Raw genomic sequence first — 143,414 nt, 5'->3', positions numbered from 1 at the left:
TAACAGTTGGATTAGCACTTGTTGGGTATCACAATACAAAGGGCAGTATAGAAGAACATGCCCAATGGATTCGGGCTCATCAGAGTTGCATGGGCATAATCTCTGTTCAACCGGGATATCATGATATCTGCCATCTAATAGTGCTGGAGGGAGAACATAAAAAAACAGGCTCTGGAAAATGGCCAACGATGCTTAAGGTTGCCCAAAAAGCAGAGACATCACCTTGCCAACATAGGTCCATATAGTTAAAGCTATGGTTTTCCCACCGGTGATGTATGGAAGTGAGAGCTGGACCATCAAGAAGGTTGATCCCCGAAGAATTGATGCTTTTGAATTATGGTGCTGGAGGAGACTCTTGAGAGTCCCATGGACTGCAAGATGATCAGACCTCTCCATTCTGAAGGAAATTAGCCCTGAGTGCTCACTGGAAGGACAGATCCTGAAGCTGAGGCTCCAATACTTTGGCCACCTCGTGAGAAGAGAAGACTCCCTGGAAAAGACCCTGATGTTAGGAAAGATGGAGGGCACAAGGAGAAGGGGACGACAGAGGACGAGATGGTTGGACAGTGTTCTTGAAGCTACTAACATGAGTTTGCGGGAGGCAGTGGAAGACAGAAGTGCCTGGTGTGCTCTGGTCCATGGGGTCACGAAGAATCAGACACAACTAAATGACTGAACAACAACAACAGTGCACTTCAGTAATTAGTTGGGTGTGACCTTTGAAGTATGTGTAAGATTTTATAAATTCTAGAGGATCAATTAAAATCATTTTGGTATTCTATAGCCCAGATTTATTCTTTAATTGTACTTCTAGCCCTTTCCATTTCTAGACTTAAAAAGATATTCAGGAGAAAGGCCGAATAAAATCAGTTTTCTTGTAATGCCCTTCCACCATTTTGTTTGATAATAACCAACCAGTGCATCTTTCCCATCGCTTTCCTTATTGCAGAATGTCAGCTCTTTATTGAATTGATTTTAGAATGAATTGATTTTAGAATATATTTCAATTAATTGACTGTGATTTTATGTAAATCGTGTTACTTTTATTGTTGTTAGCCGCTCTGAGCCTGGCTTCGGCTGGGGAGGGCAGGATATAAAGAAAATATTATTATTATTATTATTATTATTATTATTATTATTATTATTATTATCAGCTAGAACTTATTTTCCAGGAACCAGTACTCAGAAGTACTGCTGCCTCCAACCTGCAGGGGGGTTGGACTAGATGACCCTCGGGGTCCCTTCCAACTCTACAATTCTATGCTTCTATGAAAACATCTGGAGGGCAGGAAGAGAAGGATAGATGGATTGGGGCCTGTGGTTCTGAGTGGATTCTCCTACACCTATGTATCTGAGTCCAAAAAGTCATAAATTCCCCACCCCCCAAAAAATCAGAAGATGGATATTTTTCCATTGCAGAAAGCCCCTCCATTCTTTTTAATACATTGGGGGCACATACTCCCTGGCACGAGAGAGATGTAAATTCATCAAGGGAGGGAGGAGACCGCCAGCTATGTGTTGCCTGACAAGATTCCAGATCTGCTTCGAGATTGCCCGAGTGACTGGGCAAACATCTGGCTCCCATAGAGAGATTTATTTGACTGTGGGTAACGTTGAGCACCTACTCCATCATCACCCCCTTGCCCTCTTTGGGGAGAGGGCTTTTCGCTGCTGTGCATCGGAGCGAGGTGTGTCGTGCTCTTGAGCATGCTTCTCTAGTGAGAGGTCCCTAATACTCATCAATCGAAGCTACTTAACCTCTCTTGCACACCCAGCGTTGCGATATCTAAGTGAAGACAGGCGATGAAACCCCATTCCTCACATAATCCAAGCCAGCTGTGCATCTGAGGAAAACTTCAGACTGAAGAACAGCAGTCCTCAAGATTGAGTCAGTTATTTCCAAGCTGGTTATTTCATGCTTTTATAGAATGGGCGGGGGGGGGGGGACTGGAACCTAAACCCTAGAAATCAATATATCGTAGGGTTTCGATTATTTGGAATAATCAAGGGAAGATTGGAAGCCGGTGGAAAAATACAGGCTAAGCTTCCTTTCCAAGCCAGGGCCACACCTGGGACAAAGGCATTAGCATGACAAAAGGGGTTGAAGGCCCATCTAAGAGGAATCTTGGGCCTGGGCAGACAGAGCTTGCCATGGCAATGGGATATGTGTTTGAAGTGTCAGGAAAAGAGAGTTTCTAGACAAGGTGTGCTGGGAAGAAGAAGGAGAGAGAGAGAGAGAGAGAGAGAGAGAGAGAGAGAGAGAGAGAGAGAGTGCGAAGACTGGGATCCATCTTGGGCAGGTTGGCTGAAGGAGATGGCTTGGACTCTAGGGCTGCACTGCTGTGAGGGACAAGCCCTGCTTGAGATGACTGTGCTGTAGGATCTGGAGTCCCTCCATGAGGACTGACGGTGTAAATAGATGAATAAATCATATTTCTTAAAAGCTATGACAATCTCCGCCACGTCTTCAAATCTGCAAAGGAGCACAGACCTGGGTGAGTACATGGGACTGCCTGGAATTTTGCTACTGCTCAGCAAAAACGGTGCCCACCTTTTGTCATAATATCAACAGAGGGAAGTCAGCTCTCTCCCCAACTCACATCTCAGCCTCTAGGCCAGGGAAATCTGCCATGGCTCTGCCTCTCTGCTGCCCAGCCTGCAGCCTGCTTTCTACCGTAATTCACACACACCTCAGCTCAGGCTTTTGTCCTTCTAACTGCCAGCAGATGGGGGGGAGTCACTCATTTGTCCTCTGGCACAGAGCCACTTCCTTTGTTCCCTTAACAACCCATACTTAGGCCATTACTTCACCAGGAAGCTGACCTGGTTATTCCAGCAATTGTTTCCTTGTTGGGTCCAGGAATTGGAAGGGACTAGGGCATACAAGCTTAACCTCCCCGTGCCCTGCCCCAACTCACAGCAGCAGGTGACAAACCTGGCCTGCTTTGCAAGGTTGTTGTAAGGAGATAATGCAATCAACGGCTAAGAATGCAAATGCACCACAGCTATCCTTTAAAACTTATCACAAAAAGATGTGGGCTTCGTGGTTTGCACTCCCCCCCCCCAATCCAACAGTAACTAGATTCTTTCAACAGCTGACAACCTAGCTGTATTCCACTGTTGGCTGTATTTTGGGTTTCCATTTCTGCTCCTCTAGTCTCCTAGCAACTATGAAAAGCCTACCAAGCCAATGCTCTCCCCTCCCCTCATTCAAACTGGGAAGCGAGAAAGGAGAGCAAAGGATTTATTTATTCCTTGTGAACCATCTGCAACAAGCTGACAATAACTGCACTTGGTAGATCTACCTTGAAAGATGTTGATGCGCCAGGCAAGTGGTGATGTCGTTCTCACCCACGTTGACGGGCGTGCATCCTCATGCACAACAACACACAAGACCTAAAACCAAACCCTGTTCCTATATGTACTCAGGCACTCTATAAAGTGGGGAGGGGGTGCATAAGCATTTGGAGACCCCTGAGACTAACCTAGTCAGCATCTTAAAAAGCAGAGACATCACCTTGCTGACAAAGGTCTGTATAGTTCAAGCTATGGTTTTCCCAGTAGTGATGTATGGAAGTGAGAGCTGGACCATAAAGAAGGCTGATCGCCAAAGAATTGATGCTTTTGAATTATGGTGCTGGAGGAGACTCTTGAGAGTCCCATGGACTGCAAGAAGAGCAAACCAATCCATTCTGAAGGAAATCAGCCCTGAGTGCTCACTGGAAGGACAGATCCTGAAGCTGAGGCTCCAAGACTTTGGCCACCTCATGAGAAGGGAAGACTCCCTAGAAAAGACCCTGATGCTGGGAAAGATGGAGGGCACAGGGAGAAGGGGATGACAGAGGACGAGATGGTTGGACAGTGTTCTCGAAGCTACCAGCATGAGTTTGACCAAACTGCGGGAGGCAGTGGAAGACAGGAGTGCCTGACGTGCTCTGGTCCATGGGGTCACAAAGAGTCGGACCCGACTAAACAACTAAACAACAACAAAGACTAAGCATGGAGCTAAACCCCTGGAAGATCAAGCCAAAAAAAAAAGGGGGGGCAGCTGTTGCAATCAAGGCTGCCTGAGAAAAGAGGAGGGAAAATTGCAACCTGCTGCAATTGCACTGTCTTGCTTGCAGCTGAGTTCAGCTGAAGGGTGAGAATGTCTGGAGAGGATGAAAATTGACCAGTTCTCATTGGATATCATGGGGTCAGGCCACCTTTATGACCTGTTTGCATTGGCTGCACAGACTGCTTGCTGCTATCTCACGGTTGCTCCCACACTCCCATCCCAGCAACACCTGCAGTTCGGTAATGAATGAAGTCGGAGTCACGCCATGTATTTAAAACACTATGATGCCACGTTAAGGTGTCCAGGCTTCCCCCACAAGAAATCTGGGAACTGTCGTTTGATAAAAGTGCCGAGAGTTGTTAGCCCCCATTCCCCCTTCCCAGTGCTACAATTCCCAGCAGCCCCTGTGAAGAGAGATTAGTTGCTGAACCACAGCGGGATCTGCAACTCTGGGGAGGGACTAGGGGTCTTCTAACTGTTCACAGCACCCTTAACAAACTCCCATAATTATTTGGGGAAAGCCATAGCTGTTTGAAGTGTCATCGTAGCAGCTGTTGTGAGAGTCTCCTGCAATCTTCCATGAAGTGGTTAGCATTCTGCAGGATTTGATTGCAGGGTTTTTCTGTTGTTGTTTCACTCTGCTTACGGTCCTGATAGCAAGCCTTCTATACTGCTGCAATCTGCTCCTTTCCTCCTAGTTACGTTATCAGTCACATGGACTTGTGTTATGGCTACTTTCTTCCCCAGACCTACGTGGGTGGGAATCCTGCTTTCGCTCTGGATCGGCCCACCCAGATTTTATTCCCGCGTCAGAAACTTTGCCTTATGAATAAATACCTTCAGCTGTCAGGTTTGCCAGCAAAGCACCCTCTCTGATGCTGAAGATTTCACGAGTCCTACTAATTGTCACATAGATTATGCCTTTTCAAATAGCACTCTTAATTGTCGCACGCCTTGATGCGGCTTGCATGTTTATAAGCACAGTTTACCAGTTCCTTTTGTCCTCTTATCTCCCAAAATGCAGCCTCCCAGTGATAAGATCAATGAACCATGTTGCTAAGTCCATGAACAGCCCTGCTCCCTTGATGAGATTTACCATTATTAATTGCCCTGCTTTTCCATGAGTAATTTGGACACAAAAAACAGTCGGCCAAGTGGGGAGGGGGGGTGGTAAGTGTCAGAATGCCCAATGCAATGGAGCTGGTCTCTTTAAATACATCTACTGTTAGTTCCAATCTGATAAAGGAAGCTCACTTGGTCTGAATTCAAATGGAAGACTTGCTTCATTTGCATATTCTTCTTTGGCGATCACTCGTAGCCAAGTAAGATTGTCTTCCATAAACACGGTTTTAACAATGAGTCTGTAAGTGACTGTGGAGGCCAATTCTGGGTCCACACGTACTTCCACAGTCGGGACATTAGTTTCCAGGCGGGAGTTGATCACGGTGTGGATTTGCCAAGCGTGCCTTCCTCTTAGCATGTTTCTCCCTTGTGTCCTGAGTTCGAGTATCTTCAAAGCCCATGACACCTTTGGTAAAGGCTGTTCTCCAACTGGAACACTCGCAGGCCAGTGTTTCCCAGTTGTCAGTGTTTATACTACATTTTTTAGATTTACCTTGAGACAGTCTTTAAACCTCTTTTGTTGACCAGCAGCATTATGCTTTCCATTCTTAAGTTCGGAATAGAGTAGTTGCTTTGGAAGACGATACTCAGGCATCCGCACAACATGACCAGTCCAACGAAGTTGATATTGAAGAATCACTGCTTCCACACTGGTGATCTTTGCTTCTTCCAGTACACTGATATTAGTTCACCTGCTTCATTTGCATACTTGACTATCCAACAGTAAGAATACATTCAGGCTCCAAGATACACACCTATGAGACCCACTCAGAGATGCAGCAGGTGAGAAATGTCTCTACGACCGGCTAGTTTGAGCTGCATCTCAGGATCAATCATTCACAGCCCAGGACAGAGAGATGCTTGCCGACGCAGAATCTTACATGAGTTATTGTGGCGATTAAACAAATAAATCCACCCTGCTAACAAATAAATACACAGAAAAGAAGCTTTTCTACTAGTATTTATTTACTAACAATTAAATACACAATAAAGAATAGGTGTTGACATATTGAAACAAAAGCCTAAGCTCAGTTGGTACAGTAGGAGACTCCTAATCTCAGGGGTGTGGTTTCAAGCCCCATACAATCATAGAACTTTAGAGTGGGAAAGGACCCCGAGGGTCATCTAGTCCAACCCCCTGCAATGCAGGAATCTCAACTAAAGCATCCATGACAGGTGGCCACACAACCTCTGCTTAAAAACCTCCAAGGAAGGAGAGTCCACAACCTGCCCTTGTTGGGCGGAAGGGTCCTGCATTGCAGGGGGAGCAGGACAAGGAGTCCCTTCAAACTCTACAAATCTTTGATTCTATGACCCTCTCAAAAATAAAACTATTTTATGGCTGGCTACTGTGAGAACAAGATGCTGGGCTAGATACTAGATAGGCCATTGGCTTGATCCAGAAGGACTCGTCTCATGTTCTATTGTCCAACTCCAGAGACGGTGGTGGTGCTGGTGGTGATTTTAACCATAACAGTTCCACCATTCCCCTTACAATGCAGCGGTGGCATCTTGACACATCATTCCTAAGGCAAAAGATGCCGAGCGCTTCTTTAATTATCATTTTCCCGCTCCCCACCCCTGCCTGCAAATCTTTATCCAATGTGTATTTTTTCAGCACAATAAAAAAAACACCCACCCAAAATGTTGCACCGGTAAGGAGCACAACTGCTCCAGAAACAACCTGTCCTCACCCTCTTTCCTCATCTCCCCCCCCCCCTAAAATCTTCCTCTTTTCCTTCTCTCGGTACCTCATTTCCCAAGCTTGCAGCGTTCGGGATGGCCGTCCTCCTTTGCCATTTGCATCTCAAACGCTTGCAGTTTATGAGAGTTGCCATAAAGCGGAAAATGCCGGGTGACAGCTCCCAGATTGGAGACTCGGCCGCCCTCCGTGGGCCTGTGTGTGTGTGTGTGTGTGTATGGGGGGGGGGCGCAGGGAGGGAGGAACCATGAAGCCATAATAGACATAAAACTCTAAAGTGCCTCCAAAATTACCTCATCTTTTATTTAGAGGTTATTCCGCCCTTGCCTTTCTTTACAGCTCTTTATACGACTGAAACGGGGAGGCTGGACGAAATGAGGCAATTTCGGTTACCGAGTGGAACTGGGGTTTAACCGTCAAAAGTTAGGCCGAAAAAAAGAAAAGGGGGGGAAAAGGATTTCTCACCATCAGTCAGCTTCGCTGGGTTTATTTCCTCTCTGCTTAGTAGCAATGATCCTTTTGGGTTTTAAATGTTTTTTTAATAGGAAGGTAGGGAAGGAGCAAAAGGTCGTAACTGGAAGAGCAGGGGAGGCCCCCGCTGCTAGACAGAATGAGACTACGTCCGCACCATTAATCTGAAGCGCCATTAGGCCGCTTTAAGCAGTTATGGCTTCCCCCAGAGAATTCTGGGAACTGTAGCATGTCCATGGTGCTGAGAATTATGAGTAGACCCCCTGTCATCCTCACAGAGCCACAGAGTTCCCTAGGAAGCAGGGCTGGTGGTTCAACGGCTTTGGGAGTTGTAGCTCTGTGAGGGAAACAGGGGTCTCTTAACAACCTTCCGCAACCTTCATAAAAGGGAGGGGTGGGAAATAACATGTTATCTGCAATGCATGACGCATTGCGGCCATGGCTGCTGCCATCACAGTGCTGTCTTTCGTTCTACATAAATGAGTAAAAATGGCTTTCCTGGATATGCTTCATCTACTAAATTCCGGGGGACTCAGCTACCTTAGTAAAGAAAAAGCGCTTTATATGCGTTATAACTCTGTGACACCAGAGGCGCTGTGGAGCCCCATCTTTGGCCAACGTGATTTCCCATTACTGTGGTACCTCTGGTTAAGAACTTAATTCATTCCAGAGGTCCGTTCTTAACCTGAAACTGTTCTTAACCTGAGGCACTAATGGGGCCTCGTGCCACCAGCACACGATTTCTGTTCTCATCCTGGGGAAAGTTCTTAACCCGAGGTACTACCTCCAAGTTAGCGGAGTCTGTAACCCAAAGTGTTTGTAACCTGAGGTGTTTGTAACCCGAGGTACCACTGTATGAAGCTTGCAATGTGTTTTCCTGCAAACACTTTTTTAATGTGTCTAGATTCATCCAGGGACTCTGCAGTCTGAGAAACAGGAAAAAGATGAAGAGTTTGGATTTGATATCCCGCTTTATCACTACCCGAAGGCGTCTCAAAGCGGCCAACAATCTCCTTTCCCTTCCTCCCCCACAACAAACACTCTGTGAGGTGAGTGGGGCTGAGAGACTTCAAAGAAGCGTGACTAGCCCAAGGTCACCCAGCAGCTGCATGTGGAGGAGCGGGGAAGCGAACCCGGTTCACCAGATTACGAGTCTACCGCTCTTAACCACTACACCACGCTGGAAGGAGAGCGTTCAGCTAATCTTAGTCTTAGAACATTAATGGCCTTCTTGCCACCAGTTTAGATGGAAATATGTGTGACTTCCCTTACTGCAAGACTTAGCAAGCCAGCCCAGCTGCAGTGCAGGCTGGTCTGTTACTTGGTCTGAATTATAATGGAAGACCCTCTTCACTTGCATACTTGACTCTCAAAGAGTAAGAATGCATTCAGCCTCCAAGATACCACCCAAGACCCACTCAGAGAGGCAGCAAGTGAGCAGCGCCTCTAAGGCTGGCTAGTTTCGGCGGCATCCCAGACGCAATCAGTCACAACCCAGTACAGTACAGAGAGATGCTTGCCAACAGAGAGTTTTATGAGAGTTATTGTAGTGGATAAATAAATGAACCCGCCTTACTAATCATCAGCGCAGGCTGGTCTGTTAGGGACAAGGGAACACTGCCCCACAAACTTCAGCCTGCCCTCAGGAAGGGCCCACCTGCCTGTCTACTGCCCTACCAGTGCCAATGGGCACCAGGCAAGGCGCCACCAAGTCCCTTCGGCTCATTCGCCTGAGCAGGGCTTGGACATCTGTCCCAAATTTCTACACCGGACACAGGAGCCCTGCCAGAAAGCAGTGGCCAGCCCGACCTAAAATGCTCTTTACCAGTCATATCAGAAAGTGATTTTTTTTTTCCTTCCCCCTCCCCAATAATCTTTATTAGTTTTTCGGTTACATATACATAATGTGTTGCATTTTACATTTATACTTGCTCCTAAGCGCTGACTTCCCTCCTTCCATCTTCTGGTTTTTTATATCACATATAATTTTATCACATTATTTTCATTCATTTTGTATATTCTTATTCATTTTCCATATTTGTCCATTGTATATCCATAAATCCAGAAATTGATCTTTTAATGTGGTGGCACCCACACTTTGGAACTCATCTTTTGATATCAGGGCAGGCACTTTCGCTGTGCTCTTTTCGGCACCTAAAAAAAAAAAAAATTGTTTCCGACAATTGTAGAGTTGGAAGGGACCCCAAGGGTCATCTAGTCCAACCCCCTGAGATGCAGGAATCTCAGCTAAAGCATCCATGACAGGTGGCCACCCAACCTCTGCTGAAAAACCTCCAAGGAAGGAGAGTCCAGAACCTCCTGAGGGAAACCATTCTGCCGTCATACAGCCCTTGCCATCAGAATCTTCTCCCTGATGTTTAGTCAGAATCTCCTTACTTGTAACTTGAAGCCATTGGTTCGAGTCCTGCCCTTCAGAGCAGGAGATAATAATAATAATAATAATAATAATAATAATAATAATAATTTATTATTTGTTCCCCGCCCATCTGACTGGGTTTCCCCAGCCACTCTGGGCGGCTTCCACAAAGACCAAAAATACACTAATATGTTATATATTAAAAACTTCCCTGAACAGGGCTGCCTTAAGATGTCTTCTGAATGTCAGGTAGTTGTTTATCTCTTTGACATCTGGTGGGAGGGCGTTCCACAGGGCAGGCGCCACTACCGAGAAGGCCCTCTGCCTGGTTCCCTGTAACCTCACTTCTCGCAATGAGGGAACTGCCAGAAAGCCCTCGGTGCTGGACTTCAGCGTCCAGGCAGAACAATGGGGGTGGAGACGCTCCTTCAGGTATTCTGGACCAAAGCTTTCTCCCTCCTTCATGTGTCAGCTCTTGAGATATTTGAAGATTGCTATCCTATCTCCTCTAGAACATCTAGAGTGTTTCTAGTTTATTTCTGGTTTAGTCTTTTCTTTGAATGTTCTGCTTGTTTCTACTATCACTTTCATTGCTTTATTCTTTTTCGTAAATTGCTGTGCTGTTGTTGTTTCACAATCAAGCTGTACATACTTTTTTATGAAATAAATAAATACTTTCTAAGCTCTGAGCCAATAGGATTCCCTTGCATTTTCTCTTGGAGGGAGCGGGGCAACAATGCAACTGATTGTAGATATCCTTCTCCAAATGCGGAATTTCCATGCAGGACCTTATCGCGAGGCCTGAAATGCAAGCAGGGAAGATAAGAGTGCTGTGGAAAAAATGAAGGGATCACTGGACAGGGGATGAGGAAATGATAAAACAGGCAGAATGGTTGGGGAACCTTATCTACAAAGTTCCAAACATTTACAAAAGTGCGTCAGGGACTGTTGTACTGATTGGAGAAGCTAGCAAAAGACCTCGACATGGAGACTTGACCAAAAAGAACAAGGACTTTTTTTCATTTGGAAAATATATAGAAGAGACGGCAAAATTCAGCTATGCGCATGCAGAATTGTGTTATAGAATGACACTGATGATAATAATAATTTTATTATTTATAACCCACTCATCTGGCTGGGTTGCCCCCCAACCACTCTGGGTGGCACACAACAAAAATTAGTAAAAACACAAACCTACATCAAATGTTAAAAACTTCCCTGATGTCTTTTAAAAATCACATAGCTGTTTATGTCCTTGACATCTGATGGGAGGGCGTTCCACAGGGAGCGTGCCACTACCGAGAAGGCCCTGTGCCTGGTTCCCTATAACCTCACTTCTCGCAGAGAGGGAACCGCCAGAACGCCTTTGGAGCTAGACCCAAGTGTCTGGGATGAACGATGGGGGTGGAGACGCTCCTTCAGATATACAAGACCAAGGCTTTAAAGGTCAACACCAACACTTTGAATTGTGCTCGGAAACATACTGGGAGCTAATGTAGATCCACTCCCAGTCGCATTCTGGATTGGTTGCAGTTTAAGCTGCAACAACTTTTGTGTCCGGATTTTTATTTCTTGAAATATTGCAACCCTATCTGTACTTTCTGAGTAACCTTAAAAGTTAGCCCCATTTGGAGAATGAGTTATGTGTCTGTGTGTGTGTGTGTGTGTGTGTGTGTGTGTGTACACACACACACACACACACATGTATTTCCGCCCCCCTTCAAGTATTATTCTCCACTTGATCAATTTTGCAAACTGAAAGGCTTTAGCCAAAGCATTCTTCAGAATGGAAACCAGTAGGATCCAAAGCCAATTAAAGGCCTCTCACCTCTGACCTCCAGCGTAACGAAGGGGTGGTGTTTTGATCAGAGACCAGCTGAGGCATGCGAGTCCAGGGTCCAGGAGAGCCACAGGACTGCCTCAATGAATGTGCTCCCAATGAGATTCTACCATCTCCCTCTGAATGTGGGCAGCGCAGAACGGAATGATTCCATTCTCACTGCCAAGAAAACAGATGCTGGAACAGAACCAAGGAATTTCCTTCCATGGAGATGAAGTAGCTTTGGTCCACCAGTGCTGCCCATACATCAGGTGAGAGCAGAATTAAAGTTTGCAGGATCTGGAAGCCAAGTGGAAAATGGAGGTTGCAAAATGGCACAGAACCAATTTTGCAACCCCAACAAGCCATACAATGAAACGATCTCTGTAAATAAGGGCAAATCTACAGCTTAGGACCATTTCAGACCGAGGGGGATTTGGCAGGTGTATTTTTCGCAACATTGACACAATATTAATTTCAATTGCTTTCAACTCATACTAATAATCTTGCTGTTTTGTTTTTATTTTTGTAAACAGCTTTGCATTTTTCTACAACCGTGCGGCATGTAAATTTTATGAAATAAATGAGTAAACAATGGTGCGTTATTGGTGAATCGACACACCGTTCTGCTTTATTGGTTGTTCTGCAACATTACCGCATTATCGCCATGGGGAATAAGCAAGAAAAAGAAAAATAAGAATAAAAGAGGCTCAATAAAAGGGCTGAGGAAACAGACCACCTATAGGCAGCAAAATCATCACGGGCCCATCAAACGCCTAGGAAAAGTTAACACAAGGCACCAAAAAGATGTTAATGATGGTGCCAGGTGGGTGTCACTGCAGAGAGTGTTCCACAAGCAATTTTGGTTACAAATAGGAGACTGAGAGGAGATACAATAGCCATCTTCAAATATCTCAAGGGCAGATGTTAAATTATTTTTGTATGCCACAACTGCTGCTCGTATTTTGTTAGCTAAAAAGTGGAAAACCCAAGAATTACCAATGATAGAAGAATGGCAGATGAAGATGATGGATTTTTCAGAGCTAACCAACCTAACCGGAAGAGTCCACGACCAGAAGGAGGAGGAGTATCAGGAAGAGTGGATTAAATTTAATGATTATTTAATTAAATATGTTAAGTTAAATTAACTGAAAACAGCCTGCAGATACTTAATTGTTGCTAGTGAATATTTATTTAGAGAGCCAGTGTGGTGTAGTGGTTAAGAGTGGTAGACTCGTAATCTGGTGAACCGGGTTCGCGTCTCCGCTCCTCCACATGCAGCTGCTGGGTGACCTTGGGCCAGTCACACTTCTCTGAAGTCTCTCAGCCCCACTCACCTCACAGAGTGTTTGTTGTGGGGGAGGAAGGGAAAGGAGAATGTTAGCCGCTTTGAGACTCCTTCAGGTAATGATAAAGCGGGATATCAAATCCAAACTCTTCTTCTTCTTCATGATATATTGGTATATTGCAATGTTTGGCTGGTGATATATCACGATGTTGAAAACCAGACATCACCCAGCTGTGTGACGAAAGAGAGATCACACAGGTTGCCTTGTGGTTAATCTGTGGGTGTTGAGTGGTGTCCAAAGTGCTTTTGGACTGTTAGGGCAGAAGGCAGGGAGACTAACCTTGGGAGGATACAGAGGATACAACCCCTTGATTGGTTGTAAGTAACCGTGTAGCAGGTGGAGATGGGCTGAGCTTGATAGTCCCATCTGCCCAGGCTGCTGGAGCTTGCAAACTTTAGAGTTCCTCAGAGCTTTTCTTAAAAGATGGGTGATGTGCATTCCGAGATTTTCCATTTCATATGAGGGCTTCTCCAGCCCAGCGCTCAGAAGATACTGTATTGGTACTCAATATCTGCCCGATGAACACACCTCTGCTCTGATGAGAGGCAACCAAGCTCAACCAAGAACAAATTGAATTATCAGGGTGACAGCGTCATTTCATTGTAGCTCCTCACAGCTGCCTTTTGTGCTCAAATCCAACATGGCAGGAAATGCCCACCAATCAATTATGCCTGTTTTTCAGTACACAGCAGGCCTAGCCAAGAGGCGACAATGGACTTTGAAGAAGTCCCATTGAAAGGCCGCTAAATGGTTCTGAACGTGTTCCAATTGCTCGCAGATTAAATTACGTTGAAAGTCACACACACACACAAAAATGCAAGGGAAATGGATGTATAAAGAGCTGCTAGGAATATAAAGCTTTTTTATCGCAGAAAACTGATAAATTACTTTTGACATCCCAGGGGCGGGGCGAGGTCTGTTTTCACAGTGGCACTGTGTTTGTCTTTGTCGCAGAGATTCAAGTCTCGGAGTTCATTCCCAGGGCAGAAAGTTAGATCTCAAGGACATCAGCTAGCCGACCACACCTGTGGTCTAATGTGCAGGTATGCTAGACTGGCAAATGGGCCTGGGGCAGCTACTGCACATACAAACCCAATACATCTGAAGAAGTGCGCATGCACACGAAAGCTCATACCAATAACTAACTTAGTTGGTCTCTAAGGTGCTACTCTAAGGGACGCGGGTGGCGCTGTGGGTTAAACCACAGAGTCTAGGACTTGCCGATCAGAAGGTCGGCGGTTCGAATCCCCGCGATGGGGTGAGCTCCCGTTGCTCGGTCCCTGCTCCTGCCAACCTAGCAGTTCGAAAGCACGTCAAAGTGCAAGTAGATTAATAGGTACTGCTCCAGCGGGAAGGTAAACGGCGTTTCCGTGCACTGCTCTGGTTCGCCAGAAGCGGCTTAGTCATGTTGGCCACATGACCCAAAAGCTGTACGCTGGCTCCCTCAGCCAGTAAAGCGAGATGAGCGCCGCAACCCCAGAGTCGGTCACGACTGGACCTAATGGTCAGGGGTCCCCTTTACCTTTACCTTTAAGGTGCTACTGGAAGGAATTTTTTTTTTTTTTTATCTTGTTTAAACCCAATACAGTGGTACCTCAGGATGCAAACGGGATCCATTCCGGAGCTCCGTTCACATCCAGAAGCAAACGTAATTAGCGACGGCACGTCTGTGCACGCACGCATCGCTTTTTGCCGCTTCTGCGCATGACGTCAAGACGTTTGAGCATCTGCGCATGCACGAGCAGCGAAACCCGGAAGTAACACCATCTGTTACTTCCGGGTTGCCGCGGAGTGCAACTCTAACGCGCTCAACATGAAGGGATGGGGACTTAGCATCTGCTGAGCAGCAGACATGCTGCATCCTAAACTGTCCATCCCTGCACCTGTTGCCATAAGATCCCACCCCACCCTGGAAGCAAAAGCCATCTCTTGTGCTTCGTTATGAAGCAAGTCATATTCAGGGGCAGGGCTGGACTTAGGTTTGATGAGGCCCTAAGCTACGGAAGGTAATGGGGCCCTTTATGTGTCCAACAGTCCTTTGTCAACAAGTTATGCTCTAGTTATCTCCCGCTTGGACTACTGCAATGCACTCTACGTGGGGCTACCTTTGAAGGTGACTCAGAAACTGCAATTAATCCAGAATGCGGCAGCTAGACTGGTGACTGGGACTGGATGCTGAGACCATATAACACCGGTCCTGAAATATCTTCATTGGCTCCCAGTACGTTTCCGAGAACAATTCAAAGTGTCGGTGCTGACCTTTGAAGCCCTAAACTGCCTTGGACCAGTATACCCGAAGGAGCGTATACCTCCACTCCCATCATCCAGCCCAGACACTGAGGTCCAGCTCCAAGGGCCTTCTGGCGGTTCCCTCCCTGCGAGAAGTCAGGTTACAGGGAACCAGGCAGAGGGCCTTCTCAGTAGTGGCGCCTGCCCTGTGGAACGCCCTCCCAGCAGATGTCAAGGCAATAAACAACTATTTTACTTTTAAAAGACAACTGAAGGCGGCCCTGTTTAGGGAAGTTTTTAATGTCTGACGCTGTATGGTTTTTAATGCAGTGGTACCTCGGGTTAAGTACTCAATTTGTTCCGGAAGTCTGTTCTTAACCTGAAGCACCACTTTAGCTAATGGGGCCTCCTGCTGCCGCTGCACCGCCGCTGCACAATTTCTGTTCTCATCCTGAAGCCAAGTTCTTAACCTGAGGTAATATTTCTGGGTTAGCGGAGTCTGTAACCTGAAGCATATGTAACCTGAAGCGTATGTAACCCGAGGTACCACTGTATACTGCTTTGGAACATGTGGGGTCCATTGAAACGTACATTTATCTGTACTAATCCCTGCCTTAATTCTGCCTAATCCCTGAAAAAGCCACATAATTTTGTGCTAGTGAAATTAAGGCCAGGAAGCAGTACGCACACACGAAAGTAGCGCGATAAACCATTTTTTTTGCACATCAAGATGTAATTAGCAGCACAGGAGCAAAACCACTAAGAAAAAACTGTTTGGGGAAGCTCCTGTGGCTTTAACAGAAAGGCTGATCACCTGTGAGAAATGTCCCTAGTCATCTGCTGGAAAATGATTGTCAGCTGTTGATCCCTCAAGATCGACAGCTGCTGTTAAGGCACAAGAGCAAGACAGCCCTCTTTTATACGTGGTCAGTTGGCAACTCTCTTCAGGGACAGCGACGCAGGCAAAAGAAACTCAAAAAATGCAGGGAAACTCCTCTCTTAAAGCGACTCAAGACAAACCTTTATTCTGGGGGCAGAGGCTCCTGTGCGGTTGCAAGTAGTAAAAGAGAGAGTGAGAGTAGTCATAAGGAACCTGCTATTTATTACTTAACTAATAATATTAATAACAGTAATCTGAGTCACGAACTTCCCCAGGCGCCCCGCCCCTCCCTTCAGCCTTTGACTTCTTCGCCACTAGAGGGCGGGATTACTTTACTTTAGCCGGCGGGCTGGCACGGTTTCTAGCCGGCTGTGCAGAGAGAGCCAAGTTTGACAATACTTGTGCAAACACGTTTGAGCGTGCAATGTAACAAGTGCTCCTTCCTGCCTCCTTTTAAGGATGTGCATTTCTTCCCAGCCAGCCAGCCAGCCTGCAAAGCCTCTGGGCTGAATGTCCTATGCTTTGCAAAGGAACGGAGGATGCAAATCATTATTAGGGCTGATCCTTTTAATGGTGCTTCTGAAAGTTTCTTGCAAGATTCTGGAACAGGGCGGGCCTTTATATCTGGATTATCGCTGCTTCTGCAGCCCCGCTTGCCCTATGCCCGTTTACTCGGAAGGAAGCCGCGCCAGTTTCAAAGGGGCTTGTTTCCAGTTAAACGCCGCATGCTTAAAACCCTGCTGTCAGCTTCTCAAAAGCCCACCCTTTTGCTAATCTGAATTTTCTCCCGCAGAAAGGGCTTGGCCAGGGGTTGTGGTCCGGCTTCCTTTAACAGCCCTATTCAGCTGAAAGGGTTGAGGAGATAACAGAATTAGAATGGCAAGTCTTTTTTAATGGAGCATTTGATGCAGTCAGTCATTTAACAATGGCGTGTTTACACTTGAAACCCGATTTAATCTAACCCGAGTCGTCGCTTGGGGGCTCTCTCCGGAAAACTAATCTGATCAGGGCCTCGCCTTCATTAGCATGAGAAATCTTCCAAACCGGATTATTTGCACTTAAATCGGTTACTGGGCCTTAAGCAAATTTAATCACGCCAATGAAGGGACTCGATTGAGTTTAATACACAGTCCTCCACTAAAATGACACTGGACTCCTGGGTATGTTTACTCGGAAGTAAACCCCACAATGCCCAGTTTTTGGAGGGGAGGTGTTACTGCTAGGTTAGTGCGCAGTTTAAACCGATTTAAAATGTATGTTTAACAAAAGAATGGTTGCAGCCTGGGCTGTTGGGTTATCTGAAAGCGTTCTTGAGTGAACGGAGATTTAAAAGAATGTTGTGAACCTGCAACCTGCGCCCCCATCCGCCAAAACGCATGTGGATCTTTTTTTGGAGCGAGCTGCGAGGTGTGCTGCTTATTTCCCCTGATGAAATTGTGGAGCAATAATCCCCCGAGCTAATTTTTAATCCGAATTCTTTGGGCATCCGAACAACTTTTGAGAGTCTAGATACAAACGGGCCGTGCTCCCCTCCTTCTTCTACCAACTCTTACATACACAGGTAACCGTTGCTGAACTCAGTAACCTTCACCTCCCTCTCCTCGCATCGCCCCAAGTCAGCGCCCGGGAGCGACGCCAGATTCCCGAGTCTCGTGACATCTTCTGTCTTCACTGCCTCCCGGCCCTGCAAACTCTCGTGCTTTTTAAATACACGCTGAGATCCTCAGTCCTCCTTAAACTAGCGGGCTGCGGTTGTGCGCTGCAAATCCGGCGTTTTTACTCGGGAGTAAAAAAAAAACCCCACCGCACTTGCTTCGCAAACATGCAAAGGAGGTTTAGGATCCTTTCCAAATCTCTCCAGGGAACCCAACCGATTTAAGCGCAAAACGGCTTGCAGGAAAGCGTTCTTCCAAGCACACGCCCCGCCAGAATTTGCAGCAAATTGGGGCGAGGGGCGGCGTTTGCACTGCGAAGGCGTCGCTTCCGAAACGGATCTGCGAAGTCTTTTGGCTTGCACTCCCTAGTCGGAAGTGAGCCCCATTAAAACTCGACGGGGCTTTACTCCCAGGTAAAGAAGTGTGCAATGGAAAGCATTGCATGTTCGTCAAATTATCCACACAAGTGGCAAACCGCCAGCAGTGAGCTCTCCAGACGGATTATATCCCCCAAATAGCTTTTCTTTTTTTTTTTTTTGCAGTGCGGAAGAAACCGGGGCGGATCCTGAACAAAACGCTCCCACACACCCCAAGAAGACAGAGAGAGAGAGAGAGAGAGAGAGAGAGAGAGAGAGAGAGAGTGTGTGTGTGTGTGTGTGTGTGTGTGTGTGTGTGTGTGTGTAAACATCAGCCAACGGCCGCCGACTAGACGGCACCGCGAGGCCCCGATCCCTTGCACGCCTTACTCGCAAGTAAGCCCCACTGATTCCAAAGGGGTAGCAAGCTTGCGCACCGGCCTTGCAGACGCCGGCTAAGGCGCACGGAAAAGCAAGCCAGCGCTTCTTCTCCGGGGAAGTGCAGGGGTGCGCGCGCGCGCACAATATACACATATACACAACCCAGCAGCTCTGCAGGGCGCGCGGCTCGCTCGCCACTACACCTCCCGACTTTTACTATGTTTACTTCCGCCGGCCCCGTGCGGCGGGCGCGCGTAACGTAAAGAAAGAGGCGGCCGGGCTGAATTAAACCGGCCCAGCGTCAGCTGCTGCCGTTACCGCCCCTCCTCCCCGCGCCTTTAACGCAGTGCAGAGCGCGAGCGAGCGAGCTCTCTAAGCGCTGGCCGCGGGCGCGCCTCTTGCAAAAGAAACCCCCCTTCCTTCTCTCCCCATTGCTTTTTGCCAGCCCGAGACCCCTTCCCCAGTCGACCCCCCGCTTCTGGCCGCCGGCTTCCGAGCCTTTCCCCGCCGCCACCCCCGGGTGGAGCGAGGGAGCGAGCGGGGAAGGCGGTACCCCCTCCCCTCTCCAAGACGCGCGTTTCCTCCTCCTCCTCGTCTCCTCCCAGCTCCTTGTTGCAGCCCGTATATGCAAAGCTCGGCTCCACAGTTGGCGGGAAAAAGGAGGCGGAGCGCTTAGCCCGGCAAACCTATAAAAGGCCTGGCGCGCGGGAGTCATCACTACTTTGCTTTCGCAGAGCCGAGGGGAGGGTCCGGCTCGGCTTGGGAAAGGTGCCGCCGCCGCCGCCGCCGCCGCCGCTGCTGCCGCTACTACTACAATCTTACTACTGTTGCCGCCGCTGCCGCCGCCTTTGCGGGGAAGAAATAAATAAATAAATACCCCACCGAGGGCGCGCGCCTGTCCGCCGTCACCCCGCTGCGCGCGCCTCGGCGCGCCCCCCTTACCTATTCCTTCTCTTACATCCCAAGGCGCTGCTCCTTTTTTATATATAATTAAAGGCTTATTTTTTGGACTCTTGAAATCCGACGCGCACTACCAAGAACTCTTCGAACCCGGCTTGCTGCATCGCTCCCTGGGATTTACAACCGAGATCTTTGGACGGACTGCTTTTGCTTTTTTTTTTTTTTTTTTGCTTTTTGAGGGATTTACAAGGAAAGGGGGGGCTGAGCAGATTGCCGTCCCCCACTTGGTGGCTTTTTTCTTTTTAAACCTGCGTTCGTTGGCTCCCCTTTTCTCATAGATATATCCGCAACGTCCCAAATAATCGACCCGCTGTCTTTTTTAGCCGGGACCTGGGAGGAACCGGTAAGTCCGGCCTTTTATTATTATTATTATTATTATTATTCTGCCAGGATCTCTCTGGCTTGCTCTTTCTTGGTGCGTGTGGGTTTTTTTTTGAGAGGCGGGATATCTGAATTTCGCTTAGGCGAAAGTGATCGGTTGTCTCCAGCGTGTCCGAGAGTAGCAGCCCGGCTCGCATTTTATTTATTCCTCTTTCAAAGGAGGCGGGCTCCCAGCGAGCTTTGAGAAGGGGGATTTTGATGAAGAGCTAATTTTGCATTGTTAGGACTGTAGTGGACCTAGATTTCTTGGGGGAAGCGTCTAGATATACCGCTTCCTCTCCTGTTGAAGCTTTGCATTGAAATTGCATTTGCAAGCTGCAAGTAATTTGTTCTTGCGCTTCGCGCGTGGAGAGGTTGGGGTGGGGACCCAGTTTCAGGAAAATTGGGGGGTCTCTCTTAATCCCCCGCCCTCCTGCCCCGGGGTGGAGAAGAGGGGAGGTTCATGTGTTGCGCGGTCCTAAGAGGACTCTTGCAGAAAGGTTGCTTCGAACCCGTTTTGGGAGGAAGGAAAAGGGAGACCTTAAGAGGAAACATTCCTCTTGGCGGACGCAGGATCCTTCGCCAGGGCGCCGCCTGGGTTAATACCCCCGGATATACTCCAGTGGGGCAGACGGGGGGAGGTACGACGGTACCTCGGGGCGCTTGTACTCCGAAGGGGCGGGGAGCCGGAGCGCCGCAGGCTCGTGGGGGCGGCAGGAGATGGGAGTGAATCCCAAGTGGATTTTTTTTTTTAAGGTGGCGCCGGTTCGAAAACCGGGGACTCTCGAATTGAGCCGGAGTACTCATTCACAGAGCAAATTTATGCGTGTCTCGTGGGGGGTGGGTGCCTGACGGGGCCTCGCTTGGCGTGGGTGACACTAGATACCGGATCCTTTCCCCCCCTCCTCTGTGTCCGAGGTATAGGCTCGCAATGCATTGTGCGTTCCGGACGGCTGTCTCCGCGCATTGCGATTTTCGGTGCGCGCCGACGGTGGGGGCTGCCTGGCGGCCGCGGGTGGGCGTTTTGCTTCGGAAAGGAGGCGGGAGCCGGGCTCTGGCAAGCCCGTTCCTCCTCCTCACGTCGAAGGCGCTTTAGCCGACTGGTAGCAGGGAACTCAACGAAGCCGCCTTATCAGCGTCGGAAGCGGAGGACGCGTTGCATTGAACTGAGCGGGGAAACCTGGCGAGGGTGTCGCCGTGCGCCCCGACTCTACCAGCCGGGATGACCCTCGTTAACTTTGGGGGGCGCTGCCTTCCTGACTTGTCTCTTAGGTAACTCGTACTCCCCGCCCCCCATTTCCAGGCGTTCTCATGCGCCTCGACGGTTGTGCATGCAGACGCGGGGTAGTTAGTCCGGGTTACTTTACCCCGCTATTTTGTGTGCGTGTGTAGTAGGGTTTTGCGGAGTCATTCGGAGAGGGGCATGCATGGGATCGGGGCCCCCGCAGCAGCCCACCGTCTAACCGGTTCCCCGTCTTCTCCCCGCCCCTTTTAGGCACTGTCCCCAGCCACCATGCCTCTGACGGTGCCCAGCTTCAGCCGGGCATACGATTACGACTATGACTCGGTGCAGCCGTACTTCTACTTCGAAGACGAGGAGGAGAACTTCTACCTGACGGGGCACCACCGCGGCTGCGAGTTGCAGCCGCCCGCGCCGTCGGAGGACATCTGGAAGAAGTTCGAGCTGCTTCCCACGCCGCCTCTGTCGCCCAGCCGTCGCTCGAGCTGCTTCCCGTCCAGCGCCGACCAGCTGGAGATGGTGACGGAGCTGCTGGGCAGCGACGTGGTCAACCAGAGCTTCATCTGCGACCCGGGCGACGACGCCTTCGTCAAGTCCATCATCATCCAGGACTGCATGTGGAGCGGGGGCTCCACCGCCGCCAAGCTCCAGCAGGTCGTCTCCGAGAAGCTCGCCTCCTACCAGGCCGCCCGGAGGGACGGCGCGGCCGCGGCGCGTAGCGGCAGCCTCCCGCAGCCTTCCCCGACGGCGCCCGCCGCCGCTTCCTCCTCCTCGGCTTCCTCGTCCGCTGCCTCTTCCGCCGCCGCGTCTCCCAGCAGCGCCTACCTGCAAGACCTGGGCGCCACGGCTGCCGAGTGCATCGACCCGTCCGTCGTCTTTCCGTACCCGCTGAGCGAGAAGTCCCCCAAAGTCGAGGCCGCCTCCCCGGAGCCTAGCCCGGCTCCCTTGCTGGTTCAGGACACGCCGCCCACCACAAGCAGCAGCAGCGACTCTGGTGAGTAGCAGCGATACTGCCCCCTCTGGACATCCTTTCTTTTTTTTCGGGGGGGGGGGGAAAGGTTAGTGCATTGACTGCAGTGACCCTAAATATGCAGGTGGGGGGGTCCAGAGTTGGAGAGGAGGGCTAAGCAATTTGGGGGTGTGGGGTGGGCGTGGAGAGCATGGCTAGACACTTGGTTAGGATTAGAAAGGCATGAAATATTGGGTGTTTGCCAGTTTCCAAGCGGATAGGGAAATTGGAAAGGGGGGGGGTGAAGCCACTTTCCTTTCGTACAGACTGAAGGTTGCAGCCGGTGCTGGCCCTCCTCAGAGTAGACCCATTGAGATGAATGGAGGTGGCTGACTTGGTTCCATTGATTTCATGGGGTCTGCTTTGAGGAGGGACCTAGCTGCATTCCACCCTCAGGCTGTTCCCACCCCCACACTGATCAAAGGTGTGCACTGCAAATCTCCCTGCAAAAGCATCTGCAGGCCCAAAGTTATCTGTTACCTCCTCCTGGCCCTCCTACAATCCCGTCTCCAGCCAACTTCACCCAGGGCATATGAAGTGGTCAGCTGCCTTTTAGCAGGGAAAAAAGGTGCAATGAAGTCCTCATTCTAGCCATTCGCCATCCCTGGCCCCTCCTATTGGAGGGTTGCGTGTTTGTGAATGAATGTTCCCATTGTGCAGATGGGAACACTGATCCTGAGCGGGGGAATTTATGCTTAAGCCCTAAGACTTGGAAGGATTTGAAACCTAGAGATACGACTGTTAAGTCATAACTGCATCCTATCCGGGCTTAATAAACTGTGGAGGAGAGAGGAACAAACTCTTGCTCTGTGAAGTTAGGTTTGGCTGTGATATTCAGCAGTGACATACATTTTAAAAGGAAAACTCTGTTCAGAGAATAAAAGGCCTTGACTCTCTCCTTTACCTGCTTTGCAAATGTTTTGGTATCAGGGACTTTCCCTGGAGGGGTGGCTGGCTGGGGAGAACAGCTAACACATTATTTTTTTCTGGGTTTGTTCACACTGGAACTTCTGTTAAACCTTTGAGATAGCTAAATCCTAATGGAATGCGTTGTATTTCTTTTACGCCATGCACTGGCTGATAGGAATATCTTCGTCTTTCCTTCTCCCCCCCCCTCCCTTCCAATTTAAAAAAATAATAATTTCAAGTTCCTCCCCCTTCTAGCATATGTGTGTGTTCTCATCTCTTTTTCTCCTTCCATTTTAAAAAAATGCCACGTTAGCAACACACATGGCTGGGCTTCCCAGGAATTGAATTTCCTGGAGAAAGTCGACCAGGGAGGAATGGGGGGAAGGAGGCAGCCCCTGCTGCTTAGATTTCATAATGGGGTCAGGGCAGGTCGTTGGAGCGGGAATTTTAAACCCACGGGCTACCCTGCAATCAAATATATCTCCTACTTGTATTTCCCATGTGGTGGTGGAGAGTAAACTGAGAGAGAGTTAGGGAGCGCGGTTCAACAGGTGCAGAGACATTTCTGGGGTGGAGTAGGAGAAAGTTTTCAAGGTGCTCCGAAGAATCCCAGCCTGCGTGTTGTGTAAGCTTTTAAGGGCGCGGCTGCATCACCTTCAATGCTGTCACTCTCCTGCCTTGAGCGCTTGCATCAACCTGTCCCAATTCTCACAGTGCATCTTTTCCCAACGCAAGCAGTCCTGACCTCCTGTAGGTACCAGGCTTGACACGTCATGTGTGAACAGGGCCGTTGGGGGCATGGCCAGCAGCAGTTGTTTTGGGGTGCTTTGCCAGGAATTCCTGCCTTCCCTAATGGGGATCCTCCTGTTCTTAAGATCTGTTAGTGGAGGCAAGCTAAGGGGGTTTCCTTCCGTGGGCAAAATGCTGAACCAAACGCTTGCCTTCTGTCTTTGGTGAACTGCTGTTCCAGAGTTGTGCAATCCTGCAATTTCAACATAGGGAGATCTGAAAGCCAGGAGACAGTTAACAGTCCTCTGAGGAGTGCAATGCCATCTAAACAACCATCTTTCTTTTGTTGCATAACAAAATTACAGTTCCCAGCAAGAAGGGGAGAATGCAGACTTGCTCCTGAAAGCAGAGCAATATCCCCCCCCCCCCCGGCTTGGTTTAAAGCAGGGTTTTCCCAGCTGGTTTTGGACTACAACTCCCATCATCCCTAGCTAGCAGGACCAGTGGTCATGGATGATGGGAATTGTAGTCCAAAAACAGCTGGAAACACTGATTTAACTTGTATAACTGTAAATAGGCTGTTGTTGTTTTAAAAAAACTTACCTTGTTTTTTCTTGTGTTTCTCTTTTCCCCCAGAAGAGGAAGAGGAGCAAGAAGAGGAAGAGGAGGAAGAAATTGATGTGGTTACAGTAGAGAAAAGGCAGCCCGCGTCGAGGAAATCGGAGTCCGGTACGCACAGGAAGCCCCACCACAGTCCCCTGGTCCTCAAGCGGTGTCACGTCCCCATCCACCAGCACAACTATGCTGCCCCTCCGTCCACCCGCGTCGAATACCCGTCCGCCAAGCGGCTAAAGTTGGACAGTGGCCGAGTCCTCAAACAGATCAGCAACAACCGCAAATGCTCAAGTCCGCGCACCTCGGACTCCGAAGAGAACGACAAGAGGAGGACGCACAACGTCTTGGAGCGCCAGCGGCGGAATGAGCTCAAGCTGAGCTTCTTCGCCTTGCGAGACCAGATCCCTGAAGTAGCCAACAACGAAAAGGCCCCGAAAGTCGTCATCCTCAAGAAGGCCACGGAGTACGTCTTGTCCATCCAGTCGGACGAGCACAGACTGTTAGCCGAAAAGGAACAACTGCGGAGGAGGCAGGAGCAGTTGAAAAGCAAACTCCAGCAGCTCAGGAACTCTTGTGTTTGAAAACAAAAACGGAAAAAAGGGGAGACATCGTGTAGATTGGGATGGACATTGATCGGGGGGGGGAAGTATAAGAACTTTTGTGCTTTTTTAAAAAACAAAAACTATGTACTGATGGACTCAACAATGTGTGAAAAGCGGAATTGTTGCAATTGCATGCTCGACAACTACACAACCTTGGTCTGCCCTTGGTGTGGGGCTGGCCGGAACCTCAAAACTGCCTCTGAACTGATAAAACTTTGGGCAGGAATCTTCTTCATTCTTCTGGGGGATGAACATTTCCTCTTAACCTTTTTCTTTTTGTATTTAAAACGTCCCATCCCCCTCCTTCCTTTCTTAAGGTGATTTACAGGTGACGCAGAGTTCGTCACCGCATCTGTAAATATATTTACGCAGCCTAATGACCTGTACATATCTTTATTAAAAAAAAATCTTTATAGAAAAATTTAAAAGAAAAACCTGCAATGCTTAGTCGGTTGTGGCAACTGAATTTATAATTGTCTTGAACCTTTTCGTGCCATAACATTTCACAGAAACTTTTGGTCGTTTTTATTTAAGTATCTTTTTGTCATTTTTTTTAAAAAAAGAAAGAAAATGATTTTATTTTGTGTTTCTAGATAAATAAAATATTTGCCCTAAATTGTAAGCATCTGTGGCTTGCACGTTTTCCTTGGCCGTTGGATTTCTAAAGGTATAATTCCCAGGAAGTGCCGCAACAAGCGGCTTTTTAAAACTTGGGACTCCAGCTGTTTTTGGACTACAGTTCCCAACATCCCTGGCCGGCTAAGGATGATGGGAGTTGTAGTCCAAAAACAGCTGGGGATCCAGGTTTGAGAAACTCTGGTTTAAGCAATGGAAGTATCCGCTTAATTTAACCCTGGATAGCTCAGTTGGTTACAGTGTGGACCTGAATAATGCTAAGGTTGCGGGTTCGATTCCTGCATTGCAGGGGCTGAACTAGGTGATTCTCAGGGTCCTTTTCAACTCTACATTTCTATGATTCCATGTGGCTGAAAGCAGTGCCCTAATACTGCATGGCTGAACACTGGAACAGTGGTAATAGCTTCCTTAAAACATGGCTCCAACCAACTCACTATTCTCAGCTCACAAGTTGGAGAGCCTTGTGGGCCCCCTTCTCCAGATCTGTCTGAACTACAACTCCCATCATCCCAGACCAACAGCCATATTGGCTTGGGCTGGTGGGAGTTTGGATCCTCTGCCTAGATTTCCCATCCCTCGGTTCCACTGCCTGTGTGTCTTTGCAGCATCAGAAAATAAGCCCTTCCCAGTTTTACGTAAACCAGGCATGGCCAAAGTCCTTTTGGGCAGCCTAATCTGGCCCTCTGGTCGGTAAAAGCCTGGAAAAAAGGTCAACAACTTTGGTCGGCCCTCACAGCCCTTCACTTCATCAAATGTGGCCCTCTTTGAAAAACGTCTGGGCACCACTGATGTAAACAATGGTTTCTGCAAGACCAGGCAGTGTGCGTTCCTGTATTTACACATCATTTGCATGCCGTTTCCAGCACGCTTCCAATTAAAAAAGATATATAGCAGGAAGTTATTATCCTGTCTGCTGTTATGCAAACCAGAACCTCACATACAATGTGTGTTCTTTATCCCTAGTGGACTGGTGTATTTTGGGGGGGAGGGCACCAACTGCCAAATGTTCACAGAGAAGAGGGGTTGGCTGCTAAACCACACCGTGACACAGACACACCCACCTTAGAAAAATGGCACCTGTAGAGGGGAACTTGCAATACATGATTTTTACCTGACTTGAGATTATGAAAGTGCTACATGACCGCTGCATCTCTGGCTGAGCCGAGGATGCTGGGAGTTTTAAGCTGGCGCAGGAAATTCCTCACTCGATCCTAATCATCCCGATGCATCTTGTTATATGGTGATCCCCATAAAAAGGTATAATATACTCTCTTAATAATAATAAACGGACTTTAAAACAAAGGAGGAGGGTTCAGGGCTTGGGGTTACCATCCACCCAAAGCGACTGCCAGTTCCTGCTGTGTGTTCTTTTGATTCCAGGAAGAATAATATTTATATGCCACCCCTCTGACTGGGTTACCCCCCCAGCCACCCTGGGTGGCTTCCAACAAGTTAAAAGGGGACAGGAGAAACCATTAAACTCTGGCAGTACACTGCATGATGAAGCCCGGAACCCGGGTTCAAACTGTGCACATGGATGTAGAATGTGTCTCTCTCCAGCTCTTGCTGAACTCCCAGCCCATGTTGCCAATAGTCAGGGATGATGGGAGTTGTAGTCTAGCAACTTCTTTAGGAGTAAGCAGTTAGCACGAGGCATGTGCATACTCAGAAGGGAGTCCCACGGAATGCAGTAGATGTTACAGCAAGCGTGCTTAGGATGGGGCCGAAGCTCTCCCAGTAAGTTTCCCTTCTTCATTTCACCCTTTTTGATCTGCAGAGAGGGATCTCTCTTCGTATAATAGCGTTTCTACCCGGCTGAAGGAAGGGACACTAGGAATCCCAAATAAATGAACAGTTTGGGAGGACTAACCTGTTCAACTGGTTCAGGTGGCCTGAGTCACCCCAGTAAATCAATTTAATTCTCATGTACTTCAAATGAGAGAATGCTGCTGCTGCTTTTTAGGTGATTGAACTGCATCTGTGTGTGCTGTGGGGTAAAAAATATACGAACTGTTTCCATGGCAGTCATTCTACAGAGCTTTGCACGCTTGTTTATTTCTTCAGATGTCTAAACTGCTTAGTCACAAAGCTCTCCCTAAGTGTAAATAAAATGGTAGATAAGACAGCTAAAAGTCTTATCTAAATGAGTTTTATTATTAAACTATATTCGCTGTTAAAAGTGAATATGGGTTGATAATATGTCTAGGCTCACTGAAATTTTTAAAATAAATAAATCACCATACATCTAAAGCAATATAGATAAAAGGGGGGCTGCCTGTTGTCAAGTGGCAGGGAGTTCCAAAGCACAACTGCTGCCACATTAAGAGATCGGCACCTTGCAAATATTTGGACATTCCTCACAACAGCCCTGTGAGGTAGGTTAAGCTAAGAGATGGTGGCTGACTCCAGGGTTGACTGAGCTTCATGGCTGAGTGGGGATTCGAACCCTAGGCTCCCAGGTCACAGTCCAGCACTCTAAGCCAGGCTTCCTCAACCTCGGCCCTCCAGATGTTTTGAGACTACAATTCCCAGCATCCCTGACCACTGATCCTGCTAGCTAGGGAACATGGGAGTTGTAGGCCAAAAACATCTGGAGGTCCGAGGTTGAGGAAGCCTGCTCTAACCATTACGCCACACTGCCTCTCATATAGAGGGGGCTCCTGCCTGCAGCAATGGAAGCAGAATGTATTCATCTGGTTAATAGCCATCATTTGCTGCTTTATTCTAATCTCCCACCTGAATCAGATCCCCAGCTTTGCTAATATAAAGAGAGGCACCTTTTTTTCCTTTCCATTTGTTCTCTGCTTCAAGGGGGAACTGTGTGTTCTGATGAACAGAAAAGGTGGGAAGAACCTTAGAGGTGCAGAGATCGTTTATTTATAAATACTGCTTTTCAGTCCAAAGGCCTTCAAAGCAGTGAGGAGCGTATTAAAACATAAACAGGCCAGGGGAAGTTGGATAAAATGTCGTGAAACCAATTGAATCAATTGAATGGACAGAAGAATGCTGTTGCCAATTTGGAAATGTCTAAAAACTTGGAGAGCAGCTGCCAGTAATATTGAGCTGGATGGAGCAAAGATCTGGCTGCTGTCCCAAGAACCCAGAAAAAACCCCAGAAACCAGAACCAACAATGCAAAAAGAAAGTGCCCATCTGCACTATACATTTAAAGCAGTATCATACCGCTTCAAACAGTCAGGGCTTCCCCCAAATAATCCTGGGAACTACAGATTTTTAAGGGTGGCGCTGTGGGTTAAACCACAGAGCCTAGGGCTTGCTGATCAGAAGGTTGGTGGTTCAAATCCCCGCGATGGGGTGAGCTCCCGTTGCTCGGTCCCTACTCCTGCCAACCTAGCAGTTCGAAAGCACGTCAAAGTGCAAGTAGATAAATAGGTACCACTCCGGCGGGAAGGTAAACGGTGTTTCCATGTGCTGCTCTGGTTCGCCAGAAGCGGCTTAGGCATGCTGGCCACATGATCCGGAAGCTGTACGCCGGCTCCCTCGGCCAATAAAGCGAGATGAGCGTCGCAACCCCAGTTGGTCACAACTGGATCTAATGGTCAGGGGTCCCTTTACCTTAAGAATGGTTAGCAGACATCCCCCCCCCCACACACACACTAGTTACAATTCTCAAAGGGGTTTAAGTGTCAATTCCTGTCCCTGGGGAACTCTGGGAAATAGGGGTCCCCTAACAACTCCCAGCACCCTTAAGAAACTACCCAGGATTGTTTTGGGGATGCCATAACTGTTTAAAGTGGCATGGCGCTGCTTTAAATGTTTAGCACAGATGGGATTCAATCTGTTTCATGCGTTAAGATCAGGGGTCAGCAAACCTTTTCAGCAGGGGGCCGGTCCTCTGTTCCTCAGACCTTGTGAGGGGCCAGACTATTTTTTGAAGGAAAAAAATATGAACAAATTCCTATGCCCCACAAATAACCCAGAGATGCATTTTAAATAAAAGGACACATTCTACTCATGTAAAAACACGCTGATTGCCGGACCGTCCGCGGGCCAGATTTAGAAGGCAATTGGGTCGGATCCGGCCCCCGGGCCTTAGTTTGCCTACCCATGCCCTAACCTGCCTTGGTCCAGTATACCTGAAGGAGCATCTCCACCCCCATCGTTCTGCCTGGACACTGAGGTGCAGCTCCGAGGGCCTTCTGGAGGTTCCCTCCCTGCGAAAAGTGAGGTTACAGGGAACCAGGCAGAGGGCCTTCTCGGTAGTGGCACCCACCCTGTGGAACGCCCTCTCATCAGATGTCAAGCAAATAAGCTATCTGACTTTTAGAAGACATCTGAAGGCAGCCCTGTTTAGGGAAGTTTTTAATGTTTGATGTTTTGTTGTGTTTTTAATTCTGTTGGGAGCCGTCCAGAGCGGCTGGGGAAACCCAGCCAGATGTGTGGGGTATAAGTAATAAATTATCATTATTATTATTATTATTAGTGTGAGAAACACTTACGGTACTTTAAGCTGTAAGATCTCACCGGACATTGGATGAGGACAGTGGGAGATCTCATTTCAAATCTACAACCAGCCAGCCATAAATCTTGGCAGGTAACCCTGGGCCTGTTACAATCTCTCGGTCTCGCCTACCTCTCAGGGTTGTTGTAAGGATTAAATGGAAGCTGAGTAGGGCTGTGGCAAAGGATGGACAGAAGGGAAGAGGGTTAGGCAGAGCTGCTATGCTAGCTTCCCAGAAGGTGGGCTGCTGTTGCTCATTGCAGTGAGGAGAGGGGAGCTTGTGGGATGGTCAGCACAGTGCAAATGCACTGGCAGAGATAATCCTATGTTCCTGCTGGTGCAATCACACTGCGCCAACCGTCCCGTTGCCCCTTCACAGTTAGCAACTGCTAGCTACCTCCCAAACACTGATCATATGTGCACCCTTGGGGCAGTCCTGGCCAAGAGACATCCAACCCCAGGAACTGAATCACCAGGAAGATTATTGTGCAGAGATTTGCAATTCTTGCAACTGAATGCTAGAAGGGCAGGCTTCAACTGCTGCAGTTAACCACTGCATTGGCCAGGAAAGAAAGACAAATCATGCGCACAAAGACGAAGGGAGCTGACTTCTAAATGTACAGACAATAAGTGGGACTCAGGGGGTGCCTTCAGCTTGGGGAAAGTGCAGGAAGGTATTGTATACATGCCACGCACAGACATTAGATCTGGTATTCCTTAATTTCCAGATGGGGAAGCTGATGTGATGTCACTCCCTGACAATGGGAGGAATTTAGGCTCCAGGCTAAACGTCCTTCCTTTTTTTCTAGAATTGCAAAGATAACCGGAAAACAATTCACAAGCCAGAATGGAGAAGTTGGTGTTGCGAACGGGCGAAAAGATAAGCAAGGATTCCAGGAGAGGGAAGGGATGTTGAAAAAAGGTAGTTAAAGTAAATCTAGGGCCAATGCAATTATAAATATATGCGTGCATTCACACACACAGAGAGAGAGAGAGAGAGAGAGAGAGAGAGAGAGAGAGCTTTAAATTTCTTCTGCTCTGGAGAGTAGGACTTGAACCCACGGCTTTAAGTTACAAAGAAGGAGCTCAGAGACCAGGGGCGGCAGCAGTGGCTGCCCAGAGGACTCCCAAGGACAGGGGAGCATAGCTGTCAACTTACAGATTTGAAAATAAGGGACCAGCAGCCAAAATAAGGGACCTGCAGTCTAACCTGTTCCAGGCACTCCAGTCTTCCTGTCCTCCTGCACTCTGGTCAAACTCATGCTGGTAGTTTCGAGAACACTGTCCAACCAACTTTGTAACCAGAGGTTCAACTGAATAGAATCTGAATCACATGCACCACAAGGCCTATGCAGCCTCAACTTAAGATGGCTCCCTGGCCTGGCTTGGCACTGCAAAGTTTGCAGCAGCACGTGCAACAAAATGGTGTCCAGCATTCAAAAACCTCCTCAGCTTGCATTAACTAGCCACACACAAGGCATGCAAGCTCCACTCCCCAGTCATTCTTAGACTTCTTATTGGGTGAGCAACACAGCCAAGCAACACAGTTGGAGCCTCCCTCCTCCCTGGCCGGCAGGGAGAGAGGGAGAGGAGCTGCTTCCTTTGAAATTTAAGGGACATCATTTAAGGGACATTTAAGGGACATCCATCAATAAGGGACAGCAGCGGGACATGGCGCTGGAATAAGGGACTGTCCCTTCAAATAAGGGACACTTGACAGCTATGCAGGGGAGAGTAAAGGAGGCCGAGGGAACACTTCAAAGGGTGGGTGTTCAAAAAAGGGTGAGGGGCTGCTGGCTACATGACATAACTGGGCTCTTGAGCCCCACAGGGGTACTGCAGAAATAATGCAAAATAATAATAATAATAATAATAATAATAATAATAATAATATTTATACCCCGCCCATCTGGCTGGGTTTCCCCAGCCACCCTGGGTGGCTCCCAGCAGAATATTAATAATAATAAAAAGTGATAAAACATCAAACATTAAAAACTTCCCTAAACAGGACTGCCTTCAGATGTCTTCTAAAAGTCAGATAGTTGTTGATTTCCTTGATCTGGTGGGTGTTCCACAGGGTAGGTGCCACTACTGAGAAGGCCCTCTGCCTGGTTCTCTGTAACCTCACTTCTCGCAGTGAGGGAACCACCAGAAGGCCTTCGGAGGTGGACCTCTCTGGCACAGAGAGAGCTCTTGGCCCAGGTGTGGGCTGAACAGTGGGGGTGGAGACGCTTCTTCAGGTATGTAGTTGGTCAAGGGAGCAGTGGACCCAAAAAGGTTGAAAACCTCTGCCTTAGGCAAAGGGACTGGTTTGGCAAGCTTGCTCTCAAGCATTCTACGCTCACAAGTACAGGACCCCAAGACACCCCCGCCCCCAAACACATAAAAACTTGTAAAGGAAGTAAGGTGGGAAAGCAAGTAAGAAATTACGGGGAAGGGGCAGCATAGATTAGTGGCAGCACATGGGCTTTGAATATAGAATATTATTAATTTAATTATAATATATAATAGCCAGCACAGAGTTTGGTGTGTGTTATGATAAATTTAATAGCATCTGCTGCTATAGAGAGGGCTAATCGGGGAGGGAGGGCTTGGCGCTGCTCTTCGGAGCCTCAAGAAGAGATCTTTCCCATCATGGAGAGAGATCACATAAGGGGGGCAGGCCATTTTGTGCCCTAGGCAAGGCTAAGTACTTGTTGTTTGTTGTTGTTTAGTTGTGTCTGACTCTTCGTGACCCAATGGACCAGAGCACGCCAGGCACTCCTGTCTTCCACTGCCTCCGCATTTTGGTCAAACTCATGCTGGTAGCTTCGAGAAGACTGTCCAACCATCTCGTCCTCTGTCGTCCCCTTCTCCTTGTGCCCTCCATCTTTCCCAACATCAGGGTCTTTTCCAGGGAGTCTTCTCTTCTCATGAGATGGCCAAAGTATTGGAGCCTCAGCTTCAGGATCTGTCCTTCCAGTGAGCACTCAGGGCTGATTTCCTTCAGAATGGAGAGGTTTTATCTTCTTGCAGCCCATGGGACTCTCAAGAGTCTCTTCCAGCACCCTAATTCAAAAGCATCAATTCTTCGGGGATCAACCTTCTTGATGGTCCAGCTCTCACTTCCATACATCATTACTGGGAAAACCATAGCTTTAACTATACGGACCTTTGTCCGTAGGGGCTAATTGCCTTACTAAGTACTTGCACCCCTCTAAAAAACAAACAAAATATTGCTAACTCCAATGTTCAAAAACAGATGTCCTGCAGAGAAAAAATGAAAGTAAAAAAGAGAAACATTGTCAGAAATTTATAAGATGCAACCAAAGCTCATCTGCATAAAATGGCATAAAACTCAAGGTCTTATGTTAGCGCTGGCCTTGCACATAAGAATACGTGATGCCAATACAGTGGTACCTTGGTTCTCGAACTTAATCCGTTCCGTTAGTCCGTTCGATTCCCAGAACCATTGGAAAACCAAGGCGCGGTTTCCAATAGGCTTCAGGAGCTTCCTGCACTCAATCGGAAGCCGCGTTGGACGTTCGGCTTCCGAAAAACGTTCACAAAGTGGAACACATTCGGGAGCTGATTTGTTCGGGAGCCAAGCCGTTCGAGAACCAAGGTACCACTGTACCTAAATAAAAGTGGGCTTTCAGTAGGGAGACCACACTCACCACCTGTCAGCCAAGATTTGGCTCTGTATTCAATTTGGCCCCATCTGCACTAAACATTTGACTGCTTTAAACAGTCTTGAGTTCTCCCAAATAATCCCGGGAACTGACTTTTTTTTTTTTTAAAGTATTTTATTTTAAAGATTTCTACATACAATATTACTTGCACTCATCCACAACAATTTCATTATTTATGTAGGGGTTCTTCCAACCCCCCAACTTCCCTCCACCCCTTCCCCGGTTTCTATCTTTTATCTCTCATCTTTTCTGTGACTTTATACTTTTATCTAATCTTTTAAATCTCCTTTTCCAATACACTTTGTCAATTATGTTACAAATGCTAATCTAAGCCTGCTAGCGTTTTTAAATATTTGCAATGCTCTTTTGCATATTCTATAAAATTAACCCATTTGTTTTTATTTTTATCTTCTTTATTTTTATCTTCTTGGGTGTCTAATCTTCCCGGTCAATTTCTTATCTCCTTGGCTTGCGGGTCGCATAACTCCATACCCTTCAATGAAAATAGGGACATCCTACCATACCCTCCAACATTTCTCTGATGGCATAGAGGTGTCCCAAGGAATAGCTTCTGACTGTAAATCCAAGACTGTCCTTGGAAAATAGGGATACTTGGAAGGGTCTGTATTGCTAAACCACTTTGAGAATGTACCTCTGTAAACAGAATGAGGGCTTCCAAAAAACTCTTGCCACCCTTAACAATCTAGCCAAAATTCAAGGGTGCTGGAGCATTGCTGCTCCAACAGTGGAGGTAGAACATAGTCATTGTGGCTACTAGCTATTGTGGTTACTAGCCATTGTGGCTACTAGCCATTGTGGCTACTTCCTATTGTGGTTACTAGCCATTGTGGCTACTAGCCGTAGATCGCAATCTCCATAAATTTGCCTAATCCTCTTTCAAAGCCACCCCTGCCTCTTATGGGAGTGACTAGTTTGTGCAATATGTGAAGAAATTCTTTTGTCTGCCCCAAATCTTCCAACCTAAGAAGGTGGGTTTTGGGCAGGGGTTGGCAAGGTTTACCTCACCTGGGCCAGCTCACGCCAGCAGAGATCCCTCTGTGGGCTGGATCGCGCCTGCGCCCACGATTTCCAGCGTCTGCACAGACACGATTTTGGGCATCTGCATCTGCGCAGACGCAATTTCCGGCACTGTGGAAGCGAGTCCCCGCGTTGCACTGCACCGGTTTAGCGCAGGGACTCGCCCAGCGGGCAGCTCGGTTCGGGGGTGGCTCGTGGGCCGGTTAAACGACCCCCATGGGCTGCTTGTGGCCCATGGGCCTTAGGTTGCCGACGCCTGGTCTTGGGGGATCGATAAAACACAGCCCAGTGATTTCACCCCACTTCCCCAGATGGGTTGGCAATCCTAAAACAACATTATTTGTATTTGTGTCACTCAACTCTCCCCCAGGATCACATGGAATTTTCTTTGCAAGTGATGTGCCATATTGATTACCCTGTAGGATGAAGAGGTGGGGCAGGGAAAATATATTTAGATGCAGAGAATTAAGAGATTAAAAAAAACCCTAGTCTTCGAATGGTTGAAAACTAGCTGTGTCTGGATCTTTTATTAAGGAGTCTCAAGGGATGAAAGTAAACCTGCTCAGCTAATTAGCCCTTTTAACTTCCTTCGTATTCGCATGAGTATGGAAGACAGGAATAGCACAGGAAGGGGGGAATTAAACATTATGGGAATGTACTCTGCACAGCTTTAGACAAGTCATACGTACCCTAAACTGTAGAATAATGTCAGGTGTCTAGTAAGGAAAGGGCAGTGTTGGGTATTGGTTACAGTGTTGGACGAAAACCTGGTGCACCCAAGGCTCTAGCACAGCCTTTCTCCACCTGTGGGTCCCCAGATGTTGTTGAACTACAACTCCCATCACCCCTAGCTTGCAAGACCAGAGCTCAGGGATGATGGGAGTTGTAGTCCAACAACATCTGGGGACCCACAGGTTGAGAACCGCTGCTCTAGCACATGGGTAGGGTAGGCAAACTAAGGCCCGGGGGCAGGATCCTGCCCAATCGCCTTCCAAATCTGGCCCGCGGACGGTCTGGGAATCAGCGTGTTTTTACATGAGTAGAATGTGTCCTTTTACAGTGGTACCTCTGGTTAAGTACTTAATTCGTTCCGGAGGTCCGTTCTTAACCTGAAACTGTTCTTAACCTGAAGCACCACTTTAGCTAATGGGGCCTCCTGCTGCTGCCGCACCGCCGGAGCACGATTTTTGTTCTCATCCTGAAGCAAAGTTCTTAACCTGAAGCACTATTTCTGGGTTAGCGGAGTCTGTAACCTGAAGTGTATGTAACCTGAAGTGTATGTAACCAGAGGTACCACTGTATTTAAAATGCATCTCTGGGTTATTTGTGGGGCCTGCCTGGTGTGTTTACATGAGTAGAATGTGTCCTTTTATTTAAAATGCATCTCTAGGTTATTTGTGGGGCACAGGAATTCGTTCATTTCCCCCCTCAAAATATAGTCCAGCCCCCCACAAGGTCTGAGGGACAGTGGACCGGCCCCCTGCTGAAAAAAAATGCTGACCCCCGCGTCTAGCATCTACTCAGCCATAAGACTTGTAAGGGGCAAGGGCCAGCTCCGTCTCTCAGCCTAACCTACCTCGCAGGTCTGTTGTGAGGATCAACTGGGGAGAGGAAGAACCAGGTACGCCACCTGGGAGGGATATAAACAGGGCTTTTTTTTCAGCTGGAACTCAGCGGAACTTAGTTCTGGCACCTCTCAGGTGGATGCTACTGCCATTTTAAGAGAACAAGCAAGGTGTCCGTGGCAAGTCAGTTATCAATCCGTCCGTCAGAGCCTTGATCAATCCATCAGAAGGTCCCCTGACTGAGTCTCCCGCAGGCCTTGGAATGCCTCCTGCCTTTAAACCTGGAGATCCGCTGCCGATCAGTGCAGACAATATTGAACTAGATGGGAGCATAGGTTTGACTGCTGCTTCCTAAGTTCCTGCAGAGGCTACGCTGGTGTAATACAGTGGTACCTCAGGTTACAGACGCTTCAGGTTACAGACTCCGCTAACCCAGAAATAGTACCTCAGGTTAAGAACTTTGCTTCAGGATGAGAACAGAAATCGTGTGACGGCAGCAGGAGGCCCCTTTAGCTAAAGTGGTACCTCAGGTTAGGAACGGTTTCAGGTTAAGAACGGACCTCCAGAACATAGCTGTTAACTTTCAGATTTGAAAATAAGGGATCAGCACCCTTGAAAATAAGGGGTCAGCAACATAGCTGTCGACTTTCGGATCAGCAGCCTCACCTGTCCTGGAGACAGTCTACGGGATATCTAACAATCCAGGATAGCAGTGGGAAACAGTGGGAAACGGCGCTGAAGTAAGGGAATTTCCCGCCAAAAAAGGGAAGGTTGACAGCTATGCTCCAGAACGAATTAAGTTCTTAATCCGAGGTACCACTGTATACAGAAGCACGATGGGGAAGAGGGCTCACGTCGCATTTGCATTTCGTTCTTATTAGTTTGCATGGCGCATGGGCCTCCTCAGCCTAGCGCACCAGGGAAATAAATAAATAAATAAATGACAAAACCTGGCTGCGCCTGGGAGGCATGTATGCTTTGATCATGCAAAATTAAATGGAGGCAAACTGCCGGGTCTTTGGCTTTCCTTTTAATTTCCTCCTGGAAGCCTCTTTCATTTGAGGCGAATTACACACGGCGCTAATGCATGCAGGCATCTAATCACAGAACGAGGCACCCGCAGCCTGTCATCAAGGCCCAGCTGACACTTCCTTTCGCAATTCTGCGGTGTGGCAGGGGGACACGCTTCGCAGTGGCACTGGGGGTGGGGGTGGGGGGGAGGAGTGGCGGGGGGAGAGGCAGGAGGGAAGCGAGCAAACAAACAAAATCCACCATGGTTTATTCTGGGGCAATGTTTGCTCAGCGCCGTTTTTTGTTTTGTTTTTTCGATGTTAGCAGGATGTGTTGTCCTTGCAAACCGCAATTAAAGAGAATGAGTCAGAAGTCGGGTTCATAGAAAGCGCGTTTATTGTTCCCAGTAGATTTAAGAAGGCTGGAAAACATGGGTAGGCAAACTAAGGCCCGGGGGGCTGGATCCGGCCCAATCGCCTTCTAAATCCGGCCTGCGGATGGTCCGGGAATCAGCGTGTTTTTTCATGAGTAGAATGTGTCCTTTTATTTAAAATGCATCTCTGGGTTATTTGTGGGGCATAGGAATTCGTTCATTTTTTTTCTTCCAAAATATAGTCTGGCCCCCCACAAGGTCTGAGGGACGGTGGGCCAGCCCCCTGCTGAAAACATTTGCTGACCCCTGCTTAAAAGAGAAGGCAGGATAGAAAAGATGCTCTTTTGGTATTATTGTCCCAGGGACCTTTTCGGGGGCTCCCCCCCACACTTTCCCCACTATATTAGTTCATTTTCAGGCCACATTCCCTCCACGGCTAACCTTCAAAGGTCTCCTGTCCTGCAGACCCTCCAAGTGTCCCTATTTTCCAGGGACAGTCCCGAATTTACAGAAGTCGTCCCGGATTCTGATTTGATGTCCCGCTTTTCCTTAGGACATCCCTATTTTCATGGGAGAAATGTCAGAGGGTTGTGGAATTATGGGACCCCCTGAGCCAAGGAGATAAGTATGACCACTGATCCTGTTAGCTAGGGATGATGGGAGTTGTAGTCCCAAAACATCTGGAGCGCCAAGTTTCCTATGCCTGCTCTACAACTTGAAAAAAGAGACAATTCACGTAATTTTTAAAGCAAATAAAACCTTAAATTTTTTTTAAAAATTGATTGGCTATGCTCTACCTCCACTATGAAAGGCTGTAAGCTTCTGAATAGCAGCTGCAGGAAAACACTCAGCTCCTGTTTATGTGCTTCTCATGAGAATCTGATTGACTGCTGTGAGAGCAGGCTGCTGAATGGGATGAGCCACTGACTGGCCTGATCCTGCAGGCTCTTCTTATATTCTTAAGTAACTAAGAAGTACGGTACTTGCTGTTTCATGGCACCCAAAATCAGCAGCCTGAAGCATCTTACTCACTCTGCCTTAGGGCAAACCCACAAAAACCTCCTGTCATTAATAAAGGATAATTGTGCCACTCTGTTCCATCCTCCCCAACCCATTTCTTGAGAGATCTTCATTTAAAAGCCAAGTAAAAATCTCTAGCATATGCATGGTGTGAACAGTCACCATACAGCTTTTGGATCTTTCCAGATTTCCAGCAAAATGTTCCTGTTTTGTTGCAGAACTCATTTTGGCAAACACGGATGGGTGCATTTGATGCAGCTTCAACTGATTATAGTCACCTATTTGGCTTTTGGTTTTAAACTTCTGTTCAGAAGGCTCACAGGTGTTGTCAAATGTTATAGGGAGGCAAGGGTGCCAAATAACCAGGAAAAATGCTCCAAGCTGCTCTTGTGTCTTTAGCAAGAGTCTGCCATGCTAAGCCAGCTGGGGAAGCTAATACCAGCACAAACTATGCAGTCATTTATGCTATTTTTATTGCAGTACAGTGGTACCTCGGGTTACAGGCGCTTCAGGTTACAGACGCTTCAGGTTACAGATTCTGCTAACCCAGAAATAGTACCTTGGGTTAAGAACTTTGCTTCAGGATGAGAACAGAAATCATACAGCGGCGGCAGCGGGAGGTCCCATTAGCTAAAGTGGTGCTTCAGGTTAAGAACAGTTTCAGGTTAAGAACGGATCTCCGGAACGAATTAAGTTCTTAACCTGAGGTACCACTGTATTTGCGCCCATCCTTAAAGTCAGTGGGGCACCTGCAAACATCCAAATGTTGCTGGACTGCAGCTCCCATAAAGGTAAAGGGACCCCTGGTCATTAGGTCCAGTCGTGGCCGACTCTGGGGTTGCAGCGCTCATCTCGCTTTACTGGCCGAGGGAGCCGGCATACAGCTTCTGGGTCATGTGGCCAGCATGACTAAGCCGCTTCTGGCGAACCAGAGCAGCACATGGAAATGCCGTTTACCTTCCCGCTGGAGCAGTACCTATTTATCTACTTGTACTTTGACGTGCTTTTGAACTGCTAGGTTGGCAGAACAGGGACCGAGCAATGGGAGCTCACCCCGTTGCGGGGATTCGAACCGCCGACCTTCTGACTGGCAAGCCCTATGCTCTGTGGTTTAACCCACAGCACCACCCGTGTCCCCGATGCTTTGCTATTGGCTATGCTAGATGGGTCTGACAGAAGCTGATGTCCAATCACATTTAGAGGGCCACAGTCTCCCTGTTCCTCGCTCTAGTCTACCCAAGCCCAACTGCATGTAACTTAAATGGGAATATATTCTTCTGCCGTTCACAGAGAGCCATATATGCCACCTTGAGCTCCTTCGTGGGGTAGAAAAGGCTTGCAGGGCTGGTATAACCCACCCACTCTCAGCCCAAAATCCTACCAGCTGCACTACGGATATTATAATGATGGATTTTACCTGCATTGGCAGAGTAATTATTGTTGCAACCTTGCCTGGGACTTTAGGGTGAAGGGCAAGTAATAATAATTATAATAATAATATTGTAAAAATGTTTACAAAAATGAAGGGGGAATTTCTTTCCTATTAAAAATCAAACAAACCCTGATTTAGAAAGATGACAAACACTGTGGTCCTTGCCTTTTGTGTCTGAGTTGGCACAGGACTCCAACTGAATTGGTTTCTATGAGCAGTAATCACTTCACTATCAGGGAAGCTGAGCATAAAAGGACTTAAAAACAAAGCGTGAAGTCTAGACAACAGAAGTTTCACTCTAGTCTTTTTTGTTCTTTTCTGTTTCAATTGGCAAGACCTGCTTTCCTCAAGGTTAGCCCTTAATGTGACTTCAAGTGTTAAGTCTGATCCTCCAGACTCTCTTCCATGGGGTGAAATCTTGAAATCAATAGCACTGTCAAGTTCGAAGGGAATCCTGAGAGTCATCTAGCCCAACGCCGGAATCTCAGCATTCAGTCTCCCATCCATTCTGAAACCAGACCAGATCCTGCTTAGCTTTGCAAATATGGCAGCTGTTTTATTGCTGCACTGCTGGCTACAAACCTCAAGATAAGGAGGAAGTAGGCTAGATTCTCACAGAAGCAAGGGAGAATAGTGTCTGAATGTATTGCCTAGTACAGTGGTACCTCAGGTTAAGTCCTTCATTCGTTCCGGAGGTCTGTTCTTAACCTGAAACTGTTCTTAACCTCAAGCACCACTTTAGCTAATGGGGCCTCCTGCTGCCGCTGCACCGCCAGAGCACGATTTCTGTTCTCAACCTGAAGCAAAGTTCTTAACCTGAAGCACTATTTCTGGGTTAGCAGAGTCTGTAACCTGAAGCGTATGTAACTTGAAGTGTATGTAACCCGAGGTACCACTGTAGTTTCTTGGGTTCTGCAAATGTTAGAAACCTGCTTTTACTTTTTCAAAACAATGAAAGACCACCCCTCCTCAAAATCTCTGCAAAGAGCAAAGACACATACAGAGATAGTGCAGGGACAGGAAAACATTTTCAGTCTGGGGCCACATGTCAGTGGTGGGTGGAGTCAGAGGATAAAGGTAAAAGGTAAAGGATCCCTGGACGGTGAAGTCCAGTCAAAGGCGACTATGGGGTTGTGGCACTCATCTTGCTTTCAGGCTGAGGGAGCAAGCGTTTGTTCACAGACAGCTTTCTGGGTCATGTGGCCAGCAGGACTAAACCGCTTCTGGCACAACAGAGCATCGTGGCAGAAGCCAGAGTGCACAGAAATGCTGTTTATCTTCCCGTCGCAGTGGTACCTATTTATCTATTTGAACTGGTGTGCTTTCGAACTGCTAGGTTGGCAGAAGCTGGGACAGAGCAACGGGAGCTCATGCCGTTGCGGGGATTCGAACCGCTGACCTTCTGACTGGCAAGACCAAAAGGCTCAGTGGTTTAGACCACAGCCCCACCCGCGTCCCTTAGAGGATAAAGAAGGTGCAGCAACATATACAAATAACCTTTGTACAGTAGATTGGTTTCTATGCAGACTCACACATGCCTCTCTGTCTTCCATCCAGGCAAGCAGAAGGAATGATCAGAGTTGAAGGGCAAAACCTAGCCAGGAGAAGATATTTAGGGTGCGAAACATCACTACAGTGGTACCTCGGGTTAAGTACTTAATTCGTTCTGGAGTTCCGTTCTTAACCTGAAACTGTACTTAACCTGAAGCACCACTTTAGCTAATGGGGCTTCCTGCTGCTGCTGTGCCGCTGGAGCACGATTTCTGTTCTCATCCTGAAGCAAAGTTCTTAACCCGAGGTACTATTTCTGGGTTAGCGGAGTCTGTAACCTGAAGCGTATGTAACCCGAGGTACCACTGTAGTGAGAAAGATAGGAGGATCTTGCACTGGGGAAAGATAAGAGGATCTGGAGGACTTGCAGTAGGCTCCTGGGCCTGATGTCCCTTCTTCTCCCTGGAGACAGTTGCTTTCCAGGGTCAATCACCAGAAAATCGAGACAGGCCCAGCGAATAAAATAGGAAAGCTTGGAGCCAAGTGGCCAGACCAAATGCTTTTGCACCCTTCGAGACAGCACGCTTCGTGCAGTGGTGGGTCATCAGGCTGGCATCTGTCTGCCTCAGGAGAGGATGGAGGAGTGAGCCTTTGGGGGTTTCAATGGACCCCCACATGTTCCAAAGCAGTATACTGTACCTCTGGACAGTGCCAGATTTACGTATAAGCTAAACAAGCTATAGCTTAGGGCCCCACTCTCTTGGGGGCCCCAAAAAAATTAAAGGAAAAAACAATCTGAGTGTACATTTCCAAAATATAAGATAAAAAACAAATAAAATAAAACCTACGTATGGGCAACAGTGTTTTGTGTTGTGGAGGCGCCTATGATGTAAGTAATGGGTCCCGCCTGCTAGCCTGGTCCCTAAAATATCACTGATTTGCTCATTTCTATATACAGTCACACCTCGGGATGAACATGCTTCAGCTTAAATATTTTTGGGTTGCGCTCCGCGGTGACCTGGAAGTAACGGAGCGCGTTACTTCCGGGTTTCGCCGCTCGTGCAGATGCTCAAAATGACGTCATGCGCATGCGTGGAAGCGACGAAACGCGACCCGCACGCGCGCAGACGAATCTTACATTCGCTTCAGGATGCGAACGGGGCTCCGGAACGGATCCCGTTCGCATCCAGAGGTACCACTGTATAGGGTGCCTACATTCTGCATGGAATGGTTGCATGGCAACATGTGCAAATGGCTTTAGATACCTATTAGGTCCATATATTATCATATAGCATATATTCAACACAAAAACAGGGACAATTTGTTGTTGACAAAGGACAGCTGGACATATAAAGGGCCCCATTACCTTCAGTAGCTTAGGACCTCATCCAACCTAAATCCAGCCCTGGTTAGGAGTGGGTAACGGAAAAGAAGTCAGCCAGTCAACAAATCAATAAATAAAAGTAAGCAACTGCAGACGTTTGCGCGCGTGCTCGTCTCTGTCTCTCTCCGATTTCCATTACGCAATGTATACAGTATAGGCGAATGCAAAGCTCTGCTAGCGCTAAAAGCAACCCAAGCTCCCTTGCAGAGCGTCTGTCGAAGCGCAGCAGCAGCAGCAGCGCAGCCAACGGGGCTGGATCAGCTGCTGGGGGCCGTGACGTCACAGGTCCTCCTGCCTGCACAACGTTCCATTCAGGCGAGCGCGGAGCGCGTGCTCCGTCGAGCACATGGGCAGCAAGCCGCCGAGCTCGGAGCGGCAGCGGCCTGCACTGCTGCTCCCCCTCCCCGCTCGGCTCTTGATTTTTTTGCATTTTATATATGCATCGGATTTATATTCTATTTTTTTGAAACACATGCACATCTAAAGAAAGGGGCAGCCTCGGGCCGGAAACGGCCAGCAACTTTGCAAAACGCTTCGAGGATTTGTTTGGGGGGGAAAAGGAGACTTGCGTGGCCTGGGGGAAAAAAGATGCGTGGTAAGTCAAGCTTGCGGTGGGGGACGGGAGGTTGCTGCAGATGCATGCGGGGGGGTGTGTGGGGGGGAGAAAGAGAGAGTGAAAGGCTCCCCTCCCCCTTTCCTTGTCATTTAATGGGGCTTTGCTTTCTAAACAAACCGAGCGAGAAGTTTGCAGGTGGCCGCGTCTGGCAATCGCGCCGCGTGCTTTTTTTGTGCGTGCAAGAAGGGTGAGGGGGGGGGGAGAGGGCTTGCTCCGTGCTATATTTATATCTCTCTCCCGTATTTGGCCCCCACCCCACGCGCCCCCTTCCCTCCTCCAAAGCTCTTTAGCTAACTATATTTGTGTGTGTTTTAAATGGCACGTTTAAAAGAAAGGGACAGGGATGCAGAGTGAGACCCGCGGCCACGATGACTGGAAGCGCGCAAAGAAAAGAGCCGTGCTGGCGAAATCAATAAAGAAATCGGGGACCCTCGAGGAGGGATGGGGAAATGGCACGTCTTGCTTTCTTTGCCCATCCCCCCTCCATTTCCTCCCACCCCCCCACATATAGATCTCCGGCTCCTGGCCTTGTGCATATTATGACTATTCTCCCCCTTTTCCATATATATATATATGCGCTAGCGAGATGCCCGGAAAACTCGTTTTTCTGTTTTGTTTTACTTTTGGAATCGGGCAACTTTACTGTGTACTTGGATCTCCTTCTCCTCTCTCTTTCTCCCTCTGTCTGTAGCCCACCCTACACCGTAGGGGAAACTCGGACGGGTTTTTGCTTCCAGCAGGATCGGGGCCGTCATCTTTTTTCCGATGTGCACGCGCGCACGTCCATAGGAACAAACACTTCGGCCTTGGTCCAAAGTACAGTTTCGGATGCAATCTTGGAGATGTTTCTAGGGCTTCCATCGTGCAGCCACGTTTGTTGGCTGTGATGTTTTCCCTCCTCTCTCTGCCTCCCCCCCCCCCTTGAATCAAGACTGCCCCCAAAAAATAGAACCCCAAAGACACAATACAAGGATTTTCTCCTTCTGACATAGGCCTTAAAGTCATCTAGCTCACCCCCTCCTCGTCCAATGAGCTGCATCTTTACTGCAAGGAGATTTGTGTATTTATTATTTTTATTTAATTAAAATATCTGCAAACCTCCTTCGCCTGTACACTTTCCAGGAACAGAGTATTACTGTATATAAATACATATTAAAAATTACGCATGTTGATACCAGATAATGTAGCAGCTATATTAGGCAGCCTATGATAGGCCGTAAATAACCATTTTTTTAAATGCCTGGCCATTTTTTTTGACCCGAAATCGCTCGAGAATAAAGCAAACAGTTTATTTTTTTTTGTTTTCTTTAGGCTGCAATCCAAAGCCTGATTTCCTCGGACCAAACTCCATTGAACGCTATGGTTTGGATCCAGGCTAAGTTTGCTACACTTCAGGTCCCGTTGAAAGCAATCCAAGAAATTAGTCGTGGCTAACTCCACTCCTGTTAAAATCAATGACTTCTGGATCCAATCTGGTTAGACAGACATTTGGTAGGCATGTATAGGATTGTACCCTGGGTAGTCTTCCATCCTTAAGAACCAGAACTAAAAAAAAAAAGGGGGGGGGAAGGAAAATCTTGCCTGTGCAAATAATAGGCCACATTTTCAATTTTTATTTTGCCATTTCTGTGTTGTATTTTTTTAAAAAACCAAACATTAAAAGACAAAAGCATAGTTGAAGATCAAATTCAAAATGGCATCAGAGGGAAACCCTTGATAATGAGGTAGGAAAAGGATTATGAGGGTTTTGTCTGCAGTGACACCTCTAAAAACTACTTCAAATTGACAAGTTGGGACATGTTTATGCTGGCCCTTATTTATTAGCCACAGAATTAGTCATTCAGCAACTCCTGTGACAGAAGCATTTCCTTTTTTTGTAATCATTTTACGGCTGCCATCCTGTATGCACTTATTTTTTAAGCACTAATTTTATTTACTGCAGATATAACTTAACTTGGGAGTAAGCCCCCTTTGTATTCAGGGAGTAGGGTTGCGCTGTAAAAATATGCGTCTTTTACGTGAAATCTCTGCTTTAAACTTCTAATCGCAACCGGCGTGAATTGGAAGGAAGCAGCAAATCGTTTTGCAATAATTTTGTTTTGCATAAAAATATACATTATATATTTTATATATATATATGTGTGTGTGTGTGTGTGTGTATATATATATGTATATATATGTGTGTGTATATATATATATATATGTATATGTATATATATGTGTATATATATATATATGTATATAACACTTTTAAAAATCCAGCTTTTGCACCTTTATGAGCTCTCTGCAGAATGGACCGCGCTATATATATATATATATATATATATGTAAAGGTGCGGGATCTGCATTTTTTTAAAGTTGCCATATTTCCGTAGAAGTTGTCTCTATATATTTGGAGGGAAGGATTTCAAAGTAGTTCTAGTGCTCTGTGACACTTTGAGGAGTGGGGTGTGTGCAATCTTTTAAAATATGAACGTTTTGAATTCCTACATCCCTCTGAAATCGGATGTCAAAGTCTTGTGGCTTTGTTGATTATGTTCTCTGATTGTCGTAACACAAAATGGAAGATTTGCCCCATCTTCCTCACACCAGACTGTGCTCTGTGACCAAAATGGCAACAGACGTCCTGAGTATTTTCCTCCGGCCTCATGCAAAGCTTTCTTTTCCGATTTGTTTTCCTTCTTGCTCTCATCTTCTCTTGTGTAGCAATGGTATGTTCCCACATTTCTCCCTGAAAGTCCAGGATGCTTGTATATGTATTTTATGCTTGCAGCAGCCTTGTGAGGTCGAATCGTGATTTGCCTCCCATGGAGCTTCATAATTTCGCAGGGATTTGAATCTTGGTCTCTCACGTTCAGTTTCCACCAGTAAAACCTAGGTTTTGAGTGTGTGTGGACCTGAGTGCTGGGCTGTGTCACTAGCTGGCATTTAACCCTATTCCAGTGGCCGTCTCTGCTTTGCAAGCTCCTACAAAAAAGTCCTACCTCATTTGTGTTGGAAAACGCTTTTTCTGGCCTGATGTGAATTGTGTGCGTAAACAAAACCAGCTTAATCCAGCGCCTCCTTCCTTGCCCATTCTGACTGGCAATTTTAATTTCCAAATTGTGTTGCTTTCTCTTCCTGGTTGTGATACGGAACCATGATTTGATGTCCTCCTGCAAAGGTGGCGTCTCTGTGAATCAAAATGCCAAAGTCATATTTGTTTCCTTGCCTTCAGTCCCTTCCTCCCCTAATTTGTGAGTGCTCCTGAGGTTCTCTTCCTTCTACTACAGTCATACCTCGAGTTGAATGCGCTTCGGGTTGAGCGCGTTCGAGTTGCGCTCCACGGCAACCCGGAAGTAACGGAGCGCGTTACTTCCGGGTTTCACTGCTTGCGCATGCGCAGACGCTCAAAATGATGTCACACACAGTGGCGGCGACACGCACAGACGCGCCATCGCGTCTTGCGTTCTGTTCAGGATGCGAATGGGGCTGCAGAACGGATCCCGTTCACATCCCGAGGTACCACTGTACTGTAAGGATTTTGCAGGGTTGTAATGCAAACCGTCTCCTGGCAACCTAGCAGTTTGAAAGCACGTCTAAGTGCAAGTAGATAAATAGGCGGGAAGGTAAACGGCGTTTCCGTGCGCTGCTCTGGTTCGCCAGAAGCGGCATAGTCATGCTGGCCACATGACCTGGAAGCTGTACGCCGGCTCCCTCGGCCAATAAAGGGAGATGAGCGCCGCAACCCCAGAGTCGGTCCCGACTGGACCTAATGGTCAGGGGTCCCTTTACCTTTAATGCAAACCGTATCTTATAGCAGCCCCTCCTGCTTGTCCATTCTCTTACCTGTCCATTTGTGACAGGTGCTGCTGCTACCTCCAGGCCTGGCTGTGTAATGTTGACCATCCTGGGGAATAGAGCACAGTCTAAAGGTGGTTGGAAATTGCATCCTCTGGTTTCCTAGCAACCATAAGATGCCTGTTCTGTGAATCCTGCAGGATGGCTTTGGAGCAAAAGCAGACTGGGCCATTCCTGCTTATTTCAGGGATGGAGAGTTCCATAAGGGGGACAGGAATATGTGGGCAACTGCTGAGGCCCACAGCTCTGCAAGGGAGCCCACTGCCACACTCATCATGGTCCTTCTTGTTGGTGTTGCTTCCCATGGATAATAATAATAATAATAATAATAATAATTTATTTATACCCTGCCCATCTGGCTGGGTTTCCCCAGCCACTCTGGGTGGCTTCCAACAGAACACTAAAATACAACAACCTATTAAACATTAAAAGCTTCCCTAAACAGGGCAGCCTTCAGATGTCTTCTAAAAGTCCGGTAGTTGTTTTTCTCTTTGACATCTGGTGGGAGGGCGTTCCACAGGGCGGGTGCCACTCCCGAGAAGGCCCTCTGCCTGGTTTCCTGTAACTTGGCTTCTCGCAGTGAGGGAACCGCCAGAAGGCCCTAGGCACTGGACCTCAGTGTCCGGCAGAACGATGGGGGTAGAGACGCTCCTTCAGGCTGCCCCAGCCCGCCATGCACGATCTCCCCCTGGGCATTTTTTGCTGTTAATCATTACATTTATATTCCATCTTCTCAGCCTCTCCATTTTCTCCTCACAACAAGCCTGTGAGGTAGGCTAAGAGACAGTGAGTGGCTCCAGTGATCATTTTGACTGAGTGAGGTTTGAGCCCCGATGTCTCGCAGGAACTAGTCTGGCACCTTTAACCACTACACCTCACTGCCGGTTTGAGCACAGGGGGAGAAGGCAAGCAAGTTGGCAGCAGGGCTTTGGAGAGCTGGAAGAGGGGACTGTCTAAGGGTCTTTGCTTGTACCCCTCTTCCCTCTTCCCCAAAACCCCCATGCAGAGTATACCTAGATTCAGCATTGAATCTAGGGTCACGGTGAGAACCAGTTTGGGCTGTGTACTGAGGCCAGTCAGGATTTGGTGATCTCTACACTGTGGGTTAAACCACAGAGCCTAGGACTTGCTGATCAGAAGGTCGGTGGTTCAGATTCCTGCAATGGGGTGAGCTCCTGTTGCTCGGTCCCTGCTCCTGCCAACCTAGCAGTCCGAAAGCACATCAAAGTGCAAGTAGATAAATGGGTACCACTCTGGCGGGAAGGTAAACGGTGTTTCCGTGCGCTGCTCTGGTTTGCCAGAAGCGGCTTAGTCATGCTGGCCACATGACCCGGAAGCTGTACGCCGGCTCCCTCGGCCAATAAAGCGAGATGAGTGCCACAACCCCAGAGTCGGCCACGACTGGAGCTAATGGTCAGGGCTCCCTTTACCTTTACCTTTACTGATTTATGGGTTGTCTTTTTTTTGCTTCATTTCTTAATGTTGTATGTGGTGGGTTTTGGTTAAAAACTCTACCAGAGCAGTTTGCAGGGCAAATACGTACAGCCCCTCCTTTTTTTAAGGAAAAAAACATACCAAAACCAGGAAAATGTAAGACAGCCAGCATCGACATTTTTTTAAAAAAGAAAGGATAGATGAAAGGAAATAATATAATTCAGTATTGAAAGGCTAACAGAAGAAACAAGGCAGTTTTCACTCTCCAGAAGTGGTTCACTTCCTAGCAGAGAGAATTCTAGAGTCCAGGTGCCATCACTGAGAAGGCCCTGTCTCTGACTACATAACGGTCAAATGTTGATGACGCTCGGCAGATTAAACAGCCTTCCGGAGAAGTCACAACAATGGATTGAAATAAAAGCAATGACCTATTTTGACCCAGTTTAAAGTCCAGCATGCCTGGAGACCATTCCTTCTCTTCCTGTGTGAGTGGTTATTTACAAGCCTAGTACAGATTACAGATGGTTTGCTATGTAGTCATAGACAAAATGAAACTGTATAAGTAAAATCACAACATGGAAGATACGTTAAATTCGGTTGTGATACATAAACGATACAAAATTACCAGGGGTATCTGAAATAAGGTGCACAACATGAAACCTTAAAATGTGGCTGTGAAGAGTGAGTTGAAAAACATAAATGATGTAAACAGATTAAAATTGTGATGTATGAGAACGGCGGCCAGACAGGATAAGTTTAACCTGGGGGATATTTCCTTGCGTAGTTTTGCAGCCAGAAAGAGAAATCTGGCCACAGCCTCTGTTAATAATTTGTTTGCATTGGGTAAAAGGTAGACTATGCAAACCTAGCAGAGTAATAGAACCATAGAATTGTAGGGTTGGAAATGACCCCAAAGATCATCTAGTTCAACCCCCTGCAATGTAGGAATCTTGCCCACACCGATCTTTGGTTGGGCTCAAATCACCAACTTTATTTAAAGGCCAGAGCCGCTGCATTAAAAATTGTCGCATCTATCCTTCATCCCAAATCCAAAGTGCTCTCTTTCTGAAACCATTCCGTTGGGTTTTCCCCCCAAATGCTTGTTATGCCTATGATGGCAATCCTATGGCAAGATGGCCATCTGTCAGGGATGCTTTAGCTGAGATAAGTTGGTCTACAGAACCACATATTTTGATATGGTATGTTGAATCGTATTTAAAAAAGAATTTATAGAAGAATTTATATACAGTGGACGCTCGGGTTGCGAACGTGATCCGTGCGGGATGCATGTTTGCAACCCGCAGCGTTCGCAACCTGCGTCTATGCATGCATGGGTTGCGATTTGGCGCTTCTGTGCATGCGCAAAGTGCAATTTAGTGCTTCTTTACATGCGCAACCACCGAAACCCAGAAGCAATCCAAAAAAACGCAACCTGAAGCATCTGTAACCTGGGGTATGACTGTAGTTACATACAGCCTGTCACGTGTGTGTTGTTTAGCTGAGATGGCTGCATTCCAGTTGGTTGGACTAGATGACCCCCGGGTCCCTTCTAGTTCTTATGATTCTGTGAATGCATGCGTGGCAAGTGAGATTCTGCCCACGCTCTCCATGCATTGGGGTCGCGAGTGTGAGAATGGGGCTTTAGATGTGTCAGACCAGGCATGTCCAAATTCTGTTTTGGGAGCCTAATCCGGCCCACCGGTCGATTCAATTTGGTCCCCGTGGCGGTATATGTCCTGGGGCAAAATCCTAAAAAAAAGCTCAGCGACTTCAATCCTAAAAAATAGCTCAACAACTCTGGGGTTAAATCCAAAAAAAAAATAAAAATGCTCAACAAGTTTTGGGTAAACTTCAACCCTAAAAAAAAATCAACAACTTTGGTCAGCCCTCACGCATATTTACTTCATCAAATCTGGACCTCTTTGAAGAAGAAGAGGAAGAATTTATTATTTATACCCTGCCCATCTGGCTGGGCTTCCCCAGCCACTCTGGGCAGCTTTCCACAAAATATTAAAATACAGTAATGCATTAAACATTAAAAGCTTCCCTAAACAGGGCTGCCTTCAGATGTCTTCTAGAAGTCTGGTAGTTGTTGTTCTCTTTGACATTTGGTGGGAGGGCGTTCCACAGGGTGGGCGCCACTACCAAGAAGGCCCTCTGCCTGCTTCCCTGTAACCTGGCTTCTCGCAATGAGGGAACCGCCAGAAGGCCCTCGGAGCTGGACCTCAGCCAGAACTATGGGGATGGAGATGCTCCTTCAGGAATACTGGACCGAGGCCGTTTAGGGCTTTAAAGGTCAGCACCAACACTTTGAATTGTGCTCGGAAACCTACTGGGAACCAATGTAGGTCTTTCAAGACCGGTGTTATGTGGTCTCGGCGGCTGCTCCCAGTCACCAGTCTAGCTGCCACAATCTGGATTAGTTGTCGTTTCCGGGCCACCTTCAGAATTTGGGCACCCCTGTAGTTAGACCCTTCCGTGCAGGAGAGGAACTGTAAGCAGCACCATTTTTTTGGGGGGGGGGCTGTTGTTTCCAGCTACCCAACCCGTCCTTCCTTTGGAAACCTTATAAGAAAGTCCTGGAGGAAAGGGACTGTGAGCAATAGCTTGGGAGAGGTGTTAAAGCTGAAAGGATTAGCCTGCCTTGTTATTTTTCCTGTTGCCAGGAGGTATGATGTAATCATGTTACATTTATAGAGCTGAAATGTTGCCTTTTGCAGTTTGCTATTGTGTTGTTGTCTTAAGATGTTATGCGGAAGTCGCTCTGGCATTGTTTTGATTGTGAAATGCATTCAATGTTAGAAACTCAGGCAAATAAACAAATCGCCAAATGGCATCGCAACAAAATATCTAGGCATCATTCCCCCCATGAGATTTATTATTATTATGATTTTTTCCATATCACTTCTATACTGCTTTATACTTTAAAGAAAACATCTCAGTGTGGTTTGTTGTTGTTGTTTAGTCGTTTAGTCGTGTCCGACTCTTTGTGACCCCATGGACCAGAGCACGCCAGGCACTACTGTCTTCCACTGCCTCCCGCAGTTTGGTCAAACTCATGTTTGTAGCTTCGAGAACACTGTCCAACCATCTCGTCCTCTGTCGTCCCCTTCTCCTTGTGCCCTCCATCTTTCCCAGCATCAGGGTCTTTTCCAGGGCGTCTTCTCTTCTCATAGGTGGCCAAAGTATTGGAGTCTCAGCTTCAGGATCTGTCCTTCCAGTGAGCACTCAGGGCTGATTTCCTTCAGAATGGAGAGGTTTGATCTTCTTGCTGTCCATGGGACTCTCAAGGGACTCTCGGTGTGGTTTACAACATGCTAAAACATCACATCAAACGATCACGAATGAAACAAATTCAGGCTTCCAGGAAAATATTTCAGATCCTTTTCTAAGTGGAATTCTGCTTTCTCCCCATATTTGTTTACCTACTTAATTTATAGAGTTGCCCCATAGCAGAAATACTCTAAGAAGCCAGGGGGGTGTACAGTGGTACCTCGGGTTACAGACGCTTCAGGTTACAGACGCTTCAGGTTACAGACTTTGCTAACCCAGAAATAGTGCCTCGGGTTAAGAACTTTGCTTCAGGATGAGAACAGAAATCGCACGGCAGCAGCGGGAGGCCCCGTTAGCTAAAGTGGTACCTCAGGTTAAGAACAGTTTCAGGTTAAGAACAGGCATCTGGAACAAATTAAGTTCTTAACCCGAGGTACCACTGTAGTGATTAGAGTGTCGGACATAAATCTGGGAGATCAGGGTTCAAATCCCCACTCGGTCATGAAGCTCATTGGGTGACCTTGGAGTCAATCACAAGTTTCTTAACGTACCTCACAGGGTTGTTGTAGGGCTTAACTGAGGAGATGGGTGAATCATGTACAGTGGTACCCTCGGGTTACATACACTTCAGGTTACAGACTCCGCTAACCCAGAAATATTACCTCAGGTTAAGAACTTTGCTTCAGGATGAGAACAGAAATCGCGTGGCGGCAGCAGCAGGCCCCATTAGCTAAAGAGGTACCTCAGGTTAAGAACAGTTTCAGGTTAAGAACAGACCTCCTGAACGAATTAAGTTCTTAACACGAGGTACCACTGTACTCCTTCAGGAAAAGGTGGATATAGATTCAGTAAATAGGCTTATCTGCTTAAGAACGCTGGAGGGGCCAGCCAGATGGAGATGTCAGTCATCATCCTAGCATTCCAGAGATCTGTGTGGTTGCAGTTGGACTTGCCTCAGTCACAAAATGCGCCTGGCCCCTGGGGAATTTCTAACACTGGTCTTCTTTGTAAATGTGCCCACAGGTTGTCAGTCCTTGACTGGCGCAAGACGCCAAAGGCAGGCCAGCTCTTCTCTTTTGCCTCGCCCAGTTGTCCCGCTGCGTCTCTCTGTTCCATGCTGTGCTTTATTTACAGCGGCAACACAGGGCTGGCTTGTGGAAGAGCCATGAGTTTCAGATCCGCAGCGGAGATCCCGTCCGCTTGCCAGAATAGTGGCTTGTCGAAATTCATCCGCAGAAGCTTCACAGACGCCCAGCTGTTTGATAGAACGGACCACAAGGGTAGATGGTTGGATATTAAAGGGATTATTTTATTTTATTTTTTCCCCATTTTTCTGTGCAGAATTCCTTCCCTCTCGCCTGGGCAGCGTGAGGAAGGTGAATGAGGACACAGAAGAAGGCAGCCAAGGCTGTGCTGGCCCATTCCCCTGACGGAAAGAAGCATGTGAAGCTCTGACTTGTGTTGAAATCTGGCTTGGCAAGGAGAGGGAGATGTTTGTGTAACATTCTGCTGAGGAGTCATAGCAGGACCTCAGTCACAGAGCCTCCTTCACCTTTGCCCAGAGTTGTCTCGCATTTAAACACAACTCTCTCTCAATCTCCTGGAAGATTAAATAAGGACCCAGCCCCCAAGAAATCTGCCATGGTGGTTGCAGTCCTGCTCTTTTTATTATTAGAAACTGAGGGAAACAATTAACAATAGGTCTCTTGCTCGGTGTTAGAAACTCAGATATACAGTTGCACCTTGGAAGTTGAACGGAATCTGTTCCGGGAGTCCGCTCGACTTCCAAAACGTTCGAAAACCAAACCGCGGCTTTTGATTGGCTGTGGGAAGCTCCTGCAGCCAACCAGAAACTGCGGAAGCCCCGTCGGACGTTCGGGTTCCGAAAGAACGTTCGCAAATTGGAACAATCGTTTGGGATCTAAGGTATGACTGTACAGTGGTACCTCAGGTTACATACGCTTCAGGTTACATATGCTTCAGGTTACAGACTCCGCTAACCCCGAAATAGTGCTTCAGGTTAAGAACTTTGCTTCAGGATGAGAACAGAAATCAGGCTCCGGCGGCGTGGGGGCAGCAGGAGGCCCCATTACCTAAAGTGGTGCTTCACATTCAGAACAGTTTCAGGTTAAGAACAGACCTCCGGAACAAATTAAGTACTTAACCTGAGGTACCACTGTAGTGATGTTTCGCACCCTAAATATCTTCTCCTGGCTTGGTTTTGCCCTTCAACTCTGATCATTCCTTCTGCTTGCCTGGATGGAAGACAGAGAGGCATGTGTGAGTCTGCATAGAAACAAATCTACTGTACAAAGGTTATTTGTATATGTTGCTGCACCTTCTTTATCCTCTAAGGGTGGGGCTGTGGTCTAAACCACTGAGCCTCTTGGTCTTGCCAGTCAGAAGGTCGGCGGTTCGAATCCCCGCAACGGCGTGAGCTCCCGTTGCTCTGTCCCAGCTTCTGCCAACCTAGCAGTTTGAAAGCACACAAGTTCAAATAGATAAATAGGTACCACTGCGACGGGAAGATAAACAGCATTTCTGTGCGCTCTGGCTTCTGCCACGATGCTCTGTTGTGCCAGAAGCGGTTTAGTCCTGCTGGCCACATGACCCAGAAAGCTGTCTGTGAAGGAGAAGGTTGCATAAGTCTGCGCAGAAGCTAGCTTGCTGTACAGAGGTAAAAAACCAATAATCGTTGTTCCATGCGCTTTGCCTCTGGTATATGGCTTTTGGGAGGCTCATGACAGGGCAGTGCTGCCCAGTCCTGCTTTAGAAATCAGCATCCATGTCTCTTAGGTCCTTGGACAAGGGGAAGCCAGAGACATCTGCTTCTCCTGCCTACCGCCTGCTACTGCTAGCTTAAGAGCTAGATCAACATTTCCGATGTTAAAGAAATGAGCCACTCCAGCGAAGAGGAGTCCTTTGGGTCTCTAATGAGGCCATTCTCTTTTTGGGAGCTGTGAACCTCTCGTCCTTTGCAGAGAGCGAGAGTTGGGAGTACAGCATGAGCCACGAAGGCGATATAGATAATTAGTGTGTTCTTTCTGGTGTGTAATTGTAAGTAATTATGTCATTAATGTAATTGCAGGCCATAACTTTTTCCCCGGGCTTGAAGAACACTCTGCTTCAGGCCATTGAGGGTGGGGAGGAAAGGGTCGTTGACATGTACCAGAGTGACGCCCCTCAATTCTGTCATTCTGGGCAGGGGAGGAATTTCAATCTCTTTACCTCTCGGTGCCACGCATACCAGTATTTGTTTGCTTTCCTTTTGGGGCAATGCTTGTTTGTTTCCTTTGTGGTATACAGTGGTACCTCGGGTTAAGAACTTAATTCGTTCTGGAGGTCCGTTCTTAACCTGAAACTGTTCTTAACCTGAGGTACCACTTTAGCTAATGGGGCCTCCCGCTGCCGCCCTGCAATTTCTGTTCTCATCCTGAAGCAAAGTTCTTAACCCTTATGAGGTTAATTAACCCTTAATGCCTTATGAGGAACGGCTAAGGGAGCTGGGCATGTTTAGCCTGGAGAAGAGGAGGTTAAGGGGTGATATGATAGCCAGGTTCAAATATATAAAAGGATGTCACATAGAGGAGGGAGAAAGGTTGTTTTCTGCTGCTCCAGAGAAGCGGACATGGAGCAATGGATCCAAACTACAAGAAAGAAGATTCCACCTAAACATTAGGAAGAACTTCCTGACAGTAAGAGCTGTTCGACAGTGGAATTTGCTGCCAAGGAGTGTGGTGGAGTCTCCTTCTTTGGAGGTCTTTAAGCAGAGGCTTGACAACCATATGTCAGGAGTGCTCTGATGGTGTTTCCTGCTTGGCAGGGGGTTGGACTCGATGGCCCTTGTGGTCTCTTCCAACTCTATGATTCTATGATTCTAACCCGAGGTACTATTTCTGGGTTAGCGGAGTCCGTAACCTGAAGCGTCTGTAACCCGAGGTACCACTGTATTTGTGTCTCCCCTTACTGTAAAGTGGTCCCAAGCTGGTTTAGAATTAAGCTGAAACCTAACAACATTGGGCTGGAAAAGACTTACTGTGTAAACGGTGTGCGAGAACAGCAAGATGTGGGCTATCTTAAACCTCTGCTGCCTTAAGGGATATCTTTGGGGGAAGAAAAGGCTGAGGAGTAAACCCTACACCGCAGAGTGGCTAAGGTACTCGCATGGAGCATTGTATGCCTCCTGCCAGCAACACCTGCAGCCAAGCCATAGCTGTCAACTTTCAGATATGAAGATAAGGGATCAGCAGCCTCACCTGTCCCGGGGACAGTCTACGGGATATCTAACAATCCGGGATAGCACTGGGAAGCAGCGGGAAACGGCGCAGGAAAAAGGGAATTTCCCGCAAAAAAAGGGAAGGTTGACAGCTATGAGCCAAGCTGGTGCCAAACGTATTGCTCTGCTTTCCTTTGGACCACATCAGCGAGTCTTGTCATCTGGGCAGGACACGACCTTCATATGCATTGCCCGGGCTTGCTCCTTGCAGAGGTCACTTTGGTGCTGTTTGAGGTGCACTCCGTTGTCTCTCAAGATGTACAGGTGCCAATGGAATTGCTTCAGAAAGCGAGCACTTTGAATTTGGGCCGAAGGGTGGATTCAGCTATTTCTAATGCGGCGACCCGGGCTTTTAAATAATGAGTTCTACAGCCCTCCTTGCGAGCCTTGCTACCAGCCCATCTCAAATTGCTTTGCTCACTTTTCAGGAAGAGCTACTACCTAACAGCTATGACTAAATGAGCCCCAAATTTTTGCCTGTTGGAGAGACCTGCATGTCTCTTCTGTATAGACACTGCGCTGTGGTTTCTGTGGCTGGCTGGGTGTTGCAAATACCCACCCTCACCCCAGACCTAAGAAAAGTAGCAGAGAGTTATTCTGCCATGGATGAATAATGGCCCATCCATTCATGATTACCCGAGACCCTTCTTTAGACCAGTTTGAGTTTGATAATGGTATAAAGGCAGGGGTTGAGTATAATGAAAGCTGTTGATATTACAGCGACCTTGAGTATCTCCTTGTTGTTATAATGGTGGCCACAGGGATGGGGTTACAGCGGGGGGAAAACACAACATCGGAATCACAGACTTGTTGAGTTGGAAGGGACCAAGAGGACAACTCCTTTCTCCTTCTGTGTTGGAACTCCTATTTGGGGACTTCCCTGGCTTTTTTCTGGCCCATGTAGGACCAGTCTAGATAGTTAGCCTTGGTGAAGACTTGACGTTTTCATCCCCCAAAAAGTTTTTGATTGAGTTTCCCTTGAAATGAGGCTGCATTTTAACGTTTTAATGTTGTATTTTAATCTTGTTTTTTAAGCTGTATTTCAATCAATTGTTTTTATATGTGTTGTTAGCCGCCCTGAGCCCGATCTTGGCTGGGGTATAAATAAAATTATTATTATTATTATTATTATTATTATTATTATTATTGTCTTTCACCCAAAGTAGGACTCGAACCCACAATACTGAGATTAAGAATTTCATTCTCTGCTGCCTGAGCTATCAATGGAGGGGTCCTCATTAGAGGTGCCAGTGAGTTCAAGGAAATTGGGGCAAAACGCGGGTAGCGCTGTGGGTTAAACCACAGAGCCTAGGACTTGCCAATCAGAAGGTTGGCGGTTCGAATCCCTGCAACGGGATGAGCTCCCGTTGCTCGGTCCCTGCTCCTGTCAACCTAGCAGTTTGAAAGCACGTCAAAGTGCAAGTAGATAAATAGGTACCGCTCTGGCAGGAAGGTAAACAGCGTTTCCGTGCGCTGCTCTGGTTTGCCAGAAGCGGCTTAGTCCTGCTGGCCACTTGACCCGGAAGCTGTACGCCGGTCGGCCACGACTGGACCTAATGGTCAGGGGTCCCTTTACCTTTACCTTTACTACATTTTCAGCCATGTTGCTGCTCTCATCTTGCAAGTGTGTTTAATAGCAGCCTTGGTGCATCTTTGGGGAGGTAGAGGAGCTTAGCGATGGGATGATAGTCCAAATCCTTCCCGTGTTTTGACTCCCTGCTTGAAATGGAGACAGTCTCTGAAGTCACCTTGGGTCAGGCCCTTTATATAGACCTTGCAGAAGGCCTGCTAGCTTCTGCAGGGATCTGCAGGCGACCGGGCTTATTCGTTGTGCACAAACGTGGCTGCTTCCTTGTGGCACTGAAGATTGTAGGAGGCTTTTTTAGGGTGCAAACCTGAAGATGGATTCTCCAGCGTTTGTTATGTAGCCGGCATTGGCTTTCTCTGCGAGCTTTGCAGGATGGAGAGAGAGAGGGAGCGAGCGAGCGAGCTAAACGCTTGGCTCGCTTCAGCCAAACAGCATTTTTCCAGGAAACTGGTGCCCACTGAGGCTATTTCCATGTCGGGGAAGAGTGCTTATTCCAAGTTGACGGCGCTGGCAGCTGCGTCCACTGATGTTTGGCGCGAAATGAGCTCTGCTCCTGCCTCCCTCAGACCATGAATCTTCCAGGTCATCTAAGTTGAACGCCGAATAAATTGCATGCTTCGCTTTTTGCTTTTTTAAATGGCTTTGGCCCTTCTGAAGGTTTTGCTTCTTTGCTGTTTAAAGGGTGATGGGCATGAGAAAACAACCACCACCCTTCCTAAAGAGAAAAGGAAAACTGTTCTTTCCCCTGCAAATAGAACCATTTCTCTCACAGTTACTCGAAGCCTCTGTTCTTAAAACGATGGACTGGATGTATCCTCACCACCTGGCATTTCAGGTGCCAAGACCTTTTATCGTCATGTTTAAATGCCAGTAGATGGGATTTCCGAGCCAGAGGTTCCAGGAGAAGGGACACACTGGCGCTGGTGCCTGTTCCTTTGATTGCTACGGGGCTGGGATGTTCTGAAAGAAAGGTCTGTTCTGTTACGCACAGCTTCTGTGAATAATGGGGATGTCGCCTTAAAATTAGGGGTTATCTGGCAACTTTAGGCTGTGCACCAGCCGGTCCTTCATTTGCCTGCCAATTGCTTGAAATGTTTTTTTGTCTCCTGCTGCTGCTAGTACTTCTCAGGGGCAGTGTCCAAGTGGTGTTCGGCATTTGAGTTAGGCTGAATTCCTAGCTCAGGTGCTAAAAGGAAGGGCTGTAGCTCGGGGACACAGCATTCGGAAGTCACTTTTTATTTTTAGTGCCTCAGGTTTCTAGTCCAGGCATAGGCAAACTCGGCCCTCCAGATGTTTTGGGACTACAACTCCCATCATCCCTGTCCACTGGTCCTGTTAGCTAGGGATGATGGGAGTTGTAGTCCCAAAACATCTGGCGGGCCGAGTTTGCCTGTGCCTGTTCTAGACAATAAGGTTGTGACTTGAGAGTGTGGGAGCAATAAATGCTGAAACCTAAAAAGCTAGAGATTTGGCAAAATTTCATCATCACCATCATTAGCCAGCTCAGACAACCTTGTGATTGAGAGGCAAAAGAGAAATGTTTGAAATAAACTGATTTGAACTCCCTCAGGAAGTGGTGGATTCTCCTCCTTTGCAGGTTTTGAAGCAGAGGTTGGATGACCATCTGTCATGGATGCTTTAGCTGAGATTCCCACATTGCAGGGGGTTGGACTAGATGACCCTCGTGGTCCCTTCCGACTCTAAAATTCGATAATTCCTAGGTTTAACCCCCAGCAGCCCAGGTAGGGCTGGGAATGTCCCCTGCTTGAAAAGCTGGCCAGCTGCTGCCTGCCGATCAGTGTCAACATTATTGTGCTAGATGGTCTGACTCTGCATAAAACAACTTCTTATATTATTAAACATGCTTGGAATCATAGAATCATTCCTGGGGCCATCTAATCCAACCCCCTTGCAGTGCAGGAATAGTTTGCCCAGGGTAGGACTCGAATCCACGACCCTCCTGTTATTAATCTCATGCTCTACCAATTGGAAGAGGTTGCCATAATAGATTAGGCATGGCTTAACGCTCCTCCCAGGGACACGGGTGGTGCTGTGGGTTAAACCACAGAGCCTAGGACTTCAGAAGGTCGGCAGTTCGAATCCCCCGATGGGGTGAGCTCGGTCCCTGCTCCTGCCAACCTAGCAGTTCCAAAGCAAGTCAAAGTGCAAGTAGATAAATAGGTACCACTCCAGCGGGAAGGTAAACAGCGTTTCCGTGCACTGCTCCAATTCGCATGACCCGGAAGCTGTACTCCGGCTCCCTCGGCCAATAAAGCGAGGTGAGCACCGCAACCCCAGAGTCTGCCACGACGACCTAATGGTCAGGGGTCCCTTTACCTTTTAATGCTCCTCCCAGTAGTGCTGTAAAGTAAGTCAGTAGCCTTTCAACTGCTTGTTGCGTTGAAAGAGACTGGACAGAGTCTCTTTTTTTATGCAACAGGAATCGAAGAGAGGTTTCTATGTCCGTCTTCCAGGAAACCAGGGGTTGCGCTTCGTCCTTGCTCTTTTAGCTACTGCCCTTATGGCAGTTCTTGAGCGTCTGAGGAAGGGTCTTGCTTTGAATGCAGAAACCCCCAGGCTCAATCCCCTGACAGGCCCAGGTTGCAGGGGGGCGGGGAGACCCCTGCGTGAAGCGCTGCCAGTCAGTGCAGACAGTACTAAACTAGATGGATCAATAATCCAAACTGGTAACTTGCAGCTCCCTGGGCTTGTTTTGTGACAGGGGCTGAGAGGGCTGCTATTTCCTGCAAAAACTTCAGGACAAAACGAACGCTGTTAGCACTGTTGATTTGATTTTTTTAAAGCCCTCTGCTGCTTTTAAACATTATAGACTACTGAAGTAAAAAGAGGACCCAGGGAATTTTGTGGTTTTGCCCCCCTCCCCCCGCTTTCGTGGTGATTTTGTTCTTAAACTGGAAAGCCTACTGAGAGGGAGGTTATTTTTCCTGTTCAAGGTAATTACATGCTAGGCTGCCATTTTCTGGCTTCTGTTGCAGCTTTCCTCTCTCCCCCCCCCCCCAATTGCTGGGCTGGCGGAGGGGGCGGCGGCTTGTCTTCTATCTCCCTTGCCTGGCAGCGAGTGTGTGCGGAAAAGACGAGGCAGCCAAACGTTGGGTTTCGAAGCACAGAAGAGGGCCTTGTGATTTAGCTGAATAATTATTGCAGAATGTGCAGATCCAGCTGCGGTTAGTTTGGGTTGCCGCGCCGTCCCCTTTGGCCTAGCAACAAGAAGCGCTCAATTCCAGGGCCAGAGGTTGGCAGATTTATCCTGCACCCCTTCCGCTGCCCGGCTCCCTCTGGGGGGGGGGGGGGAGGGAGAAAAACACCAATATCTATATTTGGCTTTGGTTTTGGAAGAGTGGCTTTTGATTCTAAGGGTTCTTTTGGGTTTTGCAGTAATCTCTGCACGGCAGCCGACGAGATGGTAAGCAGCGACTCAAAGCACCAACCAGTATTTATATATATACAAAGCCTGGCCAATCCAAAAAAACAAATAATAATAATAATAATAATAATAATAATATGCCACCCATCTCACTGGGTTGCCCCAGCCATTCTGGACGACTTTCAAAAGCATCAAACACAGTAAACTTGAAGCATTTAAAAACTTCCCTATATAGGGCTACCTTCATATGTATTATTATTTTAAATTTTAAATTTCTACGTTGCCCTTCATCCGAAGATCCCAGCGTGGTTCACGACATAAAAATACAAACTGAGAACACAAAATAACTAATGAAGCAAGAACAAAAACAAACCAATAAACTGTATCCCATAAACACATTAAAAAAAAATATTATTGGAATTTTATTTACAACATAATATAACCCCCCCCCCCCAATACACAAATCCATCTTCATTAAATGTGAACATACAGTGAGCATAATGTACAACAACACAACCACATAAAAGACTTCCTTTATACTGTATCTGGCCTCCTTATTTACTTCTTATAAACTGTTTCCTTTATGAATAATTATTAAGATTTTTCTGATTATAACTTAAATATCCACAAAGGCCATAAACACATTGAAAAAGCCATATAATGTTCAATCAGCACAAGGCCTGGCTATAGAGAAGCGTTTTCACTTGGCGCCTAAAGGTATGCAATGAAGGAGCCAGGCGAGGCTCCCTGGGGAGAGCATTTCACAAATGGGGAGCCACCCCGGAAAAGTCCCTGCCTCATGTTGCCACCCTCTGGATCTCTCTCGAGGAGGCAAACGAAGAAGGGTCTCAGAAGATGATCTCAGGGTCCGGGTAGGTTCATATGGAAAGAGGCGGTCCTTGAGGTATTGCGGTCCTGAGCCATTTAAGGCTTTATAAGTCAAAACCAGCACTTTGAACTGGGCCCGGAAACTAATTGGCAGCCAGTGCAGTTGGGCCAGGATTGGTGCTATACGCTCAAACCGTCTTCCCCTAGCGAGCCAGCTGGCTGCTGAATTCTGCACCAGCTGAACTTTCCGAACTGTCTCCAGAGGCAGCCCCACGTATGATGCATTGCAGTAATCTAACCTAGATCTTACATTTCCGATTACAGGCCACATCCACACGGTATATTTAAAGCCCTGTTGTACTGCTTTTAACAGTCATGGCCTCCCCCCTAAAGAATCCTGAGCAATACAGTTTAAGTATACTGAGAGTTGCTAGGAAGCCCCAATTCCCTTTGCAGATCTACAATTCCCAGAGTTCCCTGGGAAGAGGGATCAATCGTTAAACCACTCCAGGAATTATAGCGGGGGAAGGTGCGGCCGTTCAAAGTTCTTTTAAATGGGTGGTCTGCAGATGTGCCCACAGTAGCTATTTGTTCTTCCTTCACTCAATCTCTGGAGCCTCAGACAATGTCTTAAGAATAGGCTGTGAAGCTTCTGCTTCCGCCGTACTGGCCTTGGATCATAGAATCACAGAATTGTGGAGTTGGAAAGGGATCCCAAGCAGTCATCTAGGCCAACCCCCTGAAATGCAGGGATCTCAATTTTTTCTTTTTCTTTTTTCTTGGCAGTGATTTGGCTCCTGCTGCCTTGGTCCAGCCTCGCTTGTTTTTATTTTTTGCTCTTTCTGTAGTTCTAATAATTGCCAAATTCTCATATTGCATGTTCTTTGGAGCTGCGGAAAATCTGTGTAAATGCAGTTCTAAATGCACCAACCCCTAATTACTATCAGCAGGCGGATTGCCTTGGCTGCCCATTCATTATTTTTACAGTAAACAGCCGCCTTGCCGGACTTGGGAGGCTAGGCCGGCTCTCATGCAGCTTATTGAACTGGAAATCTTGTCCTGTCTTTCCTATAGAGCCGGAAAACAAAGGACACATGTCTTTGGGGAGGATATTTCTGGTCCTCCTGATAATGAACCCTTCTCCCCTCTTAAAAGCAGTTTTGCATGCTCGGTTTTTTATTCTTTGCTCACTTAGAGAAGTCTTCCATGGTAGCGGAGGTTCCAGTAAACCGGCGTGGATTCCTGCCTTGTCTCTTAAAAAAATAAATGAATTAGGCGGCGCAGCTTAAAATAGCACTGTGATGTCGAAGAGAACTTCCCAAAGGGAGGGACAAAACACGGAAGCCCTGCAAACAATGATCTCAGTGGCGAAAAGCTTTTGTCCCAGCCCTCTCCAGATCCCGACAACGCTTTGGCACATGCTGTGGTTTTGCTCTTCTGAGTAATATTGGGAACATAAGAAGTGCTTGCTGGAGGAGACTCTTGAGAGTCCCATGGACTGCAAGAAGATCAGACCTCTCCATTCTTAAGGAAATCAGCCCTGAGTGCTTACTGGAAGGACAGATCCTGAAGCTGAGGCTCCAATACTTTGGCCACCTCGTGAGAAGAGAAGACTCCCTGGAAAAGACCCTGATGCTGGGAAAGATGGAGGGCACAAGGAGAAGGGGATGACAGAGGACGAGATGGTTGGACAGTGCTCTCGAAGCTACCAGCATGAGTTTGACCAAACTGCGGGAGGCAGTGGAAGACAGGAGTGCCTGGCGTGCTCTGGTGCATGGGGTCACGAAGAGTCGGACACGACTAAATGACTAAACAACAAGAAGTGCTTGCAGGATCAGGCCAGGGGCCTATTTAGGCCAGCATCCTAATATCCCATTGGCAGACCAGGGTGGAGAACATGAAACAGCAACACTCTTCCGTTCCGTGGTTTCTAGCAATTGGATTTGGGGATCATTTCATTTCAGATTTCTGTGATAACGGCAAGTTGCCTGAAGCATAGCTGGCCAGAGCCTTTAGGCTTGTCAGTATCCTGGTGGTATGCTGCCATGGGAACTAAACAGTTAAGCCGGTTGCTTCTTGTTAAGGGATCTTTGGGGGAATGTTGCGAGTAGGAGTGAGGAGCTGATTTGGCAATATATATATATATATATATATATATATATATATATATATATATATATTATATATTATATATTATATATTATTTTCCACCCCTTCTCCACTCCATGGCCAGAGGGTGTGTTTGTGTGTGGTGTCTGTGCAAAAGAAATAAGGCAAAACCGCTGTTTGAAGAAAAGTAAGGAGGACCATAAGGGACACGGGGGGCGCTGTGGGTTAAACCACAGAGCCTAGGACTTGCCGATCAGAAGGTCGGCGGTTCGAATTCCCGCAGCGGGGTGAGCTCCTGTTGCTTGGTCCCTGCTCCTGCCAACCTAGCAGTTCAAAAGCACGTCAAAGTGCAAGTAGATAAATAGGTACCACTCTGGCAGGAAGGTAAACGGCGTTTCCGTGCGCTGCTCTGGTTCGCCAGAAGTGGCTTAGTCATGCTGGCCACATGACCCAGAAGCTGTACGCCGGCTCCCTCAGCCAATAAAGCGAGATGAGCGCCGCAACCCCAGAGTCGGCCACAACTGGACCTAATGGTCAGGGGTCCCTTTACCTTTACCTTTTTTAAGGTGAGATTCTGGCAATCCAGGTGCCCCCCTCATCTTTGTGCTGCTCGTTCTTCCTGCCTAAGTGCGGAACCTGACATTTGTCCCTGTTGAAATTCGTTCTGTAAGTTTGGGGCCCGGTTCTGCAATTTGTTAAGGCCATCTTGAACCCAGTTCCGTCTTCTGCGTGGAACCCGTGGTCTTCATGTTGCTTACATGCATCTCCCATCAGCCCCAGCAAGCAGAGCTGGTGATTAGAGATGATAGGAGTTGGAGTAATAATAATAATAATAATAATAATAATAATTTATTATTTATACCCCACCCATCTGGCTGGGTTTCCCCAGCCACTCTGGGTGGCTCCCAACAGAATATTAATACTGTCATACCTCGGGTTGAATGTGCTTCAGGTTGAACGCTTTCGGGTTGCGCTCCACGGCAACCCGGAAGTAACACAACCTGGAAGTAATGGAGCGTGTTACTTCCGGGTTTTGCTGCTTGTGCATTCGCAGACGCTCAAAATGACATCACATGCATGCACGGAAGTGGCAAAACGTGACCCACGCATGCGCAGACGCACCGTCGCATCTTACATTCTATTCAGGATGTGAACGGGGCTCCAGAACGGATCCCGTTCACATCCCGAGGTACCACTGTAATAATAATAAAAAAGCGATAAAACATCAAACATTATAAACTTCCCTGAACAGGGCTGCCTTCAGGTGTCTTCTAAAAGTCAGATAGTTGTTGATTTCCTTGACATCTGGTGGTAGTGCTTTCAAGAGGGCGGGCGCCACCACTGAGAAGGCCCTCTGCCTGGTTCCCTGTAGCTTCACTTCTCGCAGTGAGGGAACCACCAGAAGGCCCTCGGCTCTGGACCTCTCTGGCACAGAGAGAGCTCTTGGCCCAGTTGTGCCCCTGGTCGCCTGGAGGTGATTTTTGCTCCCCTGCAGGCGACCAGGCAGGTACCTGCTTCCCAGCCTGTGTACGGAGCAGATGATTGTAGGTACAGTGGACATTGCAAGATAATGAAGACAGCCAGCTTGCCTGTCAGCCTCTGCTATTCCCTGCTGGGGGGAAAAAGATCCCATTCAGCTTGGCCAGGAAGTATTTCTCGTGTTTCTGATAAATCAGCACCCATGCCTGGGTTGTAATCGCTTTCCCTCAGCGCCTGATTTTGCATGAAATAATTGCTAGCCTCCCCTACGCTATTAATAGTTCTTCTATTCCTGTGAGCATGATCTCACTCACTGGAGATGTTGGCGTTTCTGCCTTTTAAAAGAGTGGGGGGGGGGGGAGCATGTGTTTGCCTTTTTTGCTGCTGCCCCAAAGGTCAGTCACATGGATCCCACGGGGTTTTCCTACTATTTTTGTGGACTGAGGATGGGCAGCCTCATGACGGTTTGTTTGTGGATGGCTGACCAGAGAGAGAGGGAGAGAATGAGAAATCTGTGTTTGTATAAGTTAATTCCTGGCAGGCTCCAGTCTTCATTGGAGGGCAACTCTGTGAAACGGCCTTCCGTTTCTGGAGGAAAACTTGAAAAGATTATACAGGCTGCATCCTGATGGATCCGGGCCATGGCTGCTGGGGCGGAGAGGAACCCTAATCCAATTCTCCAAAGTGAATCACAGCAAGGGAAAGGCGTGCTTTGTGTATGGAAGAGAAATCTCTGAGTCATAATCCTGAAATGCGCAGTTGTTCTTTGCTCTCTCTGTTCCCTGCTTACTCATGCAAGATGAGCACCATGCGCTTTCCTTGGCTGAAAAAAAATGTGACTTTCTTACCTCCCCCCCCCCGCTCTTCCCCCCCTCTCTCCACCCCCCTCCCCCACCAGTGACTTTACAGTGGTACCTTGGATTAAGTACTTAATTCGTACTGGAGGTCCGTTCTTAACCTGAAACTGTTCTTAACCTGAGGTACCACTTTAGCTAATGGGGCCTCCCACTGCCACCGCACCACTGCCACACGATTTCTGTTCTCATCCTGAAGCAAAGTTCTTAACCCGAGGTACTATTTCTGGGTTAGTGGAGTCTGTAGCCTGAAGCATCTGTAACCTGAAGCGTATGTGACCCGAGGTACCACTGTGTTTGTATTTGGCCATCTTTCCCCGCTGACCCACATTTTTAATCTTCATTCTCAAGGAGCTCAGTGAAATTTGGAGGCGTTGGGGTATAGGGTTGATCGGTGTGCTGCGATGAACTCGCGATCAGGATTTGAACTCTGAGCAGCAGAAGGAATGAGAGACGGTTGTTATGGCATTAGAGAGAGAAAATGGGGTGCAGCAAAGGGGGAGAAATAAAAAACTCCATGGAAAACAGGGTGGGAAGTTGGCAAAAAGAAAAAAAAATATTACGTATTGGAGTGCATGTTAAACCTTTGAAAATCTGATAAAATATAACTGGGTGTGCTGTGCTAATTAGCGGTTTGGGGACTAGGCTGGATTAAGCCTTTTTAAATGCACGTCTTGGAGCCTCACAGAGTCATTCCTCTATGCTAGTGGTGTCCTAACTTTTTTTCAATGAGGTCCAGATTTGATAAAGTGAAGGGCCGTGAGGGCCGACTAAAGAGCCAGCCAAAATTGTTGACCTTTTTTTTTAAGGATTGAAGTTGCCCTCAAAATGGACAAGCTTTCTGTGTGACAGGCAGACAGGCAATATCTCTCATAACAACATTTTTAGGGGTTGGGGGTTGGGAAATGGCCTCTCCTTAAGTTCGGACAGCCCTGATGCAAGTGTTCTGGAGAAAGCTGTTGACACATCTGGCCGTTTGCCTGCGAGAAACAGCAAAACGCATGGGGGACTGAAAGCGTCTCTGCAGGAAGAGCAGAAGGATTTTGGAACGAAGGCAGTTCGGAACAAGGCGGCCTGTTCTTTCTCCTTGCTACCTCGGGGATCTAGTCTTGTTTAAAAGGAACCCTCTGAGTGTAGGGCTGATTTTTCCTCAGCTGAGGAGGCGAGTTCTCTCTGGCACGGAGTACGGGTGGCCTTGCTCATGCATGCCTTCTCGCGGGTGACAAGGACCCAGGTTTTCAAGGCAGAAGATCATAGCTGTCAACTTTCAGATTTGGAAATAAGGGATCAGCAGCCTCAAAAATAAGAGATCAGCAGCCTCACCTGTCCCAGGGACAGTCTATGGGATATCTAACAATCCGGGATAGCAGCAGGAAGCAGTGGGAAACGGCGCTGGAATAAGGGAATTTCCCGCAAAAAAAGGGAAGGTTGACAGCTATGCGGAAGATCTCTTTTTTAAAAAAAGAAGGAAAGCATAATTTGCTATGTGTGGTTCTCCCCCACCCCCAGAATCATACCGATTTGGAGTGCAAGTGCGCAGCCTCGTGCACAGATGAAACGTTAAATTATGGTTTGCCTCCACTTGGGAGAGGTAGGTAGGAAATTACTTTGCAGGGTAATGGGCAGGGCTTGGTGTGTTGACATCTGAACCATCCCTGAGTCTTACAATGTCCTGAGAAAGCAGAGATGAAGCAGTCTGATGGTTTGATGAAAGTGTGGGGCATCTGCAGCTGTGAGGTCTGCCTTATCTCCAGCATCCTGCCTTGTTTGCTTTCCTGTTCCCTCCTTCTCTTCTTTTCTCTTCTGCAATAACCCAGCCCTGATTCCCTGCTTGCTTGCTTGCCTTCCATTTTGGCGTTCGTTCCCATTAGGTGCACACGTGTGTTTTAATGAACTGAACAGAGCAAAATATTAGGAGTCATGGGGGGTGTGGATGAACTCAGCAATGCTTAGTTCATCTTTCGATTGCTGTTTCGTTAAATGCTGTCAATATTGCTTTATAGAGTATGAATGCTGCATTGATCTGTTCATAGTAGAATATGACATTTGCTTTAATGGTGATTTTTAGCTTATTTAGTTGCTGCTTTGCTAGCAGTGCTTTATAGATTGCAACTGTTTTGCGGATGAATTGTTAATACTTCGGTGTGACTAATGCTGCATTTGTGGTGTTCTATTATGTTCTGTCGTGTTATTGTTATTTATTGTTTGTAAGCTGCTTTGGGGTTCATTTGAATGAAAAGTGGCAGAGAAATATAATAAAACAACCAATCTTAGTTTTCCTCCTGGCTAATAGAGTCTCTAGATTATCGAGATTTTCCTCTTTGTCTTGGCCTCCCGCAGGGTGGATTCGATTAAAATCAAATTGATTTAAATCATGATTTAAATCACGATTTAAATCACTAGTCAGTAAGACTTGATTTAAATCTCTCGTCAGTAAGACTTGATTTAAATCATTTTTTTTTACAGAAAGACTCATTCTTGCTGGTGTAATCTTAATATGAAGATTAAGAAACCATATGAAACCATATGAAGGTTTCATTTTTGGAATAATAAATTTTTACAGTTGGATCAGAAATTAGTGATTTGGTTATACTATTAGAAATACATAGACAGATAGTTATGAAATTATTGTTTGGTTTAACAAGTAAACTGTTTGTATTTGGACAACTTTTCTGCTGTTGTTTATTGGAAGGAAAAAAATAATTGTTTCCTTAATAACAATTTAAACAATTTATTTAACTGAAGCAATAACGTGATAGCATATGTATCCAATTTTTGTTAACTGATGTGGCTAAAAGTTGTTTGTTTTAGTTTTAAAAACTTATCCTGAGTTTTAGCACATGTGAAAAACTTAAAACAAATCCTTATTTCCTGTTGAATAGCCTTTTAACTATAATGCAACTTAAACAGAAAACTATCTTTAGAAAGATTCCCCCCAAAGCATTTTATTTTAAAAATCTGATTTTTAAAAAAAGATGATTTAAATAAAAAATATGATATATATTTTTTAAAAAAACCATTGATTTTTATCCACCCTGGCCTCCTGACCTTTTAGATATGAAAGCATTTGAACCCCTTCAGTGGATGTCCATTCCACCCCAACCCCATTTCTAGAGGCATCCTGGACATATGAGCCAGCTTCCTAGCGACCCAAGACAATTTTTAGTTGTCTTCAGTTGGCAATTTTAAGCTGGAGCAAGGGCCGTAGCACAGGGCTGCAGGCTCCCATGTTCAGTCCTGGCATCTCCAGGTAGCTTTGCCTGAGAGAGCTTCTGCCAGTCAAAGTTGACAATACCGAGATCAATGGTTTGGCTCAGTACAAAACAGCTGCCTAAGTTCCTAGGCCCAAACAGTTGTTACCACAGGACCAATTGCACCTGGGAGGTTTGTTCAAGGTGATGCAGTGCAGCTGATATTGCCCTTTTTTTGTTGCCATCAGATCAGACACTGGATAATGATTCAATTGCCTGAGGGGAAGGAAGGGCAACTCTGTGGGAGATCACTTGCTTTCAGGAAGGCTCCAAGGCAATTCCCGGCATCTCCAATTAGAAGAACAATGGAGGAAATCCCTCCTTTCAAATCTGCCCCCTGTTGATGCTCTCACCATGTCCTCTTCTTGGCTGGCTTCAAACGCATCCACAGATTAAGGATGTGCTTGCAGCTGACTGCTAAAGCACCTGTATTGCACAAGGTTCCAGAGAGATGTTGCTTTGGAGCACACCGAGCCTGACTCCTGACTGCGTGCTCATTTGCTTCCTGAAATGCTCCGCTCCTTGCAAAGAGAGGAGGAGATTTATAGTGGTGTAGAGTGGGGAGCTGGGAGAAAAGCAATGACAAACCTAGACAGCATCTTAAAAAGCAGAGACATCACCTTGCCAACAAAGGTCCATATAGTTAAAGCTATGGTTTTCCCCGTAGTGATATATGGAAGTGAGAGCTGGACCATAAAGAAGGCTGATTGCCAAAGAATTGATGCTTTTGAATTCTGGTGCTGGAGGAGACTCTTGAGAGTCCCATGGACTGCAAGAAGATCAAACCTCTCCATTCTAAAGGAAATCAGCCCTGAGTGCTCACTGGAAGGATAGATCCTGAAGCTGAGACTCCAATACTTTGGCCACCTTATGAGAAGAGAAGACTCCCTGGAAAAGACCCTGATGTTGGGAAAGATGGAGGGCACAAGGAGAAGGGGATGACAGAGGTCGAGATGGTTGGATAGTGTTCTCGAAGCTACCAGCATGAGTTTGACCAAACTGCGTGAGGCAGTGGAAGACAGGAGTGCCTGGCGTGCTCTGGTCCGAAGAGTCGGACACGACTAAACGACTAAACAACAACAACAACAGAGTGGGGAGCCAGTGTGGGGCAGTGGCTAGAGTGTTGGACTAGGACAGGGGTCAGCAAGGCTTACCAGGCATGGGCCAGATCACTCCCACAGAGATCCTCCGTGGGCCAGACCGGCACAGCGTGATGCTGGAAATTGCTTCTGGGCATGTGCTGACGCAAATTCCGGCGTCTGGGCATGCGCAGAAGCGATTTCTGCAGCTGCGGAAGAGAGTCCCGTGCCACGCTGCATGGGACGTAAGAAGAGGTTTGATTGTAAAAGCAAATCGCCAATTGGTACTTTAAGTCCAGGTTAAAGTTGCCCCAGCGGAATCTCTAAGCACCATTTTTTGTGGTTGGAGGATGATGATGATGATTTCCATACCGTTTTATATTTTAAAGGGGGAAAAATCTCAATGTGCTTTCCAACACGTGAAAACATTTTTTAAAAACCCCAAGAGCCAGTGTGGTGTAGTGGTTAAGAGCGGTAGTCTCGTAATCTGGGGAACCGGCTTCGCTTCCCCGCTCCTCCACAAGCAGCTGCTGGGTGACCTTGGGCTAGTCACACTTCTCTGAAGTCTCTCAGCCCCACTCACCTCACAAAGTGTTTGTTGTGGGGGAGGAAGGAAAAGGAGAATGTTAGCCGCTTTGAGACTCCTGAAGGGGAGTGAAAGGCGGGATATCAAATCCAAACTCTTCAAGAATTCAAGAGAATGATTGGTTTCTTAATTTAAGAATTCAATAAACTCAAGAAAAATTCAAGAATTCAATAAAACAAATTCCAAGCTTCAGGGGAAATGTTTCAGATCCTTCTCTAAGCTTTGGGAAATTCTCTTAAGTTGTGGGAAAACATTGTGGGAAACCTGCAAACGGGAATTGAGCGCCAGAGCTACTCCCCCCCTTCTGTGGCTTCCAGCAACAGGTATTCAGAAGCATTGCAGCCTCAGTAGCTTTCTCCTCCACAGATTTGTCTAATCCTCTTTTGAAACCATCTCGTTTGGTGTCCATTGCACTCCCTTGTGGCAGGGAGTTCCATAGTTCCAACTATGGCAAACACTTCAAAAAAGTGGGTCAGTGCTGCTGTTCCCAAGCAGACACTCCTGCATGCTGAATCAGCCTCCTTTCCCCCTTTTTTTCTTTTGGTTTTCAGATGCTTGGGTGGTGCCTGTGAGATGCAGCATCAGTTGCCGTGGAGCTAATCATTTAAGTATCTCTGGAGGGGAGGGTGATAGCCATAAGCCTCTTTTGATGCTCCCATGCAGCAGCAGCTGTGTGCAGATCAGAAGCACCTGTGGCTGATAACATCCTTCAGAGAAGGAGGGGCAGCAACAAACTGTGTGCCAAGCGCAAACACTCTTATCTGGGTGCTTTTCTCAGGCTCAAATGGGAGTCGCTTAGACAGGCTTGGGAGTCTTGCAGCAGTGAATTGCTGACAGCTGGGGCTGCCCTGGGAAGAGACATCTCTTCCCCCGCATGGCGTGAGGCTCTGAGAGTGTGTCAGGGCTTTCACCTGTGGCTACGCATAGATTCCGTAATAGCAGCTTGAATATAATATAAGGCTGCTCAGGTTCAAAGGAGGAGAGGGTTGCAACGTGAATAAAAACTGCATGGCAGAGGGAGTTTTGGCTGGTCATTCCAGAGTGAAGAAAGCCTCTGATTCTGCAAAGCTCTTTAAAAAATAAAACCAGAGGTGGCCCGCCTCCAGATATTTGGAACGCTCTGTCACAAGAGACTAGGGCCCTGCGGGACTTGACATCTTTCCGCAGGGCCTGCAAGACAGAGCTGTTCCGCCTGGCCTTTGGTTTGGACTCAGTCTGACCCTTATGTTTCCCTCCCCTTATGGTTTTGATTTATGGGCTGCTTTTAAAATGAGGCTGCATTTTAAATTGCATTTTAACCTGTATTTTAAATTGCTTCTCCTCCCCCCCCCCCATTATATTTTTACTGTAATTTTACTGGTGTTAGCCACCCTGAGCCCGGCTCTGGCCGGGGAGGGCAGGGTATAATTATTATTATTATTATTATTATTAAGACGGAGCACGTTCGGCTTCCGGAAAACGTTTGCAAACGGGAACACTTACTTCCTGGTTTGCAGTGTTTGTGTTCCAAGTTGTTTGAGAACCAAGGCATTTGAGAACCAAGGTAGCACCATACTCACATTTGTGAGAAGTCGATCTTTTAGTGTGGCAGCACCTACTCTCTTGCCCTGGGGTAGCCACCTCTCCCAGCTCAGTTATTTACAAGGCCGCTTTATAAAGAGCTGCATGAAACCTATCCGCCCAAACTATCCACCCTTGCCATGCTTCCCAGCTCCCCATTTAGCTATGATCACAGGTTTGGACTGAGTAGCATTGCATCGCCCAAGCCTAGCAGCCAGACCTCTGCTCCAAACATAAAAGCACACCTTGTCTGGGAGGCTTGCCCTTTGAAGTAGCGCGTCGTTATTCAAACGAGGCTTGCCATATTCTTGGGGGCGGGGGAGAGAGCAAGGCGAGTCATGTTTTCTGAGATGGCTCGCAGAGAAGGCTTTGGGTTGCGCGGCAGCAAATTGCAGAAATGAATGATTTGTACATGAAGGTGTGTCTCACCTGTAGGATACGATCCAAGCGTCGTCAATGCTGTGTCCTTCAGATACTTCTGGGGACTGCAGCTCCCATCACCCTTAATCACAGAATCTTAGAGTTGGAAGGGGCAAGCAAGGGTCATCTAGTCCAACCCCCTGAAATGCAGGAATCTTAGCTAAACAGGCAGCCCTGTTTAGGGAAGCTTTCAATGTTTAATAGGTTATTGTATTTTAGTCTTTTGTTGGAAGCTGCCCAGAGTGGCTGGGGAAACCCAGCCAGATGGGTGGGGTATGAATAATAGATTATTATTATTATTATTATTATTATTATTATTATTATTATTACTAAAGCATCCATGATAGATGGCCATCCAACCTCTGCTTAAAAACTTCCAAGATAAGAGAGTCCATCACCTCTCATGGGAGTCTGTTCCAATGTCAAACAGCTCTTACTGTCAGAAGGTTTTCCCATATGTTTAGTCGGAATCACCTTTCTTGTAACTTGAAGCCACGGGTTCGAGTGCTACCCTGTGGAGCACAAGAAAACAAGCTTGTTCCCTTGGGATATTTGAAGATGCCTATCCTATCTCCTCTCTGTCTCCTCTTTTCCAGGCTAAACATACCCAGCTCCTACCATTCCTCATCAGGCTTACCGTAGTTTCCAGACCCTTGATCATCTTGGCTGCCCCCCTTTGCACACCTTCCAGCTTGTCAACATCCTTCTTAAATTGTCCAGAATTGGACACAGTATTCTATTGATGCAGCCTAGTATAGCGTTAGCTTTTTTTTTGCTGCTGCATCACACCGTTGGCTCCAGTATGGCCAGTGGTAATAATATTGGAAATTGGGAACCCACTCTTTCCCAGAGCATTAAAAAGCGGGTTTTTGTGGAGACAGTAGCGCGGCAAAAAAAAAGGTGCTCAGACATGGACTGGAAAAGCAGGGAGGAAAATTAGTGTGGATGAGCTCAAAGTTGTGAAACCTGCCGCAACTCTCATGTGCAATCCTGTTAGACTATCCTTTGGCTTAACTCGGAGAATCCTTATAGTGGCAGGTTTATTTATTTATTTTCTTGCATTATTTTAAAAAAATTTAATTTCCATTATTACCATTTCCAAAATCGCATTCACATTGAAATATACGGTCATACCTCGGGTTGAATGTGCTTCAAGATGAGTGCGTTCGAGTTGTGCTCCGCGGCAGCCTGGAAGTAATGGAGCACGTTACTTCTGGGTTTTGCCGCTTGAGCATGCGCAGACGCTCAAAATGACGTCACGTGCATGTGCAGAAGCGCCGAAACATGACCCGCGCAGATGCGTGGGCACGGTTTACTTTTGCTTCTAGATGCGAACGGGGCTCCGGAACGGATCCCGTTCGCATCTAGAGGTACCACTGTATATATATATTTCCACCATTAATATTTTTCTTTATAATAAAACATTTGACGACTTCCCTTCTTCCCCTTCCCCTGGTTCCTTTGATTTTCCCACCATTCCTGCATATTATTATATTTGGTTCACTTTCTCCCCTTATTTTCTCTCCTTTATTATATATTATACTGTTGAATTTACCTTAATCCCGCTAGCTTTTCCAGTTATTTTCCAAATACCTCACAAAATATCCCCAATCCTCCTCTTCTCATACTCCATCGCCTTGCTCCTTTATTTTACTTTCGTTAGACCTACTAATTCTGCATATTGTATCGCTTTTAATTGCCAATCCTCCTTATTTAGTGGCAAGTTTAAAAGGCGGAAGACTCTTTTTGCACTTTGAGCTTGTATGCGCAAGAGATATGCAATCCTGTTGTGCTGGGTGGCTCAGAAGGGGGGGGGGGGCTAGTGATGAAACAAAAGAGAAGGCAGCCCTGTGTCCTCTTGCCCTTATCTGATCTGCATCGATGGACCCCTGGCGTGAAAGGTTCTGATAGCTCTTAATTTGCTTTCAAGAGGCGGTGATTTGCATTGCTTAAAACTAGGGATGTTTATAAATAGTTTGCAAATTGAGGCTTGGGAGCAGGGCGGGGTGGTCCTGGATGGTTGGGGAAGTTTAAGCTGACACTTAAATCCTGCAATTCAGGGAGGATAAACCTCCGTCATCTTGCCTCTGAATACTAAGTGCTGGGGGATGCTTCTGAATCAGACCCATCAAGGGCAACCTCATTTTATTAATTTTTCTGTTACACAATTTAAAACACTCACTTTACATCCTTAAGATACCAGTGACTTCCCTTCTTTTCTTTCCATGGTTCATTTTACCCATCTTAAATCCCTGCATATTTTACAGAAACTGTACCAATCAGTATTCCATATTGCATCCATCAAAACTTGTTTATGCTGTTCAATTCGTCTTAATGCCGCCAGAGTTTTCAGCTGTACACAGTTATTTCCCATATACAGTGGTACCTTGGTTTGCATACATCTTGGTTTGCATATGTTTTGGATTACAAACACATCAAACCCGGAAGTGCATGTCCCGGTTTGCAACCTTTTTTTGGATTACAACCCATGTGTTTTTGGATTATGAACAAAATTTGTTTGGAGGCCCCATTGGCGAAAGTGCGCCTTGGGTTACAATCTGTTTTGGTTTACAAACGGACCTCTGGAACGGATTATGGTTGTAAACCAAGGTACCACTGTATTCAATAAACGTTTTAAACGTATGTTCTTCTTGTTCTCTTATTCTGTATGTTAAGTCTGCCACTTGTGCATATTCTGTCAACTTAAGTTGCCATTCTTCTTTGGTTGGGACCTCTATTTGTGGGCTAACAAAACATGGGCCACAGTAATGGCATACATAAATAACCTTCTTTAACACCTGGGAATTTCAGTCGGAATTATCCCCAACAGAAAGGACTCTGTTTTGTTTTTTGAAAGTACTTTTAAACATTTTTCCCCCAATTCATTATGAATCATTTCCGAATACTCTTACCCCTTTTTTAAGTCCACCACCTATGAAAGCACGTTCCCATCACGTCTTTGCCTCTCCAGCACTTATCTGATTCAGCCTTATACATCTTAGCAAGCCTCCTCAGAGTTAAATACCATCTGTGAATCATTTTCAGGTGGTTCTCCTTCTAAGAATAACACGCTGTCCTCGCTTTTCTCTATCCACTTCCTCTATTATGAACTTCTCTTATGTCACCTCTTAATTGCATTTTCTCAAAGATAAAAATCCCCAAGTGCTGCAATGTTTCCTTGTAGGGCAGTTGACAACAGCTGGAGAGGACGATTGTGCCCGCATTCTGCTTGTGGGACCCTGAGGAGGATGATGATGATGATAATAATAATAATAATAATAATAATAATAATAATTTTTATCATTTATACCCCGCCCATCTGGCTGGGTTTCCCCAGCCACTCTGGGCAGCTTACAGCATATATAAAAACATAAAACACCAAGCATCAAACACTTCCCAATACAGGGCTGCCTTCAGATGTCTTCTAAAAGTTTTGTCGTTCCTTTATCAACTAGTCCAGTCCCAAACTGGATTACAATTCCCATCACCTTTGCTAGCTAAGGATGATGGGAGTTGTATTCCAAAAACAGCTGGAGACCCCAGTTTGGGAAACTGATCTAGTCCAGGCATAGGCAAACTTGTCCCTCCAGATGTTTTGGGACTACAACTCCCATCCTCCCTGACCACTGGCCCTGTTAGCTAGGGATGATGGGAGTTGTAGTCCCAAAACATCTGGAGGGCTGAGGTTGCCTATGCCTGATCTGGTCCAACCCCCTGCAATGGAGGAATCTTGAGCTAAAGCATCCAAGACAGATGGTCTTCCAATCTCAGCTTTCAAAACCTCGAAAGAAGGAGAGTCCATCACCTCTCATGGGAGTTTATTCCACTGCCAAACAACAGCTTATTCCCAAGTAGTTGGTCATTGTGCTAAACTGGACACTGGAGTTGATGTTCCTGGGTCCAGCCGGGCCTCTCTCCTTACATTCTTAGATCTTGGTTTGTAAGCTCCTTTCCGTTCATTAAAGCCAGCAGCGTGGGAATTGGCTTGCTGTCCGTCTGGCTTTTGAGCGGGGCAATCTACTGCTGACCTCCAGTTGTCAAATTGCTTCTAAATTCAGTTGGCTCTGTCTGCATCAGGCTCGTAAATTGAGTTTGCTCTCATTCACTGGCTCCTTTTCTCCTTTTTAAATGCAATTAAGCCCTGTAAGCAAGTAGCAAAACCACCACCACCACCTCTATATACCAGTGGACTGGTCCACCCTTGGGGAATATATTTTGCCTTGCTGGAATCTTGGGATGTGGGGGCGAACCTTTGGCTTGTGATGGATGCAGCACTTAGCCAGGACATAATACCAAGAGGCTTAAGAGATGCTCATCTTTCCCTAATCTCTTTGAGTGCCCCCCCCCCATTGAGAGACCATTAGCCCATGGGAGGGGACACATAAGCAAGGCAGTGTCTTTATAGCAGAGCAGTCGAGCTGTTTCACAATTAGCAGCCAATTCTCTCTTACCACCAAAGGAACACAAGTGAATAGCAGAGAAAATCTTTAATAAAAATACATTTATTTTTTTAAAAAACAAAAAAACAATTAGCAGCCAATTTGGCTTTGTGGGAAAATAGTTTGACTTAAAGTTAGCCAGCTCTCAGGTGTGTGTCTCTGTCTATGCATTTAGGGCTTGGGATTGGCAAGGCAGTTTTTCAGGGGTTTGAAATGCAAATTTTTTTGGGGGGGTGGAAAGCCAGCCAGGCTCCCCTTTTATGAGGAAGCAAGCTGTGCTGGAACTTCCGGTTGCAAATAAACATCTGAGTTTCGTTAGGGACGGTTTTGCTGGGCCAGCGGTGATTGCAGTGGTTCAGTTTGACGTGAAGCGAGGAGCTATGGGGGAGCCTATTGTGCATGTCCGATTGATGCATGGGTAGTTTTGGAGCCAGAAGAAGGTGTCTGTGGGGGGAGAGTATTGTTTTAAGTAGATAGAAGAGTTGCGGGTGGCGCTGTGGGTTAAACCACAGAGCCTAGGACTTGCTGATCAGAAGGTCGGCGGTTCGAATCCCCGCGACGGGGTGAGCTCCCATTGCTCGGTCCCAGCTCCTGCCCACCTAGCAGTTCGTAAACACCTCAAAGTGCAAGTAGATAAATAGGGACCGCTCTCGGGCGGGAAGGTAAACGGCGTTTCCGTGTGCTGCGCTGGTTCGCCAGAAGCAGCTTAGTCATGCTGGCCACATGACCCGGAAGCTGTCTGCGGACAAGTGCCGGCTCTCGGCCTCTTGAGCGAGATGAGCGCGCAACCCCAGAGTCGGTCACGACTGGACCTGATGGTCAGGGGTCCCTTTACCTTTACCTTTTAAGGGTTGCTGCAACTTACTACTTATGACTCCGAATGCTCAGTGTTGGAGGAAGCAGAAGAGGGGGAAAGGAAGAGAGAACTTATCTCCCTAAGATAAGCCACTTAACCCACAAAAGCAAACAAAGCCCCCTTCGTGCCCACCCCACCCCACCCACTTGAAAGGTTCTTGGCAGAATTGCATCACCGTGATTATGGTCTGAGATAGGAGACACAGGCATAATCTCCCTGTCATTTCTTTTCATTTGGGTCAGGCGAGAGACCACCTTTAAGGTTTGCATTTTGGAAAGGGGGTGGTAGATAACTGCAACAAAGGACAAGCAAGAGGGGAGCTTAAAACAATTGAAGCAACGTTTTGGTTTACACATATGGGACGTGGGTGGCGCTGTGGGTTAAACCACAGAGCCTGGGGCTTGCCGATCAGAAGGTCGGCGGTTCGAATCCTCATGACGGGTTGAGCTCCCGTTGCTCAGTCCCTGCTCCTGCCAACCTAGCGGTTCGAAAGCACGTCAGAGTGCAAGTAGACAAATACGTACCGCTCCGGTGGGAAGGTAAATGGCGTTTCCGTGCGCTGTTCTGGTTCGCCAGAAGCGGCTTAGGCATGCTGTACGCCGGCTCCCTTGGCCAATAAAGCGAGATGAGCGCCGCAACCCCAGAGTCTGCCACACTGGACCTAATGGCCACACTGGACCTAATGGTTAAATGGACAATTTGTTGTTGGCAAAGGACAGCTGGACATATAAAGGCCCCATTGCCTTCAGTAGCTTAGGGCCTCATCAAACCTAAATCTGGCCCTGGTGCCATTGCAGTGCAGGTGCCTAAGATTAAAAATTGCATTTTAAGCGTCTCTCGCAAGAGTGGGAGCTCCTCTTTTTTCCCCACGCAGCTGGCACATTCTGATGTATTGCCGAGGATGACGCGTGCGTTGAGCAAAAGACAAAATGCGGCGTTGCTTTGGGGAGTGACAACAGCGCTTGGGTACCGCGAAATAAATCACTTTCCCTTCCCTCCCTTGACTTGCTTGTACAAACACAGCCGTCTTAACCGCACATACAAACACACGCAGTGCTTGGACGGCCTCCAACGATAAACCATATTCACTGTGGAATGCTTCATGTTTGCCACATCCACCTCACACATCCTCCCCAATTAGGAAACGGCTTGTGCATTGGTTTCAGCCCATGCAGTCTGAACAGCCTGCATCCATAACGGGTATCTTTTGATTACGGTTTCCAGGTTGAATAATAATAATTTTAAAGGACATAAAAAAAGAGCCCTGGCAGAATAGGGCAAGGCATTTGGAGATCTTCTGTCTTTGAACCTGGAAGTTCTGCTTGGTGGCATCGATAGAACCCATTGCCTGTGGATTGGTCTGATCCTTAAGCCAACAGACCGTGCAGGCTGGCGGGTCCCCTCCACATCAAGTGGCTGTGAGTTCCACAAGTTTATTTTGGAGTTTCGTGAAGAGGTTCTTCCTGTTGCTTGTTCTGGACCTAAAAGTTTTTGTGGACTTTTTGGAGGTCTTAAATTGTAAGTTGGACAGCATTTCCCTGTTTTACAGGGCTAAGGCTCAGGAGGAGCTCAGTTTAAAGTCACCTTGTGTGGGGTGGAGACAAGATCCTTTCTCTGAGACATGTCAGCAAAGCCCTCCAGTTGGGACCGGGATTCCCAAACCTTAGGGGTGTCTCCTCTGCTTGGATGCCTCTGTGAGTTGGGCCATTGCTTCCTCTGGAGTACTGGTGCTCTAAACACCAGCAAAGAGACCCCGTTTAAACTTTGCACTTGCCCTGCTTTCTGGTTTAAATCTGACCCACGTTTATTGGGGGGGGGGGGAAAGACCTGTATGCTTCCTTTGAATCGAATGAAAGAAGGCCAACAGTGTTTGCTAAATTTCTCACTCGCAGCCTTTAATTCTTCTTCCTGTCTTTGTCTCTCTCCCCACCTAATTTTTGATGGCTGTCTCAGACAAGGGAGGCCCTTTGTCCTTGAATTGACCTTGCCCTCCATCCTACAAACCAAGATGCTGAAAACTTGGTGACTGCTTACTGAGAGATCAGGCTTCCTTTCCCCCACACCTTTCTGACAGCCATTTGCAAGGAAAAGGGAAAGTTTAGATTTATCATGCAAGTGGAACAATTTCCAGTCTACTCTCCCACCCCCAACTCCCTGTCTCATGCCCTGTCTGCTCCATGTAACAGTTTCTCCTTGTTTTGTTTCCTCTTCCCAAGGTCTCAGTCTTGATTTCTGGAGCGATCCAATAGACACAGCAGCTCCTCCAACATCTTGTTCCTTTCGTTCAAGGACGCCCAAGGCCGTGGGACTTTCTCGAGCTGCCCAAAGACTCCGGAGAATGCCAGCTGCGGATGAAATATGTGCGTGGGGAGGGACGAAAGATTTTGGCTGTTCCCCCTCCCCTCATTCTGGATGTTCATACCAAGATAACATTGCCGAAGATGGATTATTTCCCCCGCTATCAATGGAATATGCATTTTTTTGTGTGGTTAATTTTGTGCGTGTGGATGCTGGGGGAAAAGCGCCGCCAGTAGTCTGAACATGAGACTCCCTGCCCTACTGTTTCCCATTGGGACAAGTGTGCTACCCAGGTACGTCTGTGATTACCTGATATACAGATAAGTTTTAAGTTTCTCAAAGTTTGCGGTGAATTCATTCTCTCTCTCTTTCTCTGTATGCCCCCAGCATGGACATATCACAACTGATCTTTTAAGCACAGTGAAAGGAGTTGAACATGAGAAAACATGCTTTCTCCCTTGCTCCTGGCGCCGCCACGCTAATCATAGCTAAACCATGGCTAGCCTTAGCGTTGCGTCAGGACCCTGGTTCAGTCTGTTTCTCTCCAAACAAACCAAGAGTGTTTGTAAATGTTTGTTCTCGGATTGCTGCGTGTGGGTGGTTTGGGAAGAAACAAGCCGTGAGTCTGGATTTGGGCGTGCTGCTAAGGCAAACCATAGTTTAGCTCCTGGCAGTGTGGCAGGAGTGAGGGAGAAGCAAAGCACCTGAGATTTTAGCCCTGCACTCTCACTTTTAAGCTAAATTTAACTAAAATGAAGTGTGAACCAGGCTGATGTGTTGTCATGTGCAGCCTGCAGAAATGTTCCTTCTAATACAGTGGAACCTTGGTTCTCGAACTTAATCCGTTCTGGAAGTCTGTTCAACTCCTGAAACCATTCGAAAACCAAGGCGCGACTTCCAATTGGCTGCAGGAGCTGTGTTGGACGTTCGGCTTCCAGAAAACGTTTGAAAACCGGAACACTTAGGTTTTCAGCATTCGGGAGCCAATTTGTTCGGCAACTAAGCCGTTCGAGAACCAAGGTTCCACTGTACTGCAAAACATGCTGTTCGTGATACCTGCCTGCCATATTCTCCTACAATACTGTGATCACACTTGCTGGGACCATGTGCTTTCTGGCTCGTGTGTGCTTGGAGATTGAGAGTTTCTATCCCAGAGCTTTGGTTTTCTTGTCGTTGTTCTCTGTGATGAAGACACCTTGCTGTGGATGGCAGAGGCTGAATTGCACTCTGAGCACGCTTCATATTTGCTGGATTCAAAGATGCATGATTGATCCTTTTTTTAGGATTACGGGAGTGCTGTAGGAAGCTTGGTGCATGCTGAGGTCAGTATATCGCACCATTGCACGGGGAGGAGGGAATGTTGGCAGGAGACAGAAATGTTGTGGTGATTAATAGCAATAGCTTGCTTGGAGCGAAGGTGGAGTTCTGCCAGTACCCAGCACAGGCAAGCACGAAAATTGCAAGTTTCGTGGAAGCTCCCAGATTCTCCTTAGGGTTGCAATCTGATGCAGACTTCCTGGGGAGTCCATTGACCTTTGTGAGACTCAGATCTGACTAAGCAAGCTTAGGTTGGTGGTGCTTAGCAGCAAATGGATGGAATCGGCCCTTTTGAAAGCATGTGCTAATACAGTGGTACCTCTAGTTACGAACTTAATTCATTCCGGAGGTCCGTTCTTAACCTGAAACTGTTCTTAACTAGAGGCGTGTTTTCGCTAATCCGCATGCGATTTCCATTCTCATCCTGGGGCAAAGTTCTCAACTCAAGGTAACTCTTCCGGGTTAGCGGAGTTTATAACCTGAAGCGTTTGTACCCCAAGGTGTTTGTAACTTTAGGTACCACTATATAGTAAGGTATAACAAACTGTGGGTTGTATCCTGTGCTCCACAGGCAAAGTTCTGCAGGCAAAGCAGCTTTTCCATTTCCACACCTCCCTCTGAACTCCCCCAAAATCTTCCTGGAGGCTCCCCTAATATTTTGGAGCTAATTTTGTGAGAGTGGGGGATGGGGAAAAACGAGAAGACAGGTTTTCACCACCCACCTGAACTGTGCGAATGTTAAGGAAGGTAGGAGAGGGTATATTGTTTTGACATTACCTTCTCCCCACTCACGCTAGTGAGTAAACATCAGAGCGCATTCCCTTTGCAACTGATTGAAAGTAAGTCGATGATTCATTAGAATCCTTTAATTAAGCAATCCAGTCTGGATCGTTCCTGGGAAGTTTCCTCTTTACAGTCGTACCTTGTTTTGTGGCCGGGATCCGCCCGAAAAAGACGCAGGGCAAAGCCCCGCATCTGTGCATTCACATGTGCGGAGTGGTTTGTGCTTCTGCGCATGCACAAAGCGCGATTGTGCTGGAAGTAACCCGTTCCGGTACTTCTGGGTTTGCCGCGGACGTTCACCGGAATGGACGCTAGACAAGGCAGACGTTCGCGGAGGTATTACTGTATTTCCCTCTTAAAATAACGACAACAACACAACACAGCCTTCTTCGAAAGTAAGAATAAAGTTTTACTCATATTCGGTTCACAGCAGTAATCTGAAGGCAGGCTTTCTCTTGTGGTTACAGTGAAAAGAAGTCTGAGGTGTCGCTCAGACTTTCTGCTTGGGGGCTCCATCCTATGTGAAGGTTGAACCATGCGCTGGCTAAGAGCCAGGAGAGTGAGAGACCAAGAGAGAGATGGTTGCATGGCCAGCCCTTTTATCTGGTCAGCTAGGGTCATGCCCATCTACCTGGCCACACACAGGGGGAGAAAGCTCCATTGCAGGTATGGCAGGAAGTCGTCCCTGTCTGGAGCCACGTTCCCCTGTGTGTCCATTCCAGGAAACAGGAAGATGTTGTACTTGATTGCTCTAGTGATAACACATCCCACATAGCCCTTCTCAGGCAATACAACATAACATTTATATGCATAGATTTTATTCAACCACACAGTGTCACAGCTTGACACGAAGGTTCTGGAAACGCTTCTTTGGGTAGGGGCTTCGTGAGGATGCCCGCGGTCACCTCCTTCGTAAAAATCGCAGCTGCCAAAGTTGCAAAACAAAGAAAAAGAAAAGAAAGGCAAAATAGAGATGAAGAGAGGGAAGAGAGAGAAATAAAGAAGGCAAAAGGAGAGAAGCGTTAGCAATAGAAGCATTTAAAATAAAAAACGACGCTGTGATTTGCTGTCTGAAAGCTTAAGGGTAGCATTTGATTCTTCTCTTTTGTATCTACATCTTTCTGTGGGCTAATCCAGCCATTCCTTCCTTGTGAGGTTCTTTTTCTGTGCTGTAGGGAGCTGTGGATAATATGCTCAGGACGAAACGTTGGGTTTTTGTTTGTTTATTTGTGCTTTCTTTCCCCACCGAAAAATCAGGAAAATGTTGGTTTAAAAGCTTTGGGAGAGGCATCCACCTCCCCCCTCCACCGGTCATTTGGAGCAATCTCTGTCGGCGGACGGACTCTGTTATTACACGGCTGGCAAGGAAATTCCATTTTGCTTAGGATGCTACTGTACATCCGCTGGAATTTCTTTTTTTTTATCGCTGTAATTTTATCACTTCCTCTGTTTTGGAATTTTAGCTCTCATTGTTCAGCCCCGGGACCGCAGCCTGTGGAATTTGCTCTCTGGGTGAGGAAGCCCTCAGATTTTTCACTGTTGATACAGCTCTGCCTTTGCCGACTCATGGTGAGCGGTTTGCAGCTGTTTTTAAAGGGCACCAGGAATAATCGGGAACTGCTTTGCGCTGAGTCAGACCGGTGGCCTGTCTAACCCAACATTGCTTACACGGACTGGCAGCAGCTCTCCTCCGTTTTGGGCAAGGGGGCAGCCCTAGCTGGAGAAGCCGGGAATTGAACTCTCAAAGTAGATTCTCTGTGATTTTATGGCTGCAGCCCTGTGTACGACTACCTGAGAGTAATCTCTGTGGAATTCAGTGGGAGAAATGTTTCTGAGTAAATATGCACAGGGGTGATCATTCTGTTAGTGTGCTTTATTGATCTCCTGCCTGACCCTGGGCATCATTTCCAACTAGGTAAAGGTAAAGGGACCCCTGACCATTAGGTCCAGTCGCGGCCGACTCTGGGGTTGCGGCGCTCATCTCGCTTTATTATCCGAGGGAGCCGGCGTACAGCTTCCGGGTCATGTGGCCAGCATGACTAAGCCGCTTCTGGCGAAGCAGAGCAGTGCACGGAAATGCCGTTTACCTTCCTGCTGGAGTGGTACCTATTTATCTACTTGCACTGGGGTGCTTTCGAACTGCTAGGTTGGCAGGAGCAGGGAATAAGCAACAGGAGCTCACCCTGTTGCGGGGATTCGAACCGCTGACCTTCTGATCAGCAAGCCCTAGGCTCTGTGGTTTAACCCACAGCGCCACCCGTGTCTCTTCATTTCCAACTACTTTTGGCTAACTGTGGAGGGGGGGGAGGAGGGAAAGAGACACACATAAGCAGGATTTCTGGGTGCAATTGTAGAAGAGCTATTCAAGAACTATGTACAAGTGCTTCTCACTTAGCTCAGTTGGTAGAACGTGAGACTCTTAATCTCAGGGTCGTGGGTTCGAGCCCCACGTTGGCCAAAAGATTCCTGCACTGCAGAAGGTTAGACTAGATGTCCCTTGTGGTCCCTTTCAACTATAATTCTATGCACAGACCAGGGCCGGATTTAGGTTTGATGAACGTACAGTGGTACCTCGGGTTAAGTACTTAATTCGTTCCAGAGGTCCGTTCTTAACCTGAAACTGTTCTTAACCTCAAGCACCACTTTAGTTAATGGGGCCTCCTGCATCTGCTGCGCCACCGGAGCACGATTTCTGTTCTCATCCTGAAGCAAAGTTCTTAAGTTGAAGCACTATTTCTGGGTTAGCGGAGTCTGTAACCTGAAGCGTATGTAACCTGAGGTACCACTGTAATGGGGTCTTTTATATCTCCAGCTGTCCTTTGTCAACAACAAATTATCGCTTTTTTGTGTTGAATATATGCTATATGGTAATTTGTGGCCCTAATAGGTATCTAAAGCTGTTTGCCCATGTTGCCATGTAACCAGTCCCTGCAGAATGTAGGCACCCTATATATAGAAATGAGCAAACCAGTGATATTTTAGGGAGCAGGCTGGCAGGTGGGGCCCGTTACTTACATCATAGGAGCCTACACAACACTGTTGCTGTATGTAGGTTTTATTTTATTTTTTTATCTTATATTTTGGAAATGTACATCCAGTTGTTGTTTTTCCCTTTTAATTTTTTTGGAGCCCCCAAGAGAGTGGGGCCCTAAGCTATAGCTTGCTTCGCTAATACATAAATCTGGCACAGACATACCCACGCTAGCATTCAAATTTCACCCAAACACACACACACACACACACACACACAACCGAACAGTACTGCTAGGAAGAGATTAAAGAGAATGCTAAACCACATCGGATGCTGGCAATAATGACAGCCGCTTTCATCAGTGAAACCATGATTGCCCACGACACACAGAGCCTCTGATCTGCAGCAGAGCAAAAGCCACTTATTGCAGGAATGCTCTTTCTGTTCCTCCCCAATCCCACAAAACACACACACCATAATCTGACTTGCACAGACATAGTAGAAGTCAGCTCTTTCAAAACGCTTGATCTCTCCGGCTCTCTAGGGATAAGTGGGTGGATTTTTAAAAAGCAGGGGGGGGGGGGGAAAGAACTCTTTTTGGGAAACAAGAGTATCTTTGGCCTATATACACACAATTGAGCACAGTGATGCTCTGCCCAAAGTCTGCTGAGTAATAGAATGCAGCAGGATGAAAGCTGCCCTGGCTGGAGCCCCAGGAGCAGACAGCTAGGCTTTGAAAACCAGCCACCATCTGGAACGGAGGGCTGCCAAAGCACATCCTTAACCAGAAGTGTGTGACTGCGCTGCGGCCCGGTGACCAATTAAACTCCAGGAAATCGCTGCTGACCTCTTCCCAACACTTAACCCACCAGTACAGTATTAACTCTGTCCCAGTCAGCATTCCTGTCGATGTACGGAATCCACGTTCACACAGTTGCTTGAACAGAGAGATTTCTTGGCTAGAAACCATCCCTGCCACTCATCCCGCTGCTTCCATGGCAGATCCCGGATCAGCTGTGCTGGGAACACAAGTCATCTCGGAACGAATGTGGCTCCCATAGCACCGTCAAGGTAATGGGCTCACACCTGTGCTCAGGAAACCTGGCAATCTCACGCACAATTGACCTCCAGACTCTGCCTGGACATCCACTGTGGTTCTTCTGCCCTAGTGAAGCTACCAGGTTCTGTTTTTCAATGTCTTTACAAACGACTTTTCAGATACTCATCAAATTTGCAGATGGGAGGGGTAGCTTATGCTGCAGAAGACAGAATCAGAATTCAAAATGACCTTGTATAATTATAATTATAATTATTTATTTATTTATACCTCGCCCATCTGGCTGGGCTTCCCCAGCCACCCTGGGCAGCTTCCAACAAAATATTAAAATACTGTAATACATCAAACATTAAAAGCTTTCCTAAACAGAGCTGCCTTCAGATGTCTTCTAAAAGTCTGGTAGTTGTTGCTCTCTTTGACATCTGGTGGGAGGGCGTTCCACAGGGCAGGTGCCACTACCGAGAAGGCCCTCTGCCTGGTTCCCTGTAACTTGGCTTCTTGCAGTGAGGGAACCGCCAAAAGGCCCTTGGCAATGGACCTCAGCATCCGGGCAGAACGATGGGGGTGGAGACGCTCCTTCAGATAAACTGGGCCGAGGCTGTTTAGGGCTTTAAAGGTCAGAACTAACACATTGAATTGTGCTCGGAAATGTACCGGGAGCCAATGTAGGTCTTTCAAGACCGGTGTTATGTGGTCTCGGCGGCCGCTCCCAGTCACCAGTCTAGCTGCCGCATTCTGAATTAGTTGTAGTTTCTGGGTCACCTTCAAAGGTAGCCCCACGTAAATTGGAGAACTGAGCCCCAGCTAACAGAATTAATTTCAATAGGGACAAATGTCAGGTTCTGCACTTAGGCAGGAAGAACCAGATGCACAAATATAGGATGGGGGTCACTTGGCTTACTAGCAGTGCTCGTGAAAAGGATCTAGGGTTCTTGGTGGACCACAAGCTGAACATGAATCAACAGCGTGATGCGGCAGCAAAAAAAGCTACTGCTATTCTAGGTTGCATCAACAGAAGTATAGTGTGCAGATCAAGGAAAGTAATAGTATCACTCTATTCAGCCTTAAGTCAGACCACACTTGGAATACTGTGTCCAATTCTGGGAATGTCCAATTCCAAGCCGGAATGTGTGCAGAGGAGGGCAATCACAATGATCAGAAGAGTGGAAGAAGAAGAGGAGGAGGAGGAGGAGTTTGGATTTGATATCCCGCTTTATCACTACCCGAAGGAGTCTCAAAGCGGCTAACATTCTCCTTTCCCTTCCTCCCCCACAACAAACACTCTGTGAGGTGAGTGGGGCTGAGAGACTTCAGAGAAGTGTGACTAGCCCAAGGTCACCCAGCAGCTGCTTGTGGAGGAGCGGGGAAGCGAAGCCGGTTCCCCAGATTACGAGACTACCGCTCTTAACCACTACACCACACTGGCTCTCGTGTGGAAACCAAGCCTGATGAAGAACACTGGAAACCAAGCCTGATGAAGAACAGTTGAAGGAGCTGGGTATGTTTAGCCTGGAAAAGAGGAGACCGAGAGGAGATATGATAGCCATCTTCAAATATCTCAAGAGCTGTCACATGGAAGAGGGGAAAAGCTTGTTTTCTCCTGCTCTGGAGGGTAGGACTCAAACCAGTGGCTTTAAATAACAAGAAAGGAGATTAACTAAAACGTCAGGAGGAACTTTCTGACAGTAAGAGCTGTTCGGCAGTGGAACAGACTCACATGAGAAGTGGCGGACTTCCTTGGAGGTTTTTTAAGCAGAGATTGGATGGCCATCTGTCATGGATGCTTTAGTTGAGAAGCCTGCATCGCAGGGGGTTGGACTAGATGACCCTCGAGGACCCTTACAACTCTATGCAGCGGCTGTGGTCTGTGACCTCTGTAGGGTGCTCTCCCCAGGGACTAGCCAGATGTGTAACTGCCAATCAATCACAGTCAGTGCATCACTTGAAAAATAAGTCTTCAGAGACCTGTCTTGTGCCCCAAAATAGCAACTAGAAATAATAATAATAATAATAATAATAATAATAATAATAATTTATTTATACCCCACCCATCTGGCTGGGTTTCTTCAGCCACTCTGGGCAGCTTCCAACAGAATATTAAAATACAATAACCTATTAAACATTAAAAGCTTCCCTAAACATTACGTTTTGGTGATTGCAACCCTTTGGTGCCTAGCTTCTATATCTGAGTTTCTAACACTGGGCTCCATGTCCCTTGGGTTGAAAAAGTGTTCCCAGCTCGTCGTAGCTTTTCACAAAAGTGGGAAGGGCAGTGAGGAGAGCCTCTGCCCCAGCTATACTTGGAGAAACACAAGACGAAACATCTGCAAATAGATTTGCCTAGCAGGAAAGCATCACGGAGAAGGAACACAATGCAAGTTGAAGAAGGAGTGACCCGGCTGGAAGAATTTTGGCAACTGCAGGGGCCTGTCATCTCCCGTGTCTCACCTGCTGAGTGCCATAATGGCTTGTCATTTCACGACTCTTCCCTGTTGAGCTTTGCAGGCTAACATAGAGAAAATTAAACACGCAGAGCCACCCTCCTGTAAATGTTTCGTACCCACTGTTTTAAGAAGCAAAGTGAAATTTCACGACTGATTGGTTTGTCTTCTGGCTTGGCTCGGAATCGCAGGCTAGCTTTCTGGCTTTGCTCGGAATCGCAGGCTAGCTGTGACAGGTTTGGGACTTACTCTGTTTCATTGACGTTTCCTTGCTGGATGATTTCTGGGTTTTTTGTGATCTTTCACACGGTGTAAGAGCCACTTCTGGAAACCTTGTGGAAGATTAGTGCTTAGAATCATAGAATCTAGTCCAGCCCCCTGTAATGCAGGAATCTCAGCTAAAGCATCTATGACAGATGGCCATCCAACCTCTGCTTAAAATCCACCAAGGAAGGAGAGTCCACCATCTTCTGAGAGAGTCCGTTCCACTGTCGAACAGCACTTACTGTCAGAAAGTTCTTCCTGGTGTTTAGTCGGAATCTCCTTTCTTGTAACTTCAAGTCCTTGGTTCAAGTCCTACCTTCAAGAGCAGGAGAAAATGAGCTTGTTCCCTCTTCCATGGGATGGCCCTTGAGATATTTGAAGATGGCTATCATGTCTCCCTTAAAGCCATGGTTTTCCCAGTAGTGGTGTATGGAAGTGAGACCTGGACCATAAAGAAGGCTGATTGCCGAAGAATTGATGCTTTTGAATTATGGAGCTGGAGGAGACTCTTGAGAGTCCCATGGACTGCAAGATGATCAAACCTATCCATTCTGAAGGAAATCAGCCCTGAGTGCTCACTGGAAGGACAGATCCTGAAGCTGAGGCTCCAATACTTTGGCCACCACATGAGAAGAGAAGACTCCCTGGAAAAGACCCTGATGCTGGGAAAGATGGAGGGCACAAGGAGAAGGGGACGACAGAGGATGAGATGGTTGGACAGTGTTCTCGAAGCTACCATCATGAGTTTGACCAAACTGCGGGAGGCAGTGGAAGACAGGAGAGCCTGGCGTGCTCTGGTCCATGGGGTCACGAATAGTCGGACACGACTAAACGACTAAACAACAACAAACAAATCATGTCTCCCCTTGGTCTTCTCTTTTCCAGGCTAAACATACCCAGCTGCTTCAACCATTCCTCATTAGGCTTGGTTTCCAGACCCTTGGTTACCTTGGTCGCCCTCCTCTTTGCACGTTCCAGCTTGTTGATCTATTCCTTAAATTGCTTAAATGCATTCCTTAAATCATTACTTGGGAAATTGTAGGGAGTTTTAAGTTGTAATTTCATGTGATGAAATTTCGGGTGGTATCATGGTTGGACAGTCTTCTCGAAGCTACCAGCCTTAGTTTGACCAAACTGCGGGAGGCAGTGGAAGACAGGAGTGCCTGGTGTGCTCTGGTCCATGGGGTCACGAAGTGTCGGACACGACTAAATGACTAAACAACAACAAATCCTGGCATATGGTTCTTGATGTTTCGAAGCTCTTCGCTTGCTTATGAAGCACAGATAAAATGAACACGCTTAGTTGGATCGCTATGCTACAAACTGATTTTTGTTTTCCAGGAAAAAAGCAATCAACTCAGAATTTTCTGGGAAACTCAGATTTGAGAAGGGACTTTAGAGATGATGAACATAAACTGACAACAGCAGTTTTATAAATCACGTTGATGGGTTGTATAGAATTCTTTGTTGTCAATAATATGAGGCAATATTTTTGCCAGATAATCAAAGCTAATTGAATTGGGCCAGCTCACAGGCCATTAGTAAGTGATGTCCCAGTTTCAGTCTTGCTTGAAGAGCAGAGCAGTAGTTTTATACCCAGTGCTTACTCAGATAAGGCAACACTAGTGATAAGGCTTGATCTGGGAATCTTAGTGACATTTGTTTAGGTGCTCTGTGTTAACCAGAAGTCACTGTGTGACTCATTGGCCAAATGTTGGCTATTGTTTCAGGATAAACGGGATTCAAATCTCTGCTCATTTGTGTCTGAGACTGAGACCTTTCCCTACCTCGTAGGGTTATTGTGAGTCTACAGTATGCCTCTGAGCTTCGGGATGAGAAGATTGAATAGAATTGTTGCAAGGGACCACATCTAGTCCCACCCCCTGCAATGCAGGAATATTTTGCCCAAGTGGGACTTGAACCCACAACCCTGAGATTAAGAATCTCATGCGCTACCAACTGAGCTATGCAAATATAACCAATCATAGCAGCCTTCACCTCAAGGGATAAGTGCAACAGTCCAAAAAGAAAAAAATGGGAAATGATCTGTAATGAATTGAAAAAATTGTTTAAAAGTACTCCCCCCCCAACCCCCCCGAGTCCTTCCTGTTAGGGATAATTCAGACTGAAATTCCCAGGTGTCAAAAAAGGTTATTTATGTATGCTACTACTGCAGCCGGTGTTTTCTTAGCCCCCAAATGGAAAACGAGCGAGGTCCCAACCAAAGAAGAATGGCAACTTAAGTTGACAGAATATGCACAACTTGCAGACTTCACATATAGAATAAGAGAACAAGAAGAACATACGTTTAGAGAAGATTGGAAAACGTTTATTGAATATATGGGAAATAATTGTACAGCTGAAAACGCTGGCAGCATTAAGATAAATTCAACAGTGTAAACAAGTTTTGATGGATGGAATAATGGAATACTGAATGGTATAGTTTTTGTAAAATATGCAGGGATTTGTGATATGTAAAATGAACTATGGAAAGAGAAGAAAGGAAGTCATTAATATCTTAAGGATGTAACAATGAGTGCTTTAAATTGTGAAACGGAAAATTTGATAAAAATTATATATGGAAAAGAAAAGAAAATCAAAAGAGTAGGATGAAAATTGAGAATAAGACGAGCCGCTGCTTGAAATACTCTCTGGCAGCAGCAAAGAAGGGGACTCACTCTTCATTTTGGAGACGTTTTCCCCATGCAAGCTCCATTGAATTGAATGGGACCTTGTTCCTGTGCCGGGGCTGGGGAACCAGTGGTCTAGTCAGACACCCATTGGACATGCCTAGCAGAGGCTGGCGGGAGTTGTAGTCCGACAAATATCTGGAGAACCACTGGTTTTCCCATTCCTGCTTCAGGAGTTGTTTTTTGAACCCTACCCCACACCTGCAATAAAAGCTAGAAATGCAACCTTTTCCCTTTCTCTCTTCCATTTTAAGAGAAAGAAGAAGAAGAAAAGGTTTTTGCCGTTTTAGATAATATCTCCCGGTCCAGCACAATTGCCTGGTTCCCTGGGTTAGAATTCTCATCTTCAGAGTCCTAATGGCATCTTTATCACCAGGAACTTTGATAATCTGACGTGTTGTGCAATGATGGTAAATAAGTTCTTCCTTGAACCCCCAGGCTCTTTGCAGTTTCCCCTGAAGGTCGTGACACTCACCACTCGCCTTGTCAAATATTCTAGCTATGAAAGGATTGATTGTAATTTTTTTTTTAAGGCTTTGCTGAGAGCTTGCAATTTTAGAAAAGGTCATTCTGACCATCTCGCCTCCTGTTTTCCCGCATTTACATGCGCTAAAGAATGCGAGACTTGTTTGCTTGCGTAAAAAACCCAGGTGTTAAGAGCTGGGGAGAGAGAGAAGGTGGGAGGGAAATAAAAATTACGTAGTTCAGAATTCCTTGCATGCTTGCCTCTGCAAAAAATGTTTCTGATTGGAGATTTGCAGAGTTTTATCTTCTCCTCCTCGTTGCCCTGTAGCTGAAGACCACAGAGCATTTTTGCTAATGGAAGGAGGACTGGTGTTAAATATGACTTCTCGGTACAATTATGCAAATTCAAGGGATGCGGGTGGCGCTGTGGTCTAAACCACTGAGCCTCTTGGGCTTGCCAGTCGGAAGGTCGGCAATTCGAATCCCCGCGACAGGGTGAGGTCCCATTGCTCTGTCCCAGCTCCTGCCAACCTAGCAGTTCGAAAGCACACCAGTTCAAGTAGATAAATAGGTACCGCTCCGGTGGGAAGGTAAACGGCATTTCTGTGCGCTCTGGTTTTCGTCATGGTGTTCTGTTGTGCCAGAAGCAGTTTAGTCCTGCTGGCCACATGACCCAGAAAGCTGTCTGTGGACAAACGCCGGCTTCCTTGACCTGAAAGCAAGATGAGCGCTGCAACCCCACAGTCGCCTTTGACTGGACTTAATCGTCCAGGGGTCCTTTACCTTTACCTATGCAAATTCTACCCCCCCCCCATTGTGATCCAGGGACTTCCACATATCAGCATACACCCCCTTGAGATTCCTGGGTTGCATGATTTGCAACATTAATGGCTTCCTCCCTTTCAGCTTTGCAATTAGACCCTTAAATGCTCACCTGGGGTGCATGGAAGTTGTGCATGCCAGAGCTCCATATTCAGATTCAGATTCTCTCTCTCTCTCTCTCTCTCTCTCTCTCTCTCTCTCACACACACACACACACACACACACACCAACACAGAGTTGGAAAGGACCCTGAGAACCATCTAGTCCAAAGCAGGAATATGCAGCTGTCCCATATGGGAATCGAACCTGCAACCTTGGCATTATCAGCCCCACGCTCCAGCTATCTGAGCTATCCAGGCTTGCACCGTGCTTTAGCGCTGCACATGGATCTTGCTTCCTTCATCTGGAGCAGGCACGTCCAACAGGTAGATTGTGATCTACTGGTAGATCACTGGACGTCTGTGGTAGATCACTATTAGATCAGTGGCTCCCCCCCCCCCCAGAGAAACTGAACAACTTTGGCTCCCCTAAAAAAAGCTCAATATTTTGGCCCTTCACCCCCCAAAAACGGGCCTTCCCTCCTCCCTAAAAGAAGCTCAACAACTTTGACCTGAACCCCAAAAAAGGGAGTAGATCACTTCCAGTCTTTAACTCTGTGAGTAGATTGCAGTCTCTTGGGAGTTGGCCACCCCTGGTCTAGAGGTTGAGTTGAACCTTAAAGGCAAGTGCATCTGTGTGGCTTAGTCCTGCACCTTGATCAGTACAGGGCAGCGCTGTGTTGGCTTCCTCGACTGGCCCTTGTTCTCCTTCGGTCTGTCCAGGATTTGCGCTGAACTTCTTTGGTGGGGAAAAGCTTGCCTTTATTCCTGCATCGCAGCGGGTTGGGCTAGATGACCCTTGAGGTCCCTTCAAACTCTACAATTCTCTGGTTCTGGGGTGGAGTCTGCTGCGAGCTACAAAATTCTGCATTAACTGCAGGAAGCTGATTATTTTAACCAAGCGGTTTCTATGTTGAAAGCCTTGGAGAACTTTCTCTTGGAAATAATAGTAAAAAATCCCCATTAGCAATCCTTTATTCTTATGCTGCTTTCTAACAATTAAGGAATCTGAAGCATTTTCACAAACCCTCTCTGAAACAATGAGGGTTTTTGGAAATCAACAGTGCTAAAGAGGACCTGGTATTTCCTTTTCTTTTTTTGGAAGGCAGAGTTGTGGTTTTGTCCTTTTTGAGCAGAAGGCGCTCTCTTGCTTTCTGCTCAGTGACTGTAAATGGCATTTAGGGTCGCGTGTGGTTTGTGCAGAATGGAAATGGGCTGGAATGTTGACTTGTGTGCGCTCAAAATGTAATTTTGCAGCTGCCCAGTCTCTGGGTTGCAGGGCACCCTTGCCAGTTAGAAAAAGCAACACAGAGCCTTATCCCAGCTGGTGAGCAACTCTTTTCACTGACTCAGCCCAGGCCGCTCCCTGAGTCATCTCCACCACTTCCTATATCATCTCAATCATTTCATGCCAATAAAGGAGATGGATTGATTGATCATCTCAACAAATGGTGATTAAGAATGCATTTTGTTCCGCACAATTTGTTCCGCTTGGGACAGGGGACTCTTGCATTTGTCATGCTAATTCCTCATCATAAAAATCAAGAATTCAGCTATCGAAGCCTCACCCGATGGTCACTTAAGTCTCTGCATCCACACTATGAATTTTAAACTGGTTTTACACGTTCTTGCTTCTATTCAGTGACTGGAAGGTGGTGGAGCAGATCTCCTCCAGAGATTTCTGTGCAACCTTATCGAACCTCAGTTCCCAAAGACCCAGAAGTGATGGGGGTGGGTGCCTCTGACAGGAGGTTTAGCTAAGGACCGACTTAACAGTTTTAGAAACTCAGATATATAAGCGAATTGCCAAATGGCGTCTTAGTCCTAGGTTTATTGGCCGAGGGAGCCGGCGTACAGCTTCCAGGTCATGTGGCCAGCATGACTAAGCCGCTTCTGGAGAACCAGAGCAGCGCACAGAAACGCTGTTTGCCTTCCCGCCAGAGAGGTACTTATTTATCTACTTGCACTTTGACGTGCTTTTGAACTGCTAGGTTGGCAGGAGCAGGGACCGAGCAACGGGAGCTCACCCCGTTGCAGGGATTCGAACCGCTGACCTTCTGATTGGCAAGTCCTAGGCTCTGTGGTCTAACTCACAGCGCCACCCGCGTCCCTGTAGTAGCAATAGTAGTAATGCAGTAGATGAGCTCTTATGCTTGACTGCTTAAGAAAGCTGGAGGGGCCAGCCAGGTGCGGAGATGTCAATCACCAACCTGACATCTAGTCATCTCCACTAGCGCCAGCTATAAATTGGAATGCCACTGTTCCCAATATTAACGTAATTGGGATTAAAAGTGGCTTTGGAAAAGGTGGGATTTTTACACACACCCCCATCTGCCTGTCCCTTGGCTCTTGGAGATTTTTCTGCCCCACAGTCGAAGCATTGGTTTAAATGTTGTGTTTTTGGGGGGCGGGCGCATGGTTTAATAAAGAGTGTTCGTGCTCGGTTGCCTAATATCACACAAGTGCGCTTGGCCTGTTAACAGTGTGGGATGGAGAGCCCCACTCCAAAAAACTCTTTTCACACGGTTGCTGGATGCAAAACGTTCCTGTTTAGGGAAGCTTTTAATGTTTGACACACTATTGTATTTTAGTATTTTGTTGGAAGCAGCCCAGAGTGTCTGGGGAAACCCAGCCAGATGGGCGGGGTATAAATATATTATTATTATTATTATTATTATTATTAATAATAATTAATTAATTTTATAAATAGGTTTTCGAAACCACAAAACAGTACTGATTTCATAAAATTCATGCACTGCTTGATTGTCAAGAAAAACAACAGCAGCAACAACTCCAAGCGTTTTGGGGGGTGTTTTTAATCTTACTCAGAGTTGACCTATTGAAAATAATGGATGTGATTAATTCAGGTCAATTGATTTTAGTGGCTCTGCTCTCAGAATACACCTTAGTTGAATGCAGCTGTGTGCGCGCACACACATGTACGTGTAAAATAAAGATAATATACATATTATTTTGAAGATGCATGCCTCTAGCTTTGCACAGGACTTCTCCGTCATCCTCTTGACTGTGGGAATGCTGCCAGACTGGGCTGAGCAGCAGGATGACTCCAGTCTGTTGACCTCAGTCCCGTGAAAGCAAAGCCGAGGAGCTGAATTGCAAAATAACAAGGCGCTTGAAAGTGAGACGCAACGCCTTGTCCGAGCAGTTGCTGTCATTATCTTGTACTTTTTGAGCCAAAGGTCTCACTTGGGCCAAGCATTGCTTCTTTTTCTTGTTGTTGTTTTTTTAAAAAAATGCCTGCTATGAACCACTTATGGGACACGGGTGGCGCGTTAAACCACAGAGCCTAGGACTTGGTGATCAGAAGGTCGGCGGTTTGAATCCCCGCGACGGGGTGAGCTCCCCTTGCTCAGTCCTTGCTCCTGCCAACCTAGCAGTTCGAAAGCACGTCAAAGTGCAAGTAGATAAATAGGTACCGCTCTGGCGGGAAGGTAAACGGCGTTTCCATGTGCTGCTCTGGTTCGCCTGAAGCGGCTTAGTCATGCTGGCCACATGACCCAGAAGCTGTATGCCAGCTCCCTCAGCCAATAAAGCGAGATGAGCGCCGCAACCCCAGAGTTGGCCACGACTGGACCTAATGGTCAGGGGTCCCTTTACCTTATGAACCACTTATATATGAAGTGCTCTCTATGATGAAGGCCCCTCTGTATGTTCCACCCCCTCAGTGGGTTTCAGGCTGGACAGATCAGCATATTCTCTGACCCACCCCCATCCCCAGACTGCTTTGCAGCAGCTTGAGAAGGACCATAGTTCTGGGGCTGAGGATCTGGTCTGCAATGCAGAAGGTACCCAATCCCCTCATGGGTGTCCCGATAGGGACAGCAGCGCCTTGTCCCCAGTGTTCTGACAAAAGCTGAGTTTGAGCTGGTGCAGGTGGCAGAGGCAGTGTTTGAAATTAGCCAGGCTATCAGCCACTTGTGACCAAGTGAGGATGTCTGGACTCCAGGATGGCGTTTGACTCCTCCACCATCTGGAAGATGCATGCCTGGAGAGCCTTGGAATTGGGCTGTTTTCACTCACTTACCGTATTTTTTGCTCTATAAGACTTACTTTTTCCCTCCTAAAAAGCAAGGGGAAATGTGTGTGCGTCTTATGGAGCAAATGCAGGCTGCACAGCTATCCCAGAAGCCAGAACAGCAAGAGGGATTGCTGCTTTCACTGCGCAGTGATCCCATTTGCTGTTCTGGCTTCTGAGATTCAGAATATTTTTTTTATTGTTTTCCTCCTCCAAATACTTGGTGCGTCTTGTGGTCTGGTGCGTCTTATAGAGCGAAAAATACGGTAATTAATTCCACAACACGTAGAATTCTGTCAGTTCTATTTTATCTGCACCGTCGGAATGAATTTCAGAAACCAAAATGCTGTTTTTGAGCAGCAGCAGTCACCATTAAGAAAAAAGATACACCCCCCCCCAAACACACACACAGTGGTACCTCTAGTTGAGGACATGATCCATTCCGGAGTGCCGTTCGCACCCCGAAAAGTCAGCAACTAGAGCAGTGCTTCTGCGCAAGCATGGAGCGCGATAGAGCACTTCTGTGCAGGCACGAAGCATACAGAATGCTTCTGCGCATGTGCACGGCGCGAAACCCGGAAGTATACACTTCCGGGTTTGCCACATTCACAACCCGAAAATCTGCAACATTAAGCGAAAGCAACAAGAGGTATGTCTCTCTCTCTCTCTCTCTCTCTCTCTCTCTCTCTCTCTCTCTCTGTGTGTGTGTCCGTTCTTCACCTGAAACTGTTCTTAACCTGAAGACCACTTTAGCTAATGGGGCCTCCCGCTGCCGCCGCTGCACGATTTCTGTTCTCATCCTAAAGCAAAGTTCTTAACCCGAGGTACTATTTCTGGGTTAGCGGAGTCTGTAACCTGAAGTGCCTGTAACCTGAAGCATATGTAACCCGAGGTACCACTGTATATATCAAGGTTGTCATCTGATCTAGCTAGATGTTTAACCCAGAATCAATCACAGTCATTTGAAAAACAAGACTTTGCCCCCAAATGGCAACTAGGCATTCTGTTTTGGTGACTGCAACCTTGGTTTAAGGAGCCATTTGGAGCCTGGCTTATAAATCTGAGTTTCCAACAGTGTCAGAGGCCCTGGGCCAGATACTGGCAGGTGAGATGGAAGCTCACTGGGTGATTTTGGGACAGTTACCAACTCCCACCACATCCCAGCTACGCCTCCTGGAATGCCTTGATAGAAAAGGTAGCATGTGCATAGATTTATAAAGCTACAAGGCAAGCAGTCTGACTTGCATAAGGGGTGAGTTGACTTGCCATCAGAGACTTCTTCTACCTATGGTATCAACGACTTGGATGATGGACTCAAGGGCATCCTGATCAAATTTGCAGATGACACCAAACTGGGAGGGGTGGCTAACACCCCAGAGGACAGGATCACACTTCAAAACGACCTTGACAGATTAGAGAACTGGGCCAAAACAAACAAGATGCATTTTAACAGGGAGAAATGTAAAGTATTGCACTTGGGCAAAAAAAATGAGAGGCACAAATACAAGATGGGTGACACCTGGCTTGAGAGCAGTACATGTGAAAAGGATCTAGGAGTCTTGGTTGACCACAAACTTGACATGAGCCCACAGTGTGATGCGGCAGCTAAAAAAGCCAATGCAATTCTGGGCTGCATCAATAGGAGTATAGCATCTAGATCAAGGGAAGTAATAGTGCCACTGTATTCTGCTCTGGTCAGACCTCACCTGGAGTACTGTGTCCAGTTCTGGGCACCACAGTTCAAGAAGGACACTGACAAACTGGAACGTGTCCAGAGGAGGGCAACCAAAATGGTCAAAGGCCTGGAAACGATGCCTTATGAGGAACGGCTAAGGGAGCTGGGCATGTTTAGCCTGGAGAAGAGGAGGTTAAGGGGTGATATGATAGCCGTGTTCAAATATATAAAAGGATGTCACATAGAGGAGGGAGAAAGGTTGTTTTCTGCTGCTCCAGAGAAGCGGACACGGAGCAATGGATCCAAACTACAAGAAAGAAGATTCCACCTAAACATTAGGAAGAACTTCCTGACAGTAAGAGCTGTTTGACAGTGGAATTTGCTGCCAAGGAGTGTGGTGGAGTCTCCTTCTTTGGAGGTCTTTAAGCAGAGGCTTGACAACCATATGTCAGGAGTGCTCTGATGGTGTTTCGTGCTTGGCAGGGGGTTGGACTCGATGGCCCTTGTGGTCTCTTCCAACTCTAGGATTCTATGATTCTATGTCAAAGTGGCCGGATTGGATTTGCAATCTGAGATGCATATCAAAGGGCTCTCCCAGTGAAGTTCCTTTAGACTGGAATAGCTTGACCTGTGATGGAAGAATCCTCTTCCCAGTCCTCTAGGTGGGTTGTATCAGGTGACCTCAGAGTTGACAGAGGTCTCTTCTCCATCCCAAGGTTGGGTGTTGCACAAGCTGCTAGGAGAAACCCGAACTTCACTTGTTCCTCTTGAGTTTGCATCACGGGCAATCTGACCCCCCCCCCCGCCCTGGATTGCAGCTCACTTGGTTGCAACACGCTTCAGAATGCAGAGTCTCGGAGGTAGAGATTATCTCCCAAATGTCTGTCCCTTTCAGGAATGCTGACCCTGAATGACGAGATCTTGCCCTGCCCCCCCCTTTGCTGGCTTGCTCTCGTCTAGATTTGCGCAGTTCTACCTATCAGATCACTGTCAAAGGTTTCTTAGAGGAAGAGGCCTTTTCCCACCGGTAGGACATCTGTGCTGCATGCAGAAGGTTTAATCCCCAATGACATCTCCAGGTAGGGCTGGGAAGGTCCTGGGCTGGGAATCCTGGACCGCTCCTTCCAGTCAGTGTAGGAAACACTGACTGAACCAGTGGTCAGGCTCTGTATAAGGCAGACTCCTCTGTTCCCTATTCTGGTAGGTTGCTCATAAAGGTAAAGGGACCCCTGATCATTAGGTCCAGTCGTGGCCAACTCTGGGGTTGCGGCGCTCATCTTGCTTTACTGGCTGGTATACAGCTTCCGGGTCATGTGGCCAGCATGACTAAGCCCCTTCTGGCGAACCAAAGCAGCACACAGAAACACCGTTTACCTTCCTGCTGGAGCGGTACCTATTTCTCTACTTGCAGTTTGACGTGCTTTCGAACTGCTAGGTTGGCAGGAGCTGGGACCGAGCAACAGGAGCTCACCCCGTCGCGGGGATTGAACCGCCGACCTTCTGATTGGCAAGTCCTAGGCTCTGTGGTTTAACCACAGCGCCACCCACATCCCAAGGATGCTCATAGAGTGAGCAAATAATTTGAGGCTTTACAGATGATTTTGGACTCCAACCCCCATCATTCTTGACCCTTCATCCAGCTGGCTGGTGGGATTTGTAGCCCTGTAGCATCTGTAGTCCAATGACACCATGTTCGCTACCTCTCGTCTGTTTACAAGTGTGGAGTTTTTTTTTTGGGGGGGGGACAGGTTGGCTGATGGTGAAGCCTTGAAGTCCATATCCGGTCCCACCCTTAAGACTGAATGTGAGTGGAGGTAGCAACTTCTTCGCTGTGCCCCACTCAGTTTACTGTCTAGCCCAGGGTTTCCCAAACTTGAGTCTCCAGCTGTTTTTGAACTACAACTCCCATCATCCCTAGCTGGCAGGATCAACGGTTGGGGGTGGTGGGAATTGTAGTCCAAAAACAGCTGGAGAAACTCTAGTCCTGATGATGAGTTCTGGAGAATTCAGAAGCTTGCATACTTTTGTGACATTTTGCTTACTCTAGCAAAGGGGTTGCTTGTTCTAGTATTTGGTGCTTTCTTCTTCTTAATGAGCCCACAAGGCTATCTTTTTGTTTCCCCCGCCCCCAAACACTTAGTTCCTGCTTATCAATCCCATCCTGAACTCTGAGTCTTCCTGCACAACTCCTTCTCTATCCCAAACTAAAAGGTAAAGGTACCCCTGACCGTTAAGTCCAGTCGTGGATGACTCTGGGGTTGCGGTGCTCTTCTCGCTTGACTGGCCGAGGGAGCCAGTGTTTGTCCGCAGACAGCGGCCAGCATGAATAAGCCGCTTCTGGCGAACCAGAGAAGCACACGGAAACATCGTTTACCTTCCCGCCGGAGCGGTACCTATTTATCTACTTGCACTTCGATGTGCTTTCGAACTGCTAGGTGGGCAGGAGCAGGGACCGAGCAACGGGAGCTCACCCCGTCATGGGGATTCGAACCGCCGACCTTCTGATAGGCAAGCCCTAGGCTCAGTGGTTTAGACCACAGCGCCACCCACGTCCCTTACATCCACAACTAAACACCATCAATTGTGGTCTCTACGCCCCCCCCCCCTTGGCAACACTTGCCTGTCAGATATAGACCACATGTGCTCTATTATTATTGTTTAGGGAAGCTTTTAATATTTGTTGAATCATTGTATTTTAATATTCTGCTGGAAGCCGCCCAGAGTGGCTGGGAAAGCCCAGCCAGATGGGTGGGGTATAAATAATAAATTATTATTATTATTTAGACAGAGACCCTGCAAACTTCCCCTTTCCATACAGCTGTGCTGGCTGGGGGCGGATTTTCATAGTCTGAAACATCTGAAGGGCATCTGGTTGGGAAAGGCTTCATTCCACGCAGAGCCTCATTTTGCCATTCCATCTCTTGAAAACGAAATGCTTCACATTGCATGCTTTCTGTTTTGCAATCAGAATAACCTTGCGAGGCCGGTCACTCTTGAATTCGTGCATTCAAGGGTTGCCGATGGGGAACTGAGGCTGGGAGAGAGCAACTTGCCCCCGCCCACCCGAGAACGTGGAGCGGAAGCAATACTGAACTTGGGTTGGCCGAGTCCAGCTTCTGCATTCGCATGGATTGCACAATTGGCCTAGCAAAAACATAATTCCTTGCTCCCTAGCTCTCTCTCTGTGCGGCAAATAATTTGCAAACACTACCAGGGACTTCCTATCCTAAAACTAGCACTAATCCGCCCAGGAACCTTACCAAAATGCTGGAGAGGGTGCACCTCCACAGGCACATACCTCCACGTGTGGTGGGAGTGCCCCAAAATCCAACTATTCTGGACAACAGCCATATGAGAAATATGTAAAATAACTAAGCAAGTATTAGACATCACCCCAGAACTAGTCCTACTAAACATCTTCCAAGACAACAATGCCCACTTACACCACAAATAACTCATAACCCACCTACTTTCAGCAGCCAGAAACACCATAACTAGACACTGGAGAGACCTGTCAGGAGTAAGCATGGACCAATGGTACCAAATAGTATGGGAAACAGCCCTACTAGAAAAATTAACCAATAAACTGAAACTGACACGGGGACAAATAGAAGAAGACGCCTTTACCCCGGTATGGCTCCCCATTATTGCGTACACAGCCCAACAGGACAATGACAATAATCCACCAACAGCATACAAATCAATATGGCTAACCTGATCCAAAACACCCACCCACCCCACTCACACATGAAAACAAAGACCACCACAGCCAACCACAAATGAACAACCACACCCTAGGCCAACCACAAATGAACAACCACACCCTAGGCCAACCCCAACCTCTCTCACCACCAAAGGAACACAAGTGAACAGCAGAGAACCGGCACGAGTAACGCTGACACCAAACCCTACATACATTAAGCAAAATAGAAACACCACCACCCGACCCCCCCTCCACCTCTTTTCTTCCTAATGTCTCAACAAATGAAACGGATTTGTAAAAATGTTACATGGAAAAAATACGAGAGACATTACACATACTTATGTAAATCAAGAACATCTTTAATAATAAAACAGTACCGGGGACTTCCTATCCTCTCTGAAGGATGATTTTCCCGGTTCCATAACGAAGCACAGAGATGAGAGCGAGCTGGTGGCGATCAGCAAAATGTCTCGGGATAATTTGTTGAGGGATGGAGGATGTGTTGGGTGTAATCTGAGGACAGCGGCCTCCTCTCGAGGAGTTACATAACTCGCTTTCCATTTTGGCCGCTCTCTCCCGGCTAGGAATAGTCCCATCTTCCTCTGAAACCCAGCATGCCAGACCTCATCAATTACACATGCATTGTTGCCCTTTGGGAATAATAAAACCCAATAGCGGAGCAAACAGGCCGGTTTTGCTCTCTGGCAGAGACGCCTCTCCAGCCTCCTCTGCGCTTTTCTCCGGTTCCTGACTGAGTACCAAAACCGGAATCTCATCCCAGGAGCCTCCGTCTCCTTCAAACAGCCCCGGCTTATCGGCGTGCGTTTGGAACGCGGTGCCAGCTACATGGGTGTTTGGAGATTAAAAATAAATAGGAGACAATGGCACTTCCTCTTGGCTGCGATTTATCACTTAATAACAAGAGGGTTACTCATTTCCTCTGGAAAGTGTCTCTAAAAGTTTTGGAGAAGTGGTGCTGCTCTTGAGTTTCTCTCCCTGCTTCCTTATTCATTTTGTTATAATGATTCTTGCCTAAATCATGTCTCCTTTATTTGTTTGAATCGCTCTTTTCGTGTAGGGGAGTTGCTGGAGATCTCCTATCCTTAAATCCTTCTCAGCTCCGGCTTGTATCAGTTGCTACAGGCTCCCTTTATGTCATGGTAGCTGTTTTCAGCGCACCCCCCCAAAAAAAACTTTCTGCAGTTACATAGGACTTGCAGCTATCTGATGTCAGGAAATGTTTGATTAGGTGACTCATGGCTGTAGCTGGAACATCAGAGAGAGAGTTGTGTCAACCTTAGGCATCCCTGGCATGTTGATTGAACTTTCTCCCTTCTAAAAAAACCGGATTGACTCCTCCCCGTGGAGGAATATCAGTGTCCTTCTTTCCTTATCAGAAGCCCCAGAGAATCACGTTTTTTTTCCCATTCTGTCATTCCCTGATAGGATTCTCTGCGAAGAGGTCAGACTTCATTGCCACGGGCCATGAAAGGAACCTTTTGTAGCTGAAAGCAGCAGCCCTTTTTATTTTCTTCCTTTGCATATGCTCCTTAACACCAACATGGTTTTGTTTTTGTTTTTTTTAAATCACATCATTCAGATGTACTCAGAGAACCTTTCGAAAGGAAAGAGACATTTGCAAAGGGGAGGTCAGGAATCTTCCCACCTGAGTTTCCAGGAATAATAGGGTGTTGGTGACTTTGCTCAGCAGGGGTAGTCAATATTGTGCCCTCCCAATCGTAGAATTGTTGAGTTCGAAGGGACCATAATAATAATAATAATAATAATAATAATACGTTTTTATTTATACCCCGCCCTTCCCGGTTCAAAAACCAGGCTGAGGGTGGCTAACAACAAATTTAAAACACTTAATTATAAAAGCAGCATAAAATACAGTATGAAAACATGAATAACAATAAAATTCAAAAATCAATTTAGGGGAAATAAGCATTAGATAATCCCCAGGGCTAGCTGGCTGAATTGGTCCTACTTGGGCCAGTGAGGAGGCCAGGGGAGAATTAGCTGTGGGGTCTCAGAGCGGGTAATCTTCATAAAAGGGGAGGGGGAGGGAAGAGAAGGGAAATAAAAGATCAGGCTGAATTCAAATTAAAGGCCAGGCGGAATAGCTCTGTCTTACAGGCCCGACGGAAGGAAGTTAAATCCTGAAGGGCCCTAGTCTCATGGGACAGAGCATTCCACCAGGTTGGAGCCATCACTGAGAAGGCCCTGGCCCTGGTGGAGGATAGTTTGACTTCCTTAGGGCCTGGGACCTCTAAACTATGATTATTCATGGAACTTAAGGTCCTCTGAGGGTTATCTAGTCCAGGCTTCCTCAGACTCGGCCCTCCAGTTGTTTTGAGACTACAATTCCCATCATCCTTGACCACTGGTCCTGCTAGCTAGGATCATGGGAGTTGTGGGCCAGAAACATCTGGAGGGCCAAGTCTGAGGAAGCCTGATCCAGTCCAACCCCCTGCAGTGCAGAAATCTTTGGCCCAATGTGGGACTCGAACCCGTGACCTTGAGATTAACAAGAGTCTTGTGCTCTACCAACTGAGCTACACCAGGTCTCATAATCCTAGAATTGTGGAGTTGGAAGGGACCATGAGAGACACCTAATCTAACCTTTGCAAGAATCTTTTGCCTAACATGGGACTCCAACTCATGACTCATGCTCTGCCAACTGAGGTATCCTAGCTGCATCACGTTGGACTACAACTCTTCTCAGCTGCAGCCAGCATGGGCAATGGTTGAGCATCATGGGAGTTGCAGTCCAACAATATTGGACAGACCATTTAAGCCACTCCTCTGTTCTGCATCCTTTAGGGGAGATCAAAGTTCCGCTTTTAGCCGCAGGAAGCGGTGGGGGAACTGAGTGTGAACCACGATGACAGTGGTCTTGAAAGCTGTCTTCTGTGGGAGCTCTGCAGTTCCTCCACGAGATGGTCAGTCGCCGCGAGCAAGCTTCCATGAAACGCTGTTCCTCTGTCTTCTCCTGCAAAGTGCATCCACCCAAGAATTTGGGGTACTCCTGGATGCTGTCTTAAGTTAATGTGCCACAATTTGCGCTGACTCCCTGGGGTGCTGTGGATTCCACCCCCAGACTGCCGGCACAGTGCCCACATGTGTTTGCTGTGAAGCTTGAGGAACACACTGGCAGAGAGTCCTTCCTTTGCAGATGGGTGGGATATAAATAATAAAATTATCAGTTTTTGTTATTATGCAGAAGGTCCCAGGTCTCTAGGTAGGGCTGGGAATGTTCCCGTGTCTGAAAACCCTGGTGCTTGTCACTTTAGGCAGAACTGAACTAGATGAACGAATGGTCTGGTTCATCGGATTCCTACGTACATTTCAAAACTCATTGCATGCTCTTCCCAGCCTCTATGAGGGTGTGCCTTCGTTGACTTCCACCGTGGTGGCAACCAAATTCTGGACTTTTATTGAGTCTTCAGATATTGTGTAGTTTTGCTGGGTGAAGTCCCAAGTTCCTCCACATTCTGGATCCCCAGGTGGTGTTGCATTGAAATTGAACAGGTGGGGCTTATCCATCTCTAAATGACCATGCCCACCATCTAATTGTTCTCAGAATATCCCATGATCCTTTTGCTCTGCTGAGTGGCAGCATTGCTGTGGCTCTAGGAAATTTCTGGCTTGGACAACTTGATGATTTAAGTCCGCTGTTCCTTTCCCCGATGTTGCTATTGTTGCAGGCTGTTTTCCTTTTTTAATTCGGCAATAAAATGGCCCTGTTTATCTGGCCTTTTGTAGCAACAGGATGCCTGCAGGGAAAAGCCAGTGTGTTGAAAAAACTGAGGCCAGAACACAGCTAGCTTCTCTCTCCCTCCCCCCTTTTTTTGCACAATACTTAAATCACTTCCATAGCACTGACTTCTTATATTATGCAAACATTGGTGAATATTTTTGTGAAATTGTACATCTATCATAGAACATAGAATTGTAGAATTGGAAGGGACATCGAGAGTCAATCTAGTCCAACCCCTTCCATGCAGGAATCTCAGCTTAAACATACGTGACAGTTGGCCATGGTTGCTTTACAGAAGTTGCTTTGTTGTCAAATCCTTCCAAATTGTGGTTAATCCTACCTATAATAATAATAATAATATAATAATAATAATTTATTATTTATACCCCGCCCATCTGGCTGGGCTTCCCCAGCCACTCTGGGCGGCTTCCAACAAAATTTTAAAATACCATAATACAGCAAACATTAAAAGCTTCCCTAAACAGGACTGCCTTCAGAGGTCTTCTAAAAGTCTGGTAGTTGTTGTTCACTTTGACATCTGGTGGGAGGGTGTTCCACAGGGAGGGCGCCACTACCTCTGCCTGGTTCCCTGTAACTTGGCTTCTCACAGGGATGGAACCACCAGAAGGCCCTCCGCGCGGGACCTCAGTGTCCGGGTAGAATGATGGGGGTGGAGACGCTCCTTCAGGTATACTGGACCGAGGCCTTTTAGGGCTTTAAAGGTCAGCACCAACACTTTGAATTTTGCTCGGAAACGTACTGGGAGCCAATGTAGGTCTTTCAAGACCGGTGTTATGTGGTCTCAGCGGCCGCTCCCAGTCACCAGTCTAGCTGCTGCATTCTGGATGAATTGCAGTTTCCGGGTCACTTTCAAAGGTAGCCCCACGTAGAGCGCATTGCAGTGGTCCAAGCGGGAGATAACCAGAGCATGCACTACTCTGGCAAGACAGTCCGCGGGCAGGTAGGGTCTCAGCCTGCGTACCAGGTGGAGCTGGTAAACAGCTGCCCTGGATGCAGAATTGACCTGTGCCTACATGGACGGCTGTGAGTCCAAAATGACTCCCAGGCTGCGCACCTGTCCTTCAGGGGCACAGTTACCCCATTCAGGACCAGGGAGTCCTACACACCTGCCCGCCTCCTGTCCCCCCAAAACAGTACTTCTGTCTTGTCAGGATTCAACCTCAATAACTATGGTCTATTGAGAAGACAAACAAACCTATCTTTCACCTGTGGTTCATGGAGCTGCCTTCTTTCAGCTAACCAGAATTGAGATGGGTCATAACTTAGGTTTCTGCTGACCCACTAAACTGTGGTTAACCTGAAGCGGAAGTCTGATTCCCTTCTTGCAGCCAGAGCCTTGCTCTCGCAACCCTAAACCGTGGCTAGGCATGACAACCAGTGTGGCACGCATTGTATCTTCAATGGGGAGAGGAAGAAATCCCTGTTCCGGCAATTGAAAGTTTGGGAAGCAAATGTCTAGTCGTCAGGTTGAAGCTGAACGTTCTTCCTGCGGGAGCGGCAGAAGATCAGAGAAAAGGGATTAGCTTTGCTTGACGCAAAGGTAGCTGAGTCATAGGGCATCACCTCCTCCCCAAACCGAGGACCCACGGTGACAGGTGGATGCGCCGGAGGAGCTTAGCGCCTCGCCCCTGGCTACTTCTGTTCCATTTTCCTCCACCTGCTTATCTGTGCGGCGTGAGAAATTACACAGCGCCGGTGGTGCGTTCGCAGCAGCAGGGAAAGTGGCAAAGTACCTTTGCCAGTAAACACTTGACAAGCCTTTGTGCGTCAGCCCTCGTGCTCTCTGCCCCGGTTTCTCAATAACAAGCAAGATGACCTAGCTCTGTCAGTATTTGTGTGCCAGGGGAGAGAGAGCTGTTGTCTGTTTTCTCCCCGTTCAAGATCAGTTTGCTACTCCTGCCTTCCCCCGGACCTGTAAATTTAGCCTCATGTTTTTTGGCTGCCGAGACCTTGCCGGTCTTGCTTCAGCTGCGAATTGATTCCCGCCCGCTCTTGAGTCTTTTCCCTGCTTTCCTCCCTTTCTCCATCCCTTTAAGTCGCCTGTAATCGACTTTGGCTGACGTCCCGGAGCTGAGAGCTAGGCACACACACAGGCTGGAAAGGGCAACTTGAAACTTTTAAACCATAAAGCTGAGTTCTGTCTGCGCTATGGTGGGAGGAGAAATTCAAATGGATTTATTATTTCTCTTTGCTCGGAGATTACAGGAAGTTTGCACACTCCTCTGCGACTTTTGTCTGGAAAATCTGGACAGCTGCTGCCGGTCAGTGTAGGCAGTCCTTAAGCTTGATGGGTACCAGCAGTCTGACTCAGTAGAAGTATGAGGCAGCTTCCTATGTGCTATGTTGCGTTTCTCCAATACCCCTAAAAATCTGGAGGCTGCTTGCCTTGCCATGTGGGACCGTAGCTTAAGAAGAAGAAGAAGAAGAAGAAGAAGAAGAAGAAGAAGAAGAAGAAGAAGAAGTACCCTGCCCACTTGACTGGGTTGCTCCAGCCACTCTTGGAAGCTTCCAACATATATAAATTTATGGGACCGCCTCTCTTGGTATGCCCCACAGAGGACCTTAAGGTCCATGAATAATCATAGTTTAGAGGTCCTGGGCCCTAGGGAAGTCAGATTATCCTCCACTGGGGCCAGGGCCTTCTCAGTGATGGCTCCGACCTGGTGGAATGCTCTGTCCCATGAGACGAGGGCCCTGCAGGATTTAACTTCCTTCCACAGGAACTGTAAGACAGAGCTATTCCTCCTGGCTTTCGATTTGAACCTAACCTGATCTTTTATTACCCTTCCTTCCCTCTCCCTCCCCTTTTTATGAAGATTACCCACTCTGGGATCCCACAGCTAATTCTCCCCTGGTCTCCTCACTGGCCCAAATAGGACTAATTTAGCCAGCTAGCCCTGGTGATTATCTAATGTTTATTGGATGGATTTTCCCTCTAAATTGATTTTTGAATTCTGAATTTATTGTTATTCATGTTCTATACTGTATTTTATGCTGTTTTGTTGCATCAATTAAAGGTTTTAAATTTGTTATTAGCTGTCCTGAGCCCGGTTTTCTGAACCGGGAAGGGCGGCGTATAAATAAAAAAATATTATTAAGACATAATAAAACATTAACACGTTAAAAGGCTTCCCTATATTCTTCCTAGCCCAGGATGGTCCATTTTTGACTGATGGCTGGTTGCCTAGGGAGACAAACAGAGGGTCTCTCCATCCTTTCACCTGGACGAGCTCAGGGTTAGAGCACCTGCTTTGCATCCAGGAGGACCCAGGTACTGCCCGGGGCATCTCCACAGGTAGGGATGGGGACAACCTGCCTGAAGCCCTGGAGAGATGCTCTATCAGTCAGTATGGACATTTCTGAACTAGATACTCAGCATAAAGCAGCTGTCTCTGTACCTACAAGGGCATGTTGCAGCTCACTTCCTTTCAAGGGAACCAGTGCTGTGTGATGGTTATGGTGGTGGGCTGGGACTTGGAGGTCTGGGGTTCAAATCTCCTGGTCAGCCATAGAATTGTAGATTTGGAAGGGACTACCAGGGTCATCTAGTCCAACCCCCGCAATGTAGGAATCTCACTGGGTGTTCTTGAGCCAATTGCTGTCTCCTAGCCTATCCTACTTCACAGGGTTGTTGTAAGGAGAAAATGGGGAGGGGGAGACCCTTGTCCGCCACCTTCAGCTCCTCGGGGCGGGGGGTGGTGGAATGCGAAATAAAAAGATGATAGATAGATAGATAGATAGATAGATAGATAGATAGATGATAGACAGAATGGTTGCTTGGGAATGTTCTCTCTTGTGCAGTAAACTCCAAGCTCTGAGTTTCAGATCCTTGTTTGTCATATTTTTCTGCTTTTTTTAGTGGGGTGGAGGCTGTTGAAGTCACCACTCTGTGGCCTAGTGGTTAGAGCGTCGGCCCAGGACAGGGGTCAGCAAAATTTTTCAGCAGGGGGCCGGTCCACTGCCCATCAGACTTTGTGGGGGGCAGACTATATTTTTTTTTTGGGGGGGGGGAATGAACGAATTCCTATGCCCCACAAATAACCCAGAGATGCGTTTTAAATAAAAGCACACATTCTGCTCATGTAAAAACATCAGACAGGTCCCACAAATAACCCAGAGATGCATTTTAAATAAAAGGACACATTCTATTCATGTAAAAACACGCTGATTCCCGGACCATCCACGGGCCGGATTTAGAAGGCAATTGGGCTGGATCTGGCCCGCGGGCCTTAGTTTGCCTACCCATGGCCTAGGACCTGGGAGACCAGGGTTCAAATTGCTGCTCGGCCACTTGATTTGAACCCGGGACAGTCATTTACTCTCAGCCGAACCTACCCTTGTAGGGTTGTTTTGAGGATAATTGGGGGGGGGGGCAGAGAATTGTGGAAAGCACCTCGAGCTCCTTAGAAAAGGAAAGGTGGAGTACAAATGTGAAAAAAAGAATGCCAGATATGTACCAAAGTGCGATTGCTTTGTACTTCTGAGTAGCCGGGAAGAACTGTAACCACATTGGAATTCAGGTCCTCTTTTTAAATGACTCTCCCTCAGACGTTTCCATTCGTTTTGTGCTGGGCTCATCTCCCTAGCTCATTCCAGGGCTGTGGTTCGTGGAGAGAAATAACCTCATTGTTTTGCTACCTCCCTGAGTGGGGTGAATCAGCAAAGTAGAGAAAAATCTTGCTATGGCTCTCTCCCCTCTCTCTGTGTAACCACGAAGCAATAATACAGCAACTTGCTTTTTAAAATTGCAACGAAACACGGCTGAAAGTTAGCATGTGTCATGCCCCTGGAGAGACGGGAGAGGGGTTGTTCTGCTTCTAGAGTTACTAAGCACTTACGGTAAAAAATCTCCTCATCATCCTGAATCCCTTCCAAAGCTCCAAACTCTCTCTTTTTTTTCGCCCATGGGGAACTGGCAAACCGGCTGTTGCTGTTGCTGCTGCGTCACTCAGATTTCTTCCCCTTTCGCCACGCCGTTTGGGAAATGTGGTCTCTCAAGGAAATGCAGTGTGTTGTCTTAGTGCGAATAGCAAGAGATTGCTCTTATGCAATCCTGCCTTTCATTTGCTTCCAGCCTGATTGGCGAAGAGGAAAAACATTGCGATGTGATCTGATGAAGTCGTAGTCCACAAAAGGGTGTGCCGCAGGGCAGTGTTGTTAATAATAATAATAATAATAATAATAATTTATTATTTATTATTTATACCCCACCCATCTGGCTGGGTTTCCCCAGACACTCTGAGCAGCTTACAGCATATATAAAAACATAACAAAGCCTTAGACATTAAAAAACATTCTGATACAGGGGCTGCCTTCAGATGTCTTCTAAAAGTAGGTAGTTCTGTATTTCCTTGTCATCTGAAGGAAGGGCATTCCACAGGGCAGGCGCCACCACCGAGAAGGCCTTCTACCTGGTTCCCTGTAACTTGGCTTCTCGCAGTGAGGGCACCACCAGAAGGCCCTCGGAGCTCGACCTCAGTTTCTGGGCTGAACAATGGGGGTGGAGATGCTCCTTCAGGTATACTGGGCCGAGGCCGTTCTGCGAGAAGCCAAGTTACAGGGAACCAGGCAGAGGGCCTTCTCGGTAGTGGCACCCGCCCTGTGGAGCGCCCTCCCACCAGATGTCAAAGAGAACAACAACTACCAGACTTTTAGAAGACATCTGAAGGCATCCCTGTTTAGGGAAGCTTTTAATGTTTAACAAACCACTGTATTTTAATACTTTGTTGGAAGCCGCCCAGAGTGGCTGGGGATGGCAAAGGTAGGCTGGTTACCCACCTTTAATTTAGATTAATTGTTTAGTTAAGAAATTAGTTAATTGAGTTATTTAATTAATTAAGCGATTTTTAAAAAGGGTCAGTTGATCACCTGCCTCTTGCACTGCTAGCTGTCTCAGCTCTGGAAGCATATAGAAGCCTCTTGCAATTCAGCAGCAATCCAGAAAGGATATGTCCTCTCCCTGTTATATCTCAGACTCCAGCCAGAAATAGAACGTGAGTTATTGTTAATATAAGGGGTCAGTGAGCCTCATGGCGAGCCTTAAAATAGATATTTGCCAAATATTCTTCAGAAGGAGAAGGGAAGCAGAATCCTGCATCTAGACCCTTTATTTTGACAGTACACAGCATCTGATTCAGCCACTTGCATTTCCAGATAAACGTGCAGTCCCAGTCATTTCTGTCAAGGCTGTACCTGGGAAAAAACTCCCCACAAGGGAGTAAGTGTGTTGCGTCTCTTTGATTGTAATAGGCTGCAGAAGCATCGCCTCAATTATCATAGAATTGTAGAGTTAGAAAGGACCACGATCTAGTCTAACCCCCTGCCCAACGTGGGGTTCAAACCCACGACCCTGCGGTTATAGAGTCTCATACTCTACCCACTGGGCTACCCCAGAATTAATTCCAGTTGTTCCCCGTAAGTGGGGAGAGATCTCCCCTTTTCCACATTTTGTCATTGGAATGAATGCAGTAAATTGGCATCTGTACCAAATATTGGCCTGGCGAACGGGTTACTAGCCTATTTGCCCAGAGAGAGCGACCATAGCTCAGAGCGTCTACCTTGTATGTCGAAGGCCGGCAGGTTCGATCCCCGGTAATTCAAGGTAGGGCTGGGAAAACCCCCTGCCCAGAACCCTGGAGGGCTGCTGCCAGTCAGTGCAGACAGCTCTGATGGACCCAGTGCTCCAGCTCTGCATAAGGCATCATCTTCCTAGGTTCTTATGCGGGGCTAGGGACTTGTGCATTATGTGCTTGCACAACTGTGCTGTGGCCACCTAGGGTCTGGGAAGCAGCCACAGAAGTAAGAAATGAAAGATGCGTTGGTGTGGCAAAAGATGTGTAGGCTCAATCACTGGGGGCTACCGGCTTGGGTTTGTTTCACACGTCTCAAAGAATTGTTGGGATCCCATTGGGCCTCCCTGTCTTTTCATTTGCAGCTGTTCTGGGGCAAAACGACAGCAGGACAGCTTGGATTTCGTGCTTTGAAAGTCCCCAATTTCCCACAAAGCTGGGACCAGCTTGGAGTATATTAGATGGTTGGCGGCAAATCTCTCTTTACGCCTTCCAGGAATTGATGGTTGCCTTGACTTAAAAGACTCTTGATATACTGCTGGTGTGTGTGTGTGTGTGTGTGTGTGTGTGTGTGTGTTTTAAACAAACAACCACATTTTCCACCCTTCTAGTAGGTCAGATCTGCATCTGCCACAATTTCATTTTTCTCTCCATCTTATTTACATGATGAGTCTGTCAGCATTTCAGGCCCTCCTCTATAAAGAGACATTTGACTCTTTTTCTTGAAGCTGGGCAGCCCCTGTGGCTGGAAACTACCGATGGGGGAAGCCCCCCCAGATTTTTCTCGTCTTGCAAGAGAGCCTCTGACCAGTCGAAGGGAATTCTGCAAGCTGTAAAAATAAATCCAGCTTGCATGCATTTTAATTTTTTTTTTTTTTTAAAAAAAATCAACTTTTTATTGTGCAGCCAAAGGTCCAGATATCAAGGCGTTCACCTCCAGTGGTGATTTTGAACTGTTTGTGACCTTGTAGAATGATTCTGACATCTCCACATTTCCTGGGGATTAAGTCCCCTCTTGGTTTCCGCTTTAAATTGTGCCTCTTCACCACTTTACCAAGGCTTACTCACAGGTAGTTGCAGACCTGAAGATATTGTGATGGGATGTGGGCATCGGTAAGGTAAAGGTAAAGGGACCCCTGACCATTAGGTCCAGTCATGACCGACTCTGGGGTTGTGGCACTCATCTCGCTTTATTGGCCGAGGGAGCCGGTGTACAGCTTCCGGGTCATGTGGCCAGCATGACTAAGCCGCTTCTGGCGAACCAGAGCAGCGCACTGAAATGCCGTTTACCTTCCCGCCGGAGCTGTACCTATTTATCTACTTGCACTTTGACGTGCTTTTGAACTGCTAGGTTGGCAGGAGCTGGGACCGAGCAACGGGAGCTCACCCTGTTGCGGGGATTCGAACCGCCAACCTTCTGATCAGCAAGTCTAGGCTCTGTGGTTTAACCCACAGCGCCACCCGCGTCCCCGTGGGCATCGGTTAATGAGAGGGGTGATTGAAAACCCTGAGCTTCTGATTCCGACGACCAAAATTTATCAAGTTGCAGAGCAAACTTCCATCCACTGCAGCAGTAAATTCTAAACCTATTTGATTTAACAAGTTACCTCTTGCAAGAACTTATATCCAGCTCTAGAGGCCCATGTTTAACCAAAAGGAAAACCAGCACAACCATTCAGCAATTGCTTTGTTTTTAAAATGGAATCAGACTTGACGACTGCTCGTAAATCCTGGGAGGTTTAATTCTCTCGTTTTTCAACAGTAGTAACTTGCATTAAAGACCAATGTTTACTTAAAAACATGAGGCTGAGGCTACAGTCATAACACACATGCAGATGCTGAAAGCTGGTGCGTTTCTGTGTGTTATGATACAGTACAGTTGCCACGCCACCGGCTTGAAGGATTACTACCGCTGATGGGCTGGCCCTCTGCCTGACCTCCAAGCCCCCAAATGGGGTGTTTCTTGTGGCAGGGATGGGGTGGATTCTTTGGACCCCCAAAGTCAGCCTTCAGCCTTCCATCTGGGGTTCCCAGATGTACTTGGACTACAACTCCCATCAACCCTGATGATTGACTGATTTGGCTGGGGATTGTGGGAGTCGTGGTCAGTCGTGGGGATTGTGGGAGTCGTGGCGAATTCGAAAATTCGCCAGGCCCATTGTGCAGCTGGCTACCAGCCCTTTGCAACCACCGTTCGAAATTAGCCAGTGGCTAGGGGCATTTTGCACCTGGCTCTCAGCTATTTGCGACCAAGATGAGGATGCCTAGGCATCAGGATGGACCCTAACATCTCTACCATCTGGAGATGCATGCCTGGAGATCCTTGGATCTCGAATGTTTTCACACACTAACAACGCTTCCTATATATGCCAATATATATGCAGACTTTCTCTGGATAAAGTGATTTTTCTTCTTTTAAGTTCTCAAAGTTCTTAACCTAGCTCCGGGTTGTCATCTGAACTAGCCAGATGTTAACTGAGAATCAGTCACAGTCGGACTTCCGGGTTGGCGCGATCTGGAAATGGCGGATTCCCTCCGAGTTGCGGAGGGAATCGGCTCAACTGAGGACGGGTCTTGCCGCGCCGGCGACGCGGGGACCCCCAAAAACCGCAGGCGCTGAAGCCTGCGGACTGAAGACTCGGCGGGCACCTTAAGCGCCCCCCCGATTCGCGAAGAGCCTTTTTAAAGGCTGCGGAGAGGATACGGAGGCTGGCGTGGTGCTGAGAGTCGATCGCTACCTTGGTTGAGTGCAGCCGCGAGCCATGACTGGAGAGCGCTGATTCCCTTCCTTGAAATTCGGACTGAAAAGAATAACCCGTGAGTAAAAGGAAATTGGACTTTATGAATATTATCCCGTGAATTTGAGACGACCGGGGGGTGTACTAAAAGGGAGTCCGCACCCCCCCTTCTTGCAGACGATCTAAAGCAACGAAATAAGATCTAAGCTGGAGTGTCTACCCTTTGTGGGGTGAGTTGAAAAAGACATCAACTTCCAAGATTTGGTAAAAAGTAACTTTGAGCTGGAGAGTGGAGTGTCGAAAGATTTCTTTCTGTGGTAAACAACCCCCCCCCCCCGGGCCCGGGAGCGTCCTGCTTTTGAGCTTGGGGAAGAGGTGCGGAGTTTGACAGCTGTCAAAGCTGTCAAACGGACAGTTTAAGTGGAAAAACTGCTATTTAAGATCCCTCTGGTTAAAAATGAGTTACAATTGAGTTAAAATTGTTGGAAACAAAGTAATAACAATAAGTTGGAGGATTGTTGGAGAGATTACCAAGTAACCAGAGTCCCTCTAGGGGGAAGTCTGTGAAATTACAATGGCTGTGGATGGAAAGTTACTGGTGGAAATCGAAAGAATGTTTCATTTGGTGGGAATCTTACAAGAGCAGAGATTAGCTATGAATAAACAACTTATGACCTTGACTTCTGGAATAAGCAGCTCTGCTGAATGTATTGAGGACCTGGATGAGAAAGAATCCACAGCCGTATTGGAAATGATAACTAAAGAAGTGGAAGAGACTAAACAAGAAGAAGAGAAAGTAAAGTTGGAAAGCACCAACCAGGAGTTGGCATCTGTGGAATATAAACAAAGAGACCTTTGGATTTCATCTACCACAAATCTGCGAAAGATGCAAAAGATGAAGAAGGAGGACCCGGGAGCTTATGGAATACAGGAACTTAAAATAAAGAAATATGAGGGGGGCCTCCAATTTGATTTTGATTTTGAAGATGCAGATTTTGTGGAAATTTTCCAGCAGTTGCTTTCAAATATTCTGGTGAGAAGAGAAAATGGTTGGATGGTGACAGAATTCTTTCGAGATTCGAGGGCCGACATAAAGGATTACCAACAAGACCGGCGGAGAGGGACGGAAAGAGACTTGAAAGCCTCGGACGTGAGGAACCCAGGCTGAGAACTGATATTTTGGACATGTATTGGGAAGGGACGAAAACCGGGGATGGGAGGGAGGGAAGAATAGAATTCTAAAAACACTCAAGACTTTTGGGTTTGGTTAATATGATTTTTATTTAAGACAAATTGGGAAATCAATGGAAGAGAATTTGAATCCAACTTAGGAAAATTTACTTTATTTGTATTTATAAATTTTAAGATGATTAAGAAGAGAAATACCAATTTGCTGATACAATTTTGGGAAGTGGGATGCATGAAGGGGGGTGGGGGGAAGTCTGGGAACAAGGTTAAGAAAGTGGGATTTTCTGAAACTATACATGTTTTTGTCTTTGTCTTTTTTGTGTGTATTTGTCTTTATAAAAGGTGAAAAGCCAATAAAAATTTCTACAAAAAAAAAAAAAAAAAAAAAAGAGAATCAGTCACAGTCAGTCCACCATTTGAAAAGGGCCAGGGCTTTTTCGGCTGTGGCCCTGATCTGGTGGAACGCTCTGTCACAAGAGACTAGGGTCCTGTGGGACTTGACATCTTTCCGCAGGGCCTGCAAGACAGAGCTGTTCCACCAGGCCTTTGACCAAGGCACAGTCTGACCCCCTCTTTGGGAATCCTCACAGAACTCTAGCCCAATGGTTGCCATTAATTTGATTTTGAAGTGATTTTGGAATGAATTGATTTTAGAATGCTGTGTTACTTTTATTGTTGTTAGCTGCTCTGAGCCCGGCTTTGGCTGGGGAGGGAGGGATATAAATAAATTATTATTATTATTATTATTATTATTATTATTAATGACACTAGAGCCATCTTGCCAACTAGATACAGTGGAACCTCGAAAGTCGAACATAATCAGTTCTGGAAGAACGTTCGACTTGCAAAATGTTCGAATTCCGAGGTGTGGCTTCCAATTGGCTGACAGCTAGGCCTTTTGCAGATCAGAAGTCGCGTCGGACGTTCGGGTTCCAAGGACTGTTCGAAAACTGGAACACTTACTTCCGGGTCTTCGATGTTCGGGAGCTGAAACATTCGGGAATGGAGCCGTTCGAGAACCGAAGTTACACTGTACAGTCATACCTCGGGTTAAAGTAGCTTCGGGTTAAGCATTTTCGAGTTGCGCTCCGTGGCGACCCGGAAGTAACGGAACACATTACTTCCAGGTTTCGCCATTCGCGCATGCACAGACACTCAAAATGATGTCACGCGCACACGCAGATGCGGCGAATCTCGACCGCGCATGCACAGACACGGGTTGCGTTCGCTTCAGGATGCGAACGGGGCTCCGGAACGGATCCCGTTCACATTCAGAGGTACCACTGTATTCTGTTTTGGCAACTGCAACCTTGGTTTAAGGAGCCATTTGGAGCCTAGCTCATAAATCTGAGTTTCCAACACTGGTTGTGGCAACTGCAACCTTGGTTTATGATGCCGTTTGGCGTCTAACTTCTACACCTGAGTTTCTAACCCTGCAAATATCCCTAGACTCTCTAGAAGGATGCATTCTTCCTAGATAGCAATGAGAACGACACAGGTGCTGCTGAAAGAGCTGTCGGCCGTCGTTGCAGCGATATGCCTGCTATTTTGGGCAGCTCTCAAGCTGTTCTTTGCTGATGCTGCCGGCCTTTTTCGAGGAGCCTGCTGGGCTGCTGGAGCCCCGGCAGCTCGGCAGCTCAGCTAAATGGGTCAGCGGCCCTGGGCACCTTGTTAGTTGCTTGACTCGGCAGCGGTGCTGTTTGTTTCCCTCCTCTGCGATGGGCTTGTTCAAATGCGTTTGCTGCTGAGGTGGTTCTCTGCAGCAAGGCACACACCACGGGCCCTGAGCGATGGGGAGGCAGCCTCTGGCGCTGTTCTCCATTCCATTTGTGCAGGCTATGCCAGTCACCGGCGTTGGCATGCCTTGGCAGAGGTGTTTCCACCCTCCCCCTGAATTGGCCCATGATGCCATCTGCACAATTAAACCAGTGAAGGTGGTGAAAGTCCTGTGTGAGTGCCTGGAGGCAGTTGGAGGATGGATGGCGGTTAACAGATTGAGGTTGAATCCTGACAAGACAGAAGTACAGTGGTACCTTGGGTTAAGAACCTAATTCGTTCTGGAGGTCCGTTCTTAACCTGAAACTGTTCTTAACCTGAAGCACCACTTTAGCTAATAGGGCCTCCTGCTGCCGCCATGCCACCAGAGCATGATTTCTGTTCTTATCCTGAAGCAAAGTTCTTAACCTGAGGTAGTATTTCTAGGTTAGCGGAGTCCGTAACCTGAAGCGTATGTAACCTGAAGCATATGTAACCCGAGGTACCACTGTACTGTTTTGGGGGGACAGGGGCGGGTGTGGGGGACTCCCTGGTCCTGAATAGGGTAACTGTGCCCCTGAAGGACCAGGTGTGCATCCTGGGAGTCATTTTGGACTCACAGCTGTCCGTGGAGGCGCAGGTCAATTCTGTGCCCAGGGCGGCCGTCTACCAGCTCCATCTGGTACGCAGGCTGAGACCCTACCTGCCTGCGGACCCACTTGCCAGAGTGGTGCATGCTCTAGTTATCTCCCGCTTGGACTACTGCAATGCGCTCTATGTGGGGCTACCTTTAAAGGTGACCCGGAAACTGCAGTTAATCCAGAATGCAGCAGCTAGACTGGTGACTGGGAGTGGCCGCCAGGACCACATAACACCGGTCCTGAGAGATCTGCATTGGCTCCCAGTACGTTTCAGAGCACAATTCAAAGTGTTGGTGCTGACATTAAAGCCCTAAATGGCTTCGGTCCTGTATACCTGAAGGAGCGTCTCCACCCCCATCATTCAGCCTAGACACTGAGGTCCAGGGCCAAGGGCCTTCTGGTGGTTCCCTCATTGCGAGAAGCTGAGGTTACAGAGAACCAGACAGAGGGCCTTCTCGGTAGTGGTGCCTGCCTTGTGGAACGCCCTCCCATCAGATGTCAAGGAAATAAGCAGCTATCTTATTTTTAAAAGACATCTGAAGGCAGCCCCGTTTAGGGAAGTTTTTAATATTTAATGCTGTATTGTTTTTAACACTTGATCGGGAGCCGCCCAGAGTGGCTGGGGAAACTCAGCCAGATGGGCGGTGTATAAATAATAAATTATTATTATTTTCTAAATTAATTTAAGCAGGGGATTTCCACTGGCAGCTCCGCGCTGGGCTATCCCAGTCTATGCTTGAGAAATTGCTTTGTGTAATTGGGTCATGTGGCGGCATGTGAAATTTAGAAGATATTATGCTTGGCTTTTGCCTGTCTTTCTTCCCTCGGAGCGCTTGCAATGCCGGCATGCATCTGGGGACTTTTGGCTTCAAGAACCCTTGTAACTGGATCCTTGTAGGTTCTGAGCCCTGCTTGCAAGAACCGGATCAGGCCAACAGTTCCAGCAGCGGCCAGCCAGGTGCCACTGGGATGCAGGCAAGCAGCAGAAGGAAAGAAACAGCTCTTCCTTGACATCTGCTGTTGGCAAACTGGTGTCTACATGTATTGAGAGACAGCGTTGCATAATGGTTAGAGTGCCGAACTAGGTAAAAAAGGTAAAGGACACCTGGACGATCAAGTCTAGTCAAAGGCGGCTATGGGGTTGTGGTACTCATCTTGCTTTCAAGCCAAGGGAGCCGGCGTTTGTCCACAGACAGCTTTCCGGGTCATGTGGTCAGCTAAACCGCTTCTGGTGCAATGGAACACAGTGACAGAAACCAGAGAGCATGGAAATGCTGTTTACCTTCCCGCTGCAGCGGTACCTATTTATCTACTTGCACTGGTGTGCTTTCGAACTGTTAGGTTGGCAGGAGCTGAAACAGAGCAAGGAGAGCTCACTCCATTGTGGGGAATCGAACTGCCGACCTTCTGATTGGCAAGCCCAAGAGGCTCAGTGGTTTAGACCACAGCGCCACCTGTGTCCCATAAGTGCCGAACTAGGTCCTGGGAGGCCAGGGTTTGAATCCTCATTCAGCCATGAAGACTGAAGAAACTTTAAGTCATCCTTTCTCAACCTGTGGGTCCCCAGATGTTGTTGAACTACAACTCCCATCACCCCTAGCTAGCAAGACCAGAGCTTAGGGATGACGGGAGTTGTAGTCCAACAACATCTGGGGACCCACAGGTTGAGAACTGCTGCTTTAAGTGAAGCGGGACCTCTTCAGGAAGGCGGAGCTTCTAACAAGCCTTACTCTAAGGCTGGCTGCTGCTGAAGCAACATCGGAGCTCTGATGGGATCCAGCCTGAACCCTGTGCAAATGCCTTGCCTCCAATGAGCTCAGTGCTTGTGTCATAGCATTTTTTTGGCCCTCTAGATGTTGCTGGGCTGCAACTCTTGTGGAACCATAGAGTTGGAAGGGTCCCGAGGGTCATCTATTCCAACCCCCCTGCAGTGCAAGAACGTCAATTAGATCATACATGACAGATGGCCATCCAACCACTGCTTGAAAACCCCCAAGGAAGGAGAGACCACCACTTCCGAAGGGAGACAGTTCCACTGGCAAACTGTCTTACTGCAAGAAGTTCTACCTGATGTTTAGTTGGAATCTCCCTACTTGTCACTTGAAGCCATGGGTTCGAGTCTTACCCTCCAGATCAGGAGAAAACAAGCTTCTTCACTCTTCCATGGGATGGCCCTTGAGATATTTGATGATGGCTATCCCTTTGGTCTTCTCTTTTCCAGGCTAAACATACCCAGCTCCTTCAACCATTCCTCATCAGGCTTGGTTTCCAGACCCTTGGTCATCTGTGCACATTCCAGCTTTTTGATACATTCCTTAAATTGCAGCATCACCACTTGGGAAATTGTAGGGCGTTTTAAGTTGTAATTTCATGAGATGAAATTTCAGGTGGCATCCTGGCATATGGTTCTTGGTGTTTCTAAGTTCTTCGCTTGCTTCTGGAGCACAGAGAAAATGAACGTGCTTAGTTGGATCGCTATGCCACAAACTGATTTTTGTTTTCCAGGAAAAAAAGAATCAACTCAGAATTTTCTGGGAAACTCCAGATCAGGAGAAAACAAGCTTGTTCCCTCTTCCATGTGATAGCTCTTGAGATATTTGAAGAAGACTATCATATCTCCTATCAGTCTCTTCTTTTCCAGGCTAAACGTACCCAGCTCCTTCAACCGTTCCTCATAAGGCTTGGTTTCCAGACCCTTTGTTGCCCCTTAACCTGCTTCAAGTACAGTGGTACCTCGGGTTAAGAACTTAATTCGTTCTGGAGGTCTGTTCTTAACCTGAAACTGTTCTTAACCTGAAGCACCACTTTAGCTAATGGGGCCTCTTGCTGCCACAGTGCCGCCGGAGCACGATTTCTGTTCTCATCCTGAAGCAAAGTTCTTAACCTGAGGTAATGTTTCTGGGTTAGTGGAGTCTGTAACCTGAAGCAGCTGTAACCTGAAGCGTATGTAACCTGAGGTACCACTGTAATTTCTAGCCCTTGGAACAGAGTGTTTGATAGAATGGGACAGAGAGAGGGGAAAGAGAAACAGTATGTGCTAAGTCAGCAAACTTTTTCAGCCGTGGGCCAGTCCACCGTCCCTCAGAACATGTGGTGGGCTGGAATATATTTTGGGGGAAAAAATGAATGAATTCCTATGCTCCAGAAATAGCCCAGAGATGCATTTTAAATAAAAGGACGCATTCTACTCATGTAAAAACATGCTGATTCCCAGACCATCTACGGGCCGGATTGAGAAGGTGATTGGGCCGCATCCAGCCCACGGGCCTTAGGTTGCCTACCCCTGTGCTAGACTGACCCCAGACTACAGAAGCATTGCAGGAAACGTATTTGCAATGGGCTTTGCTCCATGGCTAAAACGGAATGAAAAGGGACATCTCTCTTGTTCCCGAGCAACTAACCGGGACTCTGCTAAGAAGGCTGACCAGGGAGGTCTCTGGATAATAAATCACCTACTGACGTCTGGAGTGCATTGAACTTCCTTGCTCGAATCTCTGCCTTAGGTCCCTTTCACTAGAATGGCCTTCTTGTGCACCTGTGCCGCCTTTTGTGACGGGCGATTGCTGGGTTTCTAAAGTGTGAATTGTTTTATTTATTTAAGGGGGCTTTTGCAGAACCGGCGGCCTGCGTTTGGAACCAGATCTGACGCAGTGAAATAAAAGACGCCGAACGGCAGATGCAAAGCTGAATGCCAAGTGTGTGTGTAGGGAAAACACAACAGAATTCCCTTTCTTTCTTTCTTTCTTTCTTTCTTTCTTTCTTTCTTGCAAGTAGGCATTTCATTTTGGCAGCACTCTCTGAACTGTTGGGAGAATAGGGGCTCCTTCTTGCCTCTGTTTCTCTCCCCTCGGAGTAGAAAATGAGAAGGTTCTTCTTTTCTGCATATTCTTTTAGGGTCGTTATTCGGTTTTGTTTCGTTTTACAAAGGTGCTGAGTACCAGACCCCGTAGAGCCCGCCAGGACTCTATATGCTCTGCGCCAAACTCGCTGCGAAACCCTCTGCTAAGAAGAACCTCGGCATATACTCACCCTTTTTTATGTAGTGCATCCTCCATTTCCAAGTCGCGGCAGAAGGAATGAGGCTACATGTTCGGTGTACCTGTCCCTTAGCACTGCAGTGCTTAGTGAGTGTGCTCTCTTGAATCGCCAAAGTATTTTCATAATTGCTGCCCTTAAGGACTAGAAACTTGGGTTTCTATTTTCTTCTTCTTGTTCCCTGGGATTGTGGATCGTAGAATCATAGAATTGTAGAGTTGGAAGGGACCCAGGGGTCATCCAGTCCAACCCGCTGCAATGCAGGAATCTCAGCTAAAGCATCCATGACAGATGGCCGTCCAACCTCTGCTTAAAAACCTCCAAGGAAGGAGAGTCCACAGACTCTGGTGGGAGACTGTTCCACGGTCAAACAACCCTTACCACCAGAAAGTTCTCCTGATGTTTAGTCGGAATCTCCTTTTTTTGTAACTTGAAGTCATGGGTTCAAGTCCTACCCTCCAGAGCAAGGGAAAACAAGCTTTCTCCATCTTCTAGGTGGCAGCCCTAGAGTTATTTGAAGATGGCTATCATATCTCCTCTCAGTCTCCTCTTTTTCCAGGCGAAACATACCCATCTCCTTCAACTGCTCCTCTTCTTGGTGATTGGAAAATGGAAGGTGATTGGACAGCTGAGGAAAATAACACCCCTTTGTCTAGTTGTCCCCCGCCTCTCTTGCCCGGGCCATGTCTCCTGCCGGGGAAAGCCGTCTATCAAAAACTTCACTCCCCCTAGCACCTACTCACTATGGGCCCTACTAAAGCAAACAGTCTAATTGGTCATCGTCTAAAAGATATCGAGCATCAGAACAACCTGGCCACTATAAGGAAATTCTGCCCTTGGTATGTCCACTTTCCACCTCTCCATTTTGATTCTCTGGCCCCATATCTGCACCAACTTATCATTCCAAAATACAGACGTGCTTTTACGCTTGCAAGACTGGATGCTTTGCCATCCTGCGGTACTTGAGGGTCAATTCCAAAAGATCCCGTCTGAGAAATGTCTTTGCCCCTGTGGAGATGGTAGCACCGAAACAGCGGCACACGTCCTCCTGTCCTGTACTCTCTACAAAGACCTGAGGAACGAGATCATCACCCCACTCGTACTAACCATCCCAGGGCGCCCAACCACTGCCACAATGTCCTTTCTTCTATCAGATAAAAATGAGCAGATAACAGCAAAGGTTGCTAGCGGGGGAATCAGAATAAGGGCCAATAACTGACAGCTGATTCAGGACTTTAAATTGTGCTCTTATATCAAATTTCCTTTTCTGCGTATACTGTAATGTTTTGGACAGGGTAGGAGGGGCTGCTATAAGATACAGTTTGCATTAAAGGTAAAGGGACCCCTGACCATTAGGTCCAGTCGTGGCCGACTCTGGGGTTGCGGTGCTCATCTCGCTTTATTGGCCGAGGGAGCCGGCGTACAGCTTCCGGGTCATTTGGCCAGCATAACTAAGCCGCTTCTGGCGAACCAGAGCAGCGCACGGAAACGCCATTTACCTTCCTGCCAGAATGGTACCTATTTATCTACTTGCACTTTGACGTGCTTTTGAACTGTTGCAAATAAAGTTTTATCTCTCTCTCTCCTGCTGGGGATGAGGCAGGAAAACTCAGGATGTTCCAGAGGGGACAGAGGGAGAGAAAACTGTCTGTGGGAACGCTGTTCCTTCAGTGGCAACCTACGTTATCCACACGATCTCATCCCAAACTTGGTTCTGAGTTTTCTGTAACCTAGGAGGGATGTCTTTCAGACCAGAGGCCACATTCCAGTCCCCGCAGGTTTCCAAGCGCCACATGCCAATGGCGGATGGGGTAGGGATGAAGGAATGACTGTCATTTTTACTTTTTGCAAGCTTCTGTACAGGCTCACACAGCCCTCTCTGCCCTCTAAGCTGGCAAACAAGAGCTCAAGGGCAGGCGGAATCGTTTGAGGTGAGGGCTGTGGTATGTAGAGAAAGAGAGTGCGGCCTCTGGAGGGTCCTGGAAGCCACATAACAAGACTTCGAGGGACACATGTCCTACATCCTGGGCCTGAGGTTTTCCACACCTGCCGTAAAACGGCTCGCCTCCCTTTCTCAGGTACACCTGGGCTGTTCTTGCCGTCTTTGGGGACCCAAAGCTTCCAGCCGATCCTTTGGCCGCGACCCATCGGACCACCTGTTGATCATTTCCAGGGCAGAGAGAGGGGGTTGGGATGTGGGAACTGTGCAAGATGCTTGCACGGAAAGCCAGGAGGAGATGATTTCCACCCAAATTAACCGGAAAGGCTCCTGAATGAGCAGGCCAGCGTCATGCTAGCTACTCCCGGTCGCTGTGGCAAGTGACAACGGGTTTGTAGCATTCATCTGGTGAAAGCAATTAAAGCAGCAGTTCTCAACCTGTTGAGTCCCCAGATGTTGTTGGACTACAACTCCCATCATCCCTAGCTAGCAAGGCCAGAGCTCAGGGCTGATGGGAGTTGTAGTCCAACAACATCCAGGGGACCCACAGGTTGAGAACCGCTGAATTGAAGTTTGTTCCTGCTCTGTGGTTGCTGCAAACACTTAACCTGTTCTTCGAGCATCTGAGCTCCCCTTCACCCCTTGCCCTCAAAATTTATATCGGGCGGGGAGTCTGTTGCCCTCTGGATGCTTCGAACTACAACTCCCATCAGACGCAGCCTGCATGGATGATGGGAGTTGTAGTCCAGCACAATCCAGAAGACCACATGTCGCTCTGATCTGCATGTTTTTATACCGATGTGGCCCAGAACTTAGCTATGCCTTCTCCTGAGATTATCCCGCAAAATAAGACCTAGATCAGGAAACAGATAAACTTTTTTAAGCTGTTTGTCCCTGTCTCTTCCGGTGAAGGGACTGAGGACCACAGGGCCAGAGGCGAAAGGAGGCAGAGTCACGAATGCGAATCTCACCGTTTCTGCAATAGGGTGGTTTCATCACACACACACAGCCCTCTATCGTCCATCTAGGCCAGTGGTTCTCAACATGTGGGTCCCCAGATTTTGTTGGACTACAACTCCCATCATTCCTGAGCTCTGGCCTTGCTAGCTAGGGCTGATGGGAGTTGTAGTTCAACAACATCTGGGGACCCACAGGTTGAGAAAGGCTGTTCTGGGCATTTAAGAAGCATCATCAGGGTTCAAGTGCTGGATAGCTCAGTCGGTAGAGCATGAGACTCTTCCTCAGGGTTGTGAGTTCGAGTCTCACGTTGGGCTAAAGATTCCTGCCTTGCAGGGGGTTGGACCGGATGACCCTCATGGTCCCTTCCAACTCTTTGAGTCTATGACACATTTCTGGACCGGGAGAAACACTCAAGGAGGATGCGATTCTGTGCTGGTGGTGGTGGGTTTTGGCTCGGGAAGGTGTGTGGTCTGGGGAGAGTCTCAAGGGCCAGATTTGGCCCTTGGGCTTCAGTTTCCGACCCCTCCCATAGTAAACGAGGATTCTCCCTGTGGTCAGTCAGCCATTCCAACAAGTGGATTTGTTCGCACCCCGGTGCCGGCATAGGCAGAGGAGTCGCCACGAGGACCCAGCCAGCTGCAGTCCCTGCCCCTTTTAAAATGGCATGAACACACTTGTAGTTTGACTCTAGCAAAATAAGGAAGGAGGGGCCGGAAACACGATATAGCTCGTGAGTTTATGTATCGGACAGACAAGTATTTTGGAAGGTGCATGTGTGTGCTTTCGAGTCAGTTGAAAACGAACTTCTAAAGAGTTGCACAGCCATTTTACTATGCAGTTGCCGCTTCTAAGTCTTGGGCATAGCTTATTATAGCTGCCTTGCTGTTCCTTGTTGCAGCTGTAATAGTTCCATCCACATTTCAGTGACCTCTTCAACCATCTCCTGGTTCTATGTTCGCTTTTCCTGCCTTCCAAATAATCACCGCTATATGTATAATAATCCGTGCTGTGTGTATGATCCCATGACTCTTCAGGAAGCGACGTGGTATTTGGTGGAAAACTAAGAATGTGAGAATTTTCTTCGAAAATGTAGGTTTCCAGTCCCTTTGGTAGACAAAAAATAAAATAAAGTGTGTGTGTGTGTGTGTGTGTGTGTGTGTGATACAGATTGAGAAGAGAGGTCGTGAAGAGATCGTGCGTTACCACAGTGATAGGGAACAACTTTTGAGTTTCAATTTCTTATCTCTAAAATAGAGATGGATAGGGAACAATCTTACTCGGCTATGAGTGATCGCCAAAGAAGAAGAAAAAGGTACTGATACAACACCAAGGTGGCAGGTTCGAGCCCCATATGGGACTGCATATTCCTGAATTTTGGGGGCTTGGACTCTGTGATCCTCAGGTTCCAATGTACAATTCTATGATTCTGTGGCTCTAAGACAGCTACTTATATTCCAGGCATGTTCAACAGATAGATCGTGATCCACTGGTAGATCGTGGGGTGTTCCTGGTAGATCTCTTGCCGCTCAGTGATCTCCCCCCCCCCCCAAAAAGGTGACAACAACTCCTCCTTCCTAAAAGAAGCTCAACAACTTTGGTCCATGCAACGACACTGGGTAGATCACTGCTAGTTTTTTTATACTGTGTGTAGATCGCAGTCTATTGGGAGTTGGACATCCCTGTTATATTCTGTCTCTCAAAAGATTATTGATTTAATAAGTTGGCCACACACTTAACTCCTGTGTTTTATCTTCTCACAAAAAACAGGATTCTAATAGTTGTTGCTTTGTTTTGTTGCACTGATGCATTGAAGGTGTGCAGTTTGCTTGATCTGAGATCTGGCCTGGAGGGAGAATAAGCCTTGCGCTGTTAATAACCTTGCGTAATAATTGCCGGCTCCTTTTGTAATCATCGGCTAGGGGTGGGGTGGGGTGGGCAGGTTCAGTGCCAGCTGAAGAAGGAGGCAGCTGGCCCAGCTTGCTTGGAAGAGACCCACGGGCGAGGATTCTTGCTCAAAGAGGCTGGCAAAGAAAGCGATCGGATATCAAAGAGGAAGGGATACAATGCCCCTCTCTGCACGAGGCAAGGGCAGTTAGAAGGAACCGTGAGGTGGAAGAAAACACATTGAGGTGCAGCTGCTCCAAGTGGCCAGTGGTTTTCTTTTCCAGCCGAGCGAGCCAGCCATGAGATTGTGCAATGCGAATGTTCCTATTTACATGTATTTCTCTCCCTGTGCTTGGGGAAAAGCCATAATGACAACTTGAAAGTTTGGGGATTTTATGCTATACTTCTGAAACAGGTGGAAACATGGGATGGCGTACTACGAGAAATCACCTGTGTTGGAGAAGGAGCCAGCTGCAATCTTTGGCATTTCCAGGTGTCAGGCTGTGGAAGACACGTCTGAAAATCCCAGACAGCTGCTGTCAGCTGATGCCAGAAAGCCCCTCTCAACCTCTGGAGCCTAGATGCTGCTGGACTAAAACTCCCATCATTCCTAGCCAGCAGGTCGGTGGTTAGAGATTATGGGAGTTGTGGTTCAAGGGCATCCGGGGACTGAAGGTTGAGGAAGTTTGGTGTAGACCATTGGTCTTCAAATGATGTGTCATGATGCACTGCTACAAAACACAGGGAAATAATAATAATAATAATAATAATAACAACAACAACAACAACAATAATAATAATAATAAATAATTTATACCCAGCCCATCTGGCTGAGTTTCCCCAGCCACTCTGGGCAGCTCCCAACAGAATTAAAAGCACAATAAAACATCACACACTAAAAACATAGCCTTCAGATGTCTTCTAAAAGTCAGATGGTTCTTTATTTCCTTGACATCTGATGGGAGGGCGTTCCACAGGGTGGGAGCCACCACTGAGAAGGCCCTCTGCCTGGTTCCCTGTAGCCTCACTTCTCACAGTGAGGGAACCACCAGAAGGCCCTTGGAGCTGGACCTTAGTGTCTGGGCTGTGAACAATGGGGGTGGAGACGCTCCTTCATGTATACTGGGCCAAGGCTGTTTAGGGCTTTAAAGATCAGCACCAACATTTTGAATTGTGCTCGGAAATGTACTGGGAGCCAATGTAAGTCTTTCAGGACCAGTGTTCTATAGTCTTGGTGACTCTCCAGATGTTTGCCAAACTACAACTCCCATTGGTCATGCTTACTAGGGCTGATTGGATTTGTTGTCCCACAACATCTGGAGGTCCAAAGGTTCTCCACATCTTAGCTACTGAGCTGTAGCCTGATCTTAGGTAGGTTAGGACACCAAGACTGCTACCAAAGAAGTAGATGTGGGGGAATTAAAAGAAATAAAGGATCTCCACATGTGTTTGGGTTGAAGGTGAGTTGTGGGTCTGTAAAAGTTTGTTTCGTTTTATTTTGAAAATAAAGCGAAGAAAGAAAAAAAAAGTGGCCAGGTAGGTTGTTCATTGCCAGGTCAATGTGCCTAGGATTTTAGTCTCAAAGATGCATGCATCGTATTGTACCTAAATTTCACCAGTGAGGTTGGGTGGGAATTTTCCCCAATTTATAAATTCATTAATAAGCAAGAATGGACACCAGTTGCAAATAAAATGCTAATCAAATATGGCAGTTTTGAAGTGTTTCACTTTGTTCACTAAACGCGAGTAAAATAAACATGCATCAGAAAAATCTCCGATTCAAACTGGATTTTTTTCTCATGCGAATTGCCCCACTTTGCAGAACCTGATTTGGTACATTTGATGAAAAGCTCCTCTTCGAGTGTTAGCAAGTTTGAACCATTCAGCCAAGGACACGGTGGCAGCTGGACTTCCAAATTAGTAATATCACTGCATTTTTTTTTTATTCCAGATGCTCCACCAGCAAACCTGAAAGTAGCGTTCAAAGTTGGGCTGAAATTGAAATCTCCGGGAGAAGTTAGTTAAAAAAAAAAAGTGAAGAGGATAAACTAACCGAGGCTAAAACCCCGTTTGAAGCTGCCACTAAGGCATTTGTGTTAGGTGAGGCCACCTAGTTGCATTGTATTTTTGTGTAACTAAATCACTCCTTCTACTGGTTTCCAAACAAACTGGTAATAAGGTAAGGCAGGACTTCTGATACTTTATTTTTTCCTCTGAAAGGCTAAACTTGCCTCTTGACTTGCATTCAAGTTTTTGGTCTCCAAAGAAAATAGAAGCCGGACTCTTGAAACTGAAAATCAGAGATTTCCAGTGCATAGGATGGGAAGACTTTACTGCACCTTCCATTTTTAAAGGCCATAGAGTCATAGAACTGTAGAGTTGGAAGGGACCCTGAGGGTCATCTAGTCCAACCCCCTGCAATGCAGGAATTGGCAGCTGCCCCATACAGGGATTGAACCTGCAACCTTTGCATTATCAGCACCACGCTCTAACCAGCTGAGCTATCCAGGCTGCTAGATGCTCTCACAAGAAGAGTTCCAATTCGGCATGGCATATTCTCTCCCCTCACTGCATTTCCCACCAATTTAAGTGAAACTGATGTAGCAGGAATGCTTGAATAATGGTTCTCTTCAACATCAGTTAAGGCATCTCCGAAGGGACGCAGATGGCGCTGTGGGTTAAACCACAGAGCCTAGGGCTTCCTGATTAGAAGGTCTGTGGTTCGAATCCCTGCATTGGGGTGAGCTCCCGTTGCTCTGTCCCAGCTCCTGCCAACCTAGCAGTTTGAAAGCACGCCAAAAAGTGCAAGTAGATAAATAGGTACCGCTCCGGTGGGAAGGTAAACGGCGTTTCCATGAGCTGCTCTGGTTCGCCAGAAGCGGCTTAGTCATGCTGGCCACATGACCCGGAAGCTGTACGCCGGCTCCCTCGGCCAGTAAAGCGAGATGAGCGCCGCAACCCCAGAGTCGTCCGCGACTGGACTTAATGGTCAGGGGTCCCTTTACCTTTACCTTTAAGGCATCTCTGAAACCCCTGAATGCTGCTGCCAGCCAGTGTAGACAACATTGAGCTGGATGGACAAATGGTCTGACTCAGTATAAGGTCCTAAATACATGCCACCATCTCCTCATCCTGAATTCTTCTTCTTCTTCTTCTTCTTCTTCTTCTTCTTCTTCTTCTTCTTCTTCTTCTTCTTCGCCCATCCATCCATCTGGGTTGCCCCAGCTACTCTAGGCAGCTTCCAACAGATATAAAAACACAATAAAACATCAAACATTACAGGGCTGCCTCCAGATGTCTTCAGAAAATCAGATATTTATTTCCTTGACATCTGCTGGGAGGGCATTCCACATGTCAGGAGAAGGCCCTCTGCCTGGTTCCCTGTAACCTCACTTCTTGCAGTGAGCGTACCACCAGAAGAAGTCCCTCAGAGCTGGACCCCAGTGTCCAGGCTCCTTCAAGAGTTGTCCCCTCGTACGAACCATGTGCGGCTTCCAGAATACACCTTCTTTGCATCTTCCTGGGTCTGGGAAGGTCCTTGTCTCTGTAGGTTCGCTTGCAAGATAGGCATGGCATCTCCTGTTGGTACATGTTTTACGCGGTGCCTTCTCATGCAAATAGGAGGCGCCTTGTTTGGCTGTTGTAATTGAGGCATTGTCAACAGCGTGCGCCCAAAGGGCGTCCCTGCATGGAGAAGTTGGAGAGGGAACGAACTCTTTCCACTTCCTCGTCTGCTGTCTCCAGCACCTCGTTCTGCAAGCTCATCTGAAGTAGGGAAGGAAGAGAAGAGTCTGTCCATGTGGGCAGTCAGGTTGCCCAAGGGCGATGGGGATGGGATATCTTCCTCCCAGGCCAAGTTCAAAAGCCCATTAGTTGGTTTTTGGTGCCTTTGGCCAGGAAGAACCTTCTGATTTCAGTTCGGTACCCAGAATGGGGAACACTGGGGCTTTTCAACTGCTGCAGACAATGGACTGACTTCCTGCCTGCAGTTCGGGCAAATTTTTAGCTTGGCCCCTTCGCTTTTCCTTGCCAAATGCTTGCCCTGACTGACCGGCTTTTTTATTGTTAATAGTAATAGTAACAACAACAACAACAACAACAACAACAACAAATTTTTATACCCCACCCTCCCCAGCCAAGACCGGGCTCAGGGTGGCTAACACCAGGTATAAAACAATTGATTAAAATACAACTTAAAAACAAGATTAAAATACAACATTAAAATGCAGCCTCATTTCAGTAGAAACTGAAATCAAAAGCTGAATTTATACACATCTGATTGCACAAGGAACGGAAAAGGGGGGGAATCAAATAAAACCATCAGCTCGCATGAAGGATTCAGGAACATTTATGTCTGTATAAGCCTTCCAGATTTCCAAAGAGGTGCTCAAACAAGGCTGATGTTCATACGAAATACATCCACGTGTAGCAAGGGCGGCAAGGACCTAGAATTGTAGAGTTTTAAGGGACCCTGTGGGTCATCTAGTCCAACCCCCTGCAATGGAGGAATCTCAGCTCCTTCAAGCTTCAAAATATATGTCTCTTATATCCCACTTTTTCCTCCAAGGATCTCATGGTGGTGTACATGACGATTAACCAATGGAGTGAAGTCATTAAATAAAAAAAATTTCAGTATGAATTTGAGGTTTTGCTTCCTCTGTTGGTTCTTTTCTGTCTTAGAATGAACTGGTCTGGCTGTCGCTTGTTTCTGCAGCTACAAGACACCTTCCTTACCTGTACGGCTCTTTGGCTGTTCCTGGCACACCTGGAAAGGCATCAACTTGCAAGCAATACCCAGCTCCCTAGGGAGGTCTCCAGGGCTGGGCGATGTCAGCTTCTCAACATTGTGATGTACAGTCGTACCTTGGTTCTCGAATGGAATCTGTTCCAGAAGTCCGTTCGACTTCCGAAAATGTTTGAAAACCAAGGCGCAGCTTCTGATTGGCTGCAGGAAGCCACATAAGACGTTTGGATTCCAAAGAACGTTCGAAAACTAGAACACTCACTTCCAGGTTTGCAGCATCCGGGAGCCAAAATGTTTGAGTCACCAGGCGTTCAAGAACCAAGGTACTGCATCACTAGATGAAGGCACCATCGTATTCTGGCCCTCAAGCCAGTCTTGGGCGATGTATCGCCCAGGCCTAGAGGTGTCTCACGTGTAGGACATGTTAGCACGGCATCAGGATTTTGCATGGTACCTGTTATGTACTCACCCTGGGCCAGCAGACGGATACTGTAGATAGTTTTCACTCAGGTCCACATATGCAAATAGGGGATTGAAAGTGACGTTCAGTGATTGGATAGTTACAGAAAGTGGTTACTGTTGCGTTGTAGTGGAGCTCTATATAAGCAGGCTGGCTGAACCCTTCAGTTCAGTTCTGTTCTGGCCTGTGAATAAACAAGAGCTGTTTGAAGAATCGCTGTGTGGTCTGATATGTTCACCCACAACTTAACAGTACGCAAACCATGTAAAGCTCAGAAGCAGCGGCCAGGGCAGCATCGTCTAAATGGATAAAGATTGTGAGAGAGAAAGAGAAGGTGAGTAAACCCCCCCTTTTTTAAGCTTTCCGTTTGTTGAAGTGATACAGTCACCAGGAAGCAGTGTTTCCCCCTTTTCCTTGGAGGAAGGAAGTCTCTTGTACAGGACCCCCTGATGTTTTTAAATACCGGTTGTGTGTTTTCTATTTTTTTTATTTCAAAAAAGCAGAAATCGCAGTCCAAACAGGAAGTGATTAAGACATGAATAAAGATTTCAAATAGACTTGGGGTCAAGGGAAGGATGGAAGTCTGGCTGTGGGCCTGAGATGCTGGAGAAGAGAAGGGGCAGAATAATGAAGTCAGGAATGTGGGATTCAGCCCTGGGAAAAAATGAGGAGTCTTCGCTTTCGGAGGAGGCCGGTGGCCTTAGAGGGGCTTGGCGATCGGAAATTGCTTGTTTGCTGTCCATCATCTCCCTTTATTTCTAACTTTGAAGGTTTTTCTCCTCATTTTATAGAGGCGAACAGCAAGATTTTATCCTATCTCCTTTTAAGGTCCTTCACTTTTGCAGGCATAAATCAAAGAGGCGAGTCACGGGGATACAGAGGCAACAATGGCATCATGTGCCTTTACTCTTTGTTTTTAGTTTTATTTGGGTGTCTGCACCCTGCTTCCCTCGCGATAGAAATCTTACTCGAGGCAGTTTGCAAAATAAATAACATAATACGAGTCACAACATCTTTTTTCTTTTCCTTCCCCAAAGCGGTAAGATGGCATCGCTAATTACGTTCACAAAGAAACCATCGTCAACAGCAGCAGCCTGTCGCCTGGAACACCCAGTTTTGCTAAGGGATGTTGAGACTTTAAACAGATTCTGGCATTTGCCCGAAAGGATATGTAGGGAGGAACATGAATGCAAGGCCTGTCACCCCACTGAACTTACTGGAAATCTCCATGCTTGGGAACTGGACCTTATCAGGGGTCCCAGTCGAGAGGAGGGTCCCAAGGAGTTCTTACACCCCAATTTCAGCATGGGAAGGTCTGAAGTAGAGTTGGTGGGTGGGGCTGGGTGTGGGGGTCTTTGGGGATGGACGGGGCTGGCATGCATGCCGCTGCCCCTTCGACGAAGAGACCCTAGCTCACCTGCCCCTCTTCCTGCCCTTCAAGCTAGGGGAAAAAGATGGAGTGATACAGCTGCCTTTTCATGGAGCTCCTCTGCCGGCCACACGGCTCCTTGCCCAGAAGGAGTTTCCCTTCCAGGTGAACGACAAACTGCAAAGCATCTTTTCTTGGTGTGCTACTTGCGCTGTGTACCTCTGCAGAGGGACGCGGGTGGCGCTGTGTGAGCCTAGGGCTTGCCGATCAGAAGGTTGACAATTTGAATTCCCACGACGGAGTGAGCTCCCGTTGCTCGGTCCCTGCTCCTGCCAACTAGCAGTTCGAAAGCACACCAAAAAGTGCAAGTAGATAAATAGGTACCGCTCCGGCGGGAAGGTAAACGGCGTTTCCGTGCGCTGCTCTGGTTCGCCAGAAGTGGCTTAGTCCTGCTGGCCACATGACCCGGAAGCTGTATGTCGGCTCCCTTGGCCAATAAAGCGAGATGAGCGCCTCAAACCCAGAGTCGTCCACGACTGGATCTAATGGTCAGGGGTCCCTTTACCTTTGCAGAGAGAGCTGGTGGATGTTCTTGGTGGCTGTGGAGCTCCTTCCCTTTCAGACTTGCTTTTGCATCTTTCGGAAGTCCTAAAAGACCTCCATTGTTTGCACTCGTGCCGGTGACTAGGGCAAATTTGCAAAGCTTTGCTTGGAGAGTTTGTCTGATGAGGTCCAGAGAAACTGAGCAACCCGAAATCTCTAGGTGCATCAGTGTAAGCCTAGTTCTTCCCTACAAATGCATCATTTAAACACCTTGTTGCTTCATGACTCTGAAAGAATTGCACTGTGTTTGAAGTGACACACAGTCGATCTGTGTTGGCTGAGCGACACGTGCAAAGTCAATGGTTGTTCCTACAGCAATCTTATTTTATTTGCAGTTATTAAAATTTTATCTTGTCCTTCCTCCCAAATGAGGCCCAAGGCGGACTGTGCATATGTGGAGATTTTGCTTGGACTTCTTTTTCTCCCTGGATTAACACCTTTGGGGATGACCCCTGACTTTCTTTATTAAGCAGGTAAGCAGAGAAGCTTATCTGTTGCATCTGTATCACACTTTTTTCTCCAGGGAGTACATGGTTCCCCCCCCCCCACCGTTAATCTGTACAATGACTCTGCGAGGTAGGCAAAGAGGCTGTGACCGACTTCAATGAAACCCAGTACGTTTCATGACTGAGTGGGGAATTTGAACCCAGATCTCCCAGGTCCTGGTCTGACACTTTAACCACTACACCACACTGGCATCCTAGAGTCCTTCTGCTGTGGGGCAGCTATTAAGTAGATAAATGAAGTGTTCTTGGCCTCGGGAAAGAATGCACAGGGAAATATGAAGGGCTTGGCCAGTCAAAGGTAGCACCACACTTTTGGGACATTGGCTGCTGCTTCCAACCAAATTAGTCCTCAAGAGTTTCCTTCTTTCAAGATGTTAATACCTTCCTCTTCCTCTAAACAGGAGTGTAGGCGATTGATGGTACTAACATGGCAACACCTTTCCTCCAGAACTCGCCGTCTATTGATAATCGGCAGGCTCCTTTGTTGTTCTGTTTCTGATGCCTGCTGAAAACTTTTTTGTTTAGACATGTCTCCCCAGACATGCTAAAAAGAATTTGGTGCCTACTTGTTTCTACCGTCTGCTGATTTTATCAGCATTTTCTTATGAATATTCCGATGACTTGCTTTTATTAGGATCACAAGGAGAACGCTGCTGTTTCAGGTCAGTCTCGCAGGCAGTCCAGCATCTTGTTCTCACAACGGTCAGTAAACAACGAGGGACACATACATTCAAAATTCCATTGAAACTAATCAAGTTCAGTGGAATTGACGAACTTGGTCTTGTGACACCAGCTTTTCAAAGTCCTATAGTCATTTATACCTCCAGTGTCCCTTCCTGTCCCAGGTAATCTCCCCCCCCCCCCGGGTTTCCTTTGGGAAACAGTGACCTCAGTCAGGGTTTCCCAGTCTCCATCTATGTTTGGACTACAACTCCCATCATCCCTAGCTAGCAGGACCAGTGGTCAGGGATGATGGGAACCGTAGTCCAAAAACGGCTGGAGAGCCAAGTGTGGGAAATCCTACTCTAAAAAAAAAAAAAATGAAATAAGATAGATTGTTAACAACTGGGGAGCTAGTTATCGTCTCTGTAAGAAGTGGCGGGGGTGTTGTGTGGAGGAGCATACAACCCCCCAATACAGTCGTACCTTGGAAGTTGAGCGGAATCCGTTCCAGAAGTCTGTTCGACTTCCAAAATGGTTCAGAAACTAAGGCGCAGCTTCCAATTGGCTGCAGGAAACTCCTGCAGCCAATTGGAAGCCGCGTAAGCCGTGATGGACGTTCAGGTTCCAAAGTACATTCTCAAACCGGTAGAATCACTTCCGGGTTTGCAGCGTTCAGGACCCAAAACGTTCGACTCACAAGTCATTCGAGATCCGAGGTACGACTGTACAAGTTTGCAAGACACTAGTCCCTAGTGATAAACTAGATCAGAGTCTGGGGTTGAAGCTTGCACCTCCCTTGGCTTTTCCTCTTCCAAGAAAGATGTGCCCTGCGAACTGTCAGTTCTTAATCCACGGCAGTCGTCTTATCCTTCTTTCGCATCTGCTAAGGCAGCCCGTTCTCTTGGGTTTCATGGCAAGCTCCAGGCTCAATTTGTCAGAACCCGGAGAATGGGAACACCTTGCAACGCAGCTTGCGGTTCTTTCTTTTTCTGGAGTTCAAAAGTTCTCCTCCATTTGCTCTGCGGCGTTAACGAGGCAGCCCCGCTTGAAGCCATGGGTGTAGCTGCTGCTTTGCTCAGAGTGGGGCACATTGTTGAGCCTTTGAAGCGCTTTCCGTGTCACCTTTTGATGTGGGCTCCATGCAAATTCCGCGGCGGGAGGGAACGGCGTTGGTTTTGTATCGTGCACTTTAAAAAATAAAAATAAAAGGAATGCAAAAGGTTCTTTATCGCAGCTTCCTGCAGTTTTTACCTGCGCCAGTTCCTGTGAAACGCCTCTGTTGTCTCCCCACCCTTTAGGCATTTGAAATTTGATGGAAGGAGCTCTGTGATCGCGGCTACAGAGAGTCCCACCTTCGTGCTGAGAAAATCACACCTCTCATTGCACGGGTGCGCAGATTCCTCCACGCATTAAAAAAATGTGAGAGGAGGGTTGCAGGCTTGCTCCATCACCATGCTGTTTGGTGCATGGGAAAAGGGGCTCTGTGCGCATACTGATGTTCACAAATAAGACCTCTGTGTATGCTCAGGAGCACTATAAGCAACCATTCATAAACACATACAACACCCCTTCTCATGCCCATTGACTGTGGTTCTTCCACTTTTATCCTATGTCTGTTTTTCTGCTGCGAAGACATCCCCCACCCATTGCCATATTCCACAAATACGGCATCTGGAATACATTTCTGCAAATTGGGGAGGTGTTTTATTGCTCCATGAGTTTAGGGTTGGGGGGGGTCTTTTTCCAGCCTGGGAGGCAGCATTTCCCTCGGGGTAATCGTCCAGTGGTGAGTGTTGCTCCTTGCTGCTGTCCGCCTTTTCATTTTCACGGGATGGGATAATAATAAATAATAATAATAAATTTTATTTATACCCCGCCCTCCCCGGCCAGAGTTGGGCTCAGGGCAGCTAACACCAGTAAAATTACAGTAAAAAAATAATAGGAAAAAAACCCACAATTTAAAATACAGGTTAAAATACAATTTAAAATGCAGCCTCATTTTAAAAGTAGCCCATAGATCAAAACCATAAGGGGAGGGCAACATAAGGGTCAGACTGAGTCCAAACCAAAGGCCAGGCGGAACAGCTCTGTCTTGCAGACCCTGCAGAAAGATGTCAAGTCCCGCAGTCTCTTGTGACAGAGCATTCCACCAAGTCGGTGCCAGTACTGAAAAGGCCCTGGGCCTAGTTGAGACCAATCTAACCACCTTGTGACTTGGGACCTCCAAAGTGTTGTCATTTGTGGACCTTAAGGTCCTCCGCAGGGCATACAAGGAGAGGCGGTCCCTTAGGATGTGAGTCCTAGGCCGGAATAGGGCATGTGGGGGAAAAAGGCAGCAAGAACAGGGAGGAGGGCCAGAAGGGGTCTGGGTTTAGTGAGCAGGAAGAGTCTGTGGCAGAGGGCAGTCCAGAAGTAGAAGAAGCTGAGGCTGGAGAGGAGTCGGATCAAGAGGCAGAGAGGATGTAGGCTGCTGAAGAAGCCAGGGTGTCTCCCCCTCCTGCTGTGACCAGAACCAGAAGAGGTATGAAGAGGGAGGAGCAAAGACAGGTATGATGGTGTAGTCTCAGATTGCTTAGGAAGGACCATGGGGAGGAGGAGACCCTCACCCTTGCCTCATGGGGGCAAGCTCTACTGGGAAAAGTTGCCGTGCTCACTAGGCCTGGCCTTATGAGCAGATCTTGGTTCCTTGAATGAAGAGTTAACTTCACTTATGACGTGATTTATTTCTGACTTTCTTGTGACATCAACGGAGGGACCCTGGCTGGGGATTGGGCCTCGGCAAGTGCCCTACGATGCCAACTCTGGCACCAGTTTTGTGCAGCATCCCCTTGAAAGCTTCCTGGTTGGCCCCTTCAGCAGAGTCCATGTTGTTATGCTTCGTTGGGCCTGATTCTGAGGTTCTGCGCGGACCGCGAAACCTGCACTGCGCCTTCTTAGGCCCTCCTCCTTTCGCCGGAAGGCCTCTTGTAAGCAAAAGGATGTTGGATCCATCTTTTGAAATGGAAGCAGCCGCATTCTGCTTGCCTTCCCCCAGAGCAATCGATCTCTCGCACCAGGGAGACGTTTGTTCTCATATGGCTTCAATGATGATGGATGCCCCCGGTCTTGGGTATTGATTGTTCCTGGGAGATAGCGCGATTGGAGCTCATATTTTGGATTTTTTTTTTTTTTAAAAAAAGAATCCTGCTCAGTGCCTGCTCACAGAGGCTTGAATACTGTATTTTTCGCTCTATAGGACATACTTTTTCCTCTCTAAAACTTAAGGGGAAATGTGTGTGCGTCCTATGGAGCGAATGCAGGCTCCTTGGCTTCAGCAATAGCAACGCGAAGCCTCCGAAGTGCAGAGGGTTGATATAGGTGGATAAAAAGCATTGCCCAAGCAGACACCTTCATTCTCGGCCAGTGTTACAGGAGTGCGCCGGTCAGTAATCACACAGTTCAAAGACGGGAGTGTTTGCAAAAACACAACCTCCACAGACTTGGTTGAGCATCAGGTGTAATGATCAGCCTATTTCCGATGGTCTTCCTCCATGGAAATCAGTTGCTGAGACTGAAAAACCCCAACCTCCTTACCAGGGCTGTCCCCCAAGAAATCTGAGACTGTGCCTGCATGCGGACAGCTTCCCCTCCACCCTTTTCATGCCTCTTTTGGTTCTGGGAGTCAAGGGGGAGGGGAGCTTGTCACAGCAGCAGCGGCAGAGACCCTTGACTCTTCACCAGCCGGACTCATCCTTTCCTCTTGGCCTCCCTTCTCTCCTGCTTCTGCTTCTTCCTCTAATTCTGGACTTCTCTCTGCCACAGACTCTTCCAGCGCACTAAGCCCTGTTACATCTATTTCCTGATGGAATAGCCTTTGGACTATAATGTAACTTAAACAGAAAACTATCTTTAGAAAGATTTTTCCTCCAAAAGCATTTTATTTTAAAAATCTGATTTAAATTTTAAAAAATAATAATCTGATATTTTGTTTAAAAAATAAATCCGATTTTTACTTTTTAAAAGGCATTGATTTTTACCCACCCTCCTTTCTCTGTACTTCTCAATCACGGTTGTCAAAGGGTTTCTAGGGTGGACTGAGTCAGAGAAGGCAGAGTTGGGTTTCCATGGCTGGCAGAAGCCCAACAGACTCATTGCGTTAATCAAGTGCCATTTCCGTCTCAAAGGTGTCATCTCATCAGTGGGGTTTATCTGCCTCGGTTGTTCTGTTCCCAGTGCCTGCATATTAGCACGACACACCACACGCTTCCACGAGATAGGTGTGCGCGCGGTTTCTTTTTTCAAGAGCAATATAGTCATCTCACAGAAAGCAAAGGTTTGTGTTTATTAAATGAAGTGGAGCCTCTCTTATCGCCCTGATAGGGGACGGCGCCTTCCTTTCGCCCTTCAGAAAAGCCTCGGATCAAAGAGGCCGGCGGAAGGTTACGTGAGGCTGGCATGACTCACCGCGATAAACAGCAGGGCCGTCGCCCAGGAAGATGCAGGAGAAAAGCGTTTGCGGGCGTTGAGCGCACGTAACAGAAAGAGATGAATGGCCGGGCCTCTCCATAGGCACAGGTGTGACGGCCCTGGGTTTATTGACTGAAGCCTCTGCTCAGTGCTTCTGCAGATAACGCGAGCTGACCAGGTCAGGGATAAGGGGAGGAATCCTGCAGCGATCTGGGCATTCGAGCGCTTCCCGAAGGTTTGCTGTTGTGCCTGGGTGAAATATACTCTGAGTTGAGAGTGGATTTCATGCTCTTTATTCAGCTCATAGTGGTGAGGAGGAATGGAAGTTCCCCCACAGTATCTGCTTTATATACATTATTTACACAATGGGCCCCACGTGATTGGCTATTTCCGGGATTCTCCTGTAGGCCAATCAGGTTGTGGATTCAATTCCATCTGGAGCTGGATTGGGTGGCTCCTGCAGACCAATCATACTGCTGCATTCTGAATCCTATTGTTCTAGGACCAATCAGACTGCTGCATTTTGGATCCTGTTGTTCTAGGACCAATCAGACTGCTGCATTTTGGATCCTATTCAACTCAGTACATAACACTGGGAAACAGACCCAAAGGAGGAGGCAGCATGGTGTAGTGGTTGGAGCAGCTGTTCGCAGCTGGCTGAGGATGATGGGAGATGTAGTCCAGAATATCTGGAGAGCACCAGGTTGGGTTATAGGCTAGGATTGTGGAAACTCGGGTTCAAATCTCGGCTCAGCCATGAGGCCCATCCCTCAGCCTTGCAGGGGAAATGATTTGAGGGCGAGCAAGGCATGATGCCTTGAAATCAAGGAGGAAAGGTTAGCGTGTGCCATATTTCAAATAGTTGTTGAGCTTTTTTTTTTATTAGTTTTCCCAAACTTGTTGAGCTTTTGGGCAAAATTGGGATGTCATACGCCCGAATTTTCCTGCACATTTTTGCTGATTTCCGCCCGAACACTGCTGTATTCCAAATAGGTCCAGGAAATTCCAGATATATGGCAACCCTAAAATAAGTACAAATATCCCGTGGAAGTTCGTAATCACAGAAGAGGCTGCCTGTGGTCTCTCTGCATGACTTACTGGAAGGAAGCAAGGCTGAATCAGTGACTCAGTCTGTCCCTACTGGAGGCAGGTGATTCTATCCCCACCTCTGCATTGGTTGTAATTTCAGTATTAAAGCATTCCCAACAGAGCTTTCAGGGGAGGCTGCCTGTTGCTTCTCTTTATGAGTCAACGCCCCGACCTCCTAATCACAAATTCACATGGAGGCACGAGAGAGATTACTCTTCCACGGTGTAAAATAAACTCAGGTGTAGGAATGAAATATACTTCCAATGTTATTTCAGAAGAAACGGAGAAAAATTACCCGTGCACATTCTGTCTCTAGAAGTATCTGATTTTTGATCCTTTTATTTATTTATTTTAACACCTGCAACCTAAATAAGTTTGTTACATTCACATATTTTGCACAATTTGTTCTGCTAGCCATATCTGAAGAACAAAGAGCACCTCAGGGCAAAGAGTGATAATTTCTGGTCCCTGTTGCACCACTCTTTTAAAACAGTATTGTACCACTTCAAACTGCTGTGGTTCCCCCCCAAGGAATTCTGGGAACTGTAGTTTATTCAGGGTGCTGCGAGCTGTTAGGAGACCCCTGCTCCCCCCACAAAGCTACAATTCCCAGAGTGGTTTAACCATCAACCTCTCTTCCCAGG

General features: G+C 47.3%; 1 protein-coding gene and 2 long non-coding RNA genes across 6 annotated transcripts; 2 read left to right on the top strand and 1 right to left on the bottom strand.

Annotated features, from left to right (window-relative positions):
- Window positions 1–19,118: 19,118 nt before the first annotated feature.
- Window positions 19,119–25,444, top strand: MYC (MYC proto-oncogene, bHLH transcription factor). Of its 2 annotated transcripts, none has more exons than XM_081012717.1 (3): window positions 19,119–19,701; window positions 21,214–21,952; window positions 24,242–25,444. In XM_081012717.1, the coding sequence occupies exons 2-3, from the start codon at window positions 21,232–21,234 to the stop codon at window positions 24,799–24,801; spliced, it is 1,281 nt and encodes a 426-aa protein (XP_080868843.1). In that variant the 5' UTR covers window positions 19,119–19,701; window positions 21,214–21,231; the 3' UTR covers window positions 24,802–25,444. The 2 variants fall into 2 exon arrangements, with proteins under 2 accessions (XP_080868843.1, XP_080868844.1); XM_081012718.1 differs by lacking the exon at window positions 19,119–19,701 and adding an exon at window positions 20,740–20,990.
- Window positions 25,445–43,257: 17,813 nt separating this feature from the next.
- On the top strand, window positions 43,258–135,673 carry LOC308480952. 3 transcript variants are annotated; one of them, XR_013988348.1, is made up of 4 exons: window positions 43,258–43,499; window positions 80,994–81,368; window positions 120,971–121,166; window positions 135,132–135,673. It is a non-coding gene; the product is annotated as an uncharacterized lncRNA (long non-coding RNA). The 3 variants fall into 3 exon arrangements; XR_013988349.1 differs by lacking the exons at window positions 120,971–121,166; window positions 135,132–135,673 and adding an exon at window positions 130,842–132,071; XR_013988350.1 differs by lacking the exon at window positions 135,132–135,673 and having other exon boundaries at window positions 120,971–124,089.
- Window positions 105,182–112,284, bottom strand: LOC308480962. Its single transcript, XR_013988362.1, has 2 exons — window positions 112,020–112,284; window positions 105,182–107,176 (listed from the first exon to the last, which is right to left on the bottom strand). It is a non-coding gene; the product is annotated as an uncharacterized lncRNA (long non-coding RNA).
- Window positions 135,674–143,414: the final 7,741 nt, after the last annotated feature.

This window comes from Podarcis pityusensis (assembly GCF_964106645.2).
Source record: "Podarcis pityusensis genome assembly, chromosome: 7".
Lineage (NCBI taxonomy): Eukaryota > Metazoa > Chordata > Lepidosauria > Squamata > Lacertidae > Podarcis > Podarcis pityusensis.
Note: the sequence above shows the minus strand (reverse complement) of the source record. Positions and strands in the feature narration are given on the sequence as shown.

Excerpts from the sequence above, each read along its gene's own strand:
- MYC (XM_081012717.1), top strand. The coding sequence starts at position 21,232 with ATGCCTCTGACGGTGCCCAGCTTCAGCCGGGCATACGATTACGACTAT. Across the intron at positions 21,953-24,241 it reads AAGCAGCAGCAGCGACTCTG|AAGAGGAAGAGGAGCAAGAA; the intron begins GTGAGTAGCAGC and ends CTTTTCCCCCAG.